The sequence below is a fragment of the Balaenoptera borealis genome (assembly GCF_965194805.1).
Source record: "Balaenoptera borealis genome assembly, chromosome: 8".
Taxonomy (NCBI): Eukaryota; Metazoa; Chordata; class Mammalia; order Artiodactyla; family Balaenopteridae; genus Balaenoptera; species Balaenoptera borealis.
In genome coordinates, this window is record NC_138865.1 from 32,162,997 (window position 1) to 32,292,259 (window position 129,263).

General features: G+C 39.5%; 1 protein-coding gene across 18 annotated transcripts; it reads right to left on the reverse strand.

Moving 5' to 3' along the window:
• Positions 1-291: 291 nt before the first annotated feature.
• Positions 292-109,900, reverse strand: LOC309632884 (V-type proton ATPase subunit B, brain isoform-like). Of its 18 annotated transcripts, none has more exons than XR_014247109.1 (8): positions 109,797-109,873; positions 103,531-103,642; positions 96,935-97,026; positions 58,094-58,204; positions 45,012-45,205; positions 3,791-3,895; positions 2,817-2,946; positions 292-572 (listed from the first exon to the last, which is right to left on the reverse strand). XR_014247109.1 is itself a non-coding variant. In XM_082400865.1 (7 exons), exons 1-5 carry the CDS (start codon positions 95,012-95,014, stop codon positions 3,850-3,852), a joined length of 549 nt encoding a protein of 182 aa, XP_082256991.1. In that variant the 5' UTR covers positions 95,015-95,111; the 3' UTR covers positions 292-572; positions 2,817-2,946; positions 3,791-3,849. The 18 variants fall into 18 exon arrangements, 14 of the variants coding, with proteins under 14 accessions (XP_082256991.1, XP_082256993.1, XP_082256992.1 ...); XR_014247110.1 differs by having other exon boundaries at positions 103,527-103,642; XR_014247111.1 differs by lacking the exons at positions 96,935-97,026; positions 103,531-103,642 and adding an exon at positions 85,541-85,600 and having other exon boundaries at positions 109,797-109,811.
• Positions 109,901-129,263: the final 19,363 nt, after the last annotated feature.

A 129,263-nucleotide genomic window follows, 5' to 3' on the forward strand; every position in this document is an offset into this window, starting at 1 on the left:
CTCGGAGAGGAAGCGTCTTTCAGACCCTATCTTGTCCCTAGTTTGGAGATCAAAGCATTGTAACTTCAGATAGTGATACTCTGGAGGGGGTGGACAGGGAAGGTCTGAGAGACCCAAATAATGAGGACACTAGGCAGCTAACTACACCACTACGTACAAATACACACATCAGTAAGAAAACTTCACCTCCAACCCTCAGCTACTTTAAACAAAGCACTGCAGTTCCAGGTTTTCGGAACAGGGGATATTTTAAAGTCTGTTAGCAGTTTAAAACATTGCAACACTGGCACAATATGTTACCTATTCTTTGTTTTTAATTACAGGGTAACACAGTAAACTCCAACACAAAGGTGGGGATGGGGGAGTGCAAAAGGAATAAAGAAAACAGAACCAGTATTTCACAAGAGCATCGAGCCAGCGATGAAGTAGCAGCTAATGCTTGGCAGAGTCTCGAGGGTAGAATTCGCTCAAGGTGCTCTGAGGGATTCTCTTCAGCATTTCTTTGGGGAAGATTCGGAGCAGTTGCCAGCCAATGTCCAAAGTCTCATAGACAGTGCGGTTTTCGTAAGGACCTTACAAAAAATTGAGATTAGATGAATAAAGGCCAAGTACTTACAACTTATCAGCGTTATTCAAAATTTATTGTTATGGGTCTAGCACTGTGAGCATGAAGTATAAAAAAGAGACACAAAGCAGTCAGGTCTCCCAGGACTGGATGTGACCAAATGTGGAAATGAGGGTCTAGACAGTAAGTACCCCTGGGAATCAGAGAAAAGGGAGAAAGCCCGCAGGCGAGACGTTGGGCTCGTGCGTGCGTGCGTGTGTGTGTGTGTTTAACAACGGGTGGGATCTAAAAACACTCCACGGAATAATGGAAACTAGACCCAGAGTTTTGTCCAGAGAGTAGTGAGAAAAGCAGTTTCCCAGCAACACAGGCTGACCTGAAGGAGGCTAGTACAGATACTTAGAAGGCCTTAAATGCCAATTAAGCACCTGAATAGGTCCACGTGAAAGTTTTCAAACTTGCTATTGCTATTATTATTTTTAATAGCAGAATCATTCTTATCCTGCAAATAAATCTCATTTTCTAACTAAGAAGTTAGAGTGGCTAGAGTTCTGCATTCTTTTCTCTACCAGAATAATTTTTATCTTTTTAAGATATTAAGGTTCAGCATAAATTTTTTTTTTTTTTTTTTTTTAGAAAACCCAACAATCATATGTTCTGGGGATTTTAATGTTACTTAAAAAATGTATCACACACGGGGCTTCCCTGGTGGCGCAGTGGTTGAGAATCTGCCTGCCAATGCAGGGGACACGGGTTCGAGCCCTGGTCTGGGAAGATCCCACATGCCGCGGAGCAACCGGGCCCGTGAGCCACAATTACTGAGCCTGCGCGTCTGGAGCCTGTGCTCCGCAACAAGAGGTAGCAATAGTGAGAGGCCCGCGCACTGCGATGAAGAGTGGCCCCCGCTTGCCACAACTAGAGAAAGCCCTCGCAGAGAAACAAAGACCCAACACAGCCATAAATAAAAATAAATAAATTAAAAAAAAAATGTATCACACAAATAGAAAAGCGCACAAATCCTAAGTGTGCAGCTGATGCACTATTCCAAAATAAACACATCGTTTGTAAGTATCAGTGAGGTCAAAAATAGAGTTTACCAGCATTAGCAGGGGTGGTAGGGAAGAGACCAAACAAAACAGCTTGAAAGCCCTACACATGCTATGTAATAAAAACCATTATAGACTTTTTAACAGAAGGACAATCAATAAAATTAATACTAAATTTACCCCGGCAATGGCACATAGCGAGTCAGGGAGACTGGTGAAGATGCTGGCACTAACGACCAAGGATGATGGGACAAAGGTCTGGACTAGGTCTTGGGACACAAAGAGTGGTCAGAGATCAGCAGCTTCAACATCGCCCAGGAACTTGTCAAAATACAGGCTCTCTGGCCCCACCCACACCTACCGAATCAGAATCTGCACTTCAACAAGATCCCTGGTAGATTCAAAAGCATATTCAACTTTGAGAAACACTGGCCGAAGTTTTTTTAATAGGAATGAAAAGAGAACAGGATAAGATGTTTCAAAGGAGAACAATGCAAATTAGCAAATATTTGATGACTGGAGAATAAATGAAGAGGCTTAAGAATGCCCAATTCCTGAGCTTGGGCTAACTAGGGTAATGGTCATGCCAGAGGTAGACAGAAATTGAAAAGGGAATTGCTAGGCAGGTGGTCAGTTGGGAAAAGACTTTGGTTCTCACCACGCTGAGCCAGAGAGGATGGTGGCATAAACACAGGCTTCCTAGCTGGAGATGTGGGATTAGAGCTTCAGAAAGAGGGTAAAGGCTCATACATAGCAAGTTAGTCATCAGCATAGGGGAAAAAAAGCACAGAAAGAACAGGTAATTAAGCCTTTGGGAACATTAACAATTAAGAAGCAGGAAGATAAGAAATCAGGAGGATGAAAACAGAGGGACTGGGAAAGTCCAAAACCCCCAAAGCCAGAGGAGAGCATTGCAGAGAGGTTAAGAGCGAGGAGAAGTGGCAATGGAGGTAGGAGAGCAGAAGGCCGGTTGTAAGGAAGATATAAAATAAGACAGGAGCTAAATAAATGGATAAAGAAATTGAAGGTAGAGGGGAAGGAACCAGAGGGCTAAGAACAAAGACATGGCAGGCAGCTGGAAGAACCTCTTCTCTAATCAGAAGGAAACTTGTATGGCGACCAATGTAAATTCTCTCAGACTAGGAAAGAAGTCCTCAAAACTACATATGATGCTGTTTCTATTCATAGGAAAATAGTAATCTTACCCTGAGCAATGAAGTTCCTCTCAAACTTCTGCAGAAATTCCAAGTAAAGCACATCATCTGAGGTAAGGGCTTCTTCTCCAACTACGGCTTTCATGGCCTGCACATCCTTACCAATAGCATAGCATGCATACTAAAGAGAAAAAAAGGTTTACATGAACCTTTATAAATGGTAACGGTACTCTGGGCATTATAAGTGTATTGCTGTAGCTATCTTCACAGTATTTCACATTATTTCCAAACATAATTCACATATGCAAGTATTGGAAAGACTTTATTATACAGCAGTCTCACTAAGGAAGGAGTCTTCAGGCATGCAATACATAGACATTACTAACACTCTACAAAAAATACACTCCCTCAATATATCAATGAGCTTCCATTTTGTAGAGCATTTAAAAATCACAACTTACGCAATAGGAGAAATCCATCTCTAAATTCTATTCAAAAAAAAATATCTGGGTTATCAGTAGGTTTATTTATCATTTCTACTTTAAGGTCAAATGTATTTTTCTTTAATTATGCTTGGTATACAATCTCAGAACTATAGAAACCAAGGATTTCATAGAATATACACAGCTGTATCCCTTAGCGTTCTGGTGATTGCCTAATATGTTAAACAAAAAATTAGTTGGAATAGTCTTTCAGAAATACTCTCTAATAAAGGTTACTAATAAAAACTTAATCGTCTTATGCCTTTTTTATTTAAAAACTACCTCATACAGCATTAGAGGTGGGTTTCAAGCATGTGATCTTTAATCTTTGTCATGAGCAGTTATCCTTATGAAAAAGACTGTTTGGCTCTAATGAATGTTTCTGTATTCCAGTATTCTATATTATATATTCTATATTAAAATTCTACTTTGATGGGGGGAGAAGAAAAGTGATATGGAAGAAAGACAAGAGGTATAAGACAGCAGCATGAACTGAGAAAGTATTCATTTCTTTAAACACAATCCTGGAGAAAACATACGTACCAGCTGGTTAGATACATCGGCGTGATCCTTTCTGGTCATACCTTCTCCAGTAGCAGACTTCATTCACCGAGACAACGAGGGCAGCACATTAATAGGCGGGTAAATCTTGGGTAAAAGGGGAAGGGGGAAAATATTATATTTAAGTACAAAATTCAAGCTTTACTGGTAGTAAAGGAGGATTTTGAAACTCATTTTTATTGCTTAAATTGCATAAAACTGCTACATTTGTTTCCTAGATGATTCCTAATATCTCTTCCTGGTAAGAAAAGGAAGTAAGAAACATTTTACAGGTTAAGATTTCTTTTTGAGAATCAAATCCAAAAAGTAAAATCTACAAAACAGTACAAGATTCTATTAAAAAACTGAATTTTCAACATCTGCCTACAATAGCAAATCCAAATGGTCTTCTGAACTCTGACTCATAAAATCACACATAAAAAGATTAACAATAATTTCACCTAAAAGCTGATATCAGAAGCTGGCATCTACTAAAGAACCAATAAAAAATCTGTTTTTGATTATTCAGTCATAAAAAAGAATGAAATCTTGCTGTTTGCAACATCATGGATGGACCTTTAGGGCACTATGCTAAGTGAAATAAGCCAGACAGAAAAAGATAAATACCATATCATCTCACATATATGGGACCTTAAAAAACAAACAAAAAAATGTCAAGCTCACAGATAGAGAACAGACTGGTGGCTGCCTGAGGCAGGGGATGAGTGAGCCAAATGGGTGAGGGAGGTTAAAAGGTACAAACTTCCAGTTATCAAATGAGTAAGTCATGGGGATGGAACTTTCACAGCATGGTGACTATGTACGTTAATAATACTGTATTGCATATTTAAAGGTGGCTAGAAGAGTGGCTCTTCAAAATTCTCATCACAAGAAAAAAAGTGTTGTAACTATGTGAGGTGGTGGATGTTAAGTGGACTTATTGTGGTGATCACTCTGCAACATATACAAACATCAAATCATGACATTGTACACCTGCGACCAATGTAATGTTACGTCAATTATACCTCAATTAAAAAAATTTTAACAATAAAAGACAAAGAAAAAACTCTGAAAAATCTGTTCTTGTATTAATAACAAAAGTGGGTGTGTTTAACAACGGGTGGGATCTAAAAACACTCCACGGAATAATGGCAACTAGACCCAGAGTTTTGTCCAGAGAGTAGTGAGAAAAGCAGTTTCCCAGCAACACAGGCTGACCTGAAGGAGGCTAGTACAGATACTTAGAAGGCCTTAAATGCCAATTAAGCACCTGAATAGGTCCACGTGAAAGTTTTCAAACTTGCTATTGCTATTATTATTTTTAATACCAGCATCATTCTTATCCTGCAAATAAATCTCATTTTTTAACTAAGGAGTTAGAGTGGCTAGAGTTCTGCATTCTTTTCTCTACCAGAATAATTTTTATTATTATATGTGACCTGGAGGGAGGCACTCACTCTTTGAGACCTTGTTACAGGGAAGAACCAAATCTGACTACACGGTGGATCTGTTTCTTTGACTTTAACCTTTGCCTTCCGCTGCTTTTGTTCACTAAAAGGATACTGTCTGTACATAATGGCCTGCCTCCTGGAACCCTGCCCCTCTGCCTGAATGTTAAACCAAAGTGCCTTTGTTCAGGGAAACATACGGACTCTGCCCACCTGTGGATGGCTGCAATTAAAAAGAAATTAACACATCCCCTCCCTGAGGCTGGCCATTCCAGGGGATATTCGCAAAACTTATGGCCCTTTTACTTTACCTCCTCATCTCCTCCCCATCTCTGTGCTATAAAAGAAACTGGCATCCAAACCCCGATAAGATGGTTATTTTGAGACTTTAGTCCGCCGTCTTCTCGGTCTGCTGGCTTTCCGAATAAAGTCGTGTTCTTTCCCTCAGTGCGTCATGTCTGATTTACTGGCCTGTCGTGCGGCAAGCACAGCAAGCTTGGACTCGGGAACAACCTTCGTTCATCCGGATGCGGGTGCTTTGTACCAGGTGAACTCTAAAGTTTTCCCTTCTGTAGATAAGGTTACCTCAACACGTTCCAGAAGGTAAAAGAATAATCTCTCCTTCTGCTTGATTAAAGTAAGCAAACATCTACCTAAAGTGCACTTAAAATATTTGCTTTCCAGACATTTATGTAATATATTCCGCCATGAAAATCTCAAGTTGTGGTCAATGTGTTGGAAAAAGTATGCACTTAATCAGTATTTCCAGTTTGGGTTTATGGCCTCTTGGTGGAAGCAAGTCAGGAGAGTCAAAAGCAGAAAGAGATAACCATCTCCGTGTGTCCCACCACCTTCTCCTACAGCAAGAGGGAACCCACCTGCCCCATGGCTGAGCACAACTACACCACACAGGAACTCCCAGCGCCTGGCCCTGAAATCATCCGAAACCCAGGGCCAATGCAGATCTGTGAAACTGGGTCCTAAATGCTGCTTTTAATTGACATGCTTTTGTTATCTGTATTGTTTAGACAGCTGCAACGTAAGCATGATAGAAACATTGTTGAAATCAAGTCTTTTTCAAACACATTGCTAAAGTTATAGGCTTTTACTTTTTTTTTTCCCTCCTGCTTGAAATATTATTAATCTAGGATGGAACACAGCTCACCCTTCCTGTGCAGCAAAAGTACAGCTCAAGTTTCTCAATACTCTTTCTTTCCCAATCTTTCTAAATGATCAGGAAGAAAACATTTTAGAAGACATCTGGGAACATATCTTTTGCTGGCAAAGATGTTGAAAACAGAGAAAAAGTCAGAAAAAAATTACTTCCAATGACATCAAGACCGTATTTTGAAATTGTTACCGACCAGGGTTCTTGGCGTCCTTAAACAATAAAAATTGATCAAAGGCCAGACAAGAAATTCAGGCAAGGCTTTATTGGGGCCCCTGCTGCAGCACGGGGGCGCGAGAACAAACAACAGGTTCCTTTGCTTGCGTGCTCCCTAAGCGGGGGCGAGCTTGCTGCTTATATGGCAGTGGTCCCCAAACCTTTTTGGCACCAGGGACAGGTTTCATGGAAGACCATTTTTCCACGGACTGGCAGGGGGTGGGGTGGGGGGATGTTTCAGGCAGTAATGTGAGCGATGGGGAGCAGGAGGTGAAGCTTTACTCGCTCCCCTGCCACTCACCTCCTGCTGTGCAGCCTGATTCCTACCAGGCTGCGGCCTGGGGGTTGGGGACCCCTGTTATATGGCGTGAGGGCAGGGGTGTGTCCAGGGTTCGGGCCAGAAGGGTGGCTTAGGTGGTTTGCCCACCGCTTAGGTGGTGTTGTGTGCAGGGGGCACGTGCAGTACCCTGCTTTTGCTCTGGGATCTTCAAAAGTGGCAGTTGGGTTTTTTGGTCTCTTTGTATCTTTTGTCCAGAATTTGCCCCAACTGGGCATGCACGTCGTTATTTTTAGTCCCATACAGTTTCTTTGTTATTTTGTTGCTCGAGGAGAGGTGTGTCGAGGTGCAAGCACTGCAACACTGCAGCAAAGGGTCCCAGGTCCCAGCAAAGGGTCCCAGGTCCCAGCCTGTCTCAAAATCAATATATGGCTGTTGAAAACAATACTAGAACACTGCAAATAAAAGTATGTTATTTGATACATGGCACAAATTTAGTTCTGACAAATGAATTGGCTTCTAAACTTCAAGAGTAACACAAAAGAAGAAAATGAAGTATGGTTAGTGTTATTAAGGAATGCCTCAAAGGAGTGCTGGGTAGTGGGCATATTCTATTAGCAGCTTCAAGGAATTAAATAAATCAATGAAATTAAAGGAATTAAAGTATTTAACTGTGAGTCTAGACTGTTTCAGGACTACTGGGAGAATAGCACTAACCCAGTGGCCTCCTGTATATGTTGAAAATAGTAATATGCAAATTGGGTCATTTGTACAAAATTTAGGAAGATTTCTCATTAAGCAGTTCCATTGACTTAAAGTGATACCAATATGTGTTTAGTTCAACATTAAACTACTTCAAATGGTAGGGAATTCCTTTAACCTACTGTTATGTTGAAGCCCTAACCCCCAGTACCTCAGAATGTGAGTGTATTTGGAGAAAGGGTCTTTAAAGAGGTGATTAAGGTAAAAGGAGGCCATTAGGGTGGGTCCTAATCCAATCTGACTGGTGTCCTTACTAGAAGAGGAAATCTGGACACAGAGAAGCACCAGGGAAGTGTGCACACGGAGGAAAGACCATGTGAGGACACAGCAAGAAGACAGTCATTTGTCAGTCAGGGAGAGAGGCCTCAGAAGAAACCAACCCTGCCAACACCTCGATCTGGGACGTCTAGCTACCAGAACTGTGAGAAAATAAATTTCTGTTGTTTAACCATCTGAATGTGGCATTTTGTTACTGCAGCCCGAGGAAAATAATACTCTTAGCTTCTGGATTGGCCTGTGGTGGCCTTGCTGAGTGACTTGGATCGGTGAGTCCCTTACAGCTCAGCCACAATCCGTTATACTCATGAACCTCAGGGTCTCACAAGGTTTGTATGCTAGGTGGGTGCCATGTTCGCTACCACTCTCTAAGTCTGCCTGCCTTATTTTCAAAGTAGTTTAAGTTTCTCCTCAGACCATCACTGACCAGTCTAGTTCTGGCAAGCAGAAGGCACTCGGTGGCATTGTTGAAATTCAGGAAGTTTTCAAGTTTAATTGTGTCTGCCAGTTGAATTCCCGGAAGAGTATGTGTCTGAGAAGGACCACGATGGTACCTCCTAGCTAACTCAGACCATCCTTAACCACATTCCACACCGTCCGTGCCTAACAGACACTTGTTCACTGACTCAATTTTCAGGGCCAATTGGTCATTTCTAGGCCTTTCCATTCTTTCTAGCGCAGGCTCCTTGTTCTCTCCTATAGAGAGGGCCAGTTCAGAGGTGTCCTCTATGAGTCATCGCTCTTAAGGACTCAGGGAAATTACCCTGAGTCCTTATTTTTGAAATGTGGCATCACTTATTTTTGAAATGGGACAGATTAAGCGCCTTACTAGGGAATGACCATTTCTTAGGTAATGAATGAAGGGCCTTGGTCGTGCCCTCCTCGGGAGCAGAGCCTCCAGAGCTTCAGAAGGACTTGGTGTGTTCTGTCCACCTTAGCGCAGGACCATGCTGGTATTTTCATGTAAGAAACTAAGGGTGTTAAATCAGATCATCTTATTAAAATAATAGAATATAAGATTGAAGGTAAGAAAGACTGAAGGAAAGGAAGAAAAAAAATCAGAACCAAAAGAGATAACAGTGATAACATCGCAGGCCTGAGTCTCCATCCTGAGAAAGGCTTGCTGGTGTCTAGGCACCTGAATTTTGGGAGGGCTTTCACCACTCCCAGAATTGATAAGAGTGGCTCACTGCTGCCTAAGATGTTTATGCAAACAATGTGGTTGGTGCTGAACACTTGCTTTCCTTCTGGAATCTGGGATTTTGATATGTACCAGGGAGAGGGTGCCTACATGACCATCCCCCATAAAAGCCTGGGCTCCTAGGCTGAGGCTAAGCTCCCCTGGTTGGCAACATTTCACACATGTTGTCCTCATGGCTGGAGGACTTAAGCGTGTCCTGTGTGGTTCCACTGGCAGAGGACTCGAGGGAGCTTGCCTCTGGTTTCCTCCAGACTTTGGTCCACTTGCCTTTTCCTTTGTTGACTGTACTTTGTGTCCTGCTGCTGTAATAAATCACAGCTGTGAATATAACGCTAGGCTGATTCCTATGAGTCCTTCCAGTGAATCATGGAGCCTGGGAGTGGCGTGGCGGACCCCACTATAGGAGTGATCACGGAGAACTACCAGAGGCAAAGAACCCAGAGTGGAATGCAGCCTGGAGACATTCCCTATAGGACACAAGTCACCTCCATGAGAACTGCACAGAACAAGCTCTTAAGATAGCATCCTCCTTTCCACCTGTCACAGATGGGCCTTTCATAATAACAGGAGATCTGTTCTGCATTTCCACACTTTCAAGTAACAATCACAGGTCACAGGAAGACGCGTGACACAACATACTTACATATTCCAAGCGCTTTATCTAGTACCAGGGCAACTCTACGAGGCTTTCTCAAGATTTGGCTCTTTCGGTGATTTCATTGCTTCTGAGAATGAGATTATTATCTTGCGCTCAATAAAACATACAAACAAATAAATGTGTTAATGTCTGTACTAACTGTTAGATTTGGGTAGACTAGTATAGGCTATGTGTGGTAGGATTAATTCTTAGATTTGCCAAAGTCCAAAAGAAGAGAACCAGGTAAGCATCAAACTTCACACTTGTCATCACAAGAAAAAGAATGTGTAACAATGTGAAGTGATGCTTGTTAACGAAACTTATTGTGGTAATCATTTCACAATATATACATACATCAGATCATTACGTTGTACACTTTAAACTTACACAGTGTCATGTGTCAATTACGTCTCAATAAAACTGGAAAATAAATTTCACGCTAATGGTAGACATCTTGAACAAAAATTCTATTTTTAAATAATTTGTGAGGAAGAGTGAAAGCCACTGAACAACTAAACCCTTCTGAGACATTCCGTATGGATTTTTAACCTCTTTCAAGAGGCTAACTGTCCATTTTAATATTAGGGAAAAGTAGACAATCCTGCAACACTGGAATGAAAAATTCCTCCATTCAAAATTTTCTTCTCAAATCAGAATATTTAGATTTATCCTACACTATGTTTGTAAGGGAAACATACTTACTACCACAAGATTTTGCTCTCCTTTATGCAAAAAATAGTAGCTCTCTTACAGTGTTTGTCACAATTCCGATTTCAGAGGAAGTGTTAACTTAAATAGGATTTAGCCAAATATGTTTAAAAATATGTCAAGATTGGGACTTCCCCGGTGGTCCAGTGATTAAGACTTTGCCTTCCAATGAAGGGGGTGCAGGTTCAATCCCTGGTCAGGGAGCTAAGATCCCACATGCCTCAGGGCCAGAAAAGCAAAACAGAAAACAGAAGCAATATTGTAACAAGTTCAATAAAGACTTTAAAAATGGTCCACATCAAAAAGCTCTTTAAAAGAAATATGTCAGGATCACACAGCTGTTTTGAAACTAATTGTGTATTTAAAGCTGTTTTGGTAGTTTTAGTGACAAAATAGAGATGCTTTTTTCTCAGCATTTTAAATTTGAGTTAGCAATACTGTTAAACCAAAATGATTAGGGTCATACGGTTCACACTGTAATTTCAAAATTAACTCTTACACAAGAGAAGTTAATCTTAGAATAGGACAAAGAAATATATATTTGAAAACTAAGTTTAAGTAAATGTGAAATAAGTCCTTTGCAACATATAATTGCCATTTCCTAAGAAAAGTAAAAGGCTGTGTGTTAGAGCAGAGGTAAGACAATTCTCCATGGGTTTCTCACATTTCTGCACATCTTACAAACAGAAGCACCGACAGCCCTTTATTCTCAGCTATCTTGCCAAGGATGTTTAGATAGAAAACAGCCTTGTAAGATAATGTCTTCTTCCAGAGGTAAGGGCAAGCATGCTTCCCTCCCAAAAGATTCTGATGCCCTGAACTCTTGTATTATAACCCACTGTGTGTGCAAGCATCCATCCGGGCCTATCCACACAGCCCCTGTGTGACTCAGGGTCAAGGAGAACCAAGGCAAATATTCGGATGCCCATGCTGGCTGCAGTGGTTTATGAGTAACCAAGTAAGTAATAGAGTCCTTTGTTTCTGACCCATAAGGCTTCTGTCTTCTACCTGCATCCATGGAAAACGGCAGCTTAACTTGTTGCAAATAGGGCAAAATCTCAGATACTCCAAAGTTCTGGATGGAAAGATTAAAGTTCATCTCTCAGAAGACTTACTATAGAATGCATATGAAAAGGTCTATGACTAAATAATCTATTTATTTCAGGTCACTATGCAAACATTTATATATTTTAACAGATTGATCTGCTCAATATGTTAAAATATATATGTATGTTTGTGCTCTTTTGTTTTTTATTGATGCATGATTAGAAATTCTTCTTTGTTTCCTTTTTAAAAATGGTATGTATTGCATTGTTTTTTGATAGAAAATAACAATGAAAAAAAATGTAGTCTGTGGTCTCACTAGTCAGAAAATCCCTGGTGAAATAAAAAATAAATAATAGACATAGGCACACTTGGCTAGAAAATTCAAATAGTACAGAAAAGCTTAAAGAACACAGAAGCCACTCTTTCCCCCAGCACCAACTTAACCATTTTTATGGTTTATTAAAATTGTCTGGGCTTCCCTGGTGGCGCAGTGGTTGAGACTCTGCCTGCCGATGCAGGGGACACGGGTTCCAGCCCTGGTCTGGGAAGATCCCACATGCCGCAGAGCAACTAGGCCCGTGAGCCACAACTACTGAGCCTGCGCGTCTGGAGCCTGTGCTCCGCAACAAGAGAGGCCGCGATAGTGAGAGGCCCGCGCACCGCGATGAAGAGTGGCCCCCGCTCGCCGCAACTGGAGAAAGCCCTCGCACAGAAACGAAGACCCAACACAGCCAAAAATAAATAAATAAATAATTAATTAAATAATTAAAAATGAATATCTGCTTAAAAAAAAATTGTCTTTTACTTCTGCATTTACTGCTTCCCATAAATCCTTTCTTTTCAGATTTTCTGGTAGGAAACTCCACAATCTAAGACAGGGAAGGCATCAGGTTCCTGGTTTAGGCACGGTGGCCACCATCCCTCTGCCATGAGATCATTCTCATCATTAACAATGTTCTAGGGAAGCTGCAGCTTAGGTTCCAGGCACTGGGGGAAACGTAAGCAAATACTTCCTCCTTCCTCTTCCCAACAGGGAAGTGTGCTGGGCCCACAAGACTCCAGTCCCTGTCACCTGGGGACACCCTCCCCTTTTCTCTTCCAAAAGGGAAAGAGAAAAAGATCTACCATGGCCATAGTTAATCTTCTGAAGAGCAGATCAGGAGCTTATTTTTGCTTTAACCATTTAGAAGCAGGATCAACTGAAGTCACTATTGTGAACTGATTACCATTCATTTTTAATTAAAATGTGACATAATAAAAAGCATGCATCTCGTTAACTATATGTCACATTTGCTCAGCTCTAAATTTTGCTACACCATATTCTATTCATGTAATTTCAGTCTTTGAGTTTGTTTCTGCAGTAAAATTTCCACCTACATAAAATTTTACAGAATTGAAGAAACATGTTATGTGTACAGCCAGATCTTTATCATTTCGAAATGTTTATATCCATACTTCAGTATGCTTTGATGATCTTATTTTTAACCTCAGAGTACAGGTTGGACTCTTTAGATATGCAGATTAATCTATGATCTTGTGATTTCAGAGTCACAGGCAATGATGGTATCATTCACCAACCAATTGCTAGTGTCAGGAAGCAGACTTTTCTTCTGCCCTATTAGGTTTAGTAATTAGGGGCCTGCAAATTAAAATGACAAAAGATAGTTTAACAGGAGAAGAAGTTTATTCATATGTATGGGAGCTAACAAGAGAAGTAACTATCTCACTAAATGTTTAAAGTTAGAGGTTTATATATCTAACTTAGCAGAGAAAAGGAAAGTGGAAGAAAGGACTTCTATTCTTTTAGAAGAATAAATGAACGATAAGTAATTTTGTGATTATTTTGTGTCTGCACGTTCAAGGGGTCTTTCCTTCTTCTATGCGAATCTCCCCAGAGAGGGGATTTGTGGTAGGTTTACTCTTGATTTCTCTCCTGGGAGTAGACCTGTCTTGAAGAGGGAATCATAGAAGCCTCATTTCTCAGAAATGTCTGCTTTTAGTCAAATAAGGAAAGCTCTTTCTGCATCTGTTGATTCCCAAATGTTTTGAGATTAAAATAATCTCCATACCAACTCTGAGGGTCCAACTGGGTCTCTAGGCATTCCTCCCTATATGTCCTCACTTGTAATGCTGTGAGGCAGTGCCTACTCTACCTTGTACAGATAAGGAAACTGGCTCAGAAGGACTCAGTTACCTGCCCCCGGTGAACAACTAGCCAGTTTCAGAGCTGGATTATTACAAGGAACATCTGAATCCATAGCCCAGCCTCTTAGCCCTTTGAGACATGATCACTCAAGAGATCTTAGAGGGCTTCCCTGGTGGTGCAGTGGTTAAGAATCCGCCTGTCAAGGCAGGGGACATGGGTTCGAGCCCTGGTCCGGGAAGATCCCACATGCCGCAGAGCAACTAAGCCCGTGGGCCACAGCTACTGAGCCTGTGGGCCACAACTACTGAAGCCCACATGCTTAGAGACCGTGCTCCGCAACAAGAGAAGCCACTGCAATGAGAAGGCCGTGCATTGCAACGAGGAGTAGTCCCCGCTGGGTGCAACTAAAGAAAGCCCATGGGTGGCAACAAAGACCCAACACAGCCAAAAATAAAATAGAACAACAACAAACGTTTAAAAAAAATAAGAGAGATCTTAGAGCTCATGTGATCCAACCCTCTTTATGCTATTGAATAAATTTGTTTACCTCACTGTCAATCACTAAATGGGGGGTCTTGGACAATTTTCTCAGCCCATTTGTGTCCCGGTTTTTCCATCTGTAAAATGATTACAGTATTCACTTCAGAAGCATGCTTTGAGGAACAGTGCCAGGCACATAGTAAGTGCTAAGCATCTGCTCTTATTATTATTTACTTTATAGACATCAACACATTCTTATAAAATATTCCAAGACTAAGTGTACAGAGTAAAACATGTAAATCATCTCTTACCCACCTGCCCACCCTCTTCCCAGGGGTCACCATCAGTGGATGTGATTCTAGTCCTTTACCATCATAGTCATACATATTTTTAATCTGTGCAAGCACTCATGAGCTGTCTTCATGCATTTTAACAGAAATGGAATCATATTTTGCAAATTATTCTCCAACCTCCTGTTTCCATTTAAACCACTCAAGTCTTATAGATCTTTCCATGTCAGAACATCTCAGTGTTGCTCATTCTTTTTTAACAGCTGCATGGTGTTATACTGAATGGACTTAAAATGATGTACCCTTCTGATATTGATAAGCTTCTAGGCAGTTGTGGGGCTTTTGGTTTTGTTTTTCTCATGTAGCTAGACAAGCCCTTAGTGATTATAGACATGTGGAAAAGCTAAAGAGAGCATGTTGTTCCAGAAAAGTTCCCATTAATATACAGCAGAGACTCTTCTCTCATGATCGGCTTTGTGTCTCTCCAGCTCTGATAGATAGTATCATCTAAACAAACATTTGGGGTTTTTTTTTACCCATTTCTAGTGGGGCTGCACTTTTGGTTCCCTAACAACTTGCAGCTTCTGATCTGGGCAGAGTGAAGAACAAAAATAAAGGTGATGGTGGAGCTTGTGCCTAGGATGACACCCACTGGACTGAGATAATGAAACAGCCACTGAATGAGGCACGTTTGACCCTGGGGATGTCAGAGGTTTCTAAGGGAGCTTTTAATGGGCTAGTATCACAGGGTCACTTTTTAAAAACAGGTTCTACTTAAGTTGGACTGCATCTTTCTGCATATTTCTTTCTACCATCCTAGTTTCCTTCCAAACCAACGGGATGACAAACCATGCTACAATAACATGAACATGTCGGTTTACATGAGGGAGTAGGGAGTTGACCCTTATCTGGGGAATTCTGAAATAGAGACTCCTGGAGGCACTATTTCTACCTGAATGTTTTGCACACTGCTAACTAATCACTTCTTAACTGCATGAGAGAGGAGTTTTTCTATGTACCATTTCAAATCAGAATCCGATGGTATTTTACCATTAGGCAACAAAAGATCATCAGTTTCCAAAATTTAGTGAAATTTACAACAATTGAAAAAAAATTTTGTGCTAGCAAAAGTATCCAAGAGAGAAGAATCCAAGCCAGGAGCAAATATATTATCAAATTATTCATGAAATAATAATGATAATGATGTTGTGTGTTTGTGGAGAGCTTCCCATAAATGACGCCCTGAGCCAAGCACTTGGCTTAGATCACCTCACTTAATTGTCTCGACAGCGTAATCACTCTCACCTAACTATGAATTCAATCAGTCTGACTGGTTGAAATGCAAGGAAGAGTTCACTGATGTTCCCTGGTTTATAAAGAAAACTGCTTGTTATTACTTCTCTTCTGGATTATTTCACAGACATTACATCGAAGTTTTAGAAGAAAATTCCCCATTTTAGTTTAGCACATCTTCCCATGTGTTTATCATGTCTTAGCTATAAAAATTTCAGAAATGCAAATATATAATGTAATATAATATACTCTTTACAAATCAGTAAAAGCAAAGATTTATCTCATTCACAAAAATGCTACAAAAGCAAGATAGCAGAATTAATACTTTAAACTTAACACCTGACTACTACAGGCTACTACAGATGAATAAACGTCTATAGAAGACAAACTACAGGGACTCCCCTGGTGGCGCAGTGGTTAGGAGTCTGCCTGCCAATGCAGGGGACACGGGTTTGAGCCCTGATCCACGAAGATCCCATGTGCTGCAGAGCAACTAAGCCCGTGCGCCACAACTACTGAGCCTGTGCTCTAGAGCCCGCAAGCTCTGCAACATGAGAAAGCCACCACAATGAGAAGCCCGCGCACTGCAACGAAGAGTAGCCCCCGCTTGCCTCACTATAAAGAAGGACTATACGATGAACAGCATCAAATTTATAATCACTGGGCAAACCATGAGGTACGATTTGAAATATACTAGAAATGGTCAGTGTCTTTCAAAATATCCCTTCTAGTCTTCCCCATAGTGTCTAAGGGGCCACCATGGCATTGAAATATTGATTTACTGTGAATCTCAAAGACTTTTCAATCTTAAGAAGTGTCTTTCTGAAATGGAACTACCCTTTGTGGCATTCTTTTTTAAAAAAATTAATTAATTATTTTTTAAAATAGATCTTTATTGGAGTATAATTGCTTCACAATACTGTGTTAGTTTCTGTTGTACAACAAAGTGACTCTTTTAAGTCAGGGTCTCTCATCCGTTTATTCATCCAACAATATTACTTGAACCACAATTGCCAGCAGGCGCCGTGTAAGGCTCTGAAGAGGATGGGAGACAGAGGCAGAGCTTTCCTAGGAAAGCTCACATTTTCACCTCCTTTATTCTCACCTGAGAGCAGCTGACACAGAAAGAGCAGGAGAAAATGTTGATGTCTGAGTAGGTAAGAGAGAAAGGACAGAACACTCTCTTTGACCGCCTTACTGTGAGCTGCCATGGGCTGGCTCTGTGGACAGAACATAAAACATGTGGCAAGACTGTGCTGGGGTAAGTGGTTTCTACATGGACTATTTCTAAGACAGTGTTATGCTCTTACAATTTCTCACTTTCATTGTATAACTGTCTCTGCTCTGAGTACATTTCAGAGAAAAATCTTAGGTGAGCATTCAAGTAAAGCAATGAAAATGTACTGCATTGTGACCAAGCGGGTATTTTAGCGATTTATAATTATGCCTCTAACATATAAAATGCTCTACACTTCACAAGTTGGGCTTGTTAGGAGGCAGATAAATTCATGAATGTGTGCAGTCTCTATTATATTTCTATCCTGGACTATTTTTCTTAAAGATTTTTATAGCTGCATAGGAGGTGATTTTAAGAAAAATACTTTGACTACTTTTTTCATGTTAAATACTCACTACAAATATTGTAGGAATATTCAAAGATAGAATTCTCCTGTTCACCTCCTGTCTTGAAGAAGCTTTTACTTTGTGTTTTTGAGTGACATAAAGTCTCTTTGACTTTGTGTTTGAAAGTGACATAAGTGTGGTAGGTGTCCTGATACAAGGATGGCATTTTCGGTTCCGTGCCTGTCTCTCAAAGGTTCAATGAAGCACAGAGGAGCAGGTGAATTCCTTACTTTTCTGTGTGGGCTCTGCCTGTCCCATCACTGAGTCTGCCTCTCATCCTCGTGCAGATGGGCAGGCAGTTTACAGGCCCCATGGGGTCTGTGTCCTGGCTTCAATGTTGGACCCATTAGGAGAGCCCTGGGGGACCACATGAGTTGCCCGCAGGGTCCTACCTGAGCTCAGGGGAGCAAAGGGGGAGATTGAGGGCAGTGAGAGCTCTCAGCACCGCTGCCCCTGGGCTCCCTCCCTGGAGGTAGTGATGAATGCCCAGACCTAAGAGCCTTCTGTCCATGTTTGCTGCACATATAAACTTAGTGAGGCAGTGATGAATTTGTGGAGAAAACAATATTTTTTTAAGTCCAAAGAACTAAATTAGAGTTCCTGACCTGTTGTGATTCCAACTTTGTATACATCTCTTAATCTCCATGAACCTCCATTTTTCTGCGCAAAAGAGAGGTAACAGTGATTGCCCTGACTACCTCCACGATGGAAGATGTATTGGTGTTTTACGTACAATGAAAAACTATACAGGAGTTCCATGGCCGACGGTTTGTAGAATGAGGCAAGGTAGAATAAAAACAGTGACAGAAGGAACAAAAACAGAAAGACGGGGTGTTCTTTTCTTTTAAACAATAATGAATTCACTGAGGAGTCTGAAAAGTTCCAGGAGCTGGGTGCTGCAGAGCCCAGCGGACACCATGGAAACCTCAGCAGGATGTCCAGTGTTTCAATGTTGCATCACCGTTAACTAATAGGAAGCCAGTTTCCTCTCCCTAACTTTCGGAGAACTAAGGATTGTATATTTTGGAAAATAAGGTTGAAAATGAGAATAAAGAGTGAAGATGATTGGATTGTAAATTTTTTTTTAAATTTCCTATTTTCCTGCTGCCTCAACACCCAGGGGACCAGGTGCGTGGGTGTGCCCAGGCTGGTTCCTGCCGCAAGATTCCCTTTTTGCCCTCCCCGACTGTGACTTAGACATTCCAAGAAACAATGAAATCTCCTCAGGCCTTGTTTCTGCTCCACCCAGACTTGCCCAAGGTCCTCACTCTCTCTCGACTCCCCACCTGCTAGGTGGCTGCTGAATGGTGAGGTGCGCCCTGTCTTCTCCTCTAGGACCTGTGAGTATAATAAACCCTGTAATTTCTTCTGCAGAAATATTGCAGTGGCCCTTAAAGACCCTACAAGGGGGACTTACTCCCCCATTTACAATGATACTGGAAGCAAATGGAATTTTAATTCCAAATGTATGTAGTTTGGGAAAGCTAGATGATTTCCTATACAGACTATCTAGAAGGTTCTGTTGGCTCCTAGACACCCAATAAGCTATTAGAGAGTCTGCTTCCTGGACCTTGGCTCACAATAGCTCAGTTTCTCAGGCCCCATCTTTATTTTCATTCTCCCCATTTACACTGGCGCTTATGACTGTCAGCCATGGTTTATGACTAATAAAACCCTATTGTGTAAAATGCACTAGAGTGAGGACCTTGCACAACAGGTGATTTAGGCATAAGAAGCTATCCTTCTGCTATATTCTTTTAAAATACTGAATCATTTTTTAAAACATGAATTACAAGCTGTCAGGCATGTCACTCATGCACACGCAGATATGCAACTAAAACTGTACAGGTGTATCCCTCAGATTGTTTAGTGCTTAGAATTTATTTTTGAAAGACATTTTGTGCTAAGTGAATGTAATCTAACATATAATTTTGGTATGTTTTACGAAAGGGACAATCATACTTCTCTTTATTATCATTTAATTAATACGAAAAGAGTTAGTTTGGCTTTTGCTCAATTTTTAATGTGATTTTTAAATCTCATTTTATTAATTTAGATGAACTATAGAACTATGGGGGCTCCCCTGGTGGCGCAGTGGTTGAGAATCTGCCTGCCAATGCAGGGGACACGGGTTCGAGCCCTGGTCCGGGAAGATCCCACATGCCACGGAGCAACTGGGCCCGTGAGCCACAACTACTGAGCCTGCGCGTCTGGAGCCTGTGCTCCGCAACAAGAGAGGCCGTGGTAGTGAGAGGCCCACGCACCGTGATGAAGAGTGGCCCCCGCTTGCCGCAACTAGAGAAAGCCCTTGCACAGAAATGAAGACCCAACACAGCCATAAATAAATAAATAAATAATAAATAAATTTAAAAAAAAAAAAAAGAACTATGGTATATCATAGTATCAGCAATTCAGAAATCCTCAATGCAGTTTAACTTTCAACCTGTTCCAAGAGGATTTAAGGGCATCATAATGTCCCAGGGCTGTAAAAATTTGCTTGTGGATGTAGTAACCATACGCTTATCTCACATACAACTTTTCAGTCTTGGAATTAATGGTTTTTGTGAATTAAAAATTATTCTGCAAAAATTAGCATAACTGTCCTTGCCTTTAAGCATCACTCTGGTGAGCTGGTATTAGGAATAATGAGAAGAAACTTGTATCAACCCTGCCCCCCACCACTGGTTAAACTACAATATGCTCTATACACCGTGAATCACTTCTTTTAAGAAAGTTATCTTATGAGATGGCAGGTGCTTATACCTGGAAATGTAGAAAATACTTCACTCACAACGTTTACGGAGACTAACTGATGAGGAAACACCCACGGCAGAGACAACTGAGACGGAGCTGTGCGCTCAGGGATGCACGGGCTGGGATGCAGGAACCGAAACTAGCACCAAGGGGCCCCTGACCTGACGTGATTCTGCAGGGAATTGCAGCAGATACGTTTGCTGGGAAATCAGGCAACGCTCAAGGAGGAGGAGGCTGCAGATTTGTAATTTAATAACGAGGAATTTAAACTGTTGCCACAAGAGGAGGGGCATTTCTGGTAGAGCAAACCTCCATGCAGAGGCCTGGACTTGGAAGAAGGCGGTACACTCTCCGGACAAGCAGGATGCTGGGCGGAACTTGGCTGAAGTTTAGGAAACAGGATGGTGAGAAGAGTCTGGGGAGTCAGGTCAGGGCCACTCTGTGAGGGGCCCTGAGTGTGAGAGTAAGGAAGGGAGACCGCAGTCCCCAGGCAAGGGGGTGACCAGGGAGGCACGGGGGAGAGGGGGGAATATGCCCACCTTCTCTGGGGGAAGATGCCTCCCCTCTCCCCAGGCCCCACAGGGGTGGGAGGCGAGGCTGGGGGATTTGCTTCAGAACACAGACGGGAATCTATTGTTATAGACTGTATCTGAAATGAAGAAAATTAGTAATCAGTAATGAGTTAAAATAGAGATCATTTCATTTGGAATTAGACAAATCCTTAAAAGGTGCTACATACACACGGAAGTTCATTTATCTTCTGGTGCTGAGTCAGGTTTTGGTTTTAGTTTTGTTTGTTTTCCCTTTTTTCTAACCAGCCACAATGAAATCAGGGCTGGGGTAGAGTTCTCAGTAGCAGTGACTGCATTCCGGAGGGAGGGGCAGTGAGCAGGGTCTCACCTCCTCGCCTGGATGCAGCTCACCGAGCTCTCAGGGAGGAGGGCGAGCTCCCTGCCGTCTTCCGCGGTCCCGAGCCCTCGTCCTTCTCCAGCCCGAGGTCAGAGAGGTGAGTGGTCCCTCCTTCCTCAAGGCCACAGCCCTGCCTTCCCCTCCTCAGGAGTGTCTCCTGGGATGAGCTCTGGGTGTGGGGCCCTGAGAGGCTGCCCCCGGCAGCTCCCTGCAGTACTAAGGGCTCCTCCCAGCGTTTGCCAGCAGCTTCTGTGCTGGTGCTTGTTAGGGCCGCTGGGCTGGGAGGACGTGACCCACAGAAATGTGTCATTTAGTGAATCCACAAAGTGGCATCACTCAGCCCGGGTTGTTAGGATCACATCCAGATGGCCCTCAGGAAACATCTGATAGAAATTGGTAAGTGTAGGTCACCTGAAATGCATCTAGAGAGAGGAGATCCTGGGGCAGGGAAGGGCTTAGGGGACCGGCAGAGCCAATGATAGCCAGACACAGGATAAGATAAGGCCTGGGTGGGTCAACAGGGAGACATTAGATGAAGTCATTAAGGGAGCTCAGGGTCAGGTCTGGTTTCTAACTGTGATACTAATTTTTTATCAAATCAAATCCTGGCCATGTACTTCCTATGTGGAGTGAAGGCTGCCTTAGAAACTGGCATGTTTTTATATCTACAGTACTTCTCTCACTTCCTGAACAAGTATTGGCCTGGGAGCACGTCAGTACCCTTTAGTTTTGTGGGGTGTCCAGGCATGCAGTGTTCCATTTCCAGCAGCATTGGGAGAGACTGACACCACCCTCAGCAGAGGGAGCAGAGCTGTGTTTGAGGGGAAGCATCTCCAGTTATACAAGGTCAATTGGTTCTCTGTAAAAAGTGACAGTGTCCACGTGCAGTCCTAAGGGCCCTTTGATCCATCACACATGACAGGTTGGCAGAGTAAAGACTCTTTTCTTCCAGCAGTGACGAGAATATGTTCCTGTTTTGATTTAAGTACATAACCAGAAACAGACTAAAAAGGCATTATAGAAACTATAGAAATGAGTCAAAGATCTACAACAACCAAGCGAACGCACCATCAAAAAATGTCACATTTAAAAGGGTAGGAAACCTGTGGCATTTTTTAGTCACTTTTTATTGCAGCTTGAGGAAAGTGGCAGCCAGATCCCCAGCCCCCTTTTGCAAACCTGAGAGAGAGCAGACTGATCTGCAATGTTCTAACCTGTCTGTGGGCTGCCTAAGGATTGGTCTTTTGACACCTAACTCAGAGTTCAGACAAACAAAAATGGCTCAGATCTCAGAATAAGGGAGCCATGGGAAGCAGCGGGTATGATTTGTAAAAATGGTTGCAAAGGTAACTATAGACCCACAGACACCAAGGACAAGAGATTACTGATTGAGGAGTACAATAGGACAGCTAAGGCCCCAAGAGTAAGCAAGAGTGAGACTCTTAGAAAAGACATTTAAAAGCAGATGTATAAATAGGAGAACTGGGGGAAAAAAAACACACGCACTGGTCCAGAGACAACACAGGTCTGAAAAGACCCTAAGACATCACATTAGGCTGATTACAAAGGTCTTCCCCTGTGTAGAGCAAGTATAAGAAGACTGGGACAGGTGGCTGTTTTTTAAAATGCCCAGTTTTCAACAAAAGATCACCAGGCATACAAAGAAACAGTAAAACTAGGCTCATTCAAAGGAACAAAATAAATATCCAGACACCATACCTCAAGAAACAGGTTTTGGACTTACTGGAAAAAGATTTTAGAACAACTATCTTATGTATGCTCAAAACGTTAAAGGAATACACCAACAAAGAACTAAAGGAAATCAAGAAAACAATGAAATGAAAATGAAAATGAAAGCACAGCTTACCAAAACTCATGGGATGCAGGGAAAGCAGTACTTAGAGGAAAATATAATGTAAAAGCTTACATTGAAACAGAAGAAACATATCACAATCAGCCACCTAACCTTACACCTTAAGGGACTAGAAAAAGAAGAACAAATTAAATTGAAAGCTCAAAGAAGGAAGGAAATAATAAAGATTAGAGCAGAGATAAACAAAGAGAGACTAGAAAAACAATAGAAAAAATCCATGAAACCAAGAGTCGGTTCTCTGAAAATCAACAAAATTGACAAATCTTTAGCTAGATTGACTAAGGAAAATAAAAAAAAGACGACTCAAATAATTGAAATCAGAAATAAAGACAAAGACATTGCTACATATTTAACAGAAATAAAAGGATTATAAGAGATTACTATGAACTGTACACTAAAAAACTGGATAATCCAGGTGAAATGGATGAATTCCTAGAAACACATAACTTACCAAAACTAAATCAAAAAGAAACAGAAAATTTGAATAGACCTAGTAAGGAGATTTAATTGGTAACCAAAAGTTTCCTGGCAAAGAAAAGCCTTGGACCAGATGACTTCATGGATGAATTCTACCAAATATTTAGAAGAACTAAGAAGAACCAACACCAATCCTCTCAAACTCTTACAAAACTTAAAGGAGAAGGAACACTCTCTAACTCATTCTGAGGCCAGCATTTCTCTGATACCAAAGCCACATAGACACTACAAGAAAAGACAACTGTAACCAACATGCCTTATAAAGAATGATGCAAAAGTCCTCAACAAAATACTGGTAAATCAAATTTAGCAGCATATTAAAAGGATTATGCACCATGACCAAGTGGGATTTATTTCTGGAATGCAAGGGTGGTTCAATATATAGAAAACCAGCAATGTCATATACAGTATTAATGAAATGAAGGGGAAAAGCACAGGATCATCTCAACTGATACAGAAAGAGCACTTGACAAAAGTCAGCACACTTACATGATAAAAGCACTCAAGAGACTAAGAATAGAAGAAACTACCTCCACATAATAAAAAGCCATATATGAAAAACCCACGCTGAACATGATAATTTTTGGTGAAGGTTGAAAGCTTTTCCTCTAAGATCAGGAACAAGACAAGGATGCTAGATTTTGTCACTTCTGTTCAACATAATACTGCAAGTCCTAGCCAGAGAAATTAGGCATGAAAGACATCCAAATTGTAAAGTAAGAAGTAAAATTATCTCTGCAGACAACATGATTTTATAGGTAGAAAACCCTAAAGATCCACCCCCCCCCCCAAAATTGTTAGAACTAATCAGGGAACAATGTTTCGGGATACAAAATCAATACCCAAAAATCAGTTGCAATTCAATACACTAGTAAGGAACAATCCAAAAATAAAATTAAGAAAGCAATTCCATTTACAACATTATCAAAAAGAATAAAATACTTTGGAATAAGCTTAGTCAAGGAGGCAAAAGACTTGTACTCTGAAAACTACAAAACATTGCTAAAAGAAATTAAGGACACAAATAAATGGAAAACCATTCTGTGTTCATGGATTAGAAAACTTAATATTTTTAAGATGTCAATGTTTCACAAAGTGATCTACAAATCATTTTCAACAAGGGTACCATGTATTCAGAAAGGACAGTCTTTTCAACAATTGGTGCTGGGAAAATTGGATATTCACATGTAAAGGAATAAAATTGGACCCTTACCTTACACCATATACAAAAATTAACTTGAAATGGATCAAAGTCCTAAACATAAGACCTAAAACTATAAAACACTTAGAAGAAAACATAGTATAAAAATTTCATCACATTGGATTTGGCAATGATTTCTTGGATATGAAACCAAAAGTACAGACAACATAAGCCAAAATAGATAACAATATAACATATAGCTATAAATGCTTACATTGAAAAAGAAGAAATATCAAAACATAACAACAGAATTTAAAACTTGGATACATCAAAGAACATTATCAACAGAGTGAAAAAGGCAACCAATGGCACAACAGAAAATATTTGCAAATCATATATATGATAAGGGGTTCATATCCAGAATATATAAAGAACCTTGTACATCTCAACAACAAAAAAATCAATCTGATTTTAAAATGCACAAAGTACTGCAATAAACATTTATCTAAAGAACATACACAAATGCCCAATAAGCATAGAAAAAGATGTTTGTTAGGGAAATACAAATCAAAACCATAGTAAGATACTACTTCACTCCCTTTAGATTGGCTATTTTTTTTTTTAATGGAAAATAAGATGTGTCGGCAAGGATATATAGGAAACTTCGTGCACTGCTGGTAGGAGTGTAAAACAGTGCAGCCACTTGCAAGACCGTTATGGCAGTTCTTCAAAAAATTAAAAATAGAATTACCATATGATCCAGCCATTTCACTTCTGGGTATATATCCAAAAAAGTTGAAAGAAGGGTCTCAAGGAGATATCTGTACACTCATGTTCACAGCAACATTATCCACCATAGCCAAAAGGTGGAAACAATCCAAATATCTACCAACAGATGAATGGATTAAAAAAATCTGGGATATACATACAGTGGAATATTATTCAGCCTTAAAATGAAGGAAATTCTGACACATGCCACAGAATGGATGACCCTTGAAAACATTAAGTGAAATAAGCTAGTTACAAAACAACAAAAATTATATGATTCCACTTATATGAGGTATCTATTCAAATTTATAAAGCCAGTAAAATGGTGATTGCCAGCGCCTGGAGAAAGAAAGGAAATGGGGAGTTAGATTTTAATGGGTAGCAAGTTTCAGTTTGGGACGATGAAAGAAGTTCTGATGGATGCACTTGGAGGGCATTGTGCTGAATGAAAGGAGTCAGACAGAGAAAGACAAACACTGTATGATATTACTTACACGTGGAATCTAAAACCTATAACAAACTAGTGAATATAACAAAAAAGAAGCAGACTCACAGATACAGAGAACAAACTAGTGGTTACCGGGGGGAGGGGGGCAAAAAAAGGGTGGGGAGTGGGAGGTACAAGCTATTGGGTGTAAGAGAGGCTGCAAGGACGCATTGTACGACACGTAGAGCCAATATTTTGTAATCACTGAAAATGGAGTGTAACCTTTAACAATTGTATACAAAATATACACAGTAAATATTAGTTGTTTTACCTCTCAAAAAAATTCTGAAGATGAATAGTGGGGTGATAGTGACACAACAATGTGAGTGTACTTAATGCCACTTAAAATACTTCAAAGGGTAAATTATATGTTATGTATATTTTACCACAAGAAAAATTTAAACAAAGTAAAAGTGCATTTTCATTTAGGTGAAATGTTAGCAATGAGACCCAGTCTGATACAATGAGAAACAGAAAGTTTCCTGCCTATGAACTCCCTGTGGTAATGGGAAACTCTACTCGTCCCAGCCACTGCTGCAGATTTCCTGGGCACTCTGGGTGGGTGCCACCACACCCACCCTCAATTTCATGTCAGTGACACAAAGCCCATTGCGACTGTACCTTGTTTGGTGTCACGCGGTGGCAGGACAGGATAGAATTTCTCAGTTCTTACCAGGGAATATAGTCATCATCAACTTCACACAGTGAGAGTCTCAAATTGCCCACAATCTTATCTAGCTCTTGCCAGCAGGAACACCTTTTTAATTTAAGGTAATGAACTCTGAATCATTAATACAAATCAAGAGCTGAACGACGGAAAGTTACACACCCATGATTCAATCAAGATAAACGCCGAGAGGCCACGTGCTCCCACCCCCTGTGATTCGGATGCTTATATTACCCAGCTATGATGAGCGAGCCAGTTCTGACTGAAACTGCTTCCCACTGAAAACGGGTAGCGGAAAGTCTCCCAGGAGATTGTCTGTTAGGCAACTTCCCCACTGTTTCTTGGGGAACACAGTGCGGTAAATAGATCATCTCAGGGGGCTGTCAAATAGACAAAACAGGAGTGAAGGTAACAAAATCAGCCCTTAGCAAACAACGTAAACTGGCATTAAGAAGAAGAAAATGGTGATTGAAAGAAAAGTGTTACTTGAAAGTAATAAAGCCAAAATCAGGAGAAAAAAGCAGAAAGCAAAACCAAAGTAAGTGTAAATGAGAAAATACATTAAAATGAAATTTGAAAATGACCTAACAACTTTCTAATAGAGAGAAGTGAATCCAGTCAAGCTCTTCAGGCTCCAACCTGGAGGCAGGTAAAGTGAGGTGTGAACAATCAAGGCCACTTGCTTCTGTTCTGCAGGTGACAGCTGAGCTAGGACCCTTACCTGTGCACCTCTCCCCTGCATCCTCCTTTCATCCTTCCTCCCCTTCCCTGGTTGATTCTTGGCCTAAGGTAGTTCTTCAGGACCAAGCATTGGGTTCAGATTGATTTAGGGAATAATATACATCTTGATGCATCTTGAGGGCTTCCTATGACTGAGGAAAGGACCAGTAAAGGACAAAGACTCAGGAAAAACTGATGCTCAGAGAGGTTGTGTCCAGATAAGAGGGCAGAAAAGCAAAGCCTGGACTGGAACTGCTCTGTCTCTCATTTCCCTGAACCAAGACACCCCAGGTCCTGAGCTGAGCAAGTCCACACCCCTTTATGAAGCAGGGAATGCGTTTTGTCCAACGCTGAACTCCTCATCGCTGGCTTCCAAACCTGGCAGGAACATCTGTGTCTATTCTACATCTCACTCCCAGTAGGGAGACAGAATTCACAAAGGCACCAAACAATCCAGCATCTTTGTTTCTATGTGGAACCTTGAGCAAAGATGGCAGATCCCTAAGAACAGAGCCACAGCCTGGGCTGGGACAACAGCAAAACCACAGCACATAGGTGTCCATTCAGGATCCTGAGGTCAGCAGTTCTCCAGGTCTTTTCTGACCACTGCCCTTGGGTGCACCCTCACCTCCTAAACCCAGCCCTAAGGTGACCCAGACTTGCCTCTGCCCCACCAAGAACACGATTGCGTTGTAAAGTCTTCCTCCCTCTCATCCTCTCTTTCTTCTGTGTGCTCTGGGAATCTATCTCACTGCACGTAATTAATCATAATAATAAACAGGAAAATAAAGGGCTACTTCAATCATACCTTAGAATATTCCAGAGTAACACAGAAATTGACCATTGTGTAACTCGGAGCCTCAGTTTCTTCGTCTGTAAAATGAAGACACTCATGGAGAAAGATTAAATGATATGATGCACCTGAAATGCTTAACACCATGCCTGGCTCACAATAAACACTCAGTAAATGTCAGACACCAACCACGGTTCTTCACCTTGACACAAACCCCAGCCTCCCTTTCTAGATGCCACTCCTTGTAGTACTCAGGGGTGTTGTTTGCTCATTTTCTCACATTCCATTTGCCATGGTGTCCAGAGCATTTCTTATCAATTTCTCATCAATTCCAGATTAATCTTCTTCTTCCCTTACAAAAAGTGGGCACAACAAACAAAATGAGAAAGTGCCTCTTTTCCTTTACGATAAGCATCGTTTGACTATAGCCACCTCTGTCCTTCCAGGCCACTGTCATGTTCACGTTGAGATATATTGGAGTTCTTACTCCGGAACCTGTGAATGTGAACTTATTTGGATATCTGGTCTTTGCAGAAGTCATCAAGTTAAGATGAGGTCATGACAGTGGACCCTAATCCAATATGACCTGGGTCCTTACAAGAAGAGAAGAGACATGCACAGAGGGAAGATGAAATAAAGACACAGAGGGAGAACACCCCATGACAGTGGAGGCAGAGATTGGAGTGATGATCTACAAGCCAAAGAACTCCAAGAATTACTGACAACATCATAAACTAAGAGAATGACCTGGAAGAGATTCTCCCGAGACCCTTGCCCTGCCCATGCCCTGCCAAGACACTGATTTTGGACTTCCAGCCTCCAGAATTATGAGAGAATAAATTTCTGTTGTTTTAAGCCCCTCAATTTCCAGTACTTTGTTACAGCAGCCCTAGGAAACTCATACAGGGAGAGATTTAATTCCTTTCAGTTTAAAGGTGCCCTGTACTGTTTGACAGGGGAGGGTTTTCAAAAGACCCTAGATATCACAGTCAGGTTCCTTTAATAAGTGACTCATGTATTTATTATTTATTTCATCTAAGGATAGAAAACTTATTGGCGATGTAATTCACTGACCATTTCACTTATTATTACTTGGGTACATATGGATGAAAGAGTGTTGCCACAGTAATTTTGCATTCCATTCTGACGATATTTTTTGGAAACTCTCAAATTTTCTTCCAATATGTAGGAGCTTTTCCTATGTCTGAATTTTCCATCAGTGGGAACTTTAGCTAATAAAGCATTTGCTGCAGCATACACAAGAGCTCCCCAGCGATCTCTTTCCACTGCTCAAGTGATTTTTCTCTTCTCTCTCTTCTCAAAAAGAAGGATACTGAATCATTAAAATGTTCAAAGCTCTGAGAGGAAGATAAGCCATTCAGGTTGAATGATTAAGAACATTAAAAAACACAAAAGAGAAGGCAGGAGTTCAAATCCAAATAAACTTCATTTGTCTAATGCACATCAAATATTATTTATTTTGAACTTCTCTCCCTTGGCCATAGCTGTAGTGTGAGGTTAAGTTCTGGTATTTCCACTACCTGCCCTTCTTTCTTATGCACAGCTCCTTCTAGAAAAATGCCCTGACCTTCGACTCTTCTTCAAAACTGCTCTTCCTTAGCTCTTAACTGATCCCTCCTCAAGGACAAAGTGAAAGGTAGAGTATGCCAATAAAATAAGCAGAGGTTTTCAAGCATACCACAGGGTAATTGGGAAAATGACTGGAAGATGAGTCATGTGCTTCAGGTCCGGAGCTCACCCTATAGGTATTTAGGGTGCATGGCAGACAGATGCACTCCTGTCCATGCATCCAAACCAATGTAATATAATCTCAGAGACAGCTTATCCTTTTATTTTATTTTATTTTATTTTTTTTAAATTGAACTGATTGATTTTATCCTTTTTTTTTTTTATATAAATTTATTTATTTATTTTTGGCTGTGTTGGGTCTTCGTTTCTGTGCGAGGGCTCTCTCCAGTTGCGGTGAGCTGGGGCCATTCTTCATCGCGGTGCGTGGGCCTCTCACCATCGCGGAGCACAGGCTCCAGACGCACAGGCTCAGTAGTTGTGGCTCACGGGCCCAGTTGCTCCGCAGCATGTGGGATCCTCCCAGACCAGGGCTCGAACCCGTGTCCCCTGCATTGGCAGGCAGATTCTCAACCACTGCGCCACCAGGGAAGCCCTAGCTTACCCTTATATATGCCAGAAGAAAGCCACCTCACCATAAAACTCTTAGAAGAGAACATAGGCAAAACAATCTCTGAAGTAAATAGTACCAATGTTTTCTTAGGTCAGTGTCCCAAGGCAATAGAAATAAAAGCAAAAATAAACAAATGGGACCTAATCAAACATACAAGCTTTTGTACAATAAAGGAAACTATAAACAAAATGAAAAGACAACATACGGACTGGGAGAAAATATTTGCAAATGATGCAACCAACAAGGGCTTGATTTCCAAAATATACAAATAGCTCATACAACTCAATAACAACAACAACAACAAAACCCAATTGAAAAATGGGCAGAAAACCTAAATAGACATGTCTCCAAAGAAGACAAACAAATGGCCAACATGCACATGAAAAGATGTTCAACACTGCTAATTGTTAGAGAAATGCAAATCAAAACTACAATGAGGTACCACCTCACACCAGTCAGAATGGCCATCATTAAAAAGTCTACAAATAACAAATTCTGGAGAGGGTATGGAGAAAAGGGAACCCTCCTACACTGTTGATGGGAATGTAAACTGGTGCAGCCACTCTGGAAAACAGTATGGAGGTTCCTCAAAAAACTAAAAATAGAGTTGCCATATGATCCTGCAATCCCCCTCCTGGGCATATATCAAGAGAAAACTATAATTAGAAAAGATACATGCACCCCAATGTTCATTACAACACTATTTACAATAGTCAAGACATGGAAACAACCTAAATGTCTATCGACAGATGAATGGATAAAGAAGACGTGGTACACATATGCAATGGAATACTACTCAGCCATAAAAAGCATGAAATAATGCCATTTGCAGCAACACAGATGGACCTAGAGATTATCATATTAAGTGAAGTAAGTCAGATAGAGAAAAAGAAATATCAGATGCTATCACTTCTATGTGGAATCTAAAATACAACACAAATGAATTTATCTAGGAAACAGAAACAGACTCACAGACATAGAGAACAGACTTGAAGTTGCCAAGAGTGAGGAGGGCTGGGGGAGAGATGGATTGGGAGTTTGGGATTAGCAGATGCAAACTGTTACATATAGAATGGACAGACAACAAGGTCCTACTGTATAGCACAGGGAACTATATTCAATATCCTGTGATAAAACATAATGGAAAAGAATATGAAAAAGAATGTGTATATATACATAACTGAATCACTTTGCTGCATGGCAGAAATGAACACATTGTAAATCAACTCTATTTCAATAAAATTAATTTTTAAAAAAGAAGAAAGTCACCCAACAAGGTTTTTCTTAAGTTGAAATAGTACTTACTCTTATCTATATCATCTAAAAGCCTGTATTAGGAATATATTCACTGTGGAAATGACTTAGAATCTACTTACATGAAGGAAACTTAAGTCTAAATCCCAATGTGAGCTGAAAATCTCAAGTAAGTAATGAGCATATTTTTATATATTTTATGTTTAATAAAAAGGCCATATAAATGGTTTGACGTCTAACAGTTAGTACACAGATCTTATATTTGACATAATTTAGGTCGAGTGTATAATCTGGGAAACAAGATCAGCACAAAAGCACCATGAAAGAGAAAAGACGATAACTGAAAGCATTCCAAACACCAGCACAGAGAGACTGAGCGTCGTATAGTTCATGGTCATCCAGAAAGACATCTGAGAAATGGCACCATTTTGGAAGCTGTTCACGTGGCAGAGGCACGGCTTAGTGAATACTGCCTCGGTTTCCCATGAACCTCCCTATGTGCTACAGGTAATGCAAAGGGTCCAGGACGGATGATGCTGCAGGCAGTGGGCTGCCTTAGAGGATCGAGCACCACGCTCGGGGGATTCACTGCTCTTGTAATGAGAAGATGCAGACCTGCTCCTTGCCTGGGGGAGGCTGGCCTCTCATCTCTCAGGACTGCTGTTTCTCTAGCACACCCTGAGAATGGCCTGGATAAAATGCAGCTAGAGCCTTCACTCTTAGCCTATCTAGAAAGAGCACACAAGCACTCAGGGTCCATGTGGATTGCATCTCCCCACATATCTTGAGGCTATTTCAGTGGGTAAGGGAACCAAATAAAAACACTATTTAGGGGAGGATGCAGAGAAATTGGAACCCTTGTGGAAATGCAAAATGGTGCAGCCACTATAAAAAACAATATGAAGGTTCCTCAAAAAAAGTAAAAATAGAATTAGCATAATAAGCTCCAGCAATTCCTCTGCCGGGTATATGTCCAAAACAACTGAAATCTGGATCTTGAAGGGATATTTGTATACCCATGTTTATCACAGCATTATTCGCAATAGCCAACAGGTGCAAACAACCCAATTGCCCGTAGATGGACGAATAGATCTCTTAGTCCATTCAAGTTGATATAACAAAATACCACAGACTGGATGGTTTACAAACAATAGAAATTTATTGCTCACAGTTCTAGAGGCTGACAGTCTGAGGTCAGGGTGCCAGTAAGTTTGGGTGAGGGCCCTCTTCTGGGTCTCAGACTTTTTTTTTTTTTTTTTAATTTTATTTTATTTATTTATTTATTTATGGCTGTGTTGGGTCTTCGTTTCTGTGCGAGGGCTTTCTCTAGTTGCGGCAATTGGGGCCACTCTTCATCACGGTGCGCGGGCCTCTCACTATCGTGGCCTCTCTTGTTGCGGAGCACAGGCTCCAGACACGCAGGCTCAGCAATTGTGGCTCACGGACCTAGTCGCTCCGCGGCATGTGGGATCTTCCCCGACCAGGGCTCGAACCTGTGTCTCCTGCATTGGCAGGCAGACTCTCATCCACTGCGCCACCAGGGAAGCCCTGGGTCTCAGACTTTTGTTGCATTCTCTCATGTTGGAATCCGGTAGGGATCTCTCTGGAGCCTCTTTATGGGTCACTAAGCCCTTTCTTAGTGGAAGACTTAGTCACTTCCCCAAACCCCCTACCTACTAATACTATCACCTTAAAGGGTTAGGATTTCAACGTATGAATTCTGGTGGGATACAAACATTCAGACCATAGCAACTGATAAACAAAATCTGGGATATACATACAATAGAATATTATGCAGCCCTAAAAAGAAGGAAATTCTGTCCTGTGCTATAATATGGATACTCAAGGACATTATGCTACTTGAAATAAACCATCACGAAAGGACAAATACTGTATGATTTCACTAATATGAAGTATCTAAGGTAGTCAAAATCATTGAAACAGATAGTAGAGAGATGGTTGCCAAGGGCTGAGGGGATGGGGAGGGAAATTTGTGTTTAGTGGGTTTAAGTTTGCTTTACAAGATGAGAAAGATCTAGAGATCTATTCCACAACAACGTGAATATACTTAACACCACTGAACCGTACACTTAAAAATGGTAAGGATGGTAAATTTAATGTTATGTTTTTTTTACCACAATTAAAAAACTATTTTGTATTGCCTTTGCTTTTTTTCCTCTAATCCTTTCAAAACCTGGTATTGAATTGAACAGCAATATACGCATGTAGTTTAAAAATACCATTCATCGCGTACTCATGGCATATCTTTACCCAGAATGAGAAATACTATTAATAATTTATCTTGTATGCTTCCAGAAATAGTCTATATATATTTACATGCACATATACGTATATGTTCATCTTGGAAATTTCTAATGGAAGCACAATAAATACATCCCTTATCCTAGCTGTAAAAAAAAAATGTTTCTTAAATCTCATTATGAATAAATGCATTTGATAATCTTGTACACATGAAACTTATATAATGTTTTAAACCAGCGTTACCTCAAATAAATAAACAGATCAATTAATTAAATAACCTCATTGTTTTCAAAGGAATGAATTCCATATAATACTATATTATTCCATAAAATGGAGTCTCGTAATTTCTTTGTGTTCACCTATTGACAGAAAACTGGATCTTGACTGTAAACAATGCACTTAGTTTTCTTACAGGCACTTTCTGTGCACCTCTGAGTGTTCCTGTGGGACTAACTCCTAGAAGTGGAATTGTTACTTGGTGTAGACGATATATTGACAGGACGTAAAAGCATTACTCCTTTTGGGCTGTCATCTTCAGCGCTCTAAATAGCGGGTGCTTTTGAGCACTTAAGTTTATAGAAATTGTCCTCCAAGGACGTGCATAATGCTGTGATGAACATGGGTGTACAAACATCTCTTCAAGATCCCGCTTTGGGTATATGCTTTGGGCATATCCCCAGCTTATGCCATTTTATGCTCCTACCAGTACTGTCTGAGAGTGCTTGCTTCCCATGCCCTGAGGAAGAGGATCCCCATCCTGTACCATCACTTTATTCACCTCCAACATGAATCCTCTGTACTGTGCTAAGGTGGTTTGAGTGTGGGCCCTGCAGCCAGACAGCTAGGGTTCAAATCCTTGTTACATCACTAACTAGTTCTGTGATTTGAGGATAGTGAACTTGAACTTTTCATGCCTCAGTGTCCTTTTCTGTAAACTGGGCATAAGAGGGCTGTTGTGAGGATGTGTTTAATAAATATGTATAAAGCGCATGAAGCAGTGTCAGGCACTCACTAAGTACTCAGTATAACACTTCTTATTGGTTTAATAGTTTTCTTTAAATTGATTCTCTTTTTAACCTTAGTTTTATGCTAAATGCTATGTAATAATATCATAGATCAGATGTATACTATCTATATCTTATTCTGAAAGACATCAAATTACATGCATACATTTAAAATGAAAAGAAAGTTTTTCTAGGACACAGTTTGAAAAGGACTGTCCTAAGCAAGAGTATTAGCAAAGGTTTTGTGGAGTTCAAGTGTGAGAGGTTACATTGTGTCACACTGATGTTGTAATTTTCATTTCTTCATACTGAATCCGTACATCATACCTTAAATAGATACAAAGTGGACTAGACCAGGGGTAGGCAACCTAAACCCAGAACCAGCTGGCTGTGTGGCTTTTTAAATAAAGTTTTATTGGAACACTGCCACACTCGTTCATTTACATATTGCTTCTGGCTACTTTCACACAACAGCAGAGTTGAGCAGTCACAACAGAGACTGCATGGTCTACAAAACCAAAACTATTTATTATCTGTCCCTTTATAGAGAAAGTTGGCTGGCCCCTGGTCTAAACCAATATTTCTCTCTGTCTGAGACCCTTAAACATGCTTGAACAGCATCCAGCTTCTCAACTGCTGCCCTAGTCTTAGCCACTCTGAAGGTTTGAGGTTTGCTGATCAGAAATTCTCAACATCTCAGAGTTTTGAGACTGTGATATTAATATTAAAAAAAGTACTCAAAGCCTGTCTTCCTGTTTTGCAAAATTTTAAACTTTCATCATTGCTTTTGTCTATACAAATATATAAAATGTGGTCTGCATCAAAGGCAGAAAATTGTTCTAAGTGTTAAGTGGCATAGGACTGCAGAGTGCAGAAACCACAGGAGTTATCAAGGGCTGTGAACACAGCAGTGCTCCAAACACTCCACCTCTGCTGGGGGCCATTTTCGCAAGATCCCAATTAGTTTGGTACCAAACCACTTGAGTCTTTTATGTCAAAACAACAGACCCAGGAAATCACCCATGAATAGCCTGAAGTACATACCGTATCTGTGCCTTCTGTACATTTACATTATGTGTGCAAATTGTAGAATTTGTAGACTTTGCCTGTCGTTCCCTATGAGACCCACTATTAGTACAACATCCTATGAGGCTAAGCTGCCAGAACTGCAGTCACGAGGAAGAATTTCCATGAAACCCTGGTGAGATGCTCCCTGGGCTCTCCTGCCTTCCACCTTCCCAAAACTTGGCTCTGCAGCACTTCCTTTCAATGAGTCTGCTGCCGGAGCACCTTTTTTGGTAAAAATTCACTTTTTCCATCATTTACTTTTCTTGATCAAAAACAATACTTTTGCCATCTCCCAAATGAATAAAAAAGTCTACTTCTAAAGCTATTTCCCCCACAACTCTGCCATACTCTGTTCATATTACTGTTTAAGATTTACCTTTTTCATAAAATATATCCTAATTTCCATATATCTCTAATAACACCACTTCTGGAACGACTTCATTCCAGGAAAAGTAAAACTGTAATTTGTAAGATGTCTCAAGAGTTGCTATTTATCCTGCTGCATATTTAAAATTCTCCTCACCACCACACCCCTCCCTCCCAACCTGATAACACCTGGCAATTCAAATGAGCAAAATCGTTACTTTTGCAAAGCAATAAAGTAGGTACAAAGGATATCGGGATAAACAAGCTGTAGTCCCTGATGCCAGAATTGATGTGAAATAAGCACGAGGTGAATAAATATGGCAAAAGAAAAGTAATACTTGAGAAATAAAAATGAACAATCCTAGGAGTAGAAAAAGAAGGGCGTGTCTACACAATTTTAGTACAGAGTAAAAGGGATTTGAGTGAAGGTTTTCAAGTTGGGAAGGATTGTAATCGACAAATGGAAGGAAGGACGCTCCACACCCACCGAATGCAGCTGGCCCTGGCAAGAGGCAGTTGTTACTGGATCCTGGGTTTCCAGGGACCCATCGGCTACTTTGTGGTAGCAGCTCAGGTGTCTCATTCACTTCTCTGCCTCAACCTTTTCAGCTGCTCTGAGAGTTTTCGACAGACCAAATCCAGCTTTTATCTCTATTGTCACTGAGACCTGCAATGAAGGGCAAATGGAAACACCTCTCTCTCAGGTTCAGTAGGGCATCGTCCTTGTACAACTTTGTGGGGAAAAAGTGTTAAGCCTCTTGTTACACTTAGGCTTGGCACCAAAAGGCTCCCATCACACACGCAGCATCACACAGTTGGCTAAGTTTTAACTTAACTAACCATCTGGGTTGAGGTCTGTTTGAGAACAGCAACTTTTCCTTAACTCAATCTAACAACTCCTTATTGAGAATCTGTTATAGGCCTGGCCCTCTGAGGAGATTAATCCCTGACCTAATGGCTCTCAGAGCCCAGAAGGGGGAGACATGTACAGAAAATTCAACTGTGGTCCACAATGGTAAGTGCAATCAACAAGACTGTCCATGGTACAAAGTCACTGCCTCGGGGATCAATGCGCTTGACGTAATGAGGTGAATGGTTAGGAAGGAGAGGGCCGTGTCCCTGACAAGGCCAAGTACATGGAAGAGATCGATACAGAATCATTGAAATGCTGCTCCTATTCTGCCCAAAACCACCCAGTCTCAGAGCCAAACTTGAAATCGGCAAGCCTGGAGCTGGCACAAGCCTCAGACAGCCAAGGCACACTCTGCAGACCCTTCTTTGCAACCTCCTACCTGATGTGGTAGGATGGACCCTTCTTTGCAACCTCCTACCTGATGTGGGGCTTGGCTCTGTTGAGTCATCAACTCATTAGCAATAAATGTATTAACCTAGACCTGAAATAAACCAACATATGTTTAAATGACTGAATTAGCAGGAATCTCTGTCAAGAGAATTTCCGCTCCTTCTACCCATAGAGCTTCACACTTAGCAGAGTGTCTGCTTCCTTACATACAAACCCTCCTTATCTCTGAGTCCAGTTTTTCTTATTATGATTTGACACTGTTCTTATCCCTCTTTATTCTGAAACTACACAGTCATATGATCTTTCTATTTATACCAAGTAAACGTAATTCTTTTAAACCTGAATCCAATATTCTTTAGTAATTTGATTATGCAATATTTCAAACATCCCCCCAAAACAGATATGCATGTACTGATAATCTAGATTTATTTTAACAAGGTAAATATTTTGCCATATGTGCACCAGCTCTTTCTCTTAAATAAATGAAGTGGTGCAGGTATAACAAACAGTCCCCTTCCCAACCCCCATGCTTCCAGTATTTCCGTGTCTTTTTTCTGCCCTGCAAATTTGGGGTCACCTTTGTTGCTCTCTTAGAGCACTGTGAGATTGTTGTGAATCTTTCAATACAATATTAATTAGCCTTATTAATTAGTCTACTTGGTGTTCTAGGTTGGAAATGATCTAGAGAAGAACAAAGGTTCAAACGATTTGCTATGTCTATTTTATATTCATTTAAGGACCTACTGCTACCTATTTTTTCAAGGCGAAAGAAATCTATTAAATAGAATTATTTATACTAGAACTTATGTTTATTTCAAGTAATTTCTTTTCTTATTTTTCTCAAATGTATTTTGCCAGTCCTCTCCTAGAAGAATGCCTTTTTCACACAAAGGGCCTGCATAGGAAGAAAAATGCACTTAAATTCTAAGTTTAATTCAATGCATTTTGAATAACAATTTCCATCTTAAATTCATAAAGGATCCAACTTCTGAATTAGAGTTCTGATGAATTTTTAATATGAAGAATAAACTCCTAATGAATGCAGAGTATAGCGATTCAGGAAATATTATAGTTCTCAAAGATAGGACTAACTTTAACCACTTGATTGTTATTCACTGATAACAATGAGAAAATACCTGGGCTCCGCCCCCCTAGGTTGGTGACTATCAGGGAGAAAGAGGGTGTCTTGCAGTCAGAGGGCACTGGAGCAAGCTTCCTGAGGCCCTGTTACAGAGAGCATCACCTGTTCAGGCTAACACGTGCGTGGGATAAGCTGCATCCTAGAGCAGGTGGCACAGTCTCCTCTGATCCAGGCAGCTGGAGGATAGTTAAGGGGCAAAACAATTTCCGCCACAGATGGGACTTGGTTCATCCCAGTCAGTGCTTCTCACAATCTAGCGTGTACTGGAATCCCCTGCTCATCTTGTTAAAATGCAGATTCTATTCAATAGGTTGGGGTGGGGGCTGAGATTCCATATTTGTATCAAGATCCCGGGTGATGCTGCTGGTCCGTAGGTTACATGTTGAGTAGCAGGACTCATAGCAATCTAGGTCCTTTAATTCATAGAGAAAAAAGGAAGGCGAGGAGTAGAAAGGTAAGATGTATAAGAAGAGGAAAGCAGAGAAATAGAAAAGAAAGCAAAAGGTCATGGAGAGAGAGTGAAAGAGAGAGAGAGAGAGAGACAAAGAACACGAAATTTGATAATATGGCCCTCCCAGCATCCCTCCCTTCTAAGTGCCCCCATTAGGGTGGACATCAAGTCTTTACATGGCCCCACCCCCCAATCCAGGGGCTTCGGTGCTAAGTGTAGGGTGGCCTGGGAGCCGTCCTGATCAGATCAGCTCTTCACAGGTGGTGAGATCTGAGACTCCCCTCAGCCAGAGCCAAGTAAGTCCGAGCATTTCCTCAGATTTTTGAACCAATATAGGAAAATGAATGCCAGAAGCTAATCCACACAAGGCACAGGGCAGGGCTGCCTCTTAGTTACAGCCATTCCAGAGACCCAGCTAAACCCTCCCCTTCTCCGTGTGGTCGGATTCCCAAACTACCTAGACTGATTCAAGTGGATTTTCTAGAATTTGTAACAATACAGATAGAAGAGGGATATAGGGAAAAATGGAGAGAGGAGAAATAAGGAGAAAAGTATTTAATGATAGGTGAAAAAAATAGATAAGGAAAGAATAGAAGGATAGAGGAGAAGAGGGAGAAATAGTAAGGAGATGAGAATGAAGACAAAGTATTGATAAAATAGAAGAAAAAACACCCAGGAATTGCAGGAGGAAAGGTCCCCATGGCCAATAGGGACCCAGTGGTCCCTGGGCCAGATAAGCCTCAACAGAGGACACCATTGCAGTGGACACCATTAGGCACGGTCTCCCGAGAGGAGAGGTGGGTATTGGCCTGGCTCTCATTGAGTCAGCCCATTGTTCCCAAACAACTGGAACGGCGAGGGAGAAGAGACAGAGTCAGGGCAGGCAGGTGGTCTGGGAAGGACAAGGCTTGCTAGAGGGTCCCAAGAAGACCAAATAGGTGCCCAGGAGGGTGGTGATGGAGCTGCCCCAACACCCCTCTAGAATACTGCCAGCGCTCTAGGCTGCCCACTCACAGACCTCTCCTGCCCACCAGGGATGCTCACAGACCCAGACTCAGAGCAGGACAGTGGTTGGCGCCCACACCTCTCCCCAGCCTGGTCCAGAGGCCCCCAGGGAGCTCAGAGCTCACATTAGCTTGCAGGTAAGAATCCTGGTTCGCAAGGGCTGCCCCACAAAATTCTTGTAATGAATCTCAGAGTCACAGTAGATTGATGTAAGTGTTGGCTGACATATTCTCAGGGAAACAGTAGAAAATCAACATTAGTGAGCTCTGTCAGTGACCACCGATCTGCTGCACTGCTCACTGCACTGCTGGTCTATGATCCTCAGCGTCCTAAGACTCTGGCCACTTCCTGATTTAGTTGGGCTGAAGCTGCAAACTCATCTTCTAAGTCCTATGGACGTTTAGCACCAAGCTTGGTCAAGCCACCTGGTTTACTAAATGACCGATATAAACCATGATTGTTCACATCGTATAGGAAATGCACCCCTTCTAAACTTGTTCAAACAGTGATACTTCTTCCACTACATTTCAAGTGAGGACATTTACTCTGCACATCAAAAGAGTTTGTATGTCCTGAGATGTAGTGCATCCCTTGGTGAGAGATGGTGATGCCTTTTCTGTCATGTAAGACACATGCCTTTATTTCCATTTAAATAAAACCCTTTTGGAATGTATTTCACAGATCTGAGTATTTGTTTAATTTTTTTGGTTATTTTCACATAGAAATCCAGTTCAGCCATGGAAGCAGTCACTCATTAAGAAAAAATATTAAAGTGGAACATATCACCAGTGAAGAACATAATTTCTTTTTTTAAGAAAGTCAATTTGGATAACTAACCTTCAGTAACTGGACCTGCAGTCCTCAAATCCCTTAGTCAAAGACTTGGTGGCCAGCCATGTCTCAATTTCATAATTTTGAGAATTTAGAGAGGTATACCTTGCATGTCACATATTAATTAATATTCCATGGCAAACATGTGGCAAAGCATATGGACAACTTGCCCAAAGTAACATAAGTAAAGATCTTCTGTCTTATTATCATCTCATGTCCATTTTCAGTAAGGAGTTAGGATTGACCTTTTTCTGAGAGTTTTCGGAATTTGGAAAGAGTTAACATGTATTAGCGGACAGAGTTAGCACAGACAGCAGATAGACCCAGAAGAACAAGAAAAGTCACTTAAAATAATTATGACAGGGAGAACATCCACAAAACTTTTAAGGCCAGAGAAGGAGTGCTTGATTTGGACTTTCTTATAAAAGTAGAAGGAGGCTTCCTGAGAAGAAAGCCAATACACAGTCTTTCTTGCTGCTGGGGGTCAAGGTTACATCAGCGAGGCCACAAGCTGGGGACGCTGCTGTGGGTGAGAGCTACACTAGTGATGGCGGGGCAGCAGCCTCTCAGGGGGGACACCTGTGACACACCAACTGCGAGCAGGTGCTCAGATACCCCTGCAACATGACTTCATATGACTCTGGAAAACATCTTCAGATCCAATGAGAAATGTGTTTGCTAGGAAAGGATACCAAATGCAGAAAGAAAAAAAAATCAGAGATGTATAAATACAGTGGGGTGGGCAGAAAGGCCTCAAAGATGTCCAGGCCCTAAAGAAAGGAACTGTGAATATGTTACTTTGCATGGCAAAAGGGACTCTGCAGATGGGATTATGGTTAGGAAGACTGTCCTGGATTACCCAAGTCGATCCAGTCTAACCACAGGAGCCCTTAAAGTAGAGGACTTTCTCCAGCTAGAAGAAGAGGAAATCAGAGAGGTGCAGCAGAAGGAGAACAAGAACAAAGAGCGATTTAAAGACAAAAGGGACTTGACCCGCTGCTGCAAGAACAGGCCACACAGAAAGCATAAGGGATGTGGGAAACCTCTAGGAGCAAAGACCAGCCCCCAGCTGGCAACCTACAGGAGATCAGTGTCTCAGTCCTACACCCACAAGGAAGTGAGTGAGTGTGTATGCAGAAGCATCAGGAGGGCAGTCCTGACTGCTGCCCTCTGAAAGGCCTGCTTGCAAGGCTGGCCCATTCCCAAGACTCTAATGATAAAGGTGGCTTACTGTGCCTAATGTTTGCTCAAACACTGTGGTTCATACTCAATACCTGCCTTCCTTCTGGGAGCCTGGGATTTTGTTACATGCAAGGCAGAGGGTGCCTACATGACCAGCCCCCAGTACATGAGCTCAGCTGGTTGGTAATATTCCATGTGGGTTTCTATAACTCACTGCTGGGCGATTAAGCTAGTCCCGTATGACTTCCCTGGGAGAGGACTGTAGAAACCTGGACCTGATTTCCTCTGCGCTTCACCCCAAGCACCCTCTTCCTTTGCTCATTTTGCTCTGTGTCCTTTCACTGTGCTAAATCATAGCTGTATGACTACACACTGGTCCTGTGAATCCTCCCAGCAAATCATGGAACCTGGGGAAGGTTCTGGGAATCTCCAGACACCTTGAAGGACAAGTCTTCCCCAGAGCCTCCAGGAAAAATGCCTTAAGCAGAGAACCCAGCCAGGTCTACTGTACTTTAGACCTACAGAACTATGACATAATAACTCTGTCTTGTATTAGGTCACTAAATCCATGAAAATGTGTTAAAGCAGTGATAGGAAATTAAGTAAATGGCACCATGAATAAACATATTACTTTCACTAATGAAGAGTATAATATCTCAAGGACATTTTTTAAAATCTTAAATTCATTCTCAAGTTAACATCAGCAATTCATATCTAAAACAACCACGTGAAGAAGGGGTAGAACCTCTGGTAAAGTGTATGGTTGATTTTTAAGAGCAGCTGACATTTTGTGAGAGGTCTGGAAAGCAGCCAAACCAGCCCAATCTTTTTAAAGAAACTGTGAGGATAATGTCAGAATCATCCACTAGTGTGATTTACTGCTGTCAATGCCAGTTGTGTATAGTCGGGCCCAGATTAGGAGATGAATTCACTTAACCCACGGTGGTGCACGCAGAAGATGTGAGGATCTTCCACTCATTCGTTTTAATTCAGCAAACATTTACCAACGTGCTCGGCCCCAGGCACCATGAAGTGCTGGGGACACAGGGAGGGATGCAAGCTCAGCAGGAGTGTAAGGCAGGCCACTTTACCCATGTTTATTGTGTGATAGGATGGATAGGATTGAGGGGTCCACTTCTGTCCTCACTTGCATGATGTAGGGTTAATAATGCCACTATATTCTTGACCCTACTTCCCCAAGGGTGCCTGACCTTTAAAGAAATCAGCAGAGGGTGATGCTTACATATGATTCCTCTCCAACCTGCTTAACTAAAAACAAGAATTGTTAGAGTTGCTCAATCAAATGGGATTGGAGCGGGGCGAAAATATGAACCTTAATTAATACAATGAAGAATAAGTAGGCATTAACTATTAGTTAACTAATTTTGAAAAATAATATTTAATTTTGAACAAAAGTTCTCTATGTAAGTAGATGTTTCATTAAGCTTTAACTCACTTAAGCAATATTGACCTTAACCCTGCTTTGGACTTGGTGTTCTTAGAATAAGCACAACATTAATATCTGCTTCGGATCATACACATGGCAATTACTTGTTTGGAAACCTTAGGTCAGCCAGCCCTAAAAACACTCACATAGCCCTTCCCACTTTGTTCTTTTATCTAGTATTAGACAACTAACTAGTTTTTCTTGATTCAATTTGCATCAACATTTATTGACTAACTAATAAAAGCTCCAGGGATAAGAAATTAAGTAGACCACAATCTATTAAGTTATAATAAGTTACAGAGTTCTAAGGAAATTCAAATGAGGGCCGTTTGTTACACAACGAATATTATCATTTTGTTGCCTGTTACTTTTATAGATAAGCTATGTGCTAAGACATAACGGCTTTTTAGCTGACAATTTTCTTCTTACTCTGACAATTAAGAAAAAAAATTTCTTAAGTTATACAACATTCTTAGCCTAAATTAAATGGAAGATACACTGTGTATTTTTTATTGTGGTAAGATATACATAACAAAAAGTTTAGCATTTTAGCCACTTTTAAGTGTACAGTTCTGGACATTAACATTCACATTCTTGTGCAAACATCACCACCTTCCATCTCAAGAACTTTTTCATCTTCTCAAACTGAAACTTTGTCTCCATTAAAACACTTACAGTCCATTACTCCCTTCCCCTGGCTCTTGGCAACCATCTAAATTATATTTTTAAGAAGAAGAAAAAAGTAATTTCTTCTCCACCTGATGAATCTTCTTCAGGCCACACCCCATCAGCCAATTGCAAACCTGCTGCAGAACTTTACAACACTCTACTTTTAGAGCTTCTCATTCAGAGCAGACTGTGATTTAAAGATATGAAATGCTAAATATAGAATAAATTACATAAATTTTAATATTCAAAAAGTTAAGCAAACAAAATTTAATTCTTCTAAAAGAAGCATGGATATGTAATCAGAAGTAGAAACTATGTCACTGATGTAAAATAGTTATGATTCCAAAGAATCCTAGGGATCTATTGTCCATAAATTACAAGGGGCCACATGGTGCGCAAGTTCCTGTTGGAGCAGGAACTCAACATATCCCTCAACAAGTCCTCCACAGAGAGACTCTCCATTACATCTATTTTTACATGTTCAGGGTCTTTCAGAAATTTCAGTTTATCAGAGGGCACAGAGAAAATGAATTCGCTTTATTTAAAAATGCTGAGGCAATATAAACTATTGTGTTTGTTATCAAACAAAAATAAAATCAGTCGTATGTGACTTATTTATTCCTTAGACTCCACACTATTTAAAGGAAGAATGGGAAGACATTTTCAATATTTCGCTACATTATAAAATTGTTTTACTTATTTCATAAATTAGCCATGGACGGTGTCTTCTGGAACGTCACATGTGGCTTACATTCAGTGGAAACACTTTCAAGTAACTTAGGAGGCTCTGGTTCTATACTTGATCTGACAGATGGGCAGCAACATGCAGTAACTGGCATAATTCATACTCCGACAGACTGCTTTTCAGTAAAGCACATACCCAGATGCTTTCCTCTCGTCGATATTGCTTCCAGTTCCTCCCGCCATCGCTGAACATCAGGAGGTAGCTGGTCACCCAGTCGGAGCTCCCGTGTCCTCCCTGGGTGGCCACAGCTGTGACCTCCATTCTTTCTCCAAGGTCAATCTGCAGCCACTGGTATTTATTTGACACCAGGGGAGACCAGCCACCAGCTCCTTTTTGTGGGAATAAAAAGAAGAAAACCGGTAAAGACAGAGAAATCTTTGAAATCTATATTAACCTGTAAGAATGGGGTCATAAATAAGATTTATGAAAATCATAGTTTCAAATTCTGCGTTATATAATGCCCCAGAATTATACAAACACACTCACATACACACACACAAACACAAAATAAAAACACAGGTTAAATGTAAATGGATGAAGCCTATATTAATTGTTTTGTTTCTTAGTTCATAACCCCTGACTCTCTGGTATTGGGGTGTCCCGCTAAGTGAAATTGCTTAATGTAATAGGTGGACAACTAAACACCATGCCATTACATCAGTGCTTGGAACTAGTGTCGTTACTGGCTTCAATGCATGACTTGCCCTTTGTTGGACATAAACAAAGGGCAAACTTTCCTTTGTTGGAAAATAACAAACTTTCCTTTGTTGGAAAATAAAGCTAGAAAACCTTAATTGTGGATTCCCAGCATGAGGAAGTACAATGTGGAATGTTGGGATAACAAAGAGGGCTATGGCATAGCCCTACACTCATGGTGCTTACAGACTCATAGGAGAAGCAGACATTTCAAAGAACGATTTGAAATGCAATATGGGAGGGGTGGAGGTGAAAGTGATTTCTGTGCAGGGAGGGAGAGTTCTAAAAAGTCAGCAAGGAGGGTGAGCGAGAACCCAGAGGAAGTGAATGGGGAGGAGTTTCTCAGGTATTCAAGACAATAGGCACAGAGTGGAAATTACTGTGCTTTGTTTTCTCCAGTGCCTGTGAGACACCGAAGAATTAGGGATATCTGTGAATGTATTATTGATATATTTTGTTCTTCTAGTTTAACAGAAACATGAGTTTTGAATTTGGATTTAGATGTCATATTAAATTTTCTGAATTTAAATTATTATGCAATATAAAAATTGGGAAACAGGTTTGAAATGCATTCTGGAACTGATATTTTGCTAATTATCCATGTCTAGAAAACACAGTGTCATGTAAACAGTCCCTAACACAAAAAAACTAGCTTTAAAAAAAATTTTCCCCATTGTCCTGACATCTAATTGGAGGCTCTCATAATAAGGTCTGACACTTTAGACAACATTTATTATCTTTTTTATTAGGGGCTATTATTAACATCCATGTCCTGTTTACAAAAGCTGTTACGACCAAGTACATGTCAGGAGGTGTGTGACATGGTTACAAGACAGCTCAAAGGAAAATGGAAGTGGAGCGCTTACATCAGGGTGTGGAGGTGAAACTAGCAAGTGGGCACATCTGTTGCTTCACTATGTCCTCTGCTAACGGCACTACGTGTATAACCCTTAGCAAAATTGAAAGCTTACAAATTCTTTAAAACTCAAATTCTTTCTAAGATTTCCTCATTTCCTGCAATCTTTATTCCAAAATTCCAAAATTTCCTCTCAACCACAAGCACAATGTCTTTTCCTTTGATCCACGTCTTAAACGTGCCACAACTCTGGCTGTTCTGTAATGCATTATTAAACTTTTTATTTTGAAATAATTTCAGATTTACAAATGAGTTGCAAAGATGGGATAGGGAGTTCCTGTCTACTTTTTACTCAGTGTGTCCTAATGTTAATATCTGACATCACCATGGTATTTTGATCAAAACTAAGCTATTAACACTGGTACAATGGTAACAAAATGACAAACTTTCTTTTGATGTCTCCAGTTTTTCCACTAACTCCCTTTTTCTGTTCCAGAACCCCACATTGCATTTAGTCACCTTGTCTCCTTAGTGTCTTCCAACCTGTGATAGTTTTCAGTCTTTGTCTTTAATAACAAGATTGATCACCACCCAACACCTCCCTGCTACTTCTACTGATTTGTGCAAAGGTCCCATCTAATGTTTGATGAATGCTAAGTCCTTCTGGGTTCTAGCTGAGGGTTAACTAACAGTCCCAAGTAACATTACTCTGCAACTGCCTGTAATTTTATAATAATTGCCAAAAGAAGTCAGAAATTAGGTGTTGGCATTTAGCTGATCATTTTAACTTAAAGGTTCTACATTTGAAGTTTTATATGAATCAGTTTCAATCTCTGCGAAACTGCTAAATGTCCTGTATTCTTAGTATCAAGGTTGTAAAGAATGTACTGAAGATAACTTCTTCTTTTTGCATTTCACAATCTTTCTCTGTCATCTTTAATCTCTCTTGAAGCGGGAAGTATCATCAACACGGGTACCACATGGACAGAAATGCAACAGAGTAAAAAGCGTCAGCATGCTTCCAGCATCTGCCCTGGGACCAGCCTCTCCCACAGATGATGCAGCCACGTCTCTGTCAACCACTCTTCACCATCTGCTGGTAATCAACCTTGAACATTTCATATTCCTTACCTGTGGTGAGAAGGTGCTACTGGTATGCAAATTAAGCTATCTGATTAAGTAGGTACTCTGATAAAGTAATGAAACTGCAGAATTCCCTGTGCTGCAAAGCAATTCATTTCAGCTGGGTAACACAGCCACGGTGTAATCCCCAGACCCCTGTAGGGTGATGATGCTGAATTACTGTGCATTCGCCCATGCACGCAGTCCACCGGGGTAGATGCCCTTTTTTCTAATGACTGGAAAAAGTGGGAAATGCACAAATGTAACCTGAGGACTGTTAGGGAGCCCCGAACAGTTTTACTGATGGGTAAGGGAGATCACTGTTCTGTAATGGAAAACAAAACAAAATACACTGAAACAACATTAAAGTGGGTACGCTTGAGCACAGCCGCCCCACCAGCTCTTAGCTGCAGAGCAGTGGTTCTGAAACTGATCAGCCTGCATTATTCAATGTTGCAAATCTTCAGTAAATTCCCCCTGGGAACCAACACCCCCTGAAACAGAGCCCAGGGATTTGCAATTACTGTTTTGGAGTCACCAGCGCTGAACCCACAAGAAAGGCACTTGCCCTCCCACCCAGCTCTTCCCCTGACCACACCACAGACTGTCTTTTTCCATTGTCACCGTCCTGTCTCCTGCCTCAGCCCCTTAGTTGAATAAAGTGTCACAATTCATACAAAGGAAAACATGTCCAGAGGGTCTGACTTGCACAGAACAAGGTTCCACAGCTTAGGACACTGAACACAAAACATCCCTCCCAGCAAAGTGTGATAGGTATGCTTTAGGGCTGCAATGAGAATTCAACAAGAAGCTGTGTTAGAGCATCTAGCACAATACTTTCTCTCCCATACACGATCGCAAGATGGGAGACAGTCATGGTGAAAGAGGGGTGACATCCAGAGTGTGGGGCATTGCAGTCTTTTCATTACTGAATGGCCCGTTACCTGCCACTTTATACTAGATAAAGGAGAGAAAATGAGGAAAGCCAAAACTTGTCACAAGCATGTGATGTGTTCAGGACCCTCCCTGATGCTCTAAGTGCTACCTCACAACTCCTCCATGCACCCGGCAAGTGGGACGGGTGTTACAGTCTCTGCTTTGCAGACAAGCAAAAAACAATCATTTTAGGTTCGGGTGAGGGTATTTTATTAAAGCTTAGCTCCCTTTTCATTCTCTACCCCTTCTAAGAACATATCCCTGCGATTTGTCAGTTATTCAGTATTGTTTGCTTATCAATACCAGACTGTCTTTTATATTGATATACTGGCAGATATATTGGAAGGTTTCTGTCTCTAGTTATCCCTGTGTGGTTGTTTCCCCCCCCTTTCGTTGGCTCAGACACAGGCAGTGACTTGTGTCTTTGGGGAGAGGAAAGGCTGAACAGGAAACTCTCAGCTAGGGCCTTAATTATTCTGGTCACTGATCAAGATGAAAATGACCCCTGCCCCTGGTGGCCACGGGGCATGCACTGTCATAATGAGTGTCAGCTTTGTGCAGAGGGGGAAATTACCCAGAGGTAGAAATTACCCAGAGTTGAAAAGGAGAATAGCTCATGCCTTCTTCAAGTTGGAACAAGGTCCAGAGCAGAAAGATACCAAAGGGAGCAAAGTCAAGTGGGATAATCTGAAGTGAACAGACTAACCTATCTCCAGGGCATCTAAATGTCAAGCAAGTAAATGGCTAAATTGAAATTGTAACCAAGGGAAGTTTCCCTCCAAGATCTCCATTACATTGTCTCAAATGGGAGCTCATCAAGCTCTGTGTATTTCTTTCCTCTCTTAAATGTATCTTAATTCACAGAAAACTCATTCCAGATTCCAGGCGGGGCTGGGTGAGTGGGGAGAGGGTGAGATAAGCAGGAGTAACAGATGTTCCCAGGAAAAAGGGGCCATAGGGCGGCAGGCCCTGGGGATGCTCCCTGACCATCCCACTCAGAGATCTCTGGGATTTATATATTGGTGTTTTTGTCACAACCCTGCCTACATTGCTGAGGGAAATTTAAGCATTTGCTCCAGCTCTGATTTCTTAAGGAGCAATTCCAACTATCTACATATACCATTTCTGGCTATCAGGATGTAAAAATTGCAGAAATCCTCCCTCTGGACCTGTCTAGGTAACCTCTGATTCCCTTTCTGCTGTGCTTCCTGCAGTCTGCTAGCAGCCTGAGCAGGAGACAACAGGTAGTTTTCCAAAAAGTGTATCCATAATGAAAAAATCACACAGAGCTGCCTAATTGTAAAACAGATTCCTGTACTAAATGCAGACATACCCTATAATGGTTTTGTAAACAATTTAAAATTAAATAAAAAATAAGTGTATACTTGTTAATTTGTGATTCAAATTAAATGCCAGTGATATTAAAGAAAAAAAGTACAGTGTGACTGTTCACACGTGACTCCCTTAAGTTCTGTGTGCAGTGTCCCGAGGGACAACTTTCAATGCCCTTGGCAATTAACATTCATCACTGCAGCTCTTTCTGCATAAAATAAACAAAAATCCATTGCTACTGTGTGTTTTGTTTTGCTTCTCTCATAGACACTCCTGACCAAATTTTAAAGAAACACACAGTAGAGAGGCATTCAGATCTGAACTGATCTCAGGCTTTGCAGTTCTTATGTGTTTGAAGTTCTGTATTGACAAGACTATAAGATGATTTTGCTCATTTCTCACCTTAGAAATAAAATACGAATTGCCCAGCAAGCCTATAAACCATCCGAACATGTGCTAAATACCTCATGCATGACTGAATAAAATGTATGACCAAGTTTATTTGTGCATCTCCCGTGAAATCTTCATGTTTATGAGAGATGCAGCTCTGAGATCTGGTCTAATTCTATAAAAGCATCATTGTGCATCTTTCAGAGGCCCCCTGAGTTATTCAGAACAGATATGATTCCAGATCATTGTTGAGGCCACTCAGAATAGCTGCATCTCCCTCTGATATGTAGAGAGCAGTGGGGAATCCAGGATGCCCAGAAGGGCAGGAGGCCAGGCGCTCTGCTCCAAGGCCCCCACCACTTCCCAGGGACACACCGTTACTCTTCTTAAGGCAAGAGCTCCTTTTTCTTTTTAATTAAATTCAGTGTAGGATCATGTCAGGAAATGCAAGGGTGACATGCTTAGAAATAAAACCATGAGTACTAAATTATCCATCCATACTTGACTGCTCAGTTAGCCAGAAGCCTTTGGAAAAAAAGTCCATTGATGGTAAAACTTACCATTTTCTTTAGTGATGTTATGTAGCTGAATTCATTACAATTTGTAAGCACACTGTGGAAGCCTTGGATAAAAAGAGATATGTACAGACGAGCTGCTATACAAAATAGAGTAGTAAAATGAGAATGCAAAAAGGATGAGGTCTAAGCATCACAAAATGTAAATACTACTGACAAAGGTGCATTTTTTTGGGGTGTAGGCATTCATCCCCAGCAAAGTATGGCATTATTTTGTGTCGGAGAAAAGCCTGCTCCACTGGATTTCCTTGGAGGAAACATGGCAACAAGGGAAGAGTCTACTGCAAGGATCACAGGACAGAGAGAACAGGGAACCCCTGAAATACCATCTTCCAGTCAGCCCCTAGTCCAGAAGCTCCTCATTAATGTTCAGAGCAAAGGTGGGAGTAGCTGACCACAGGGTCCACTGAGATATTCCATTAGCCTTTGTCACTGGCTGTGGCCTTCCTGGACCAGTCTCTGTGCTACAAGTTAAACCAGAAGTTCAAGACTCCTGTGTGCTTTGATCATTAGTGATCCCAGATGCCTCATGAAAGGTTGCTAATTGAACCTCACCCCTTTGGCAGGATTGAAGGTCACCTCACTTGGTACGTCTTTCATCAGTGACTCCAAACAAGAAAAAGGGAATATCCCTACAAGAGGCAATGTAATTGCATTGGATGAGTAAAGCAGTATGTAATGGGATAAAATATATCTCCATAGGGATGCCAATAATATTTATTAAAAGTGGAGTAAACAAAGACATCATGGTGTATGTCAAGGATACATTCTGTTAAATAAATAACGTTCATGAACATTTCTGTATATTATACATGATGTAAAAGTGATTACTTTGGAAAAGAACAGAGTGGAATTTGCTAGACAACTATTTTTGAATTTGGATAGTGCTTAGAAGGGCTTCCACATACCTTTTGGGAAGTTGCCAAGTACGTCATAGGCAGTACTTACTCTTGGAAAAATACTATGGCAAAATTGTGGCCACCATAAGATACTTACTGGGCAGATTATAAACACAGACATAATTTTGCAAGGATTGCAAAATTTTTTCATTCCTCTCTGGTAAATCCTGTTAGCCGGTGATCATTATCCCATGAAGCCCTAGAGAAGCCAGGGAGGGCAAAAACCAACTGAGAAAAATAGGAAACAGGACGTGTGATGTCTCCCTCTTTGGCAGGAAGAAGAGATGGGAACCCAGACGATCTTGGGAAAAAGAGGAAATGGAGGAAGGGTAAAAGGTGGTGGGAGGGTGATTCAGACACCTTGCTCAGGAACGAAGTCCCAGGGGGATCAGAAAAGTGAGAGGAATAAGCAAGCTGTGGAAAGGCTTTGTCTTGGCTTCCATTTGGAATTTTGGGAGATCACCTTGTAGGGGGCTGTGTAGTCATTACTAATGGTTGCCAACTATTTCCCTTCTTCTACCTTCCAGGCACTTGGAGGATTGCGATTTCCACGCCCCCTGGTGGTTGGGTGGGGCTATGTGACCAGCTCTGGCCAACAAGCTCTGAGTGGAAGTGATACGTTACTTCTGGACTAAACTGCCAGGACAAAACCATTTGACGATCTTTTTCCCCTTGGTATGGTGAACCAGACTGCCCACAGGCCATCAAAAGGGGGCACAGAAGTGAGATGAGAGTCTGACTGGATCTGAACAGAAGGTCAACTTGGAAAAGGCAAATTAAACCTGTAACCAAGGCTGCTCAGGCTGGAAACCAAATGAGACTCATGGTCAGCCTTCAGGGAGGCAAGAAGTGACATCGCAAAGATCCCGGAGGGGACAATGACCTGTTCCCTGGGAACACGGTCTTACCAAGAGGTAAATCCACCACAGGCTTCAGGAGCAGGTGCCAAGTAACCCTCAGCGTTAAAAGCAGACAAACTCCCTTCAGCAGATAGCAAGGAGCTGAGCCCCAACGTGAGAAGCCCCACCATCCAGCTCCATGAGGGCACCAGCCCTTCTGTAAACCCAAACACTGTCTTGGAAAGAAGCAGGAACAAAGAAATCTGAGCATCCCTGGAAGATGCTCACCCATTCAAAAGAGTCCACTGAATCCAAAAGAGACTGAGGATTGCCTTATTCTGGGGGTAGTGCTATAATTTGGGCTACTTGGTAGAGAGAAATGACAACATTGCCTCCCTGAAGGTTGTTGACAACGCTGAAAAACACGTTTGGTTTGTTCTGGTTTGTCTCATCTAGCATCTTAGGTTCTATGGAGGTAACCTGGAGACTCCAGACCTTGAAAAGGACCATGGGAAAATCTGAGCAGATGAGTTCTGTGTGACAAGTGTACGGCAGGGTCTGCACGAACCCTGGGATTTGGGGGCTTCTCCTCTCACATGCTACCATCATGCCGTGATTTAATAAAGTTGCCTGGTCACCAAGACAGTGCTCTGTGCTTTAGTACATGGGTGTATTTTACATGGATGCTATTACATTTGGCCTGTCCACTGCACTCAATACCCACAGTTGCATCTGCAGGATCATTTGTTAAGAAAATTCGGATAAAGAATGTGTCTTGGCCCTAATAGGTCTAAAAACTTTTAGGAAGCACAGATAAACAGAATGAAAAATCTGACATCCAGAGGCAAAAATTCCCCAGTACATTCATATGCCTTTATAAAAATCTGGTTTGCAAGCCCTTTTATTGCCATCTGAATTGCTCAGACTAGTATTTGGGAATACTGACCAGTTCTACCAGGCACCTAGCCTGTGAATAAAAGATAGAAAGACTGGAGAACTACGATTTTATGAAAAAATATGAGGGACAAGTTTATTATTATAAGACTTGCATCAAACATTTTTGATGTATTCAGTAATATTCTGATTTATATCAGGAGTTGATATACGTCTAGATATTTTAAATTATTATTCACTCTTTCCATTTTCTAACATTTCTTTGTAAAAAACAGTGAATTTTACATCACAGCTTATTTGGGATATTGCAGAGTCCAAATAATCAGACGTTCCAGGTTATAAGAAAATATTTAGTGTCTGATGCCCAGGCCTAAGCATTTTCTGCTAATCGAATCATGTGTATTTATTTCCTGCTAAAACCTGGAGTATTAACTTGTACTAGTAAATGTACTTCCTAAAGTGAGAAATAAATATCTTAACGCTGAGAATTGTTGCTAATATGCTCAGCCATCAATTGTATTGGGAGCATTAGACAAAATCTTTCCTGGCTCCACCAACACATAAGTCTGTTGTGAGGAAATATGATCAACGTCTCGGTACGGGAAAGGTGAAGAATTACAAAGAGAAAAGAAAACATCCAGTCAGTTCAGCTTGTCTCCATCTACTTTCTGTTTGCAATACACAATATAGTAATCTGATATGCCATTTTTGATCAAGTTAAATTTAAAGCAGTCTCATTTGCACTGTCAGTGATGAGTGGCTTGCCGCATTAGAGGGCGTGATTTTCAGCATCTGGGCCATGAACGGAGTTGTCCCTCTTTCTGGGGATGATTGTTTATGCAAGCACTTTGGGGGAACCAAAAAGGAGAACAAAATGTGTGTACGCTTCCTCCTAATCAATCTCAATCAGCTCTGGCCAGACCACTTATCTCACCACCATGCCTGCGGTGACTAAAGAGAACACGTCACATGGCTAAAAAGAACATGTTATCCGGAGTTGGAAAGCAGCATCTGAAATGCTAAAGCCAGTTTCATGAAGGGTCACCTCCAGTAACAATAATTGTAAAAACAAAAGTTTATTCTCACATGCAAGATCTAGAATGAAAGTCCAGCATGATTTACTCTAAGGTAGTTTTTTTACTTTTGGTTTTGGTTTTTTAACTTTTGTTTTGAATAAACTTGAATAAACTGCATAAAGTTCCTTTAGGAGATTTTTGAGAAGAAAAAAATGAAGTCAATATTATAGCATGTTCTTATTTAGAATACACAGATTTCAGCAATCTTGATTTTACATGAGAAATATTAGGTCACTTGTAATTCTAGGAAATATCAATTTAATATTGATGGAAACAAATTCAGCTAATATGAATAGTCAAACCCAATTTGACTGTAAAGATGTAAAGCTTCAAGAACTTTACATTTTTATCTAATGGCATCAATTTTCTTGAATAGGTATATGAATACATGTACGTGTCTGTGTTTTACCCCTTAAAAAAAATCCATCAGTTCAGAAAAATTATACATTCAGGCATTTCCAGTAATTTGTGTTTCTCTGTATAAAAAGGTAAGGTGTATGACCTCAGAGGGGATACTTTGTTAAATGTATTATCTGGAACCCAATCCCAGACTTCAAAATGGGAATGCTAGAGGAACCAGACTAGAAATTTCAAAAGTAAACTCCAGGAGCACTTAGTCCAATGTTGAGTGATGATACTAGCCCATTCCTATCTCTACAATAACCAACACTTCCATTAGGGAGCTCACAGAAAACACTGGCAAACAGGTGGTAACATGCTCAGGAATCATGGTTTTCAAAGATGCAAGGTCTGCATCTCTCTGCTTTGGCCCACCTGTCCCTAGAAACGCCTGGATCCCTCCTAACTTCTCTGCTCATTCCTCTTAATATCCTTCATAGACTTCTTTCTTCTATTTATTGCAAAGTCTTTTCTAAGAAATATTTTACTACTTTTCATAAATTAATAGAAAACAAAATAAATACATAAACTGCATAAGTAAAAAATATGTAAAAGAGAAAACATGAAATGTGCAATAAGTTCTAGTCAATTAATTAACATTTGTTATGTGTTGAATCAGTGAAGTACTTTAAAATCATAAAATGCCTTAAAGTTTGAATTATTTGGCTTTGGGGGGTTAGACAGTGGGTCAAATTTATATATATGCACACACATACAATCAAAAATTATGTATAGACTATTCTCTTACTACCTTTATGTATCAGGTAGATGAATTGATCAGCTGCTATGTATAAAGTTCTTGGTGGAAGCTGTGATATTTGAGACATTTCTAATTCTTAATGAACATTCTAGAAGCGCAATGCCTTATGGGCAAAATAAGAAACTAGGGGTGTAAGACAGACCACCTTCTTTAAAACTTCCAAATACCACAACACAGACCAAGGAAATTTTAACCATACAATCAGGGAGTCGAACATGATTTTCCTCACTAGATCATACACAAAATATTCCAAAAAGCTAAAACTACTATATATGAAGAATCATCGCCCTCATTATATTCATCCACATTTCATACTATCCACATTTTACATCATAATCATCTAAACTAAAGTGAACTAATATGTTCTCCAGCATTTACCAAGGCAAAGGAAATGTCAATAAAGACTCTGGGATGCTGGCTTTTAACAGAAAACACATATAGATAATCCTTCAGAAGGAATATTGATAAATTGTGCTGTCTAAAGCATGCTTTAGAAATGGGTCTGAAATCAGGTGGTAATATCTAGGGATATTTAGTGAAATGTAAACTATATGCAATCAGAGTAGCAACAACCATGAAAAAAAAACCCTCATCAGTTGATTGCCACTCTTAAAATAATTAATTTAAATTTGCAAAGAGAGTAGTTTAAATATAAAAGATAAGCTTTGTACTTACCATTTTATAATGATGGCTTATAATATTCTGAGTTATTAGTTTTTTAATTAAATATAATGGAAATAAGTTCATCTTAAGCTTCAGGATTTTCCCTTCTAATGTTTATAAACTTCCCAGTGCCACTATATTGATAGCACTGGAGGCCTGAATCATAAAGATACTCTACACATGCAAATTAGAAACACAACACACAAGCCCCTCGGGCCACTTTAAACTAATTAAATATGGCTTATTTAGTTTTTACAATTTTAGGGAAACCACTGGAAAGTTTAGATGTTAAGCTGATATTAGAATAACCACCAGACCGAAAATGGGTAATTTGATAACTGATCTCATTGAAATCTGGTTTCAATGAGAATATATTTTTACTGGGGTGCTAAAAATGATTATGAATGATGCTTTGAGGAGTAAATATCTGGCCACAAAATGCTTTTTCCTGGGAAAAGACCATGAAGGTGGACAATTAATGGACATGCCTTCCCATCCTGAGCTCATTGAATTTCTTCACCTGTGTTCTTACCCTTCCCTGCCAATCTATTTGATCACTTACTAGGTTCCCAAATTTGATCCTTAAGGACACAGTAAAGTTCAAGCTAGACTTTAACTCTGATCTTAGAAATGTCAAAGAAAGGGAGGAAAACACTCAATTCCTTAGTAGTATCTCCAGAATTTACAGCAGTGCGTTTACATGGGACACAGTTAATTTTAACTTTTACTTTCTGAATTCATCTTTCATTTAAAAAATCTATCCCTTAAAACAGTAGCAAAACAAAAGCAGAAATAGAGACACAGACGTAGAGAACAAATGTATGGATACCAAGGGGGAAAGGGGTGGGGTGGGAGGAATTAGGAGACTGGGATTGACATATATACATTATTGATACTATGTATAAAATAGACAACTGATGGGAACATACTGTATAGCACAGGGAGCTCTACCTAATGCACTGTGGTGACCTAAATGGGAGGGAAGTCCAAAAGGGAGGGGATATCTGTATGGGTACGGCTGATTCATTTTGTTGTGCAGTGGAGGCTAACACAACATTGTCAAGCAACCATACTCCAATAAAAGTTAATCAAAAAAAGTAGCAAAGCATTTGAATTTGAAGTGTATGTATTCACTTATTTAATCCACTGAATTAGTATTTGTGCAATAGAAGAGGTAATTCACTCGACAACATTCAAGTAGCAAAAACGGATCTTTCCAAAAAGTAAGTCATTAACTCCCTTCCCACTAATAGGAAGGGAATCTTTATTTTCAGTAGCAGCCTTCACCTGGTCTCCTCCCAGGCCAAGTCCTGGGAATGGAGTCATTTTCCCATGACATCCTTTGGCAGCTTCACATCTTGCAAACATCAGGCTTCCCCAGTGGCTGCAGCACTGGCTCCTTCTTGTGTTGTTGTACTTATTCATGACCAGCGCACTTGACTAGTCACCCTTCTGTCGCCGGTCCTAAAACTAAAAAGGGATGATAACCCTGGAAAAAATCTAGACTCCAATAATTCCCTTCTCATAAATCTTATTGATGATCATTTGCTGGCAATCAATAGGGAAGGAAGATATCAAAACAAACCAAAAAATGGATCATAAGCAAGAAGAAAGCTAGCAGAGGAATACTAGCAGATATGATGAACCTGCTGCTTTCTTCAGTTTCATTAAACTCAATATAATTAAGTTTTGACCTATAAGAAGGAATATGAACTAAAAATGAAAATAATTCTCTCTGGGAAAGAATCAGGGTGGATTGACAAGACAGCTGCAGACTCACCGTCTCTGCGATTAAGGCTTGCGAAGCCAGGGCCGTGGCTGCTGGACCGCTCTGAGGAGCTGCTGAAGGAAGCCCGGGGCAGGGCAGACGCCAGAGGAGCGTCACAGCTATCTGGGGGGAAACACCACGTGCGGGTTAATACACTGATTAAAGCTTTCCTGTCCTCTCTTCCTCTCTTCTTCCTTCCCTTTTACTTTCCTTTCCTTCCTATTTCCCTGCCACCCTCCCTTCTCTTTTTCCTTAATTTCCTTTCTTTTTAGTTAACAGGCTAGGAAAATGCTAGAGCCTGTGGCAAACATCAGTCTTGATCAGAGGTGTGTTAATAAACGTTGAACAACAGGCTCTTAAGGAAAATTAAAAACCCTGATTGGTAGCATTTGCCACTTTCCATGGTGTAAATACTCGTACCATGGCCAATTCAAAGCTAGCAGCGTGATGTCACTGACCAGGAAGTTGGAAAAAGAATCATTATATAGTATTTTCACCACGCAGACACAAGGTATGTAAATAACCTCAAGAGCACTGATAACAGCAAGATGACATAAAATAAAGTAGGAAGTGGTGAGTTTTCAGAATGTATTACTTTTGTTTTAATATGATTTAATTAATTATGTTTATATAATTTAATTTTTAATAATGATTGTATTTTCATGCAAAATTCATGAAAAGTTAATGATTGGCTCTTGCTAGCTGCTAAAAATTGGTTCCAGCACGTCACTCCTAAATGGGAAAATATTAAAAGTATTTCCTTGAAAATCAGAAAGAACACTTTCACAGACACCACCGTTTCTATTGAACATTGCACTGAAAGTCCTATCAGTACGTAAGAGAAAATTTAAAAATTAAAAGCACAAAATTGGATAAAAAAGAGCAACCGTTATCGTTTCCAGATGATATGATTATGGAGGTAGAAATTCTGAAAGTCATTGGCTAGCTTAACAATTCATTATACAAAAGCTGATAGTATTTCTAAACTTATCCATAGTTAGAAATTAAATTAAATAGGATAGCAAATACTAACAAAACATATAAAGTATCTAAGAATGAATCTTACAGAATTTGCAGGACATTTATAGAGATTATTATAAAAATTGTATTGAAAGACATTAAAGAAAAACTACATAAATTCAGACTACAATGATTGCAAATAGGAAGACTACTTTTAAGGTACTGGTTTTCCCTAGCTTGATCTAAAGATTCATTAGAAGTTCAATCAAAGCTCAGGAGGGTTTTTCACAGAACTTGAAGCAGTGAACCACACAGCTCAGGGGTTCTTAACGTGTGGTACAAATATGATATAGGGGGTCTGTTGAGATGAATAGAAAAAAATTACATCTTTATTTTCACTAACCTCTAGCTAAAATTTAGCATATTCTTCAGTCACAAATGTAGACAAACCAGACTATATTCACCAGTGCCCGTGCATATGTTACCAACATAAGTTACAGATATTTTAATAGCAATCGTTGTCCAAGACATCTAGAAATATTGTTTATGGTCCCCTTTACTTCAAAATAACAGTATTTATTAAAGTCACCACTAGATCTTGTTTTTTAATGCGCTAATAACTAAGAAACCACTATGTTACAATTTCTAGTACATTGATATCAGCATTTCAATATAACTATTTACTTTGTAACCCTATGTATACATTTTATGCATTTACAAGCATTGCTGTGAGAAGGGGTCAGGCTTCAGCAAAGTGCCCGAAGGGTCCTTGGCACAAGGAAGAGCAAAGAAACACCCGTTGTGAGTGTGTGCACTGCAAGTACAAAGCTGTTGAGACATTACTGGGGCATTATTAGCCATTCAGAAAATTCCAGAAGATTGGGATTATCCACAATCCACAGTCAGCTGTGCTAACTCGAATGTTAACGTGACAATTTCTCAGGGGACAATTTCTCTGCCTGTTGAGCAGACCAGGCCTGCATCATTCCCCCTTTAGGTAAAGGGGTCCCAGGGATCTAAGTAACCTGCTCAAAGTCACAGAGCTGGTGGAGGGTAAGTGAAGATTATCTCCATCAACTGTTTAGCTTGGGAAGCCTGCTCCTTTCCCAGCCTCCCCCACCCCCCCCAGCACGCCTTCCTTTCTGAGTCTCCCCAGACGCTCCCCACTCAGTCCCCTCTGCTCACATCTTTCTCATCTCACCGTATTGGGGTCTCTCCTTTCTGGGTTGGAAACAGTGAGGACCAAGTGTAGATTCTGGAGCCAGACAGGGTGTGGGCATGACATTTACCAAGCTGCCTACTCTTGGGAAGTCACTGGCCCTCCCTAAGCCTCAGTTACCTCATCTGTACAATGAGGATGTCACACAACTGAATCACACAACTGGACAAAGGGGAATCACACAATTCATAGGGTTTCTATGAGGATTAATAGTGTTTGCTTTTATTATTTTCAGTATGGTAAGACAAGTCATCACATAAGCTTCTTCAAAATATTCTATAAGGACGTTTTCCCTATAGAGAGATATAGAAGGCAGCATTCAACGTTCCAAGCCATATTCTCATTTTTTATTCTTTCCTCAAAAGAAGGCATATGAATCTTAGTCTTTAAAAAAAAAAAAAAGAGTAAGATGTACTCGCTCTTATGAAGTCATCTTTGCCTTTGAGAAACAATTTTAAAAGTGATCATTTTCTTTACAACCCTAATTGGTTGTTCCAATTCACTTCCACACAGTCAAATTTGAGAATGCACGTGATCAAAAAACGTGACCATGTCCAATAAGGTACTTGGAAAAGAGCGGCTCTGTGTTTGGACAGTGTTTTCAGTACATTCACTGTGGTTTTAACTAAATTACATTCAAGTTAGGTGAAGTCTCAGATGCCATCCAAAAATCTCCTTAACCATTGTTTTCCATCTGAAATGTCTATATTTTATACTACGATTCCTGGAGCCAAAATTGTTAAGACACAACTTAATTTTCTTTTTCTGGAATCATTAAAAAATATTTGATTTCCACTGAATATTATTCTTATCAATAGTCTGATACATACTATTTCTATCCAAAAAAAAAAAGATGAATCCTGAAATGCTTCAAAGCTACAACAATTATTCATAAATAATTGTTTTTAACAAACGAGATGGCAAAACAACTGAAAAGTACAACTATTTACCACTTAGGGGGAAAATGAGGTGAGTACAAGTAATAATCTTGTAAGAATTAACAAATGAAAATAGGCAGATAATATTACAGTTCAATAGGCTAAAGCAAGTTTATTTCTCTTCATAATAACACTCATATTAATAAGAAATTATTCTATGAAATAATCTCAGTTTTGAAATGCACTTATTCCTTCAAAAGTGCAAATGTACTCAGAAGCTCAAATGTTCTCAGAAAAGCTTAGGAACTCTAAAGGGAAACTGAGGATCCATTGTAACGTGTCTTATAGAAAATACAGACACACCGTAATTGTTCATGATTTATGTATGATTCAGATCAGAGTGCTCGGCACATCCCTGTGTGCATGCTTCTATAATACGTTCTTATGTATTAAATGAGCAAACATTGTCTCAGTAGTTGTACCTATTGTAACATCATTTTAATCAATGGCCTATTGTTTGTCCTGCCAACAGAACAGCTTTATACTGAAATTATTAAACAATATTTCAGCTTCTGTTTTTAAAAATTATATATATATTCTTTTCTCCAGGTAAAATCTTAGAAATTTGGAACTTCCCATAGCTGGGGAAAACATAATCCTCTCAATCTAAGTGACACTATCTGAGTGTTTTCCAGACCCTTGACCTCCTCCTAAAACTACTTAAATCTACCCTCTCCATAAATAAAAAACAGACCCAGACAAACCTCTTTGGATTACTACAGCTCCTTGGTGATGCATGCTCTTAGTTTCTTCAGAACTTTCAAATCCAGTTTATACACAACTGTATATAAATGGCATCTTTTCAATATGCATTATGTTCTAAAGTAGACTAAAAATTCCTCAGCAAAGAAAATGTCACTTTACTGAATTCATTGATGAGCTCTAGTAGTTATCTGGTAGCACCTGTAGGATTTTCTATGTCTAATATCATATCATCTGCAAACAGTGACAGTTTTACTTCTTTCTTTTCCAATTTAGATTCCTTTTCTTTTTCTTCTCTGTTTGCCACAGCTAGGACTTCCAAAACTATGTTGAATAAAAGTGGTGAGAGTGGACATCCTTGTCTTGCTCCTGATCTTAGAGGACATGCTTTTAGATTTTCACTGATGAGTATGATGTTAGCTGTAGGTTAGTTGTATATGGTCTATATTATTTTGAAATATGTTCCCTCTAGGACCCTTTCTGGAGAGTCTTTAATCATAAATAGGTGTTGAATTTTGTCAAAAGCTTTTTCTGCATCTATTGAGATGATCATATGGTTTTTATTCTTTAACTTGTGGTGGTGTATCACAGCCATTGATTTGCAGATACTGAAAAATCCTTGCATCCCTAGGATAAATCCCACTTGATCATAGTGTATGATCCTTTTAATGTATTGTTGGATTTGCATTGCTAGTATTTTGTTGAGGACAGATGAATGGATAAAGAAGATGTGCTACCTATATACAATGGGATATTACTCAGCCATTAAAAAGAATGAAATAATGCCATTTGCAGCAACATGGATGGACCTGGAGATTATCATACTAAGTGAAATAAGTCAGACGGAGAAAGACAAATATCTATTAAAAAATTTAAAACAATAATTCAAATAATTATTTTAATAATATAATAATAACCTTCCAAAACAGAAAGCACAAAGTCCAGAGGGCTTCCCTGGTGAATTCTGCCAAACATTTAAGGAAGAAATCATGCCATGTCTCCATAATCCCTTTTAGAAGATAGAAACAGAGGAATACTTTTTAACTTATTCTATGAGGCTAATAGTACCATAATACCAAAACCAATCACAGATATTACAAGAAATGAAACCTACAGACCAATATTTCTCACGAACACAGATGCAAAATCCTCAACAAAATATTAGCCATCAAATCCAACAATGTATAAGAAGAATTACAGGGAATTCCCTGGCAGTCCAGTGGTTAGGACTCCATGCTTCCACTGCAGGGGGCCCGGGTTCAATCCCTGGTGAGGGAACTAGGATCCCACAAGCCACACGGTGTGGCCAAAAACAAAATAATAAAGTAAAATAAAATAAAAATTTTAACAGATTTTTAAAAAATAGAAGAAGAATTACATACTGAAACAAGTGGAATTTGTCCCAGGTATTCAGGGCTGGTTCAACATTCAAAAATCAGTTTATGTAATCCATCACATCCACAAGCTAACAAAGAAAAATCACATGGTGCTATCGATAGATGAAGAAAAGCATCTGACAAAATCCAACACCCATCCATGGTAAAAACTCTTGGTAAACTAGGAATAGAGTTGAACTTTCACAAATTGATAAAGAATATCTACCGAAAACTTACAGCTAACACCACACTTAATGGTGAGAAACTGGAAACTTTCCCCACTAAGATCAAGACTAGGCAAAGATTTTCCCTCTCACCACTCCTTTTCCACATCCTACTAGAAGTCTTAGTTAATGCAATTAGACAAGAAAAGGAAATAGAAGGGATACAGATTAGGAAAGAAATGTCTTTGTTATGGATGACAAGATCATCTATGCAAAAACTCCTGGAACTAATAAGTGGTTATAGCAAGGTCACAGGATACAAGGTTAAAATACAAAAGTCAATTGTTTTTCTATATACTAGCAATGATCAAGTGGAATTAGGAATCTGAAACACTATGCTATTTACATTAGCACCTAAGAAATATAAAATACTTAGGTATAAATCTAACAAAATATGCATGAGATCTATATGAGGAAAACTACAAAACTCTGAGCAATTAATCGAGGAAGAACTAAATAAATGGAGAGATACTCCATGTTCATGGACAATACTCAATATTGTCAAGATTTCAGTTTTTCCCAATTTGATCTATAGATTCAAGGCAATCTCAATCAAAATTCAAGCAAGTTATTTTGTGGATATCAACAAACTGATTCTAAAGTTAGTGTGGTGAAGCAAAAGACCCAGAATGGCCAAAACAATATTGAAGAAGAACAGAGTGGTCGGAATGACACTACCTGATTTCAAGACTTACCATAAAGGTACAGTAATTAAGACAGTGTATTGGCAAAAGAACTGGCAAATAGATCAGTGAAACAGAACAGAGAGCCCTGAAGTAGACCTACACAAATATAATCAATTGACCTTTGACAAAGTAGCGAAGGCAATACAATAGACCAAAGATAGTCTTTTCAATAAGTGGTAATGGAACAAATGGACTTCCATAAGCAAAAACATGAATCTAGACACAGACATTTTACCTCTCACAAAAATTAATTCAAAATGGTTCACAGATCTAACTGTAAAGCACAAAACTATAAAACTCCTTGAAGATAACATAGGAGAAAATCTAGATGAACTTGTGTTCTGCAAAGACTTTGTAGATACAAAGCCACGATCCATGAAGAAAAGAACTGATAAGATGGACTTTATTAAAATTAAAAAGTTCTGCCCTGCAAAAGACAGTCAAGAGAATGAAAACACAAGCCATAGGATGGGAGAAAATATTTGCAAAATACACATCGAACAAATGACTTTGATCCAAAATATGCAAAGAACTCAAACTTACCAATAAGAAAACAAACAACTCCAATTAAAAAATGGTCCTAAGCTGACTTTAACAGACACTTCACCGAAGAAGATACACAGATGAGAAAGAAGCATATGAAAAGATGCTCCACATCATATGTCTTCAGAGAAATGCACATTAAAACAACAATGAGATACCACTACACTCCTATGAAAATGGTCAAAATCTGGAACACTAATGACACCAAATGCTGGCAAGGATGTAGAGCAACAGGAACTCTCATTGGTGGTGGGAATGCAAAATGGTGCAGCCTTTTTGGAAGACTGTTTGGCCGGTTCTTACAAAACTAAACATATTCCTACATGCAATCCAAAATCTGTTCCTTGGTATTTACCCAAAGGGGTTGAAAACTTATGTCTACACAAAAACAGGCACAAAAATGTTTATAGCAGCTTTAGTCATTAAACGCCAACACTTGGAAGCAACCAAGACACCTTTAGTAGGGAATGGATAAACAAACTGTGGTACATCCATATAGTGGAACATTAGTAATAAAAAGAAATGATCCATCAAGCCATGAAAAGACACAGAAGAAACCCAAATGCATATTACTAAGTGAAAGAAGCCAGTCTTTAAAGGCTACATACCATACGATTCTAGCTATATGATATTCTGGAAAAAACAGAAGTGTGAAGCCAGTAAAATGATCAGTGGTTGCCAGTGTTTAGATGGGAGAGAGGAATGAATAAGAGGAACACAAGGGATTTTAAGAGCAGTGAAACTATTCTGTACAATAATATAATGCTGGATACATGTCATTATACATTTGTCCAAACCCACAGAATGTACAACACCGAGAGGGAAACATCAACTATGAACTTGGGCTGACTATCATGTGTCAGCACAGGTTCATCAATTGTAAACTAAAAAAAGTATCAACACCACTCTGCAGAAGGATGCTGGTAATGGCAGAGGCTAAGCATGTGTGAGGGAAGGGGGTATATGGGAAATCTCTGTACTTTCTGCTCAATTTTACATAAACCTAAAACTGCTCAAAAAATAAAGTTTATTTTTCAAAAAGGGCAGGGGGGCTTTCTCTTTATCAACTACCCTGAGTATTCACTTAAAAATAAGTGCTATGATTTAAATAACTTACTGAGAAAGAAGAGAAACTTTCAGGGTTTTTTTTCCCCAGTTATACATCCTGGAGCCCATTTATAAAACTTAGTTCTATCCCTTCATGGTTTTAAAATTGTGCAAGGGTGTGCGACTCTACCAGCCTTCAGAGGAATCAAATATCTGGAGGGAGAATGGCTGTAGTTTTTCATGGATTGTCCTGCTTCAGCACCCTAAGCAGACAAGGATTTAGATCTGTTTTAAACGTCAATTTTAATTATCCCAATTATTATTCACTCATGACTGCTGAAAAATTATATTCGACAAGAGGAACAGATTCCCAGTGGTGGGAGTGTTTCTAAAATTATAACTTGTGCCAGTTTAATGAATCATACTGCTTCTCATACAGGAACAGCACTTTTTTTTTTTTTTAAAGAACCACTATTTATCTTTATTTCTTCAGCTTCCATCACAGTGCCTGGCACATGGTAAGCATTTGATAAATGTTTGCTGAATTAAATTGATCACAAGTCCGAGAGCAACTTTCTTAAATCTCCATATCTAAGTTATATTTCAACCCTGACATATATTGAGCTTAAAACATTGAAACAGCCAAGTTCATCCTAACAGAAAAATCATGCGGTCTTAATTTCCAGGCTGGGTGTGGGTAGGTATGTGATAGTGGGACCCAGGAAAATATAGATAGAGAAGAGGGGTTCTCACTAATAGGAAGGGACTGCCAATGAAGTATTCATTTCAGAAGGCATTCTCATTCCTGCTTAAACAGGGCATGTCAGTAAAATTCAGCAATCCAACACACTCAGATATTTTTCAAAAATAATTCACAAATGGAAAGATGAGAACATGTCTGTGTTAGAAGTAACACGTCTAGATTTATCAAGATTGTATAATTTTGTGCAATGAAATTCAGGGGAGAAATAGACACAGCAGTTTTTCAGACACTGATACCCAAGGGGCAATTCCCCATCCGTGCCCCTGAAATTCTGATTTAGTGAGAGGATTTATTTGTGTACTTAAGGCAGACACATTCTGTTCTTCAGAGAAGGAAATGTACAACGCTTGGGACAGGAGCTGAGAGATCTCTGCAGTGGATGAAAACCTCAACTGTGCCAGGAGAGACCCTCAACGTAGCCACCAGGAGTGTGCACTAAATTGCAGTTTTCATATGAGTAGCCCTGGTATCTGTATTAGGTTCTGTGGTTATTAAACCAGAATTGGAGAGTTGGGCAGTGTAAAAGACATACTTTCAAAAATCTGAAGCCCTATCACGCTAGTGCCCAGAAAGATGCACTTGGGAAACTCAGCTGTTGACTCATATTAGTATTGATATTACTTTAAATATTTAGTTTAAAAAGACTTTCACTATCCATAGCTCATTAACTGGAAAACTTCCTTGCTTGTATATAAATCTGAAATATCCATTTAAGGGGCAAAGTCTAATATTCCACACAACTTACTCAAATTGTTGAAATAGTCACAGAGCAATGAAATATGCAGTTTTGGGGTGACGTCAGTATCATGATAGTGTGAATCGTTCCTTTTTTCTCTCTCTCCTTTGATTTACAACTATTAGGACGTCCATAACTAGAAAAAAAAAAAAAAAAAAAGCACCTATCCACAGCATACAACGACATCCAAGAGGTCCATCCACCTGTGCATCCAAAGTGGGTGGATTGGACCATGGAGTAGGTAGCAGGGATTGAGGTAAGTGGCTGCAGAGCTGGTGGCAGGAGGCTGTGACAGCACAGAAGGCGGCTGCTGTTCTGGCAGCGAGCCAGCACCACCTTTCTGGCAGAGGAGCCGGAGGATGAAGGCAGTGACTGGAAGTCTGCCCAGCCACGTGTGTTACAGCTGGCGGGACCAGTTGCTCTCTCTGAGGAGAGACTGCAGTGAATGGGCAGAGGGAAAGGAAAGGTAAGTAGACAGACAAAGAGAACTGAAGTAAAATGTCTCCTGCTGTCTGCCCCTGGAGGCAAGGGGACCAGCCACCCAAGGACCCCCGGGACACCGCCCCCATCCCAACTTGAGGATACCTCTACCAGGCCATGGACACCCACAAAGCCCCAAGTGCTAAGTACACACACCTCCCCCCTGCGCCCACATTCTGCCACCACGCGTTGTTTTTGTTGTTGTTGTTTTGTTTTGTTTTGTTTTAACTGTGTGGGTTCCCAATCTTAGAAGCCGCTAGTTAACGCTGGTAAGAGAAACCAAAAACTTGTGCCATAGCGCCACCTTCTGGAAAGGAAGGCTCCTAACTGCCACCCTGTTGCATTCTTAGGATCAAAGTAAACAAAGTCTTACCTAAATAAAAATGGTGTTCCATTTTTTATTTAGGGAATCATGGTAATAGGGTATTGCAAAAAAAAGCAAGACAATTTTCCAGTAGCCAAACCCAAAGGTATGGAATATTGTGATCTAACTGATAAAGAGTTTTAAATAGCTGTTATGAAGAAATTGAATAGAAAACTCATAAAGGCAATGCAATGATATTAGGAATGAAAATAACAAGCACAAGGAATACTTTACCAAAGAGATTAAAATTCTAAAAAAGAATCAGACAGATTTCGGGAGCTGAAGAACTCAATAAATGAGATAAAGAATGCATTACAATGCACTGGAAATAGAGCAAATCAGGTAGAAGAGGAATTAGCAAGCTCAAGGATAGAAATATAGAAATAATTCAGGTGGAAGAAAAGAGAGAGCTAAGATTTTTAAAAAGTGAAGCCTATGAGAAATATCTGATTCTATTGGAAAGGGAAACGTAAGAATAATGGGCATCCCAGAAGGAGAAGAGAGTGGGAAGGGGACAGAGTTTATTTAAAGAAATAATAGCTGAGAAATTCCCAAATCTGGGGAAGGGATGAATATACAGATCCACGAAGCTAACAGAATATCTTGTTATCTCATCACAGAAAGACCTCCAAAACACATTTTAATGAACCTGTCAAAATTCAATTATAAAGAAGCAATTTTAAAGGCAGCCAGGGGGGGAAAAAAAAAAAAAAGACAGCAACCTACAGAGGTACCCCCATTAGGCTACAGTAGATTTCTCAGCAGAAACTTTGAAGGTCAGGAGATAGATAGTGGAATGACATATTCAAAATATTGAAAGATAAAAATTTCCATCTAAGAATATGTGGCAGTTATCCTTCAGATATAAAGGAGAATTAAAGCCTTTCCCAGACAAACTAAAGCTGAGGGAGTTTACCACCACTAGACCTGCCTTATGAGAAATGTTGAAAGGAGCTCTTCAAGCTGAAACAAAAAGACAAAAGTACACAAAACTCTGATTAAGATGATAAATACTCATAATTAGAATACTGTAAATCTTTTCTAAAACACTATATTAAATTCTTAACTATAATATAATGGTTAAAGGAAAAGAACATTAAAAATAGCTATAGATACTACAACTTGGTAATGAAATCACAGCATAGAGATCATTTCTAACATTAAAAATAGAAAAGGGGAAGAGTAAGCAGATGAAACCTTTATAGGTGAATGAAGATAAACTGGCATCAGCAGGAAAGGGGCTATTTTACCTGTAGGATGTTTTATGTAAACTTCATGGTAACCACAAGCAAAAATCTAGAGCAGAAACATAAACATAAAAAAGGGGAGAGTGAGCAAATCACCATGGAAAACCACCAACTTATAAGGGCAGACAGAAAGAGAAGAAAAAAGGAACAACAGAGAGACAAAATAAGCAGAAGGCAAAAGATAAAATGGCAATAGTAAATTCTTACATATCAATAATCACCCCTAAATGTAAGCAGATTGAACTCACTGATCAAAAGGCACATAGTGGGTGGATGCCTGAAAAAACAAGGTCCAACTCTATGCTCTCTACAGAAGACTCATTTCAGCTCTAAAGGCACATAGGCTCAAAGTGGAAGGATGGAAGATGATATTCCAAGCAAATAGAAACGAAAAGAAGGTGGGTATAGCCATCCTTGTATCAGACAAAACACACTTCAAGCCAAAAAAGGTAAGAAGAGACAAAGAAGGTCAGTAAAGGGGTCACTACATCAAGAAGATATAACAATAATAAATATCTACGTTCCCAAAACCTGATCACTGAAATATACAAGTATGTAATAATAGATATTAAGGAACAAACAGACAACAATGCAGTAATTGCAGGAATTTCAATACCCCACTATCAGCAATGGATAGATTGTCTTGACAGAAAATCAACAAAGAAACGTTGGACTTGAACCACACCTTAGAACAAATGGATTTAATAGACACATATAGAATATTCCATCCAACAGTAGCAGAACACACATTCTTCTCAAGTGCACATAGAACATTCAGGCTGGATCATATGATATAGGTCACAAAACAAATCTTAGCAAACTTAAGAAGACTGAAATCATATCAGCTATCTTCTGTGACCACAATTGGTATGAAACTAGAAGTCCACAACAAGAGGAAGATGAGAAGATCTACAAACATGTGGAAAGTAAACACACGTCTAAACAACCATTGTGTCAAAGAAGAAATCAAAAAGGAAATAAAAAATATCTCAAAACAAATGAAAATGAAAACACAACATATCAAATATCATGGCATGCAGCAAAAGCAGATCTGGGTGGAAAGTTTATAGCAATAAATACATTAAGATGTTAGAAAAATCTCAAGTAAACAACCTAACTTTATACCTCAAGGAACTAGAAAAAGAAGAAAAAATTAAGCCCAAAGTTAGCAGAACTAAGGAAATAGTAAGTATCAGAATGCAAATAAATGAAATAGAAACCAGAAAAACAATAGAAAGGATCAAGGAAGCTACAAAATGTTTCTTCAAAAAGATAAACAACATTGACAAACCTTTAGTTAGACTCAGGAAAAAAAAGAAGAGTCAAATAAATAAAATTAGAAATGAAAAGAGAAGACATTACAACTGATACTACAGAAATACATAGAATCATAAGAGACTACTATGAACAATTATATGCCAATGGATTATACAACCTAAAAGAAATGGATACATTTCTAGAAACACACAACCTACCATGACTGAATCAGGAAGAAATAGAAAGTAGGAACAGACCAATAATGAGTAAAGACACTGTATCAGTCATTTAAAAATTCCCAACACAGAAAACTCCAGGACCAGAAAACTCCCCTGGATAATTCTACCAAACATTGAAAGAAGTACTACCAATCCTCCTCAAACTCTTTCAAAATATTGAGGGGGAGAAAACACTTCCAAACTTGTTCTATGAGGCCAGCATTACCTTGATACCAAAGCCAGATAAGGATACCACAAGAAAAGCAAACTATAGACCAACATCCCTGATGAACATAGGTGCAAAAATTCTCAACAAAATATTAGCAAACCAAATTCAAGAACACATTAATAGAAGTATATACGATGACCAAGCGGAATTTACTCCTAGGATGAAAGGATGGGTCAACATATGCAAATCAATAAATCCAACACATCACATCAATAAAAGAAAAAATAAAAATCACATGATCTTTTCAATAGAGAAAGAAAAAGCATTTGACATAAAACAACAGCCTTTCATAATAAAAACCCTCAACAGACTGGGTATAGAAGGAACATACTTCAACATAAAGGCCATGTATAACAAACACAAGGGTAACATTATACCTGATGGAGAGAAATGGAAAGTGTTTCCTCTGAGACCAGGAACAAGGCAAGGATGCCCAGTCTCACTATTCTTCTTCAATATAGTACTGGAAGTCCTAGCTAGAGCAATTATGCAAGACAAAGAAAGAAAATAGATCCAAATCAGAAATGAAAGAGTAAAACTGTCAGTATTTGCTGATGATATGATGGAATATATAGAAAATCCCAAAGAATCAGCCAAAAAACTATTGAAATTAATCAACAATTTCAGTAAATTGGCAGGATACAAAGTCAACGTACAGAACTCAATTTCATTCCTCTACACTAATGATAAAGCATCTGAGAAAGAAATAAAGAAAACCATCCCTTTCACAATAGCATCAAAAACAATAAAATACTTAGGAATAAATTTAACCAAGGAAGTGGAAGATCTGTACAATTAGAACTGCAAAACTGCTGAAAGAAATCAAGGACACCAACAAATGGAAAGACACAAACAAAATCAAAGAAATTGAAGACACAAACAAATGTTCATGGATCCAAAGAGTTAATATTGTTAAAATATCAATAGTTCTAAAAGCCATCAACAAATTGAACATAGTCCTCACCAAAATACCAAAGGCATTCTTCACAGAAATAGAAGAAACAATCCTAAAATGTGTGTGGAACCACAAAAGACCTCAAACAGCCAAAGCAATCTTGAGAGAAAAGAGCAAAGCCAGAGATACCACACTTCTGGATTTCAAGCTATACCACAAAACCATAGTAGAAAAACAGTATTGTACTTGGGGGGAAAAAAGACAAATTGACCAACGGAACAGAATAGAGAGCCCAGAATTAAACCCTGGCATATACGGTCAACTAGTATTCAACAAGGAAGCCAAGAATACCCGGTGGAGAAAGGATAGCCTCTTCAACAAATGGTGCTGGAAAAATTGGAGAAACATATGCAGAACACTGAAAGTAGACCCCTATCTCACACCACTCACAATAATTAACTCAAAATGGGTCAAAGACTTAAACATAAGACCTGATGCCATAAGAATCCTAAAAGAAAATGTTAGGGGAGAAGTTTATTGATATTGGTCTTGGCAATCATTTGGTGGGCATGATGCCAAAAGAACAAACAATAAAAGAAAATAATCAAAGCATGGGACTACATCAAACTCAAGAGCTTCTGCACATCAAAAGAATTAATTAATTAACAAAATGAAAAGACACCCTACAGAATGGGAGAAAAATTTTGCAAACCATTTATCGAATAAGTGATTAATATCCAAAATATATAAGGAACTCAGTCAACTCAATAACAGAAAACAAACAATCTGGTTAAAAGATGGGAAGAAGAAGTAAATAGTCATTTCTCCGAAAAGGACATCAAAATGGCCAAGAGACACATGAAAAGATGCTCAACATCACTAATCCTAAGTGGACTGCAAATCAAAATCACAGTGAAACATTACCTCACACCTGTGAGAATGGCTATCATCAAGAAGACAAGCACCAACAGATGCTGGTGAGGATGTGGGAATGTAAATTAGTCTAACAACTATAGAAAGCAAGATGGAAGCTCCTCAAAAAATTAAAAGTAGATCTATCATATACTCCAGGTATTCCACTTCTGGGTATACAACCAAAGAAAATGAAAATAGGATTTTGACAAAATATACGCACTCCCATGTTTATCACAGCATTACTCACAATAGCCAAGATACGGAAACAACCCAAAAGACCATCAGTGGATGAATGGGTAAAAAAATATGTGGTATGCATACACCGTGAAATGTTATTCAGCCATGAGAAAGGAAGAGATCCTCCCATTTGCTACAACATTATGCTAAGAGAGTAAGTCAGATAGAGAAAGACAAGTACTGTATGATGTCACTTACATGTGAAATCTAAAAGTTAAACCTGTGAAAAACAGAATAAAACGGTGGTTACCAGGGACAGGGACAAGAGGGATGGTCTTTAAGGGTACAAACTTGTACGAACTGGTAAATGAGCCATGAAGATCTAATGAACAGTATAATAAATAGACAGTAATACTATACTATAATTATATAACGTGATCATGTGTATTATAATTATATAATGTGGTATTACTTCAGCAATCACATTAACAATATATAAATGTATCAAAGTAACATACTGTATACCTTAAACATATGCAATGTTACAAGTCAAATTTACTCAATAAAAAAGTGTGCAATTTTATATTTTTCTGTTCATACATGGTTCACGTGAATTACCAAATTACTGTAATTGCCAAAATCACATAATTTTCTTCTACAAATGTTGCTGCTATATAAGTTGCTTCATGGAGCAAGGACCTAATAAATTTTTTTTTTTTTAATTTATTTTTGGCTGTGTTGGGTCTTCGTTTCCGTGCGAGGGCTTTCTCTAGTTGCGGCAAGCGGGGGCCACTCTTCATCGCGGTGCACAGGCCTCTCACTATCGCAGCCTCTCTTGTTGCGGAGCACAGGCTCCAGACGCGCAGGCTCAGTAGTTGTGGCTCACAGGCTTTGTTGCTCCGCGGCATGTGGGATCCTCCCAGAGCAGGGCTCGAACCCGTGTCCCCTGCATTGGCAGGCAGATTCTCAACCACTGCGCCACCAGGGAAGCCCCCTAATAAATATTTTTTGAGTGAATAATTTATTTTGAAACTTTAGAGATTTTTTTTATCCTTCAATTTTCTCCACTAAAAATTGGAGACAAAATTATGTATTTCTTTCTGTATTATATGATTGTAGAAGAGTTAAAAACTGCTGCACAAATTTTTTAAAAACCTGTGATGAACATGAAAGGGTTAGATGTTCCTTTATATTTACAGGTGTGCTTCTTCTAAAAGTCCATGTAACTTTAAAAACTTACAAAATTTAACAAAAAAATAACACCTATACTATAATATTTGATCCATAAATACTATAACAATTGTTAAAATTTTAGGACAAGATTTAAGTTACACAAGAAATTTTTACACTATGTTTGGTAATTTGGGCATTTTCATTGGAAAAAATTTAAAATAAAATAACCAACATACTCCAAAGCTAAAGATTCACTGCTTTGTGGTAGAATGAGAAAAGAGAATACACATCATTGCAAACAAATGTGTATTTGGTGCTTTAAATAATCAACTGGGAGTTTCAAAAAGCTTGTCTAACTAGGATAAAACTCCATTCATACGCTGTCTTGCAATTTGGAAATACTTTCCTTTTGTCCATCCATCCCTCCTCCTCCCACCCTCTCCTTCTTCCTTGTCTTCCTCCTTTCCTCTCTTCCTTCTTTTCTCCAAGATATTCAACAGGGGACAGTTGTCAAAAAGATGTTCATAGCTAAAGGCAGCAAGTACAATCAATCCATTCAAAGCACAAGTACCTGTTAATGATCCCTCCATAAAATACCCCTTTTCTCATTTTGCCAGAGGGGAAAAAAAACAAGACAGTAACTTCTTTGTAGAGTTCCAAGAATATACACAAAATATATAGAGGAAAAAGGAAAATTTTATATTTTAGAATTTGGATCCAAATGACACCTAAAGTTTTAAAACAATTAATTCCTGGTAAATATTTTCAGGTTTAATTTACTGAGGTACACCATTACAATATAGCATTGCTGTTTAATGTAATGTTTACCTAAAAATTATTTAATGATTAATAGCAACAGTTCACTGAAAACTTGGGTCTCTGACCAAAAAGTTTCCATAAAACAATCATTATGTTTAATTGTTCATGTTTATTCAAAAATACAGGCCACTGCTGTTACAAGAGTAGAAAACCCAATCATTTTAGGAAGTGTGTGTGTGTGCACATGCACACGCATGCATGCATGCACATATTTAACAAGTAAATAAAAAATTAGATTACTATTGAATAAAGCAGTGCATTCTCAGGTATCTCATTAGATACATATATAAAGATAAAATAACTATTTGGAGGTGAAAACAGACTATTACAAGAGACAAAGAAGGACACTACATAATGATCAAGGAATCAATCCAAGAAGAAGATATAAAAATTGTAAATATTTATGCACCCAACATAGGAGCACCTCAATACATAAGGCAAATGCTAACAGCCATAAAAGGGGAAATCAACAGTAACACAATCATAGTAGGGGACTTTAAAACCCCTCTTTCACCAACGGACAGACCATCCAAAATGAAAATAAATAAGGAAACACAAGCTTTAAATGATACACTAAACAAGATGGACTTAATTGATATTTATAGGACATTCCATCCAAAAACAACAGAATACACTTTCTTCTCAAGTGCTCATGGAACATTCTCCAGGATAGATCATATCTTGGGTCACAAATCAAGCCTCGGTAAATTTAGAGAAAATTGAAATCATATCAAGTATCTTTCCTGACCACAACGCTATGAGACTAGATATCAATTACAGGAAAAAATCGGTAAGAAATACAAACACGTGGAAGCTAAACAATACACTACTTAATAACCAAGAGATCACTGAAGAAATCAAGGAAGAAATCAAAAAATACCTAGAAACAAATGACAATGAAAACACGATCACCAAAAACCTATGGGATGCAGCAAAAGCAGTCCTAGAGGGAAGTTTATAGCAATACAATGCTACCTCAAGAAACAAGAAACACCTCAAATAAAAAACCTAACCTTACACCTAAAGCAATTACAGAAAGAAAAACAAAAAAACCCCAAAGTTAGCAGAAGGAAAGAAATCATAAAGATCAGATCAGAAATAAATGAAAAAGAAAGGAAGGAAACAATAGCAAAGATCAATAAAACTAAAAGCTGGCTCTTTGAGAAGATAAACAAAATTGATAAACCATTAGCCAGACTCATCAAGAAAAAAAGGGAGAAGACTCAAACCAACAGAATTAGAAATGAAAAAGGAGAAGTAACAACTGACAATGCAGAAATACAAAGGATCATGAGAGATTACTGCAAGCAACTCTATGCCAATAAAATGGACAACCTGGAAGAAATGGACAAACTCTTATTAAAGCACAACCGTCCAAGGATGAACCAGGAAGAAATAGAAAATATAAACAAACCAAACACAAGCATTGAAATTGACACTGTGATTAAAAATCTTCCAACAAACAAAAGCCCAGGACCAGATGGCTTCACAGGGGAATTCCATCAAACATTTAGAGAAGAGCTAACACCTATCCTTCTAAAACTCTTCCAAAATATAGCAGAGGGAGGAACACTCCCAGACTCATTCTACGAGGCCACCATCATCCTGATACCAAAACCAGACAAAGATGTCACAAAGAAAGAAAACTACAGGCCAATATCACTGATGAACATAGATGCAAAAATCCTCAACAAAATACCAGCAAACAGAATCCAACAGCACATTAAAAGGATCATAAACCACGATCAAGTGGGATTAATCCCAGGAATGAAAGGATTCTTCAATATACGCAAATCAAACAATGTGATACACCATACTAACAAATTGAAGGATAAAAACCATATAATCATCTCAATAGATGCAGCAAAAGCTTTCAACAAAATTCAACACCCATTTATGATAAAAACCCTCCAGAAAGTAGGCATAGAGGGAACCTGCCTCAACATAATAAAGGTCATATATGACAAACCCACAGCCAACATCTTTCTCAATGATGAAAAACTGAAACCATTCCCTCTAAGATCAGGAACAAGACAAGGGTGCCCACTCTCACCACTATTATTCAACATAGCTTTGGAAGTTACAGCCACAGCAATCAGAGAAGAAAAAGAAATAAAACGAATCCGAATTGGAAAAGAATAAGTAAAGCTGTTCCTCTTTGCAGGTAACATGATACTATACATAGAGAATCCTAAAGATGCTCCCAGAAAACTAGTAGAGCTATTCAATGAATTTGGTAAAGTAGCACAATACAAAATTAATGCACAGAAATCTCTTGCATTCCTATACACTAATGAGGAAAAATCTGAAAGAGAAATTAAGGAAACATTCCCATTTACCATTGCAACAAAAAGAATAAAATACCCAGCAATAAACCTACCTAGGGAGACAAAAGACCTATATGCAGAAAACTATAAGACACTGTTGAAAGAAATTAAAGATGATACAAATAGATGGAGAGATATACTATGTTCTTGGATTGGAAGCATCAACATTGTGAAAATGACTATACTACCCAAAGCAGTCTACAGATTCAATGCAATCCCTATCAAACTACCACTGGCATTTTTCACAGATGTAGAACAAAAAATTTCACAATTTGTATGGAAACACAAAAGACCCCAAATAGCCAAAGCAATCTCGAGAAAGAAAAACGGAGGTGGAGGAATCAGGCTCCCTGACTTCAGACTATACTACAAAGCTACAGTAATCAAGACAGTATGGTACTGGCACAAAAACAGAAATATAGATCAATGGAACAGGATAGAAAGCCTAGAGATAAACCCAAGCACATACGGTCACCTTATTTTTGATAAAGGTGGCAAGAATATACAATGGAGAAAAGACAGCCTCTTCAATAAGTGGTACTGATAAATAACTGAAACATTTTCCTGTAAGTGATTAAAATATTTGTCGACTTCTCAGATGTTTAAATAGAAAAGAATGAAATTAGAACACTCCCTAACACCATACACAAAAATAAACTCAAAATGGATTAAAGACCTAAATGTAAGGCCAGACACTATCAAACTCTTAGAGGAAAACATAGGCAGAACACTCTATGGCATAAATCACAGCAAGATCCTTTTTGACCCACCTCCTAGAGAAATGGAAGTAAAACAAAAATAAACAAGTGGGACCTAATGAAACATAAAAGCTTTTGCACAGCAAAGGAAACCATAAGCAAGACGAAAAGACAACCCTCAGAATGGGAGAAAGTATTTGCAAATGAAGCAACTGACAAAGGATTAATCTCCACATTTTACAAGCAGCTCATGCAGCTCAATATCAAAAAAACAAACAACCCAATCCAAAAAACAGCAGAAGACCTAAACAGACATTTCTCCAAAGAAGATATACAGATGGCCAACAAACACATGAAAGAATGCTCAACATCATTAATCATTAGAGAAATGCAAATCAAAACTACAATGAGATATCATCTCACACCAGTCAGAATGGCCATCATAAAAAAAATCTACAAACAATAAATGCTGGAGAGGGTGTGGAGAAAAGGGAACACTCTTGCAATGTAAATTGATACAGCCACTATGGAGAACAGTATGGAGGTTCCTTAAAAAACGAAAAACAGATCTACCATATGACCCAGCAATCCCACTACTGGACGTATACCCTGAGAAAACCATAATTCAAAAAGAGTCATGTATCACAATGTTCACTGCAGCTCTATTTACAATAGCCAGGACATGGAAGCAACCTAAGTGTCCATCGACAGATGAATGGATAAAGAAGATGTGGCACATATATACAATGGAATATTATTCAGCCTAAAAAAGAAACGAAATTGTGGTATTTGTAGTGAGGTGGATGGACCTAGAGTCTGTCATACAGAGTGAAGTAAGTAAGAAAAAGAAAAACAAATACCGTATGCTAACACATTTATATGGAATCTAAAAAAAAAAAAAAAAAAAAAAGAATGGTCATGAAGAACCTAGGGTCAAGACAGGAAAAAAGACGCAGACCTACTAGAGAATGGACTTGAGGATACGGGGAGGGGGAAGGGTAAGCTGGGACAATGTGAGAGTGGCGTGGACATATATACACTACCAAATGTAAAACCGATAGCTGGTGGGCAGCAGCCGCATAGCACAGGGAGATCAGCTCAGTGCTTTGTGACCACCTAGAGGAGTAGGATAGGGAGGGTGGGAGGGAGGGAGACGCAAGAGGGAAGAGATATGGGGGATATGGGGATATATGTATACGTATAGCTGATTCACTTTGTTATAAAGCAGAAGCTAACACACCATTGTAAAGCAATTATACTCCAAAAAAGATGATAAAAAAAATGTCCATATTTCAAAAAAAAAAAAAAAAGATAAAATAGCTATTTGGTATTATTTTCACAAGGTACAACTAAACATTTCTTTAAAAATTTTTCTGAAGAGGGTGTTTTTTTCTCTTTCTGTACAAAACTTCCAAACTGTGCTGGTGTACAGCACTCATGTCAAATAGAAGGTGAAACATTTTAATTCCACAGCAAGTGGAAATTAAAAATTCACAGAATTTGTTGAATTATACCAGGTATGGAAATGGCCTTCTCTTTCGTAAACCTGACTATATGTATATTATACATAAGACTACATATAAGCATTATATAAGATTATAGAACTTAAAATTAGTTTATAAAAGATACAAATCTGTTAACTTAAAAGGAACTCCAGATTTTTATAGAAAATGCATGATAAGATCCAATTTCATTCTATTTAAAAATCTGAGAAATCGACAAATATTTTAATCACTTACAGGAAAATGTTTCAGTTATTTATCAGCAACAATAATTGGTGAAAGTTTCTATGTATAATAATAGTGAGATGTTAAGAACATGAATTATATTGTGTCACCGAAATCCACCCAGTGGTGCTACTCATCATCCTTAACAGTTTTCACAGGTCTGCTTCCGCAAGCCAACAGTAGTCTATAAAAAAAATAGATTGGGTAAAAAAATCCACATGCTTAAACAGCCTCATACACCTATTCTAAAGTACAAACAAACTTTCACTGTTTAACCAAGAATATTCTCACTATCAGATGAAAGAACAATGAATGAAAAAACATGCAATCATATTAAAACATGAAACAGAAAACAGGACTTTTTCTGAGGAGGAAAATCAGTTTCATGATTTTGAAAAGCACACAAAATATCACATTTAATTTATTTTCTACTGATCATCCTTCTATTTATAACGCAGTACTTTATCTCAATTTTTAAACAATGTCCATGGTTAAATTCTACTTATGTCTCAAAGAACATTAGCAAGATTTTAGTCTCCCTCTTCATCCTCTCCACTCATGTTTTACGATGGTTTAAATAATAGTTTCTCTTAAAAAAGTTATTTTCCTTCAGAACTTATACTTGTTTCTATATTTCTTTTTGCTTCTTGTATTACAGCTCTGCTGAAGTTAAACTAGCTCTCATTCCATTATAGCAAATAAGTTTATATCATCATTATTTTTGGTGGTTTAAAATGTGACCATGTTTCTAGGTATTTTTTTTTAAATTATTGTTTTCCATTCATCTAACTCAGCACAATATGAGCTTTTATAAGTGAGATACATTATTGCTTTTCAGTTTTAAGAAATTTTATTTTTATGTTACTAATTCTTTTAAATTTATTGAAACTGGTTTTATGGTTAAGTAAAAATGTCAATATTCCACATGTAATTGAAAAGCCTGCATAATATTTTCTGTTATATATATATCCTTAAAATCAAAGTTGGAAATAATTTATTCAAATCTCTATATCCTTATCACTTCACTTTATTCTATTTTATGCTTGTCTATTTTTCTCAGTTATTTTCTCCTCCCCTCTCTTCTTGCTTTCTGTTGAACAGACTGAAATCTACCCCCATCCCATTCCATTTTTCCTACTGGTTTGAAATGTATATGTCTTACTACTCTTCTTTAAGTGGTCATCCTTAAAATTTTACACTGCATTCTGCTGAACAATTTAACAAAGCCTAAAATTAAACAAAATAATGCAGGGACCTTAGAATGCTTTAAGTCTGGTAAGCCTTTTCCAACTATATTTTCAATTGTTCACTTAGATTTATCTTGTCTTCTTCCTTTGAATTCCATCAACTTCATAAAGATGTTGTTGTACAAACAGCTTTATTACTGTTCAAATATGTGATTCTACCTGAGGACCTGCCATTTGTTTCTAGCTACTAGATTGTAAGTACTCATAACTGCCCTCTGTAATAATTTTCTTTCTTGCTAAGTATATCCATTAACACTTCTTTAGTGAAGGTTAATTGGCCTTAAATGCTCTTTGATTTTATATTTCTGTGAATGGCTTTATCTTACCTTCATTCTTCAAAGAGAAAGAAAGAGAAAGTCAATGAGTCTACAATTCTTGGTTGGTAATTATTCCCTCTCAGAACTTTAACAGTTCTTGTCTCTGATTTTGTTTGTTTATGTTATACTTATCTTTTATCTGCTTTTAACATCTCTTGATTCTGGTGTTCTACAGTTCCAATATAAAGTGTTGTTTTGGGTGGGAATTTATTTTCCTTTGTATCACTAGGGATTTGAGAGGTTTCCTGAATCTAAACATTGGTGACTCTCTTCAATTCTGGGCAATTCCCATAGATTATCTCTTAAGTATTTCTTTTTCCCACATGCTCTTCCTTCTAGAACTCAGATCAGATACCAAAATCAATCGCTTTACCCTGTCCCCTAACCTGGCTTTCATATTTTCCATCTCTTCATCTCTCTGTGGTGCATGCTGCTTATTTATTTCAAATGTGTCTTCTAATTTGTTGAGTCTCTCTTCACCTGTGTCTAATCTGCTGTTTCAGCATTCACTAAATTCTTTATTTCAGTGATTACATTTTTCATTTCTCAATACTACTCTTTTTCAATTCTACTTGATCATTTTGATAGTCTCTTATTCTTTCCATTCTTCTACTCTTTTATTTCTTTATACATATAAAACAAATTTTATATCCTAAATCTATTTCAATATATACATTTATTTTGGTCTAATTCTGTAGTTTATTATTTCTGATGATTCTTCCTCTTGCATTTTATGTTTTTATTTTTATTGTGAGCATATGTTTCCTGGAAATGGATCTGTAAGAGCCTAGATGACTATATTCAACAGGAAGACAAGACATGGAGAGAAAGTGCCAGAAGTAGAGGGAGGGGTAACTGAAAGTCCTGATGGAAGAATGCCAGTGTAGCTAGGTGGTGGTTGTAGTTTAGGGTCAGTTAAAGGAGGGACTAGGAACAGTAAGTGAAGGGAAGGGACCTTTCAAGGAATAAATGTGTGTGTGTGTGTGTGTGTGTGTGTGTGTGTGTGTGTGTGTGATGTGAGGGAAGATTCGAAAATCTTTACCCAGAAAAGCAAGATCATCAGGTAAGTGGTCTTTAGAAAGATTATTCTGGCAGCAGGATAGCAAATGGATCAGAAGGAGGTGAGGCAGAGACAGGAAAATCATGAAGACAACAATAGTAAATGCCAGAGATTTAGAGGGTTTGAATAAGTCAGTGATGGGATGACTGAAGAAAAGGGGACATGAGAAAATTCAAGAGATGGGGCTAAACCTAACCTTTCACAATCAAACAGTAATGCTCTCTTTCCAAGGATCCACACCAAAGTTTTCATACCCATTCTAAGTGAGATGACATTCCAAAGCATACAAAATATGTTTGACTTGGACACTAACACTCATTTCACTATCATAAATGTCAAACAACCCATATTGATGGTCAGATACTATATGTCTTAGAAGACTTCATAAAAAACAGCTAGATAACAAGCAGTATATGTTTCAGGAGCATATTGTCTTGATCTGGGGAGTCCTTTTCAGCTAATGGAAAAATATATAAAACCGAAAGAAGTCAACGTTGCTAGTGACAATTTAATCCAAATAGCTTAATCTGAAAAGCTTTATTGCTTAGAGAGATATAATATTACAGAAAGCTGAAACATATCAATGTACTGTTAGAGTTTCTAATTCTATGACATAAACTTATTTTTAAATATTCTTCTTTTGTGATATTGTCTTAATCTTGCAGTATTAGTGATAATACTTTGAATAATGGAAATACCCAGTATAAATGCCTTTCCCTAAAATTCCTTATCTGATTATTCTACCCAAGGTCATGGACCAAAGTCACATTTCTGATTTTACACTTGAGATCAACAGGAGCAATAGTAATGGCTAAAATTCACTGAGGACTTACTATGTTCCAGGCATTATTTATATATATTAATTAATTTAATCTTCATAACAAGTCTATGAGATGGGTTATAATTATTATTTATATTTTTGGAGACAAGGAAGCTGAGACACAGAAAGGATAAGCAAATTACCCAGGGTCACACAGCTGGCATTCATCAGTGGAAGCAGAAACCTAATCCAAACATTCCTTTCATAACCACTCCACTCCACTGCCTATCTGAAAGTGTGACTCATTATGTTAGTACATCTTGTTGAATTTTATAGTTTTATGCTGTTTGAAGGAGTGCTGCTGGAAGCATCTTCATTTATATACCTCCACTGGGCCCTTCTATGTAATTCTGAAAATACGAACGATCTTTGTTTGAAAATAGAGGTAGTCTTTAAGTGATAGCTATGTGCATTTTGTCATGCCTTTGAGCTAGCTAGTCATAAAACTTCTCAAAGATAGTAACAGGTTTTGTTGACAATAATGGCCAGCCATAAACAGAAAGGCCTCACCCTAGACCAGGGGGTCAAGTCTGCAAGCACAACGGGAGCTTCCACTTGATGTTGCAGGTTACTGGACACAGAGTCCATGGTTCTCACTCCCAGAGGCAGCTGTGACCCAAATGAATTTAGCCTCATGGGTGTCAAGGAGACAACTGGACACCTACACTGAAGTGCAATGGCCACCTGTGCACCTGCAGGCCCTCTGCCCTGATGTGCAGTGAGCCTTTCCCACCTGGATTAGATGCTGCTTCCAGTATCAGGTAGACACTGTGAACCAGGCTTGTGGAGAATGCCAATTACACACTGCCCCCAGGCACCTCTGTTTCAGGCTCCTCCTGAATATGGAGCCTTGCTGAGATCAGACTTGATCAAGATCTCCCTAGATAACAGTCATCTTGCCTAATAATACCTGCCAGAAGGCCTCCTCTTTGCTGCTTGTTGGTCTTTGGTAGTTCCCCTGACACCTGGCCTTTTCAAGCTCTCCCTCAGGGCTTCCCAGCAACTTTTAGAACAGGCACCATGCTTTTTATCAAAGCCTTGGGTCAGAAGTTATGTCAGGCATTTTCCTACTGGAAGAAAACAAAACACTCAAAATCAGCCAATGGATCCTTCCATGAACAAATCAGTTGGCTAGTAGAGAGCTCAGGGGTAGTCACATAAAAATTCATTTTTATTAGGCCACCTAAAAAATGATTATAAAATACACAGGGGGATTCTGCAGATATTCTATATACTTTCAAGGTAGCATATTTAAAATATATTAATTTCTCCATTTATTTGGTACTTACTGAGTACCATCAGCAAAGCACTGCAGGAACAAAGAAGCGCGATTGTGTTTTCAGGAAGTTTAAAATCTGATTAAGGAGGGAGACATGTAACCAAGCATCTGTTCTATGAAGCCAGTAAGAGCCTGAAAGCTAGTGCTTTTCATAATAGATGTTAAACTCATTACCTAAATGGATTGTGCATTTTGCTTTCTTGTCAAAGTGATGCAGTCAAAGCACCTGGTCAAGGATCAAGTTGCGATCGCTTCCTGGCTCCACCACTGGTCATGAGGGCCAACCTTTCCTGTCACAGTAGCTGGATAAGAGCAGTCACAACACAGACAAAACAGTGGAAGTCAGATCTGGGGATCTTGCTGGATGTTTGGGGAAAGAGAATCAGTCACCCTTTTACTTATCCAACAAATATGTATTGAGAACCCACTGTCTTCCAGGACCATCCCTGTGCTCTGGGGATTAGGAAGTAGGAATAACAACAAAAAAGAAAGAGGAAGTTTCTGCTTTCTTGGAGCTTGAGTTGAGGGAATAAACAAATAAATACATGCTTAGTGCTTCAGGGTAATAAGGACCAAAGTCCAAATAGAGGAAAGCATTCTCTCTATCACTGTGATTAGGAAGGTCGACCTTGGACATGGAGCTACCAAGCAGATTCCTGCCTGAGCATCAAGCTGACACTGGGAAGACAGAGCGGAAACATGAAGAGAGGCTGATCCTGATGGCACAGCCTCATCTGGATCTAACCTTGCCTGAAATGAAATGATGTGAACCAACAATTCCCCGTTTTGTTGAAGTCACTTGCCAATACCCCAGTCCTTCACACTTCCATTTCTTATTACTCCACATAGAATCAAACAACCATTAAGTCCTGAAAGTGTTCTTTGTGTGCAGTGTCACTTTTTCATTCTCACCGCCATCCTCCCACTTCAGTCCCTCTTACACCTGGGAAATGGAATAACAGTGGAAGACCTCAGGGGGATGGATCCCACAGGAAGTAGTGAAGGAGGAAGGACACCTCTTTGGCTGGCCAAATCCACGCAAGTCAACCCAGGAAGTCATTCGGCATCACCTCCATCTAAGAAAACGGAAGAAGATGCTCATGAAGGCTCTGGGCATGTTGATGCTGGGGGTTGGCAAGGAGGCCTTGGGAGGGTGGGTAAGCCAGTCTCATCCCTAGGGAATTGGGATGGCGATTAAGATACAACATATGTCCTTTTCATGCTCAAATGCGCAATAGCCTGCAGGATGTATCTCCCCACTCCTGCTTCACCTTGCAGCAATATCCATGAGGAAAAGGAACTTTTCCTAGGCAAACATGCAGCCTATCTTCCAACAAATGAATCCTATCACTTAGAAGAAGAACAAGTGAAATCAGTCCATAGCGATGCAAATCTCCCAAAGATCAGGTTTTCAGGTTTCTTAAAATAGATCAGTAGTTCATCATGACAAAAGAATAGTAAATAATTATGATCCAAAATTTATTCTTATAAACTGGAAAATCAATATGTTTGTTAACCTTGTACCATAGTTCAAAATAGATCATTTGACTTACCTCTAATAGGTAATTGACTCTGAGATCTGTCAATTCTACTGTGTTTTAGGCCAGAAAAAATATTTTTCAGAAATGTTCCTTGTCACTTTAAGAAAGCAAAGAGTAATTTGGCGTTTGCTCCCTTAAACTCTCTTATACGTACCTTAACTAAACTCTAGTCAACATATCCTCTTTCAGTCCCCCAATTTTTTTAACCCCTCGCAATGACGGCATGGTTCACACCATAGAAAAGGATGTGCTCTGAAATGTCAAGGCTCACAGGTTTTCTTATCAGAACTTCCGTGAATCGAGACTTCCCTGGTGGAGTAGTGGTTAAGAGTCCGCCTGCCAATACAGGGAACACGGGTTCGATCCCTAGTCCAGGAAGATCCCACATGCCGCGGAGCAACTAAGCCCACGCACCACAACTACTGAAGCCCTTGCGCCTAGAGCCCATGCTCCGAAACAAGAGAAGGCACCTCAATGAGAAGTCCGCGCACCACAACAAAGAGTAACCCACGCTGGTCGCAACTAGAGAAAGCCCGTAGCCTCAGTGCCGCAATGAAGACCCAACACAGCCAAAAATTAATTAATTAATTAATTAATTAATTAATTAAAAATAGAAAACGTCCATGAATTAACACAACGTTGCAGAGAAGCCTAAGAATCACAGACACACAGCAGGTAGCCAGCTTGATGACTTTACACAGCTATATTTTTCTTTTTATGTTGTATTATTATACTTTTAGTGTATAGCAATGTCCTTATTCTCAAGTTTCTGATCATCAAAGACACAGCAAACGTAAAGCTATATGACAAATCCTTAATTTTGATAATCTCCAAACATTTGAACAGATGTCTATAGAAACATATTATTTTTCTTACATCAGCCAAATCTGAGACATTAAAATAGTTAACAGTTCTTAAAATATTTTCTTCCATAATAGAAGTTTATATGAAAATTACTTTCTTTGACCTGAATCAAATTACTGAATTATTTTCGCATGCTAATCAGATTCCCTTTATTATATCTACTCGCCTTTAAATCAAAATCCTACCAGCCATTCCTTAGAACTGTAGTAACAGGAACCAGGACCTGGCAAGGCCTCAGAGGCAGGTTAAGTGCTGCTGGTTCTAACGGTGGCGGCACAGCAATACCCTAGAACACAAAACCCCTCCGACACGTGAAGCCAATAGTTTCAACTGGGCTTCAACTGGGTCAGGGCAGATGGCTTTGTATTTCCTGATTGCTCACATGCTCAGAAATCCAAAGTGGAGAATATCCGTTCTGCATGGTAACAAGTAAGAAATAGCTCAATCCCACGTAACTGGATCGTCACCTAATCCAATCTGTGCCTCTCTTACAACTATTGACAGTGGTTTTTAATTCCTTCAGCAGCTCTCTCTACCCAACCAGCCTCCCTTAAGACACACAAACCTACGTACACACACATGGTTCATTCTGCCACTTCTCCCACCAATTCACCACTCCGAGGAAGAGTGTATTTAGCTAAACTTTAGCAAGCTCTTTGGCTGCCTGAGGATTTAGAAATGTTAAAATAAAAACTAATTACCACCTTGAGAACTGCAGGTGGCACCTGGTCTTATGTCTCAAGGCAGCAGGTCGCTCCTGCATCATCCAAGCAGCAATGTCACTGCTTGCTCCTAAGCTCCAGAGAAACCCTCTGTTGGGTCTCGAACACCCCAAGTAATGAGATGCTACTGAAACGAGCATGTGGGGACCCTAGGTCTACGCCACAGCGTTAAGTGGCTTCTGAGGTTATCGAAACTGCCACTGATGCCAAACAAGGTTCACCAGCCCCTTCCTCCCACAGTGGTCCAGTGAACACGTGGCATAAAAATTCCTTCTCCACAGGTGACAGCCACTAAGGCCAGAGATGGAACCACAGGTGATACAACTTAGGAACACATAAATTTAAATATCTGATACACCATTTACCATATCCCTAAAATGACTCATTCGAAAGGATCATTTTTGCCAGTTTAAAAAACAAACTTTTTTCAAGTTTCTCTCCATGAGTTAGCTATAACTAGCACATCCTCCATGAGTATCTTTTCCTGATGTACTACCGAGTAAAAACTTAATAAAAGCCATAGCCTAGATAAAATATATCATTTTTTCATTTGTGATTAACAGCCTTGGAGGGAGGTTTTTTTTTTAAACTGGTCCATTAAACGGGCATATATTTAAATAAAAATTATATAGTTTCTAACTTTAAACTACTCAAAATTTCAAGTACTTTATGTTTCAATTCTATTTCAAATCAGTACACTGAAAATACCCATTACCTGGAAACTAAGGAGAATATTTTTATTTTTTATGGCGAGCCAGACTCCCTATATTATTATTGAAAAGTAAAGTTTCTAATGAACCAGAAAGGAAATTTATTGTAAAGCAACACTCAAACTAAGCACATGTATTATCACACAAGGTTATGTGTACACCTACCAGACATGTGCAATCTCTATGTCAAAGCATTATTTTCAAAAAGTTAAAAACACAACACGTACAAATATAGAACAAATGCATGCCAAAGAATCATAAACTCATTAATGACTAATCCAGTAAAAGAGCATTTTGAGAAACTAGGAATTTACAGGCATTTATAGAAGAACATTAGAATGAGATTGCTAGGTTACAAAAAAACTGATCAATGTCCTACAGGGCAATAAAACCTTTGTAGTTACCATATGTACCTGAAAAAAAAAAAAAAAGAAATCATCAATTTCAGCGTCTAAACTCCAATCAAAAGGTAAATGACCAAGTCAGACATGGGTGTATTCTTCTAGGTAATTAAACAATCATGTGGGCCTATTAAACAATGTTCCTGCACAATGTCAAAAGGTCACTCTATCATACCCTCTCTTTTTTTAACTTTTTATTTTACATTGGAGTCTAGTTGATTTACAATGTTGTGTTAGTTTTTACAGTATTTACAAGTTGTGTATAACTTTAATTAGCACACAGATTTTAACCTTATGCCATAGAACTCAAACTGGAAAAAACAAGTATGATATTTTGAAGGAACGTATTACATATGGTTTCCTGCCTCTCAGAAATAGGTAGACATAAATAATTCAGTTTTTAAAAGTTATTCAATATGATGCAACAGAGCCTATAGCAATCAGCACCGCAACGGGCCCCAGGTAGGCAGACTGAGTGGGGACACTTTGGAAGTTACTCTGAAGAACTTTGTATGTTGAAGCCAAGCCTTTAAAGGCTCTGAAAAGTTAAGTGGGAAGAAGATCCAGAGGTTAATTTCATATGTTTTTCAGGATTAGAATTAGAATTGCAGGCAAACCCTGGATCTATTCATTCCAAATTGTTTGAACTCTTTTATACTTTTATAAGTATACTTTTATATTCAAATTCTGATTTTGATTTAAAGGGAAAAATTCAAATTCAAATTTGCTCAGTTAATTGAGATTTTTGCCCGTGAATATGTCCTTTATTTAGTACTCTTGAATGATTTGGGGTTTTTTTTCCAAATCAACTCAAAGGAGCAGACATTCTTGAGCTCCAGTCTTCTCCCCAGAACAGGCTTTCAGGCGTGGGAGGGCCACTGATAATGTGTCTTTAGGGTCATTTTGTTTGTTTGCTTAAAGAGTCTCCCCCAGTTGCATAAGCTTCAGCACCCTCACAGCTCTAGCCTTGCCTGTCACTCTGTGTTGATAGTCACATGGACTTTGTAAGTTTTTTTGGAGAAAAAAATGTTGTTGTTTTCCCGAAGTTTTCAAAAATATTCTGACCTCAGTATTTCTGGGAAGTTTATTCAAATATGATTTAAAAAAAAAAACGGTCCGTTTACCAGTTTGTTGAAGACTCTTTCCAACAAGTCCAAGCTCCAGTGCTTACTAAATACCTCTCTCCATATTCTATGCTCATTTTCCCCAACATGTTTCACTAATCACGAATGGATTCCCCATTCACCTGCTCCAGGGGCACATCTTCTGATAGGCTCCCTCCCTAAACCAAGGAACATATTACATATGGTCTAATGCCTTTCAGAAATAGGTAGACATAAGTAATTCAATCTAAATATCAACCAAAATACTGACATTTTCTTATTCAGATTATATCTCTTCTTCCTCCCCAAAGATCTGAAAATTCATAAAGAAACAGTAGATTCACATGGATAATCCTGATTAACTTGGAGGATTCGACTCACTCTAGAAAACCACTAAGCACACTATTGAGACAAAAAAAAGCCTGCACCAATTAAAACAGTAGCAGGATTTTAGTCCATATTACCCAAGGTGAAAACTTCTTTATGGACTGTATTGTCTTAGCACACATGGCATTACTTGAGATTGACTGTGCTCACATAGCAATAGAATATGTTGATGACACTTAGCAAATAATTACAAAGAATCTGTGCCCATTGAAATGACAGGAGTTCTGACAAACAATACCCTTGAGAAGAGACATTGGATAAACACACTATTAGACATTCACTTAAATCAATTCTCACGATTTTATACTTCTTAGCAGTTGTAGCATTATGTTCAGTTCCTCCATTCTGCAATTCATGTATTTTTATCCCAAATTCTTAAGGTTAATCATGTTATTGGGTTAGGATAATTTATACAACAAGTGTCTCACTATTATACTGTGTATGTTATTTTTCTTTTCAAAGAATAATATTGTGTGATAATATCTATTAGAGGATCATATTAATAAACTTTCATTAAAGATGACACAGTAACACTTTAGCACATAAGGAGCCATTGCTCCAGTGAAGAAAGGATTCAAATCTGATACAAATCTTCAAATTGAGGTGCTAATATATTTGCCTAGATCAAGCACTAGGTATTACATGAAGAGCACATGTTTGTCTCCCATGCTGGCCAACAAAATGGGCTTGATCTGCTCCCCCAACCAAGGGCAGAGACCTCTCATACATATGCAGGACGTAACAGGGAGGAGACATTGTTGGATAAAAACAAATCCTGATTACCACTCCTAGAACAGTGATTCAAGTTGTGTGCCCCACCTGGAGTGGGCCAGAAATACATCTTTTATTCTCACAACAAGAAGGGCACTTTTGACAGGGGAAGGAAACAAAAGAAGACTTCTAGAGAAAATTACAAGTACTGAGATTTAACAAGGTGCGGATGAGTGTGTAACACTCACTAAATTGAACCCCTGGGTCTATAAATATCATCATTTACGTCAAATAATCACCATCAACAGCGGCTGAAATGTCTAACACTGGCTTCAGTCCTTTTCAGAGACTTCAGTCCTTTTTCTTTTCACTGGGGAGTAGAGTTAGGGAGGACAGCAGCTACTAGCTATAGCTGGTACTTTACTTATATGGGGAAAATAATTCAGCTATAAATTAACTTCCAATTTTGTTGTTCCTTAATCGGGAAAGAGTGAACATTACTCCTTAAAGTGACATGCGATCCAGGAGACAGATTTACAATACTAAATATGCAATCAAAATACTGACATTTTCTTATTCAGATTATATCTCTTCTTCCTCCCCCCCCCCCCAAAAAGATCTGAAAGTTCATAAACAAATAGTAGATTCACAGGGATAATCCTAAAACAGAGAGCTACTGCCCTCTTCCACTTGTGGCTCATGGTAGGAAGTGAGCAAACCAACCACTGTCTGCACAACAACTTCTGGAAAACAGGGCTCTAACTTGGAATCTATATTCTAACTTTCCTCTTGCATTCCATTTAAGAGGATAACTCCATTAGAATAACACTTTCATCTTGACTAAGTACAAAGAGTTCTAGAAGGCAGACCAAGTAGAGATGCACAATTTTTAAATATCAGGTCCTAGAGGATGCTGTCCATTCAACTTGTTTTATCTTCAAAAAGACAGAGAATAAGAGAAAAAAAAATAAAGCCCATGTTTTTGGCTATTTAGAAACATTACTCTCGCCCTGTGTAGACTCCTCCGGACTTAAAATTTCCCATTAATTATAAAGATTCATGTCAAAACATGGATAATTTCTGAGATGTCAAATGTTTCAGCCAAGTCCTGTATGAGAGTATGTCTTATGCCAGAACCTCACCCAGGTTGACCCCCACCCGCCCCCCCGTCTGACTAATTTACTACTGAGAACCAGTTGTAAATAGAGGAAAAATGTCACTGTATCCTTTTGGGGAGAAGATCTTTACCTTTTTAAAAATTTACATACAGTTCTCATTATTTTATCAGGGCTTAAGAATATTTCATTTTTGTTAGTTTTAAAGTCTTGTCTGAAAAGATTACTTGAGTTCTTAAAACACTTCTTAGGAATAAAAGGTTAGCGATCAAAAGACTTGAGCAAATGCTGGTGTTCGTGATTTCTTGTTGGTAGCCTAAATCCCATCCGGCTGGCAAACTCCTCTTTAGAATTTCTCAAATGATGGGACAGGACTAAAAGAACCCTCTACCTTGATTTATGTAGTAACAAATTTCAAATATGGGTTTGAAATACCTTGCTTGTATATACATCTACACATACAAACAAACACCTCCCAAATATTCGAGAGTTAAGGAAAAATCCAATTGGTCAAATTAGCTAATCTAGACTATAATACGATAGTATTATATGTAATATTATAATAATAATAATATATGTAATATATATAATATATATATTATATATATAATAGTAATTATATATGTAATCTAGACTATATAGACTATCTAGACTATTACATATTACTATAATATGTAATCTAGACTATAATACGATAGTAATATATGTAATATTATACTATAATATAGATTATTATAATATAATAATCTATATTATAATACTATAATATATAGAATATAATAGTCTATAATCTAGACTATAATTACCTCTACTGCCACAAAGGATACTGTCAAATGAGATCAGCAAGCAATTATCAAACACAGTTTGTGTACCCTCTATGAATCTTTAAGTCTGCAAAGACATTTAAATATATACTTGACACTTGAACAACTATAGTAGCCATCTTTGCGGTGATCAAGGACTCTATAGTATCTAAAATGTTCTTAGCCATGCAAATTTACATAGGTACTTTTAACTTACTGAACTTTTCATCAGAGTACTAAACACATCTAAATAAAACAGAGGCTGAAAAGTGAAAACTAGCATTGACATTTGAAGAGTCAGCCAGAGACCCAGACGAACTGAGCTTAGAGATATATTCAATTCAGAAAAGGATATCTGCCTGGAGATTCAGACATGGAGCACCTCAGAGCATGTGACTCTTAAAAAAGATGCTCAGTATGAAGAACATGATACCTCTGTGGATTTCAGGGAGTAAAATACAAACAGAAAATAAAGAAATATCAAAATAACTGATCTTGCAATATCCTGTAATCACAACTAAGGAGACAAGAAAGGCAGCACAGCACTCTGCTTCTAAGGGAAGGATTTTTGAAGCCATGTTTCCTTTAAGTAAGAGTGACCTCTGGTGACTTTTTAATTGCACCTCAGTGTACTAGGTTAAGTTATTCTACAATTCTTTTATACTAGCAAATCATTTAGTACTACATTTTTAATTTCTTAGCAAAGTGATAAATGCTTTACTGCAGGACCTAAGGCTTTCATGTAAATGCCTCCATTGTAATTAATTCATGGAAACTGTGCCCAAAGCTAAATTAAAATTCTGTCTGAAACACGGGGCAGTATTTTCTTAAAGGAGACTAAGGCTCATTTTCAGGAGTGACTCATATAATATGGCATTAAATGAGCTGAAACTAAATGATGACAACACAAACTTATCACAGCCTCGGGGCATATATGGATGAATGCTGGAAGGGTAACTATTTGTACAAAATGCTTTTCACTGTAGCACAAACTTCCTGGTAAGGGCAGAGTTCCCCAGCCCACCCCACCCCCAGCAGCAAGGTCGGTTTCTAACGTGCCTACTAGCACTTTCTTGAAATGCATAATAGCTTGCCTTACTCCCTACAACCTGATTTTAAAAAAATTCTTGAGGGGGATGGGGTGTGGATGTAGGACTAAGGGGGCTTTCTTCCAATCCCTCAAGGAAAGAAAAGCCCTATGATGGAGATTTCAATCTGAATAACACTTCGAAAACTTTTTCCGATTTCCAGATTAAAATGCCTTGAGGTCGGCTGAATCAATTTGGCTAGCATCTTTAGATCAGACTCACATTGCCAGTCCAGAACTGAGAGGTTAATACATCTTCACTGAACCAACAAAATGAGAAACACAGCACATCACGATATACAAGCATGTGCACTTGCAAATGAACCTGAATGGCAGGGTATGTTTTTCCTGTAAGCAAAAGCCTTCTAATTCTGAGGGGTCGATCCTTCTCGTAATTCTGCGGACTCACCAGGTTTGCCGCCTGGGCTCTGCTGCGGAGCCTGCCCGCCGCTGCAGCGCCCGACTTCTTGGTACCCGATTCCGCAGGGCGCCGACTGCAAACATCTACGCTAATGCAGGACCCGGCCAGGTCGGCCAACGATTTCCTTTCTGACATAAATCCTCCAAAATGTATTCATAGTAAAAAGAAATAAATGACATATTGGCATGCTCTTCTCTCATCTCCTGCTATTCTCTCTCTGGTCTCTCTCCGCCTCAATATTCTCATGCTAATTTTAGGTTTTACTAGAATTTGAGCTTTCTCAATGAATCTTCAAAACAACAGCACACAGACAAAATTCAGCTCACAGACAAGTCAAAACAGGCTTTGTGTATTACAGACTTGACAAGTGGAAAAACCATTGTAAACCATCCTATCCAAGCGTTGGGACTTTGCGATGTTTTTTAAATGCCTCATTTTCAGAAGCAGACCAGTGATTCCATTTGTAAAATTCAATTATTTTTTTAAAAAACACGAATTCTCAGTTGACAGTATAAGTTTTAAAAGATTTGCTGTACTCACAAGTATTCCCTGCTGCTAATGTACTCCAGGGCTGGGCAGACAAAAGAAAGAGCATCCTGAGACAGGCTCCCGCGGCGGAGTCCATGTTCACAGTCGCCGGGGCTCCCCACCCCAAAACCCAAGGTGTCCAGACAGCTGCTCTGAGCCGGAGTCTGCAAGCTCCCTGCCGCTCGGGGTAGCTAGCGCTCCCTCCTCCGGGCTCGGCGAACCCGCGCAGCCGGCGGGGCGGGAGCCCCAACCTGCAGCCACACCCCTACCCGCTCCCGCCGCGCTGCGAGCTCCACGCGTCCCGGGCGAGCCTGGCGGTGGCGGGAGGAAGTGCGAGTCAAATCGGTGAAGGTCTTCAACCTGCGCTCGCTCTGAATCCGAATCCGCGGTCCTAGCTCCTTCACCGGCAGGTTTCCCACTCTGAACAGCTGAGCAGTTCAGTGGACTTAAGTCTGAGACCGAGCTTCACCACGCTGATGATGCTTGAGCATTAACACTGATGCTAGGAAAAATGTAAGTTTTTTTTTTTTTTTTTGGTTGAAAAGAACTTAGGACAAGTAACTAATCCGGTTTGAAGAAAATATTTACATGTACTGAGAACTGTTGTAAAAAAGACTGCTTTTGTTTTCCCAACTCATTTAATGATTCATATTTAAAAATAAAAACCTAAAGAACCTTATTATGGTAATCATTTCGAAATATATACGGTTATATATACAGTGTTATGTGTCAAAATACATCTCAATAAAGCTGGAAAAAATTAAAATTAAAAAATAATTAATTAAAACACCGACCCAACTTCTACTATAATGTCAGCATTTTATTATGTATATTCCTACTTGGAGATTTGAGAATTGTGGTCAGCAGATATATAAAACTAAAAACTGGCATCCTGGGAGAATATAAAACTAAAAACTGGCATCCTGGGAGAAGGAATCTTACTCCAAATATCATCACGGAAGTGACGTTATGTTAAGTGGGTAAACTGAATACACTTAATTGAAGAATGAAGAGTTTTGAATCAACTTCTATATACTGTATGTGTATTCCTTTCCATTCAAATTCTTTAATACAATTACCCAAAAGTTCATATTGAAAAATGATGGAATCTAAAAGGCATCTTAAATAAATAAATAAATGGATAGATAAATAAATGGATAGATAGATAAGCAGATAAATAGATAAATTGTTTCAGAGTATACAGATAGAGGCCTGATGGCCCATGGAGGAAGAAGGATTTCAAGATCCATGACCTTGAGGTAAGTCACATGGCCTCCTCTACTTCCTAAAGAGGCTGCCAGCAGATGTAAATGAAGGAGGTATGAGCATGGCATCACTAGGATCAATACTCTCCTAAAACTGTGACCAGACTCATGACAAATGTGCTGAGACTTAGGAACAGTGTCCAGGCATTCTTGCACCATCCAAAGTGATCAGAAGATGAAAGTAACTTTAACCTTGAGTAGGGCATTATATGCCTGAGAACAAAGCAGAAAAGCTGTTTTTATTATTTCTATTCTGCAACCTGGGTAAAAAACAAAAACAGGAATAGAAAATGTAAATAGCTTGGCAAGGCCACAGAATTTACAAGTAGAATTTGACCCAAATATGTAGATCCTGATCCCAACTTTCCAGCTTTCTCCACTCCTACTCAGGGCCCCTGGGAATCAGGAACTCTTCCCACCCACCCCATCAATCAGCGGTCCTGGGAAACACTGAGCAAAGCTTGCTCGGAGGGTGCATTTAGAACCTTGAAAAAAGCCACAAGCGGTAGAGTGACCTTCATTTATTAGTCAGACATTTTCCTAGTGCCTAATACATGTCCCAGAACCTGAATATGGTATTTCTAATTTTTAAAGCGAATATAAATTAATGATTTACATTAAGTGTCTAATATTTTTTAAAGCCTATACAACAGACAGTCTGTGTGTGTGTGTGTGTGTAATCTAAATAAATGGTCACAGCATTCCTTTGAAGTAAATGTTACTCTGCCCATTTAATGGATAGACAGACTAACCTCAGAGAGTTTAATGGATGTGTCACAAAGCAAGCCAGACTTGGACCAGGCCAGCTGAGCTCTGAAACCCCTTCTCACTGGCCCTCAGGTCTCTGAAACAGAAAAGTTGTCACCTGGGAAAACTCTATTCAGTTGTTCATGGGAAATCCATTTCAAATGGGTTAGAAGGCGCCTCAATAATTGATGTCAATTAAAACCAAAAAGGACAATGCTGGTAAATTACTTGAGCAGACATTCAGGATGGATTTTCCAAGTCAGAGATGAAACAGCCCACGAGGGATTGAGATTTGCAGGCAGATGTCCTTGTGCAGTGCACAGCATTGACCACTGGACAGCACTGGGGCTGTTACATGATCTTCCAAGACAAGGGCAGCCCCAGGTGAGGAGGCTTGAAGAGACCAGGCAAAGCAGGGCCCAAAGCAGGGACTTGCTAGCAGACAGCTGAGGCGACTCCTGGTTTTACCCCTTTCCAGCTGCCTTCTTTCGCTGGAGACTTCGTGGCTTTGTGCTTCACTTTTCTTGTTTGTAGAATGGTGATGATAGCCAGTCATAGAGCCATGATGAAATTACAGGTCTGAAACCCCCACAAAGGGATGGAAACTGCTGAGCATTCCACGTACCAGCCCCAGAGCTGCCCTGGGAGTTGGTACCCACCCGTGAGACCCCCGGCAGCTGCTCAGCATCTGTGATCCTCAGCTTCGTTGTCTGTTTCATAAGATAATAGAAGTCTGACCAGCAGAGAACTGATCCAAGGGTTACAGGAGAAAATGAATGTCAAGTACTTAACACCATGCTCATCCACAGGGCGCTGGATCAGGTAGGCTGATGCTAGAGCTCCAGGCTCAGAGGAGAAAGGATGCCTAACGGGACCGCCAAGGCCTCCAAGCTAAATCCCTGCAGGCCAGGGGCAGTCCGCTGCATTCTGTGACCTGTTTCCACAGCCCTTTGCTCTTTTATGTAAGAAAGATGACAGATAATCAACAAGGACCTACTGTATAGCACAGGGAACTCTACTCAACATTCTGTCATAATCTATATGGGAAAAGAATCTGTAAAAGAATGGACACATGTATATGTATAACTGAATCACTTTGCTGTACAACTGAAACTAACACAATATTGTAAATCAGCTATACTCCAATATAAAATTAAATTAAATTTTAAAAAATCAAAAGAAAGGAAAGGTGAAGAAAATGTGTAGATCTAATCTTGCACATTTCTATAAGTGATGATTCAAACCCCACAAATCACGCACGCGCATATATGTATGTGTCTGCAGAGTTCACACCAAACACAAAAGAGAACTTGAAATCAGCACACGTCACAAATAAAAGACAAGAAATCAACTGCCGATGTTCAGAAGTGTGTGGACCCTCATATGTGTAAGTGCAGACAGGCTGCCTAGGAAAGTATATTCTAAGTGAAACTACACCCTTGGCATTTCCTGACCAAAGTCTTCTGTTTTCCTGCTCACCTGGGAGCAGTCTGTGCACTCAGGATTCCCTACCGAGAAGAGGAAGGATCAACTCACCCCACCCAAATGAAATCCTTTCTCAATGCTCTCCATAGATCAAAACATGACTCCATTCATTTTTCTTCTTTATTCAGCAGTTTTCTCCCTGTAAATTATTTCTGCGTGTTTTATCTAAATCTGGGAATACATTTCACTTTACTCCTGTAATGGGAATAGATTTATCATTAAATCCTCTGAAAGAACACTGTGAATAAAATATAATAGTATTTCTATTAGGAGTCATGTTTCCCATAAGCCCCCAGGCAACAAATCCTGAAGAACAATTATGGAGAGACAGACTGCAGGGAGAAGGATTGTCACATGTGTGATAAAAAACACACTGCACGGTGTCTTTGCAGGTTATCTCTGATGAGCTATGTTCCCTATAACTAGCCCTTGGAAGCCCCGGTTTTAACAACCAAAGGATTATGCACCTAATTACATAAATCTCAGCTAGAGAATAGTCAGCCTCATATTGTTACCCGAAAAACTAGGTTCGCCTCTTGGTGGGTGTCGAGCCAAAAGACACAACCAAGACAAAGAGTGAGAGAAGGAAGGATTTGTTACTTGCAGCAAGTAAGTAGAACACCAGGGATCTTTCCCAAAGCAGTGTCTCCCCAAACAGCAAAACTGGGGAAGTTTTAAGCTAAGGGTACATGTATATTCATGAAAGGGCTTGGGAGGTAGGCAGAGCCCAGGCTTTAGTTGATTGAAATCCGGAGGATCAGAAAAGGTCAACGCCATCATCCCTTAGGTTCCCTCTGACCTGGTGGTTGAGCGCTTCAGGCTCATCTTTACCATGGAAACAGAACTGGAAGTCTTTACAACTCATACATTATTACTAGTGCTACTTCTCTTGCCTGATAACAGTCAGCATTCTTGTTTTCCCTTAAGATCCTTAATTACTGAGACCTGTTCAAGGGCAAGCACTCTGGCCAGGCTTAGATCACAAAATGGCTTGTACTAAATGAATAGGTGTTCTCTTATGTCCAGAAAGCCATGCCTGGTTTTCTTTCTCCATAGACCCCCTACCTTATCTGCTTATAATATTTCTTTCCAATTCAGCCCATTTCAACCCAGGAGGACTTTTGGGGACTCACAAACACTGGTATCTAAGATAGAACAAACCACAACTAAGAACTTGAAGTATAAAAGCAATACTGCATGGTATTTCCAAAAGTGCTTAATAAACATTTCACAGGATTGCGCATAAACAACACACTTTTCCTGACATTCTGGCACAAGTAGAATCAGAGAGGCTTAACGTTAAAATGAAGTGCAGAGTCAGCTGTCCAGCATTCTACCCAATTCAAGCACCACAGTCTCCAATATCATCTTGCACACATGTCCACTGATGGCAGCAGCTGAGGTGCATACATATAGAGAAAAGGGAGATTCTAGAACTTCCTTCTATCATATCACAAAGAAGGATAAATTCACAGAATCAACTACATGAGTGTCCAGGAAAAAAAATTCTTTTTTTTTTTTAAACTTTTTAAATTGAGATATATTATACCCTTTAAACAAAATTTCTAATTTTATGAAAGGCATAAAAGGTCACAATTTTTCTTTACTTCTTTGGGGTAGGAAGAAGAAGGCAGAGTTGAGTGGATCCTTAAAAGTCCTTTTCTAATTTAAAATTAAAATCAACATCTGATCTTGACCTAAGAATTTTTCTATTGAGGTATAATTGACATAGAACACTATATTAGTTTCAGGTGTACAATTCAATGATTGGACATTTGTGTGTATTGCAAAATGAACATCACAGTAAGTCTGGTTACCATCAATCGCCATACACAGTCACAGATTTTTTTCTTTCTTCTTGTGATGAGAACTTTTAAGATTTACTTGCAGCAACTTGTAAATATGCAATACAGTATTAATAACTATATTCACCATGCTATACATTACATCCCTGTGGCTTATTTATTTTATAACTGGAAATTTGTACCTTTGGAACCCCCTTCACTCATGTCACCTACTTCCCACCCCCATCCCCACCCCCCCAGTCTGGCAACCAACTATCTCTTCTCTGTATTTATGAGCTCCTTTTTTTTCTTTTTAAGATTACTCATATAAGTGAGACCATAGGTATCTTTCTCTAACTTATTTCACTTAGCATAATGCTCTCGAAGTCCCTCCATGTTGTCACAAATGGAAAAATTTCCTTTTTCTTAATGGCTCAATAGTATTCCAGTGTGTGTATCACATTTTTTTAGCCATTCACCCATCAATGAACACTGAAGTTGTTCCCATGTCTCAACTATTGCAAATAATTCTGTAATAAACATGGGTGTGCATATATCTTTTGGAGTTAGTGTTTTCATTTTCTTTGTACAAATACACAGAAGTGAAATTGCTGGATAATATGGTAGTCCCAGTTTTGATCTTTTGAGGAAACTCCATGCTATTTTCCATACTGTCTGTACCAATTTACATTCCCACCAAGAGTGCACAAGTGTCTCCTTCTCTCCACATCCTTGCCAACACTTGTTATTTCTTATCTTTTGATGATAATCATACAAACAGGTGTGAAGTGATATCTCATTGTGGTTTCGATTTGCATTTCCCTGATGATTAGTGACGTTGAGCATCTTTTCCTATACCTGTTGGTCAACTGTATGTGTTCTTTTTTTTTTTTTTTTTTTTTTAATTTTTTTTTTTTTTTTTTTTTAAATTTTTTTATGGCTGTGTTGGGTCTTCGTTTCTGTGCGAGGGCTTTCTCTAGTTGTGGCAAGCGGGGGCCACTCTTCATCGCGGTGCGCGGGCCTCTCACTATCGCGGCCTCTCTTGTTGTGGAGCACAGGCTCCAGACGCGCAGGCTCAGTAATTGCGGCTCACGGGCCCAGTTGCTCTGCGGCATGTGGGATCTTCCCAGACCAGGGCACGAACCCGTGTCTCCTGCATTGGCAGGCAGATTCTCAACCACTGCGCCACCAGGGAAGCCCTGTATGTGTTCTTTGGAAAAATGTCTATTCAGATCCTTTGCCCATTTTTAATTAGATTGTTTGTTTGCTATTGAGTTGTGCGAGATCTTTATATATATTAGATATTAGCCCATTATCAGATACATGATTTGCAAATATTTCTCCCATTCAATTGGTTGCCTTTTCATTTTGTTGATGGTTTCCTTTACTGTACAAAAGCTTTTTAGTTTGATGTAGTCTCACTTGTTTATTTTTACTTTTATTGCCTTTGCTTTTGGTGTCATATCCAAAAAATCATGGCCATGACCAATGTCCAGGAGCTTACCGTATATGTTTTCTTCTAGGAGTTTTATGATTTCAGGTCTTAAATTCAAGTCTTTATTCCATTTTGAGTTAATTTTTGTATGGTATAAGGTAGTAGTCTAGTTTTATTCTTTTGCATGTGGCTGTCCAGTTTTGCCAACACCATTTGTTGAACAGACTGTCCTTTCCCCATTGTATATTCTTGGCTCCTTTGTGATAAATTAAGTGACCATATATGTGTGCGTTTATTTCTGAGCTCTCTATTCTGCTCCATTCATCCATGTGCCTGTTTTTATACCAATACCATACCATAGTTTTGTAATATAACTTAAAATCAGGAAGCATGATGCTTCCAGCTTTGTTCTCTCTTAAGATTGCTTTGGTTATTCAGGGTGTTTTGTGGCTCCTTACACATTTTAGGATTTTTTTGCTCTGTTTCTGTGTAAAATGCCATTGGAATTTTGATAGGGATTGAATTGAATCTGTAGATTGCTTCTGGTAGTATGGACAGTTTAACAATATTAATTCTTCTAATCTATGAGCCACAGAGTATCTTTCCATTTATTTGTGTCTTCTTCAGTTACTTTCATCAGTGTCTTATAGTTTTCAATGTACAGGTCTTTCACCTCCATGGTTAAATTTATTCATAGGTATTTTATTCTTTTGATGCAATTGTAAGTGGTATTGTTTTATTACTAGCATATAGAAATGCAACCAATTTTTGTATATTGATTTTGTATTCTGCAACATTACTAAAGTTGTTTATTAGTTCTAACAGTGTTTTTTTGGTGGAGTCTATAGAGTTTTCTATATATAATATCATGTCATCTGCAAATATTGACAATTTTACTTCTTCCTTTCCAGCTGGGTGCTGCTGATTTCCTTTTTTTTTTTTGCCTAATTACTCTGACTAGGACTTCTAATACTATGTTGAATAAAAGTGGCGAGAGTGGGCATCTTTCTCTTATTCCTGATCTTAGAGGAAAAGCGCAGAGTATGACATCAGCTATGGGCTTCTCATATACGGCCTTTATTGTGTTATAACCAATTTGATTTTATTGCACAGAATTGAATCTAAATTCAACCATAAGCATTTTAATGATTATCATTAAAAGTCTTTTTAAATTGAAAACAAGACTGAGAACTCGTAATAGTGCTGGTTAATTAAAAAAATACACCCTTAAGGATTAAGTTTATTCCATAATTCCAGTGATTTTTTTTAGGCTGAAGTACTGATGAATGAAGTACTCCAATGTAGAGGAATCTTGAAAATACTCTGAGTGAAATTAGTTAGTCATAAGGAACCATATATTATATGAGCCCATTGATATGAAATGTCAAAAAGGACAAACCTATAGAGACAGAAAGTAGATGAGTGTTTGCTTGGGGCTGTGGGAGATGGGAGACTTGTAGGCTAGAAAAAGAAAGATTTCTTTTTTTGGAAATTGATAAAATTTCCAAAATTTTTTTTATCAATAAAATTGATAAAATAGATTGTGGAGATGAATGCACAACTTTGAGAATATACAAAAAAACAATTGAATTGGACACTTTAAGTAGGTGAATTGTACAGTAGGTGAATTATATCTCAAAGCTGTTTTTAAAAAGGAATACAGAAACTCTAGAAAAACATTGAATCCATTGACATCTACTTTACCACACTATTCCAAATAGAAATGTAACTGAAAAATGGGAGTTAAAAAACATAAGCAGCAATATCCGTTATTTACTGCCATAATCATGCTGTGAATCAACCAGAAACCTCAGTGGCAGACACCACTTTACTGAGCTCAGGGGTCTCAAGACCACACTCTTGGCTCAGCAGGTGTTCTGGTCTCCTGCACACCTGCCTTGGGGAGGCTGTTGTCCGCTGATGGAGAATGGCCCCATCTGAGATGACTGGACTTGTGTATCATTGCGCAGCAAACAAACCCAGGCACCTCTCACCGCGGTGGCACAGAACTAAGAGAAGAAGCAGAAAAATACAAGTCTGTTCTGATCTTCGTGTGTCACATCAGCTGGCATTCCATTGACCGAAGTAAATCTCATAACCTAACTCGGGATCAAGGGTCGGGAGAACAGATTCTGCCTCTTCAGTAAAAGGAGCTGAAAAGCCATGTGGCAAAGAGGGTGAATCCAGGAGCGTGAAGAATGAGGACCATTTAGACCTCAGTCTCTGCCCAGCACAGGGTATTTGTGATGGAAGAAAACTGAGCAGAAATTAAATATTTGCCATCTGGCAGCTTCACTTTCTCACCATTTTCACTTAAAATTGTATCAGAGGGCTTCCCTGGTGGCGCAGTGGTTGAGAATCTGCCTGCTAATGCAGGGGACACGGGTTCGAGCCCTGGTCTGGGAAGATCCCACATGCTGCGGAGCAACTAGGCCCGTGAGCCACAACTACTGAGCCTGCGCGTCTGGAGCCTGTGATCCGCAACGAGAGACGCCACGATAGTGAGAGGCCCGGGCACCACGATGAAGAGTGGCCCCCGCTTGCCGCAACTAGAGAAATCCCGTGCACAGAAACGAAGACCCAACATAGCAATCAATCAACAATCAATTTAAAACAAAAAAGACTCATTTCCTCCTCTTCCCCTTTAAAAAAGAAAAAAAAATTGTATCAGAAACTTTGAAATATCTTTGTTTCATCTTGATTTAGATAATAGAAACATTTAACATTTTTGTAATTTTGCTTAAATAATGGCTGCATAATTCAAGTAGATTCAAAGGCAAATAGAATCTAACTTATAATAGCAAGTTTTGATATAAATGCCACTGGATGATACTGTGAGTATGTGACATGAGCTGGATGACTTGCTTTTTAATTATAGGAACTTTTAGCTTTTGCAAAGATAACTACTTTTTAAAATGCTTTTCTAGATGTTCTTGTCTTACCACAGAAATACATTCTTATATGTACATGTATAATTCGCATAGAGAAGTGTTAATAACAACTCCCTACACACACACACACACACACACACACACACACACTTCCATTGCTCTATTGTTATGTCATTGACATAACTGATGAAAACTAGTTTCCTTCATGTCCATACACACATTTATAGGATTAGGTTCGTTTTCCTTGTATTGTAATTACAATATGATGTTATTCCTCAGCTTGAACTAGATTAAAATTTTGCATTTGTATTTTTCATTTCCATGTGGAAAATGAAATCTTACTTTTGCCTGTCAGTCTAAAACCACTTTGAATCGTAAATTGGTCTCCTATGGTAAACCTTTAAGACCTCTTTTTTTTGTTGCTGTAACCTTTTCTACATGGTGGACTTTATTAGTTACATTAATTAAATAACAAATGCCCACCTTATTGAGCTGGGTATGCTTTAATCCACAGGCACAAATCAAAAGAAAGAAATGATTATAACATTAGAGTTAAAAAACAAAAAGCTTTGGTTGATTTTTTTGTAAAGAATGGTTGAAAAGGAACCTAAAGTCGTTCCTTTATTTGAAGGCTTAAGTAATTGTACCTGCCAGGTCATAGACGAGAGGGAGGCCTCTCACTTACCACCCCCTTTTGTGTGTTTCAATTACTGGGAAGGTTAATGGTGCTGAACAGCTGAGGTATGAAGGCACCTTTCATTATCTTCCCCATCAGAAGTCCCCAGAGCCCGTTCACCTTCCCTCGTGTTTATGGGAAAAGACACAGTGTTCTCTCACAGCCCAGAGTACATGAGAACCAACTTCTCACAGCCTAGCAGATCTTTGCCAACATTTTCTGGAAAATAATTCTGCCACTTTCAGAGCCAGCGTGCAATGTAACTTGAACTCAAATACCAACATCATTTAGAATGACTGAAATAATACCTTGATTTTGTGACTTGTATAGTCTCATTCTTCTAAATTTTAACTTTAATGATGCTTATTTATTAAGCAAGTACAAAGTATATGGGCAGAATTTTTCTTTGAATATTTTATATTGAATGAATTGAAATAATTGGGATGTTAAAGGACTAGGGGATGATAATGAACATGTATGCACTGAAGCATTTGCTCTGTACTAGGTAGGTTCTCTTCTGTATCATATCATAATGCCACCAAACATTAAAATTTAAAACTATTTATAGGTGTCCCTTTAAGACCCCTCTTCTCTGAATATCGTCCTCCATGTTGACTCCATCAGGATTCACTTACCTAGAAACAATAGGTAACCTGTGACCAGGGCGGATGTTCAGGGAATGGAAAGGAAATTACGGCTCCACCAAACCTCTCTTGCACAAGTACAGATGTGTTTGTATTTAGCCTGAGACAAAAACTTTGTTCCTTTTCCTTCATTATTGTTCCTAACATGCAACAAAGGCAATTGTAGGAAAGGCAGTGTGGCCCTAAATTCCCCCTCAGCTGATCTTTAAGAACTTCAGACATTTTCCAAAGAAGATTTTGATCTAGGGAAGGACATCAAGCTCCAAATTAAGGTGGAATATGTGGGAAAAAGGTCACTGGGATAGGGTTGCCAGGTAAAATACACCATGCCCAGATAAATTTGAATTTCATATAAATATATAGTTTGGGAGACATACTTACAATCAACAAACATAAATCTGGCAACCTAACATTGCACTGCACCGTATAGATGGCAGATGATTTTAAAAAGGAGGGTCATGGGGATATAAAAAAAGAATGTGAAACTGAGAGTTTTTTCTACGGTAAGGGTCAACAAACTGGCATGAGGTCCAAATCTGCTTTGTTCCTGTCTAAACAATGTTTCATTGAAACACTGCCACACCCATTCATTAAGTACAGTCCAAGGCTGCTTTCACTCTACAGTGGCAGCGTTCAGTAGTTGCAGGCCCACAGAGCCTAAATATTTACTATCTGGCCCTTTAACCAAATAATAAAAAATAAAAAATCCCAGTTAAACTGCTAAAATTACAATCGTCATTCTAAATACTCACTATTTCCCCTCTCTGATGAAAGGCTTCTTTCCATAGGCATGCCTGATATTATAAAGCTGAAAATATGTAGGCTTTTAAATAAGTAATATTATTCTACTCAATGGATTTAAACATAAGGCAATATTGTCACTTCAAGAAAAATAAAAAGAGCTTTGAGAATTTTTTCCATATGTCCACATTTGTGTTTCACAACTCCAGACCACCTAATGCAAACTTTCATTTCTCAGCAAAATGAAGCAGAGGATATTACAAAAGACTCAGCGATGTCAAATCCAGCCACCAGTTAGATCTTCCAATTTTCAGTACAACATTTCCTGCCAGATGTGGCTCAATGTGGCTTAAAGAAGCAATTGTTTAATTCTCATGTGGAGAACTATTGTTCTGGAAGAATGAGGGCATTATAGGATTAATCTCCAAGTAGTAAGAAGAAAAGCTAGGTTTACAAACTCTGTATGACTCTGTATGTGCCAGTGAGTAGCTGGAAGTAAGAGTTCTATTGGAAGATAGGATTTTGTTCCTCAGGAAACCAACACACTCCTGGGACCCTGGGTTGAAGCCATTTGATGGGTGGATAGCATGAGAAAGGTCTGGCAACCAAAGTCACCCCATGCTGCTGATGCAGACAGCTGGCAGAGACAAGATAAAGTTCACACAGTCACTTGAGGCTTTAAAACCTAGTCTGCAAACGAAAAGTAGAGAAGAAAATTCTATTTCTAATCTACCAGTGAAAGATGTGCATTTCATTTTCAGATTATGAAAGTATCGAAGGAGAAAGGCTGTGCTGTCATGAGTGACAGTGCCTCGGCCGCCAGGACTCCAATCAGAGGCTCAGTGATAAGTGAGAGTGAGCCCAGGCTACTGCCAACGCCATGGCCAGAGACCGAAGAACACACGGGGAGGGGTTTCCTAATTGTGGATGGTAAATAACCCTGCATACAAATCCTCCAAGCCACGATCTGGGTAGTGTATTAGAGCAAAGAAGTAACAAAGAAAACAGGCAGGTTGACATTGAGCAGAGAGGACCAAATCAGTTTCAATAGACTTGAGGCTCTGTGGACCTAGGGAAGGAGAGGGTACAGAGCCCAACAGGATAGGAGACAAGGAAGGCGTTGGAGCTCTGCTCCTCACCAGAGCTCTCTAAATCTCAGTATCCACATTTTAAAAAAAATTTATTTATGTTTATTTATTTTATTTTTGGTTGCCTTGGGCTCGTGGGCTTTCTCTAGCTGCGGCAAGCGGGAGCTACCCTTTCTTGCGGTGCGCAGGCTTCTCATTGCGGTGGCTTCTCTTGTTGCAGAGCACGGGATCTAGGCGCGGGCTTCAGTAGTTGTAGCTTGCAGGCTTAGCTGCTCCGCAGCATGTGAGAGCTTCCCAGACCAGGGCTCGAACCCGTGTCCCCTGCATTGGCAAGCGGATTCTTAACCACTGCGCCACCAGGGAAGCCCTCAGTATCCACAGTTTTAATATGAGAATAAAATCACGTGTATTTTATAAAAACACTTCCTGGAAAATGGTCACGGCTAGAAATATCATGAGACTTCAGTAAATGGCTTATATTTATAATTACTAACAGAAATAAATACAAGAATCTAATAAGAATATGTTTTATAACCTAATGCATTTTGGATCACTCATTTCTATCCCAAAGATTTAATCTATACCATCGTGGTCTCTAAGCTGTAGTTTATATTATGTTTGCCACGAGTTGCTGTGACCAAATGTTACTGTTTTTAGTCCTATAGTTCCTGTAGTTTCTTGTTGCAGTGTTACAAACTAATGTTTCCCAAAAGTAATTTTTGTATGAATAAACAAATAAAAGTGAGAAGCACTCCTATGAAGTCCTTATTAAATATTAAAGGATAAACAGTTCTAATTTAAAAATAAAAGAATTATAATTTTAAGTGCAAATTTGACTAATTGTGCTTTTCAAAAGCTACTGTCAAATAGTTTTCACAACAGTAAGTCTTAAGTTATGATAAAAAAATTCCTTGTGAAATCACACCTGACAAAATGAACCCTAATAAAGTATAATATCTCCTATCTAAACACATTCTTAAATAATTATTTCAATTTAAAATAAAGAAATTATCAAATTGGGTTGGAATTTGTCAGTTGGTTATCTCTCCATGAGGCACCGCTAAGTTTTTTAAACCTCCATCAGCGAGTGAGAACACCACCTTGGCAGAATCTTAGCAGTTATCAGAAGCAGGAGTTGTGGGAACATATTTACAAGATTAGGGGTCTGAACTCCAATGGTTTAAGGTGGATTTTCAAGATGGGAATCTGACTGGGTTTGGGCAAAACTCATATGACATAATAGTTTTGATTTTGTGCTACAAAGGCAACTCAGTAGAGAAAAGATCGTCTGTTCAACAAATAGTCCTGGAGCAATTTGATCCTTGTGTAAACAAAAAATAAATTTTCATTCATATCTCACACTTTATACCAAAGTTAGCTCAAAATGGATTGTAGACCTAATTGTAAAACCTAAAATTATACAACTTTTACAAGAAAACATAGGAGAAAATCTTTGTGACCTTGGGTTAGGCAAATATTTCTTTGATATGACACTAAAATCACAATACATAAAAGAAAAAAATCAATCAACTGGACTTCATCATGATAAAAATGTCTGCTCTTTGAAAAAAGCATTCACAGTGAAGAAAATCGAAATAGGAGCCATGGACTGGAGAAAATACTTGTAAGTAACATATTTGATAAAGAACTGGTATCTATAAAGAACATATAAAGAACTCTTAAAACCCAATAATAAGATTTGAACAAACCAAGAAGAGATTGAATTAGTGATCAAAAATATCCCAACAAAAAAGTCCAGAACCAGATGACTTCACTGGTAAATTCTACCAAACATTCAAAGAAGAATTAATACCAATCCTTTTCAAAATTTTCCAAAAAATAGAAGTGGAAACACTTTGAAACTCATTTTAGGCGGCCAGCATTACCCTGATACCAAAACCAGAAAAGGATGCCAAAAAAATAAAATCAATAAATGGCTCATATAATGACTAATAAAAATAAATACAAGAATCTAATAAGAACATGTTTTATAACCTAATCATTTTGGATCACCCATTTCTTTCCCAAAGATTTAATCCCTGATGAACAGTAAACATAGATGCAAAAATCCTCAACAAGACATTAGCAAACAAGATTCTACAGTAATTAATAGAATCACATACCTGAGCAACTGGGATTTATTCTAGGGATGCAAGGATTGTTCAATATCCACAAATCAATCAATGTGACACACTGCATTAACAAATTGAAGGATAAAAATCACATGACCATCTCAATAGACGCAGAAAAAAAGCACTTGACAAAATTCAACATTCATTTAAGAAAAACTCTCAACAAAATGGGTATAGAGGGACTATAGCTCAACATAATAAAGGGCTTATAGAACAAGTCCACAGCTAACATCATACACCATGGTGGAAAGCTGAAAGAGTTTCCTTTGAGGTCAGGATCAAGACAAGGATGCCCACACTTTTATTAACCAAGGAGGTGAAAGACCTGTACACTGAAAACTATGACATTAATGAAAGAAGTTGAAGAGGAAACAAAGAAAAAGATATTTTGTGCTCATGGGTTGGGAAAATTAATATTGTTAAAATGTCCATACTACTCAAAGCAATCTACAGGTTCAGTGCAGTCCTCATCAAAATTTCAATGGTATTTTTCACATGCATAGAACAAAAAATTCTAAAATTTGTATGGAATCACAAAAGACCCCAAATAGCCAAACCAGTCTTGAGATAGAAGAACAAAGCTGGAGGCATCATGCTCCCTGATTTCAAATTATATTACAAAGCTATAGTAATCAAAACTATGATATACATTGGTATAAAAAAAAGATACATTGATTAATGGAACAAAATAGAGAGACCAGGAATAAACCCACATGTATATGGTAAATTAATTTGTAACAAAGGAGCCAAGAATATACAATGGGGAAAGGACAGTCTTTTTAAGAAATGGTGCTGGGGAAACTGGACAACCACACGGAAAAGAATAAAACAAGACCAGTGTCTTCCGCCATACACAGAAATTAACACGAAATAGATTAAAGACTTGAATGTAAGCTCTGAAACCAGGCTTCCATAAAACTCCCAGATGAAAACATAAAAAAATCCTTCTTCACAAGGATCTTGGCAATGATTTTTTTGGATATGACACCTAAAGCACAAGCAACAAAATAAAAAACAAACAAGTGAGTCTATATCAAATTAAAAAGCTTCTGAGCACCAAAGGAAATAATAAACAAAATGAAAAGGCAACCTATGGAATGGGAAAAAATATTTGCGAACCACACATTTGATTAGGAGTTAATATCCAAAATATGTAAGGAACTCATGCAACTGAATAGCAGAAAAGTCAAATAATCCAATTACAAAATGAACAAAGAATCTGAAAAGACATTTTTCCAAAGAAGGTATTCAAATGGCCAACAGGTAGCACATAAAAGATGCTCAATATCACTAATTACTGGGAAATGGGAATCAAAACCACAAGGAGATATCACTTTACACCTGTTAGTATGGCTATCACCAAAAACATAAGAGATAAGCATTGGCAAGAATGTGGAATAAAGGGAACCCCTCTGCACTCTTGGTGGGAAAGTAAATTGGTATAGCCATTGTGAAAAGCAGTATGAGGTTACTCAAAAAATTAAAACTGGAACTCCCATGGGATCCAGCAATTCCACTTCTGGGTTTTTAGACAAAGAAAATAAAAACAATAACTCGAAAAGATATATGCACCCCCCATGTTCATTGCAGCATTATTTACTATAGCCAAGATATGGAAACAAAGTGTCCACTGATGAATGAATGTATAAAAATATATATATATATACACAATGAAATATTATTCAGTCATAAAAAAAGAAAGAAATCTTGACATTTGAGATAACATGGATGGACCTTGAGGGCATTATGCTAAGAAAAATATGTCAGATAGAGAAAGACAAATACCATATGATCTTACCTATATGTGGAATCTAAGGAAAACAGAAACAAACAAATAAACAAAACAAGGTTATAGATTTAGAGAACAAATTAGTGGTTGCCAGAGGTGGGGGATGGTGGTATGCATGAAATAGGTAAAGGGGATCAAAAGGTACAAACTTGCAGTTATAAAATAAATAAGTCATTAGAATGTCAACTACAGCACTGAGACTATAGTTAATAATACTGTAGAGCATATTTGAAAGTTGCTAAGAGTGTAAATCTTAAAAGTTGTCAATACAAGAAAAAACAATTTTGTAACTATGTATGGTGACGGATGTTAACTAGAATTATTGCAATGATCATTTTGCAATATATACAAATTTTGAATCATTATGTGTACACCTGAGACTAATATAATGTTGTGTGTCATTATACTTTAATTTTTTAAAATAATAATACAAATTAAAAAACCCACCTTTTGAAAAAGTGGCCAAAAATTTTGAATAGACACTTTACCAAAGATATATGTAACACAATTTAGCACATAAAAAGCTATTCTATATGATAGTCATTAGGGAAATGCAAACAAAAGTCACAATGGTATTCTTCTACACACCTGTTAGATGGCTAAAATTAAAAAGATTAATGACAGCAAATGTTTTATTTATAATGCCTAACCTGGAAACAACACAAATATTTATCAGTAAGGGAAAGGATAAACAAACTGTGGTAAATCCATATAGTAGAATAGTCGATAATAAAAATAAATACATTATAGATAAGTGCAAGAATGTGGATTAATTACATGATAATTATGCAGTGGAAGAAACCAGGCAAAAAACAATATATACTGTATGACTCTATTTATATAAAATTCTCTATGCAAATTAACCTCATGTCTAATGGCATCATGTCTAATGGTCAGTTGATGGGAAGAGCAAAGAGGGGTGGGAGGGCAAGTTTATAACGGAACAATAAAAATCTTTGGGGAGGGCTTCCCTGGTGGTGCAGTGGTGGAGAATCTGCCTGCCAATGCAGGGAACATGGGTTCGAGCCCTGGTCTGGGAAGATCCCACATGCCACGAAGCAACTGGGCCCGTGAGCCACAACTACTGAGCCTGCGCGTCTGGAGCCTGTGCTCCGCAACAAGAGAGGCCACGATAATAAGAGGCCCGCGCACCGCGACGAAGAGTGGCCCACACTTGCCGCAACTGGAGAAAAACCTCGCCCAGAAACGAAGACCCAACACAGCCAAAAATAAATAAATTAAAAAAAAAAAAGCCACCTCAAAATATGCCACTTTGGCATAAATATGGTTTTGAGCTGAAAGCAATTGAAAATCAGCAGATGCAGGAAGAAATCTTCCCTCCCCTTTTCTCCCTAAAAGCAGGGCATGAATTTTCCCTGAGACCGGGGCCCCCTCTCCCGAACCAGGAAGAAGACAGTGACTTTTGTCACCAAAGGTGGAGAATGGGCACTGAGATGAGTCTACATAAACAAACCTTATGAAAATAGCGCTTATCTCCCATCGGTTTCCCCATATATTTCCTACTCACTTTCCTCCAAACCCCCTTTCCTTTCTTAAAAATGGAATATAAGCCCCCAAGTCTAACTACTTCTTTGAGTTTCACTTCCTTCCTGTTGGACTCTTTCACACAGAAAATATTAATTAAAATAATTTATGTTTTTTCTTCCATTATTCTGTCGTTTGTCAGTTTACTTTGCAGGCCCCTACGAATAAACCTAAGAGGGTAGAGGAAAGAAATTTCCTCTCAGACATCAGCAATGAAGGGGAAAATATGTTTTAGTGGTGACATGGGAATGAACTTTGGAGTTGGTCAGATCATCACAATGGTCACATCAGTCATCTATGCTGAGCAACCCTCCCTTGGTATTCTTGTCCTGCCTCTATTTCTCATGGTATCTGGTAGCACTGCAGTGCCCAGGAATGTCATGAGCTCTCTCCAAGGTGAGGCCTATATGCAGATATTACTTTATAAACTATTTCCAGAATCTTGTTCAAGGTAAAACCATACAATTCATGTTCTAAGTTCGAAGGCAGCTCAGCTCACAGAGAAGACCTTTGAGAAAGCACAACATGCTTACGGGTCCCTGGCACGGTATCAATGTCAGCCTCTAGACTGTGTCAAAAGCAATTCTGCACTCCCTCGTATTGACCAAACATGGGTAAAATACCTCTTCTGGTGCTTCCTTCTCTCTGATGATGTAGCTACCTGGGAGCCTGTAAGAACTCACTAATACTATGCTTTCTAAGAGCAGTTTCTGCTCTCACTCAAAATTGTCCCCCACATGGTATAGTTTTTCTTTAATCATGTGGATAGCTTCAAGATTCGTTTTTTGGTTTTTGGTATTTTTTACAATGGGATAACTTGATACTATATCTGAGAATACCCTTCCCAGTAATTCTAGTCTCCTTGACATCAGTAAGATACGGAAGAGAAAAACCTTTGTAAAATGGTGTTAAGGAAAATTATCCAAAAGCCTGAAAAAAACTAAAGGGACTTTTGCCTGTTCTTTCTTAGTTATGCTAGGGTTTGATTATCAGGCCTGCCTGCGGATTATCTGAATCTCTAGGCATCTAGAGATTTGCATCTTTGTTTAACTTGTTATTTACTATTGATAAAGGTATGGTGTAATTCTGAAGGGGTTGATGTACCTTGATTTCTGTCAGATAGCAATACAAATAATGTCTGCTCAGTAGGGATGCAAATGATTCCTTTCTGATGGAAAATACAATTTCCAAAATTCAGAATGTTAGCTGATTTTCCCTACAGAACATTAGCTATTTTTTCTCTAAAATCAGTAATCCTATTTAAGAATTCTTCCAGCTACTCTAAAAGCTTCTACCCCATTTAGTTCTTTTGAATCAGCACTACCATCATGCCAGTTCTCCTATTAATGGGTTCATTACATCTGTGACATATACTCATTTTACATTTGCATGAGAGTCATGAATTTAATTTATGAAAATGATACTTTGACAAGGAGCAATTGTGAGTAGCACAATGTGCACCAGTCAACAAACCATGGGCACACAAAGTAAGGGCTACCTGCATGGACATACACACCAAAAAACCGGTCATTTTCAAACAGTATCTCTGCTATCTTTTCCCTGCTTTTATTTGGGTTCATAAGAGCTCAGATTTCCCAATATCTAGTAGATATGTTAAGTTTCTCTGTTAAAAATATGTAGGCTTATATTTGTTTTAAGCTCATATATTATTTTTAATCAAAATTTTGGACTCTGCCCTTTTCCATAGGATAGTTAGTGCCTAGTGATTTGAGGGTGGGTCTGATAACAGGCTCCTATCCAAAGCTGAGATTTATTCTGGAAAGTTTAAGCCTGCAGCTCCATACTGTAGGTGTCCTTACACCTACAACACTGAGGTGTCCTTACTCACCACCACCTCCCTGCCCTGCTTGTTCCCGCTGTCTGCCTGGAGAGAACCCTGGGGAGAACCTCCACCACTGCCCCACTCTTCCTTCTTTTTAGTCTTCTCCCTTACTTGGGGAGATTGCTTGTACACTTCTGCTTTTCCTTCTCCCTTCCCTTTGCCCCTCTTTTACCAAGTCTAATCATACTCCTTTGATGGGACTATTTCCCTTGCAATCAACTTCATTGCAATTGTTTTGATTAGTGGTTATTGGCACCATTCCCCTATCAAAAAGAACTAATCAAACACCTGACCTGGTGGGTGGGGATCAATTCCACTACGATGAGCAAAGGAGAGCTGAGAGGACACTGATTTCATAAATGGACTCGTGAATGTTTTAGTTATAAAGAGTTTTGTGTCCCTATACCATTTAGTAATTGTAGGCCTGTGAAACTGAATTTTAAATTAACAAAAACTCTGCATTGTTCAATTCAAAGGATATATTCTACTTACTATTTTGTACCAGAACAAATGTTGAACTGGCACCAAAGATGAATGACACATCCTACCAGCCCTCAACGATGTCACAGTCCAATGGAGTTGATAGGCATGTACATATAACATGCAAGATTTCTTTTATAAATATTGCAGAGGTATAAACCAGGTGAAATTAAGGCATAATTAGGGAGAAACCCATGATTTAAGAATCTAAAAAGGCTTACTGGGGGCATTACATTTTATTTTATTATTATTTTATTTTAATGAAGTCCTGTTGCATTTTATATTGAGTTCTATGATACATTTTGAGATCCATTTAATGTATATGAAAAGTGTAAGGTCTTTGTCTAGATTCATTTTTTTTTAAACATCTTTTAAACATCTTTATTGAAGTATAATTGCTTTACAATGGTGTGTTAGTTTCTGCTTTATAACAAAGTGAATCAGTTATACATATACATATGTTCCCGTATCTCTTCCCTGTTGCATCTCCCTCCCTCCCACCCTCCCTATCCCACCCCTCTAGGTGGTCACAAAGCACCGAGCTGATCTCCCTGTGCTATGCGGCTGCTTCCCACTAGCTATCTATTTTACATTTGGTAGTGTATATATGTCCATGACACTCTCTCACCCTGTCACATCTCACCCCACCCCCTCCCCATATCCTCAAGTCCATTCTCTAGTAGGTCTGTGTCTTTATTCCCGTCTTGCCACTAGGTTCTTCATGGCCTTTTTTTTTTTTTTCCTTAGATTCCGTATATATGTGTTAGCATACTGTATTTGTTTTTCTCTTTCTGACTTACTTCACTCTGTATGACAGACTCTAACTCCATCCACCTCATTACAAATACCTCCATTTCATTTCTTTTTATGGCTGAGTAATATTCCATTGTATATATGTGCCACATCTTCATCTTTTTTTTTTTTTGCATGTAGCTGTCCAGTTGTTCCAGCACCAAAATTACACACGGAGGAACAGACAATCTCAATAGGCCTGTATCTGTTAAAGGATTTGAAACTATAATTAATAACCTGCCAAAAAGAAAGCACTAGGGCCAGATTGGTTCACTGGTGAATTTTAACAAATATTTTAGGGAAAATGTATGCTTATTCTCTAAAAATAGAACTAGAATGAATACTTTCTAACTCATTCTATGAAACCAGCATTATCCTAACACCAAAAGCATACAAAGCATTACCAAAAAAAGGAAAAATTCAGACAAATGAATATAGTTGCAAAAATCCCGAACAAAATATTAGTCAATCAAATCCAACTATGTATGAACAGAATTATACACCATGGGCAAGTGGGATTTATTCCAGGTATACAAGGCTGGTTCAACATAAGAAAACCAACTAGTGTAATTCATCATATAAACAGGTTAAAGAAGAAAAACTATATGGTCCTATTAATAGATACAGAAAAAGCATTTGACAAATCCAGCATTCATTCATGACAAAAACGTTCAGTAAACTAGAAATAGAAGGGAACTATTGAGCTGCATGAGCTGTTTGTATATGTTGGAGATTAATCCTTTGTCAGTTGCTTCGTTTGCAAATATTTTCTCCCACTCTGAGGGTTGTCTTTTCGTCTTGTTTATGGTTTCCTTTGTTGTGCAAAAGCGTTTAAGTTTTATTCCGTCCAATTTGTTTATTTTTGTTTTTATTTCCATTTCTCTAGGAGGTAGGTCAAAAAGGATCTTGCTGCAATTTATGTCAAAGAGGGTTCTTCCTATGATTTCCTCTAGGAGTTTTATACTGTCTGACCTTACATTTAGGTCTTTAATCCATTTTGAGTTTATTTTTGTGTACAGTGTTAGGGAGTGTTCTAATTTCATTCTTTTACATGTAGCTGTCCAGTTTTCCCAGCACCACTTATTGAAGAGGCTGCCTTTTCTCCATTGTATATTCTTGCCTCCTTTATCAAAAATAAGGTGACCATATATGAGTGGGTTTATCTCTGGGCTTTCTATCCTGTTTCACTGATATATATTCCTGTTTTTGTGCCAGTACCATACTGTCTTGATTACCGGAGCTTTGTATGTAGTCTGAAGTCAGGGAGCCTGATTCCTCCAGCTCCGTTTTTCTTTCTCAAGACTGCTTTGGCTATTCGGGGTCTTTTGTGTTTCCATACAAATAGTGAAATTTTTTGTTCTAGTTCTGTGAAAAATGCCAGTGGTAGTTTGATAGGGATTGCATTGAATCTGTAGATTGCTTTGGGTAGTAGAGTCATTTTCACAATGTTGATTCTTCCAATCCAAGAACATGGTATATCTCTCCATCTGTTTGTATCATCTTTAATTTCTTTCATCAGTGTCTTATAGTTTTCTGCATACAGGTCTTTTGCCTCCTTAAGCAGGTTTATTCCTAGGTATTTTACTCTTTTTGTTGCAATGGTAAATGGGAGTGTTCCCTGAATTTCTCTTTCACATTTTTCATCATTAGTGTATAGGAATGCAAGAGATTTCTGTGCATTAATTTTGTATCCTGCTACTTTACCAAATTCACTGATTAGTTCTAGTAGTTTCCTGGAAGCACCTTTAGGGTTCTCTATGTTTGGTATCATGTCATCTGCAAACAGTGACAGCTTTACTTCTTCTTTTCAAATTTGGATTCCTTTTATTTCTTTTTCTTCTCTGATTGCTGTGGCTAAAACTTCCAAAATTATGTTGAATAATAGTGGTGAGAATGGACAACCTTGTCTTTCTCCTGATCTTAAGAGGAAATGGTTTCAGTTTTTCACCACTGAGAAAGATGTTGGCTGTGGGTTTGTCATATATGGCCTTTATTATGTTGAGGTAAATTCCCTCTATGCCTACTTTCTGGAGAGTTTTTAACATAAATGGGTGTTGAATTTTGTCGAAAGCTTTTTCTGCATCTATTGAGATTATCATATGGTTTTTATCCTTCAATTTGTTAATATGGTGTATCACACTGATAGATTTGCATATATTGAAGAATCCTTGCATTCCTGGGATAAAACCCACTTGATCATGGTGTATGATCCTTTTTCTTTTTTTAATTAATTAATTTATTTATTTTTGGCTGTGTTGGGTCTTCATTGCTGTGCGTGGGCTTTCTCTAGTTGCAGTGAGCGGGGGCTACTCTTCATTGCAGTGTGAGGGCTTCTCATTGTCGTGGCTTCTCTTGTTGCAGAGCACGGGCTCTACGCACGCAGACTTCAGTTGTTGTGGCACACGGGCTTAGTTGCTCTGTGTCATGGGGGATCTTCCAGGGTCAGGGCTTGAACCTGTGTCCCTTGCAAAGGCAGGCAGATTCTTAACCACTGCGCCACCAGGGAAGCCAGGTGTATGATCCTTTTAATGTGCTGTTGGATTCTGTTTGCTAGTATTTTGTTGACGATTTTTGTACCTATGTTCATCAGTGATATTGGCCTGTAGTTTTCTTTCTTTGTGACATCTCTGTCTGGTTTTGGTATCAGGGTGATGGTGGCCTTGTAGAATGAGTTTGGGAGTGTTCCTCCCTCTGCTATATTTTGGAAGAGTTTGAGAAGGATAGGTGTTAGCTCTTCTCTAAATGTTTGATAGAATTCACCTGTGAAGCCATCTGGTCCTGGGCTTTTGTTTGTTGGAAGATTTCTAATTACAGTTTCAATTTCAGTGCTTGTGATTCATCTGTTTATGTTTTCTATTTCTTCCTGGTTCAGTCTCAGAAGGTTGTGCTTTTCTAAGAATTTGTCCATTTCTTCCAGGTTATCCATTTTATTGGCATATGGTTGCTTGCAGTAATCTCTCACAATTCTTTGTATTTCTGCAGTGTCAGTTGTTACTTCTTTTTCATTTCGACTTCTGTTGATTTGAGTCTTCTCCCTTTTTTTCCTGATGAGTCTGGCTAAAGGTTTACAAGTTTTGTTTATCTTCTCAAAGAACCAGCTTTTAATTTTACTGATCTTTGCTATTGTTTCCTTCATTTCTTTTTCATTTATTCCTGTTCTGATCTTTATGATTTCTTTCCTTCTGCTAACTTTGGGGGTTTTTTTTGTTCTTCTTTCTCTAATTGCTTTAGATGTAAGGTTAGTTTATTTATTTGAGATGTTTCTTGTTTCTTGAAGTAGGATTCTAAACTTCCCCTTAGAACTGCTTTTGCTGCATCCCACAGGTTTTGGGTCGTAGTGTTTTCATTGTCATTTGTTTCTAGGTATTTTTTTATTTCCTCTTTGATTTCTTCAGTGATCGCTTGGTTATTTAGTAGCATAGTGTTTAGCCTCCATGCGTTTGTTTTTACAGTTTTTTTTTCCTGTAATTGATATCTAGTCTCACAGCGTTGTGGTCGGAAAAGATACTTGATATGATTTCAATTTTCTTAAATTTACCAAGGTTTGATTTGTGACCCAAGATATGATCTATCCTGGAGAATGTTCCATGAGCACTTGAGAAGAAAGTGTATTCTGTTGTTTTTGGATGGAAAGGCCTATAAATATCAATTAAGTCAATCTTGTTTAATGTGTCATTTTAAGCTTGTGTTTCCTTATTTATTTTCATTTTGGATGCTCTGTCCATTGGTGAATGTGGGGTGTTAACGTCCCCTACTATGATTGTGTTACTGTCGACTTGCCCTTTTATGGCTACTAGCATTTCCCTTATGTATTGAGGTGCTCCTATGTTGGGTGCGTAAATATTTACAATTGTTATATATTCTTCTTGGATTGATCCCTTGATCATTATGTAGTGTCCTTCTTTGTCTCTTGTAATAGTCTTTATTTTAAAGTTTATTTTGTCTGATACGAGAATTGCTACTCCAGCTTTTGTTTGATTTCCATTTGCAAGGAATATCTTTTTCCATCCCCTCACTTTCAGTCTGTATGTGTCCCTAGGTCCGAAGTGGGTCTCCTGTAGACAGCCTATATACGGGTCTTGTTTTTGTATCCATTCAGCCAGTCTATGTCTTTTGGTTGGAGCATTTAATCCATTTACATTTAAGGTAATTATCGATATGCATGCTCCTATTATCACTTTCTTAATTGTTTTGGGTTTGTTTTTGTAGGTCTTTTCCTTCTCTTGTGTTTCCTGCCTAGAGAAGTTCCTTTAGCATTTGTTGTAAAGCTGATTTGGTGGTGCTGAATTCTCTTAGCTTTTGCTTGTCTCTAAAGGTTTTAATTTCTCCGACAAACTGGAATGATATCCTTGCTGGGTAGAGTAATCTTGGTTGTAGGTTTTTCCCTTTCATCACTTTAAATATGTCCTGCCACTCCCTTCTGGCTTGCAAAGTTTCTGCTGAAAGATCGGCTGTTAACCTTATGGAGATTCCCTTGTATGTTATTTGTTGCTTTTCCCTTGCTGCTTTTAATATCTTTTCTTTGTATTTAATTTTTGATAGTTCGATTAATATGTGTCTTGGCATGTTTCTCCTTGGATTTATCTTGTATGGGACTCTCTGTGCTTCCTGGACTTGACTATTTCCTTTCCCATGGTCGGGAAGTTTTTGACTATAATCTCTTCAAATATTTTCTCAGACCCTTTCTTTTTCTCTTTGTCTTCTGGGACCCCCATAATTTGAATGTTGGTGTGTTTAATGTTGTCCTAGAGGTCTCCGAGACTGTCCTCAATTCTTTTCATTCTTTTTTCTTTATTCTGCTCTGCAGTAGTTATTTCCACTATTTTATCTTCCAGGTCACTTATCCGTTCTTCTGCCTCAGTTATTCTGCTATTGATTCCTTCTAGAGAATTTTTAATTTCATTTATTGTGTTGTTCATCATTGCTCTTTAGTTCTTCTAGGTCCTTGTTAAACGTTTCTTGTATTTTCTGCATTCTACATCCAAGATTTTGGATCATCTTTACTATCATTACTCTGGATTCTTTTTCAGGTAGACTGCCTATTTCCTCTTCATTTGTTTGGTCTGGTGGGTTTTTACCTTGCTCCTTCATATGCTGCGTATTTCTCTGTCTTCTCATTTTGCTTAACATACAGTGTTTGGGGGTCTCCTTTTCGCAGGCTGCAGATTCATAGTTCCCATTGTTTTTGGTGTCTGCCCCCAGTGGGTAAGGTTGGTTCAGTGGCTTGTGTAGGCTTTCCAGTGGAGGGGACTGGTGCCTGTGTTCTGGTGGGTGCTGCTGGATCTTGTCTTTCTGGTGGGCAGGGCCACGCCCAGTGGTGTGTTTTAGGGTGTCTGTGAACTTAGTATGATTTTAGGCAGCCTCTCTGCTAATGGGTGGGGCTGTGTTCCTGTCTTGCTAGTTGTTTGGCATGGGGCGTCCAGCACTGGAGCTTGCTGGCTGTTAGGTAGAGCTGGGTCTTAGCGTTGAGACGGAGGTCTCTGAGAGAGCTCTCGCCAATTAATATTATGTGGGGCCGGGAGGTCTCTGGTGGTCCAATATCCTGAACTCGGCTCTCCCACCTCAGAGGCTCAGGCCTGACACCAGGCCAGAGCACCAAGACCCTGTCAGCCACACGGCTCAGAAGCAAAGGGAGAAAAAAGGAAAGAAAAAGAAATAATAAATTAAAAAAAGAAAAATAAGATTATAAAACTTTTAAAAATTATTAAAATAAAAAAAAATTCAGATATTCCACAGATGCAGGGCACATCAAGTTGACTGTGGGGATTTAATCCACTGCTCCTGAGGCTGCGCGGAGAAATTTCCATTTCTCTTCTTTGTTCGCACAGCTCCTGGGGTTCAGCTTTGGTTTTGGCCCCACCTCTGCATGTAGGTCGCCCTCAGGCATCTGTTCCCCACCCAGACAGGAAGGGGTTAAAGCAGCGGCTGATTACGGGGCTCTTGCTCACTCATGCCGGTGAGAGGGAGGGGTACAGTAGTTATAATCGGAATGTGGGCAACCCTGCGGCAGCAGAGGCCAGCATGACGTTGCAACAGCCTGAGGCGTGCCATGAGTTCTCCCAGGGAAGTTGTCTCTGGATCACGGGAGCCTGGCAGTGGCATGCTGCACAGGCTCCCAGGGGGGTGTGGACAGTGACCTGTACTTGCACACAGGATTTTTAGTGGCTGCAGCAGCAGCGTTAGCGTTTTGTGCCCGTCTCTGGGGTCCGAGCTGATAGCCACAGCTCGCGCCCATCTCTGGAGCTCATTTAGGCGGTGCTCTGAATCCCCTCTCCTGGCGCCCCCTGAAACAATGGTGTCTTGCCTCTTTGGCAGCTGCAGACTTTTTCCCGGACTCCCTCCTGGCTAGCTGTTGTGCACTAGCCCCCTTCAGGCTGTGGTCACTCAGCCAACCCCAGTCCTCTCCCTGGGATCTGACCTCCAAAGCCTGAGCCTCAGCTCCCAGCCCCCTCCCACCATGGCAGGTGAGCAGACAAGCCTCTCAGGCTGGTGAGTGCTAGTCAGCACTGATCCTCTGTGTGGGAATCTCTCCGCTTTGCCCTCTACACCCCTACTGCTGTGCTCTCCTCCCTGGCTCCAAAGCTTCCCCACCCACCCCCGCCCCCACCAGTGAAGGGGCTTCCTAGTGTGTGGAAACTTTTCCTCCTTCACAGCTCCCTCCCAGAGGTGCAGATCCCGTCCCTATTCTTTTGTCTCCGTTTTTTCTTTTTTCTTTTGCCCTGCCCAGGTATGTGGGGAGTTTCTTGCCTTTCAGGAAGTCTCAGGTCTTGTGTCAGCATTCAGTAGGTGCTCTGTAGGAGTTGTTCCACATGTATATGTATTTTTGATGTATTTGTTGGGAGGAAGGTGATCTCCCCATCTTACTCCTCCGTCATCTTGAAGGCCCCCCCCTTACTGTAGTTTTAAAAATACATTCACTTCTTTTAAACTCAAGTGCTCTCCTTAGCCACATCTAAGCAATAAAATATGTGAACTCACAGAAGAGGGAAGTATGCTTTTTCTAATTCATTTTAAAACAAAGGCATCAGAGAGCATGTACTCTAGAGCAAGAGCTCACACCTCTCCATTCTTTGATCAAAGAATACAGCTTTCCTTTGCTTCTGAAAAAATAAAAAATAAAAAAATAAAAGATAAACTAAACTAAACTAAAATAAAGGCATCATTATTAAAGTGTAAAGTCCTCCTACCACTGCCTTAAGATGGTATCCCACTTCTGAGGAAGCGTAGACGCAACATGAAGGGTCTATGGAGTCACAGAAAAAGGAAGATCCCACTGGGCACGGGCTGACAGTAAAATCTCAGAGGACACACAGGTCAGGGAGGGTCGGGCACTCCAACACTTACACATTCTTTCTCATGGGTGCCAACAAGCTTGTAATTCCCTGAGGAGGAAACATGATCATCACTATCCAGCCCCTCACTGCTTTCATAAATAATACTATCTTCTTTGGTGTGGTGTGGTAGATTTAGGTGCACAAATGGCTCAAAATTAGTGTCCTTAAGGGCCTTTGTTCTTCTAAGGCCACCAGGGCCACTGCCCTTCCCACAAAAGGCAGAGCCACCAGCAGCAGCAAGGGTCCCACTGGGCCCTGCCCCTTCTGCCACCTACAGAAGGACTATGTAAAACTAGGTGCCTTCACCACGTGTGAGCTGGGATCCAACTATGTCATAAGTTTAAGTAGCTGTAAAAGACGTCAACTCCAGCATCTCCATGAGGGCTGCTCTGTTCCATTTTATCCATTTGCCTAGCTCTTTGTCCTCCTGGGGGGACTAGACTAAAGCCTGGGTGTTTGCTGAGGCCTCTCTTCCTCAGCAGTCCCTGTCAGACTGCTGAAGCTCTGCCCAGCCTTTCAGCGTCTAGTCTACTGCATAGTGCCGGTGCTCTAAGGCAGAGCAGCACTGGTCCTACAGAAATGTATTGTGAGCCATATGTGCAATACATAGTTTAACAGCCACATTAAAAGTGTAAAAAGAGCATGTAGATATTTTCCTTACCTCAATATACCAAAAATATCTTTTTAACATGTACAGTTGACCTTTGAACAACACGGGTTTGAACTGCGTGGGTCCACTTAATACATGGATTTTTCCCCCAGTAAATGCATGCCACAGTATTACACGATCCCGTGGTTGGTTGAATCCATGGATGTGGAACCATGAATATGGAGGGCCAACTGTAAATTTGTATGTAGATTTTCAACTGTGTGGAGGGTCAGTGCCCGTAGCCCCCGTATTGTTCAAGGGGCAGCCTTAATTAATGTAAGATTATTAACAAGACTTTAAAAATTCCTTTTAAAAATGCTATGTCTTAGAAATATAGTGTATATCTTACACTTAGATTACATCTCAGTTTGGACCAGCCGCATAAATACCGTCATCTCCAGCATAAATACCGTTATTATTTTAATGCTCTATGAAATGGTTCCATGGAACTTCATGGTCTTCCAGCTATATTATAAAAATACACAAGTGCAAATTCTTATTTCCACTCCAAAAACCTAATATAATACAGTGTTTCCTGAAAGTCTTTATTGATCACCTGGCCACATTTGTCTGTCATAAAATGATGCATGTTGGAATTTAGGGTTTGTATTTCCTATGGTCATACAGCTTTGAGGGCCAAACGTTTTTCTTCTGCACTGAGTTATTATTACAAAAGAGTAGTGCGTAGTTGATCAAACAGTTAACAAACGTGACTGAACACGCAGATCTTAGTGAGCCAGGTGGAGCCTTTTCCCTATCACTTCACACATTCTCCATTGGTGAACCTTAGTTATCACTCGACTGAGGCTGAGCCAGCATCAGTTCTGTTCATCTCTGGTTCACATCAGCCAGCAGATGGGGCGAGGCAGCAGTTATGGTTCCAGCACAGAGCAGTTCTTCAGGACCAGCTGGCAGCCCCATCAGGGCCTCCTCCATTTCTATGGACATAGAGTGTGCCACCCCGTCTGTGGGAGCCCCATCTCCAGACCCTCACTAGGGTCTAGCATTGCTTTTTACTCTGGGCAGGGTCAGAGGTGAGGTCCAGGGTGGGTGGGGGGTGACCCCTGCCTACCCTTTAGGAAGCCCCTATCCCTGGCATGAACACAGTGGGTCAGTTTTGGGACAGGCCCTTTGTGCTGGGCACCCCTGGGGTGGAGGCCTCTGCCCCATGCCCCATCCCAGGCTCTGGGTCATGGGCAAGCTACAGGACCCCACCCACCCCAGGCCCGCCCACCCTCCTCATCGCAGGACACAGACCAGGCCATGGTGAGAAGCCAGCAGGAGCTGCCACACTTGGTAGGGACAGGTGGAGGAAAGGAGCCGAACAGAGGAAGAGGACCGGATGGGGGGTGGGGGATATCTCTGAGAGAGCAGACAGGCTGGGGGGGGCGGGGGTGGGGGGAGGCAGCACCTGATCAGGGACACAGCCACAGCCCACCAGCATCCCCAAGGGCAGGAACTCGCTGGGCAGGCCCGAGCCTTCCTGCAGTACCCACCCCCAAACCCTCCACCCCACAAAACCTTTTATGGGACCTCAGGCCTCACACGGGCCAGTCAGACCTGAATCAGCCCACGGAGAGTCCCAGGTAATGACAGATGGCCACGGCCGAGACACACTTCCTCCCGTCACAGCGGCCTTGAGCAGGCCTCCCTGGCAAGGCCTGGGGAGTCAGCCCTCCACGGTCCATCTATAGTCACTCCTGGCCTGGCCATGGGGTCTTGACTCTACAGCTGTGGTCTCACCGCACTTATTCCCCCTCCATACAATGGGAAAGGATGGAGATCTAATGGGGGTGGTACCAAACTCAGGTCCGTTCTCTCCTAGAAGCAGGCGGACAAGGGAGAACAGGGCAGTGGGGCAAGGGAAACCAGGAGGCCAGGGGAGCAGACCCATGCAGGACGATGGCAGCCAAGGGAGAGGAGGGAAGGCTTTGCTCTTCTCAGGGGAACATCTGCTCTAACCCTGGCACCCTGGGCCAGAGCAGTGGGTCATCATGGTGTGAAATGCAAACAGGAGGCTGGTGAGCATGGGAGCTAGCAAGAGAAATCCCACTGGCCACTCCCTGCGCCAGCCCTGGCTCCCCTACAACCCCCCAACCAGGAGCAGTAGCCTGAGGTGGCCCCAAGGCCCAGCAAGCAGAGGCTGGGCGGCAGCCACCCCTACACCTGACCACACCACAAGTCTGGTTTCTAGGAAGGGCTGGCCCCACCCCAGGCCACTTCCCCACAGGGACACCTAAAGATAGATAGATATGGACGCACCATGGACGTGGGTCAGCTGAGATGAACACCTCAACCAAGGACAGAGCCTGTGGGGAGGAGCGGGCAGGACAGCAAACACTGCCCAACACCAGGGCTGGGCTGTTGACCAGTCACTCCTCTGGGGCCTCCTCGTTGGCCCCACTTCCTGTACAGGGTCCCCCTGTGGCTGGGGCACCCTAGGGTAGCAGTGGGGTGCAGGGTCCTTGTAACAATCTGCTGAATGCTATGGACACTCCACCAGAAAGTAAAAAGTATTTACCCTCCCCCACACACCTCCAAGCCTGGGAACATGCAGACCTGCAGCGCTGGCTGCTCAGGAGCAGAGAGGAGGGAGAACCCAATGCCTCCTACTGCAGAAGGCCCCATCCAGCCAAGTCCTCTAAGCCCCACCCCAGAAAAAAGTGGCCCAGACTCACTCCCCTCCTGTCTAGAGGCCCTGGGCAGCCCAAGTAATCCAACCAACAGAGATAAGATGACCGCACTGGCCAGGCTGCAGACCGATGGCCTCAGGCTAGTGTCTGCTGAGTGAACATGCTCCCAAGACTGAAACATCCATGGTGTCCCTCGGGGCCAGACACTGCGCCAGGGTACAGGGCAGGGGGATGTCCCTCTGGGCCAGACGCTGTACCAGGGCTGCAGGACAAGAAGCTGGGGCTGTCCCTCTGGGCCAGGTGCTGCACCAGAACGCAAGGCTGGGGGAGGCCCTGACAGATGGACAATACATGCGATCAAGGCCACAGAGGACCACAGAGGCTCAGCGTCGTCTGGAACGAAGGAAAGCCCAGTGGCTCCCATCTGCCCCAATCCTGTGAACCAACTCCTTGGTTCCTCCCCAAGATGGCAGCAAAAGCCCTGGGGCCACAATCAAAACAAGACAGCAGGCACATGGGGCACATGCATGTGAAATGAGCAGTAAGGTCTGGGTCTGACTCCTCTGAAGAGAAGGGAGCCCCACATTCAGCACATTCTCCCCTAGAGTCCTGTGGCCTAAGACAATAGCTACAAGCCACATGTGGCTATGAAGCACTTGACATGAGGCTGGTCCAAACTGAGATGTAATCTAAGTGTAAGATATACACTAGATTTCTAAGACATAGCATTTTTAAAAGGAATTTTTTTTGAGTCTCGTTAATAATCTTACATTAATTAGGGCTGCCCCTTGAACAATACGGGGGCTACGGGCACTGACCCTCCACACAGTTGAAAATCTACATACAAATTTACAGTTGGCCCTCCATATTCATGGTTCCACATCCATGGATTCAACCAACCACGGGATCGTGTAATACTGTGGCATGCATTTACTGGGGGAAAAATCCATGTATTAAGTGGACCCACGCAGTTCAAACCCGTGTTGTTCAAAGGTCAACTGTACATGTTAAAAAGATATTTTTGGTATATTGAGGTAAGGAAAATATCTACATGCTCTTTTTACACTTTTAATGTGGCTGTTAAACTATGTATTGCACATATGGCTCACAATACATTTCTGTAGGACCAGTGCTGCTCTGCCTTAGAGCACCGGCACTATGCAGTAGACTAGACGCTGAAAGGCTGGGCAGAGCTTCAGCAGTCTGACAGGGACTGCTGAGGAAGAGAGGCCTCAGCAAACACCCAGGCTTTAGTCTAGTCCCCCCTAGGAGGACAAAGAGCTAGGAAAATGGATAAAATGGAACAGAGCAGCCCTCACAAAGGCTGAAGCTCAGCTTTGAATTAGCTCAATTTCAGACTGGATTAACATGATCTCCTCTAATTCTAACTACCTCTGGGAACAAAAGTAAATCTTCTCTAGAGAAAGACAAAATCACCCACAACCTCCCTCAAATACCTCCATAAGTTTTAAACACATAAATCTGAAATGGCCAGGCAGACTAGGAGACAAAGCCAAATGACAGAAAACTGAGAGAGAAAAAAAGACAATGGCAATGAACTACAAGAGGAATCAAATATTACAGTTATTAGACACAGACTGTAAAATCCTGATTAGTGTGGTCTAGAAAATAGATAGTGAGACAGATAATTTCACCAGAACTAAAATCTATGGAATAGGAATCAAATGGAAACTAAAACCAAGAAATGAAACTGGGGGCTTCCCTGGTGGCGCAGTGGTTGAGAATCTGCCTGCCAATGCAGGGGACACGGGTTTGAGCCCTGGTCTGGGAGGATCCCACATGCCGCGGAGCGACTAGGCCCGTGAGCCACAATTGCTGAGCCTGCGCATCTGGAGCCTGTGCTCCGCAACAAGAGAGGCTGCGATAGTGAGAGGCCCGCGCACCACGATGAAGAGTGGCCCCCGCTTGTCACAACTAGAGAAAGCCCTCGCACAGAAACGAAGACCCAACACAGCCAAAAATAAATAAATAAATAAATAGATATTTAAAAAAAAAAAAAGAAAGAAATGAAACTGGGAACTCAATATATGGGTTTAACAGCAGGTTAGACAGAGCTAAAGACAGGATCAGCAAACTGGAAAATAGGTGAGTACAAGATATACAGAGTGAAACATGGAGGCAAATGGATGGGCAATACAGGAAAGAGGATTTTTAAAAACTCATAGAACACAGTGAAAAGGTCCAACCTATGCATAAATGGGGTTCTGGAACAAGAGGGCATAAAGAATGGAACAAAAGGAATATGTATAAAATAGCAGCCCAAAGTTTTCCAAAACTGAAACAAGACATCCAGACATTGATTCAGTAAGTACTATAAACCCTAACCAGGTTAAATACAAGGAAAATCACACCAGGGCACATTGCAGCAAAAC

Coding starts and splice junctions, on each gene's coding strand:
- LOC309632884 (XM_082400858.1), bottom strand. CDS start 95,014: ATGGACTCCGCCGCGGGAGCCTGTCTCAGGATGCTCTTTCTTTTGTCT. Junction 58,205..94,929: donor ATTAGCAGCAGGGAATACTT/GTGAGTACAGCA, acceptor GTTTCCCCCCAG/ATAGCTGTGACGCTCCTCTG. Junction 20,763..45,011: donor GACGAGAGGAAAGCATCTGG/GTATGTGCTTTA, acceptor TCTTCATTTCAG/ATACAGTCTATAACAATAGA.